The sequence below is a fragment of the Sturnira hondurensis genome, unplaced genomic scaffold, assembly GCF_014824575.4.
Source record: "Sturnira hondurensis isolate 20B ecotype Veracruz unplaced genomic scaffold, ASM1482457v3 Scaffold0023817, whole genome shotgun sequence".
NCBI lineage: Eukaryota > Metazoa > Chordata > Mammalia > Chiroptera > Phyllostomidae > Sturnira > Sturnira hondurensis.
Genome location: NW_028096448.1, coordinates 11,601,907 through 11,745,630, shown reverse-complemented (window position 1 = coordinate 11,745,630; position 143,724 = coordinate 11,601,907). Strand labels below are relative to the sequence as shown.

Here is a 143,724-nt window from a genome sequence, read left to right as displayed (position 1 = left end):
TTCTCCACCCCTCCCCCTTCTTTCCTCTCTTCTTAAAGGAATATGTTATTATACCAAGTGGCAAAGGCACATTTATTTAAAATTCAACAACTTTTTCTATTTCACTCTCATGTCTTGTATTGAATTCAAATAAAAGTAAATTATTAACTTGAACACTTTTTAATAGAAATAGCAACTTATTTTTACAGCTCATATGCATAGCTCTCCTCTCACTGTACACATATATAATACAATAACATATAATAAAAACGTATTGGGGGCAGTGTTCAGCCAGTGTTAATCACGGTTGCTTCTCAGTGGTGGGATTTTTCCTTTTTTGCATGTGAACTTTTCTCCACCTTTTGACCTCTTCTAAAGCAAGCATGTTGTCTCTTTAAAAAAGACCATAGATGGGCTGCGTGATTAAGTACTGACACCCAAAGTGACTCTGCCAAGATGTTAAGGGCGAGAGGAAAACAGAGGAGGAGCGGGGGTGTCAGGTGGACAGAAAGAACAGCGAAGAGAGAGGAGGCGGGGACCAAAGGAGAGGACGGGAAGGAGGGATGAAAAGGAGAGGCGCAGAGAGACCTGATGAGGCAGCCCAGGAGGAGGAAGAGCAGAGAGAAAGAGACCTGGGGAAAGGCGGGAAGGGAGTGGAGGGAGGACAGGAGGAGAAGGGGAGGGCCCCAGAGCTCCCGGGGACGCCAGCCTCGCTGCCTGGCTGCGGAAAAAGCCTGGCCTCATGCTGACCTACTTTTCTTGGGTAGATCTGCTTGCTGCCAAAGCTACTGTTGAGACTCCCGCTGCCTCGTTTAGACGCACAGACTTGGGAGGGAACTAACCCGGGCTCCGCCAAAGCTTCCTCCTCCATGCTAGCGAGCTGTCGGTTTCCTACACTTGCGCCCCTCTGGGGAAGGCAGACTCCCTTTGCGGGGCTCAGTCTTCGCGGGATCCGAGGCTTCCCTCTCTTAATCCCCAGGCACCCCTTGGGATCTATGGCCAGAGAGCAGGCGCCCTTCACCCTGGGAGAGAACTAGACCCTCGTGCCCTGGGAGCCTGGCCTTTCCAATGACTTCCCCTCCAGGTCCCTCCAGGTCCCTCCGGGCTGCAGAGAGGCCACATGGTGTCTGTCTGTCTCTCAGTCTCAGTCTCTGTCTCTGTCTCCCTCCCCTCCCCTCCCCTCTCTCTTCTTCTCCCTCTCCCTCCCATTGTCAGCACAGCTCTGCCACTCTCCACCCCGTGTCCTTGGGCACGTCTCCCATATTTCTTGTTTTTAAGGTGGAGAAAATGCCATCTACATCTCATGGTGCAGGTGAGGATTAAATACAATAGCGGGTGTGGAAGTGCCCCAGGTAGCAGCGGTTGCATGCTGTATGCTCCTGGCACGTGGTGGGCACTCCATATAAATGTTAGTTTCTCCATTTGTGAGGAAGCTGCCTTACGGGGGTGCCCCTGACGGCTCCAGGCGCTGGCTAGCTCCACACCTAGTCAGAGTGATTTACGTCATCTTACTTACTCGGCCCCAGACAGGAAATAACCAAGTGCTTGGGGAAATGCCTCCTTTCTGAAATACTGTATTTCCTATGAAATACTTTGGCCCCATGCCCACCACCTAAAGAACTATTTTGGGAGTACTGATATAAAAATAATAATAAACACTTAAAAATCAATTGCTATGGTACAGATGAAGAGTTCCAGAGCTTTGGATGAAGTAACTCAGCCTCCCAGCAGCAAACTGAGTTTCAGGAAGAAAACGGAGACTGAAACAAGCAGCGAAATTACAAGTGGATGTTTGTCATCTGAGGGTCACATGCCATCCATTCCCCCTTTTTAAGGTTAATATCAGCTTGATTTCTTCTGGGATGTTACTTCCAGGAAGACGCCTCCTGCCTCCAGCCTTTCTCCTCCAACCTACTGTGTCTTCCATGTTACAGTCAGGGAGATCTTACTCAAATCTCACATCGGTCAGGTCCGGAGTTTGAATCTCTTCAATACCCTGCCCCTTGCCTGTCAGTAAAACCCAGACTCCATGCCCTGGCTGGTTTGGCTCACTCGTTTGGAGCGTCATCCTGTGAATAGAAAGGTTGTGGGTTTGATTCCAGGTCAGGGCTCATGCTAGAGTAGAGGGTTTGATCCCTGGTCAGAGCACACAGGAGAGGCAACTGATCAATGTTTCTCCATCACATTGATGTTTCCCTCCCTCTCTTTCCCTTCCTTCTCCTCTAAGCATGTCCTTGAATGCGGATTTTTTTTATTTTTTTTAATTGACTCCTTATCATGATACGCAAGGTCTTGTATTCCATGTGACTCTGTCCCATTTCTTCTTTTTTCAAGATTTTATTTATTTGCTTTTAGAGAGGGGAAAGGAGGCAGAGAACTGTCAATTGCCTCTCACAGGCCCCCAACCAGGGACCTGGCCTTCAACCCAGGCATGTGCCCTGATCAGGATTTGAACTGGTGATCTTTCCCTCTGCAGGACAAAGCCCAACCCTATAGGGAACTGTTCCTCATGGCATGGGGAATATAGTTCAGCCTCTGATTCAGAAAACCAACAGGGAGCAAGGTCGGCACATAGGACTCACGCCCACAGATAAGTCCTCCTGTGGAGAATCAGGCCTGCATTGTACCTAGCCTGCTTTGAGTCCTGCTTTTGCTAAAACTCACCCTGAATTGAGGCAGAAAATGTTTACTGCATATCTCTAAAGTAACTTCCTAAAATCTATGCTAAACCTCCCAACCAGTTCAACCACTTTTCCCTTTGCATTTGGAAATATCCTTCTTCTTTGATGTAATTAGTAACATCCTCTCCTTTGTTTTCTGTAAAAGGTAACCACCTAAAGTGAACCTGTGTGTAGTAAATGAGGACCGTCCTCGATGTAATGGGCCCAGAAAAGCAATAAAAGTTTATCCAGGCAGGGTTCAGAACCTCTCTCTCACTCAGTGTGTGGCCATGCCACCATCCCTTTTGCCCCATGGGACTTCTGCATTCCATATGAATTTGTTCATTGCATCCACAACACATGGACTCCTGAGCTGGGGTCTGCAGCACAACCCACTGAGCCACACCAGCCAGGGCTCTCCTATCTCTTCTTATCTCTCAATATTCCTACCCAAGCACCTTCCTCTAGCTACATGAAATTCTTCTCTGATTCCTGGACAGTCTTTGCTTTTTTGAGCCTCTAAGCCTTTGTGTATGCTATTTACTTCACTTGGAATGTCCTTTACCCTTTCTCTACCTAAAACACTTGTTCTCGTGCTTTAAGGCCAAGCTTGCACATCCCCTATTCTGGGAGGCCTTTCCTGACCCTCACAGGCAGAAGTTTAGCATTCCTTCCTCTGAGCTCCCATTTTACCTATTCCCCAATTCTCCTAAGCACATATTTTACTGTTTTGAATTTATCCCACAAGTCATGTCTCAATCTGCTCTCTCTACCCATCACTCCTCAAATAGGATGAGTGAATGAGTACATTCTGGCTGGAGGTTGGAAAAGGAGATAGTCCTAGGGTTGCTTTTCTTCCCATGGGAAGCTGGTTTGATGTGGGCTTGTTTACATTTCTGAGAGCAAGTGAGATGTAAGCCTGGAACTGTACATAGCCATGCTGCCACTATGAGGAAAACACTGCCTGGAATGGACCTTAAACAGAGGAAGACAGAGTTTGCACATGGAGTGAGACCAAGTTCCCATGGTGACATTTTAGCCCCTAGATGGAGCTGTACCTGAAGTTAGACATGGCTCAAAATTTACAGTTGTGTAAGGCATTTCCTCTTTTTGCCAAGCTATTTTGAACATGGACTTTCCCATCTATTTCAAGCAAAATTTTTTTAAATTCTGCTATTCTTAAAGAATACTGAAGTAAGAATACCCCTGAAGAGAAAAAAATCTTTAAAACCCACATGCCATGCCTCAAAATAAAAGTATAGGCTCAACTTGAAGAGACAGAATGGACCTGAGGCTGGCAGGACTTGACTGTGACCTAATGGAACAAAGACTTGTTGAGGGCACACATCACGCCTGGACTCTGGCACCCGACAGAGAAAGTGCCCGTCATTAGGAGCGGTGGTCAGACATGGGTGCCTGGACAAAGGTGGGTCATGGAGAAAAAGTGGGCAGTGCTCATCCAAGCACCGTGCAGGTATGAGTTTCCTTGGCAAGATTCACCATCTGGTGTGGGGGCTCTGAACCTGAGGTCCCCTGGCTGAGCTCCCTGGAGTTCTGTGAACCTCCTAGGATTATATGTGGAATGGTGCATCTTTCACAGAAGAGTGTTGTAGTTTCAATCAGATTCTCAGAGGGGTTCATCACGCTGAGTAGGTGAAGATTCACTAATGCAGTAAGTGAAAGTGTTTCAGGCATTGCAGCAAAGAAACTCTTTTTTAAAACCACCCAAATTCTTTTGTCTTTTCCAGTTTCATGCTCAGGACACTGCCCTGTGATAATCAGCTTCCCCATGTGGCTTGCCTTCAGAGTGGAAATGCAGAGACACCAGACACCTGAGATGGGTACTTGGCTCCACTAAGAGCTGTGATTCTCATTGTGAGGTAAGAAATAGAGATGTCAGTGAAAGGAGGGACCCATTGTCCTAGGCGGCCCCAATGGAAGTAGAACAGGACTTGGGGCATAATAATTACTGCTTTTTAAACATGTTCCAGATGCTTTCATGTTATCTCATTTAATCATGAGAAACTTGTAAGAGAGAAATTATTATCCCCATTTTTATAGGACAAAATCAAGGTTCACAGAGGTTAAGAAATTTCCTCAAGGTCACACAGCTGCCAAGACCTTGCATTTTTCACACTGCCCACAACTAGCACAAACCACATCCACGTGATCATCACACGTTGGTCTCAGTGGTAACTTTGATTATGGTGTTATTGACCTGACGTCCCTTCCACATGGTTCTAGCAGTGCACGCTGCCTCCGCCCCTGGACAAGGGTATGTGAATCTAGGCACAGCTTCCTGGGATACCCCCTGGACAGAGACATTGATGTAAGGATGGAAACATGACCCAAGTCAGGGCCTTCAGAATTCTTCCCTGAATTGTATAAACAGAGACAGTGAGGAGGCTGTTGGCCTCTTGAATCCTGGAGAAAGCTAATCTTCAAGAGGAGAGAATACAGCCCATCAGAAACCAGAAGAGGGGGCACTTCTGGCCAAGATGGAGGCATAGGTGAAAACACTGTGCCTCCTCACACAACCAAGTTTAAAGACAACAAAGTTTTAGTAACAAAAACGCAACCAAAACACAGAAAATTGAACTGCACAGAAGTCCGACAACATGAAACCATTCAGCCAGACCGGTAAGAGGGGCGGAGTCAGTGGCTGGTGGAATGGAGTCTTCCAGGAAAAAGCAGCCAACTGACCAAGGTGCACTGGCGGCGGTTGGCAGATCCCAGGCGTGGGGTGGCAATGGGCGGACCCAGTAGGGGCACAAGGCAGCTGGCTGACCATAGTCACACATTCACACTCAGATAAACCAGGCAACACTGGGGGGGGGGGGGGTGCAGGGCTGGTAATACAAGAAAGAAAACTGTACTTGAACAAGAGTTAAATAAAAAAAAATTTTAATTAAAAAAAAAAACAGGCAAAGGAGTGAGCAGTAAGACAGACCGCACAGGCTAGGACCCCAGCGACTGTAATTAAAGCCTAAAAGCACCAAATGGAAAAACTTTCAGGGTCAAGGTGCCAGGAGAAGCTCACAGGCTTACAGAGAATTTGTTGGAGAGACCCACAGGGTCCTGGAGGGTGCACAGGCCCACACACCTGGGAGCTAGCACCGGGGTGGGGGGGGGGGCAGTTTGCTTTCAGGAAGCAGCAGAGGGGACCAAAATCCAAGAGAGAGCAGAACAAATGCCATTGCCCCTCTCTGACCCTGCCCCCACATGGGGGGCGTCAAACCCAGCAACTGACTTGCCCCACCCTGGTGAACACCTAAGGCTCTGCCCCTCATACGTAACAGGTGTGAACAAACCGAGACATTATGGCTCAAGAAAAACTCAAAGCCCCAGAGCCAATACTTCTAAGCAACCATGAGATAGCTAACCTATCAGATGCACAGTTCAAAACACTGGTGATCAGAATGCTCACAGAACTGGTTGATTTTAGTCACAAACTAGAGGAACATATGAAGGCTAAACTAAGTGAAATTAAGGAAAATTCACAGGAAACCAATGGTGATGGAAAGGAAACTGAGACTCAAATCAAGGGAGTGGACCAGAAGGAAGGAAGAAACAACCAAACAGAAAAGAATGAAGAAACAAGAATTCAAAAAAATGAGGAGAGGCTTAAGAACCTCCAGGACATCTTTAAACATTCCAACATCCCAATTATAGGGGTATCAGAAGGGGAAGAGGAAGATCAACGAGTGTATTATTAAACAAATAATAAGGGAGAACTTCCCCAATCTGGCAAAGGAAATAGACTTCCAGGAAATCCAGAAAGCTCAGAGAGTCCCAAAGAAGTTGGACCCAAGAAGGAATACACCAAGGCACATCATCATTACATTAGCTAAGATTAAAATGAAAGAGAGAATCCTAGAAGCAGCAAGAGATAAGGGGACAGTCACCTACAAAGGAGTACCCATCAGACTGTCAGTGGATTTCTCAAAAGAGACCTTACAGGCAAGAAGGGGCTGGAAAGAAGTATTCCAAGTCATGAAATCCAAAGACCTACATCCAAGATTGCTCTATCCAGCAAAGTGTTCATTTAGAATGGAAGGGCATATAAAGTGCTTCTCAGATAAGGTCAAATTCAAGGAGTTCATCATCACCAAGCCCTTATTGTATAAAATGTTAAAGGGACTTATCTAAGAATGAGAAGATAAAAAAATGAACAGTGACTTCCGGCCAAGATGGAGGTGTAGGTGGAAACACTGTGCCCCCTCCCACAACTAAATTTAAAGACAGTAAGTTTTAGAAACAAAAACACAGCCAAAACAGTGACAATTGAACTGTACAGAAGTCCAACAACAACTAACCACTCAGCCAGACCAGTAAGAGGGGCGGAGGCAGCCGTGGAACAGGGTTGGGCTGGAAAGACCTTTCTGTCCGACTGACCCAGGAGTGGAGGTGGAGACGGTTGGCGGATCCCAGGCATGGGGTGGTGACAGGCGGACCCAGTGAGGGCGCAGAGCGCCTGGCTGACTGCAGTCACACATTCGCGCACAGATAAACCAAGCGAAGGAGCGAACGGTGAGATAGATCGCTCAGGCTAGGGCCCCAGTGATGGGAATAAGAGCCTGAAAGCACCAACTGGAAAGACTTTCTCGGGGTCAAGGGGCCAGGAGAGGCTCCTAGGCTTACATAGAGTTCGTTGGAGAGACCCACAGGGTCCTGGAGAGTACATGGACCCACACACCTGGGAACCGGCACCAGAGGGGCCCAATTTGCTTGTGAGAAGCCGTAGAGGGGACAGAAATCTGAGAGAGAGCGAAGGGGAGCAAAGATCCATTTTTTCCCCTCTCTGACCCCGCCCCCACATACAGCGTCATAATCCAGCGATTGGGTCGCCTGTCTCTGACAAACACCTAAGGCTCCGCCCCTCAAACATAACAGGTGCAAACAGACCAAACATTATGACTCAAGAACAGCTCAAAGCCCCAGAGCCTATAAGTCTAAGTGACCAAGAAATAGCCAGCCTTTCCGATGCCCAGTTCAAAACACTAGTGATCAGGATGCTCACAGAATTGGTTGATTTTAGCCACAAATTAGAGGAACATATGGAGGCTAAACTGATTGAAATGAAGGGAAATGCAAAGGAAACCAATAATGATGGAAAGGAAATTGGGACTCAAATCAATGGAATGGACCAGAAGGAAGAACGAAACATCCAACCAGAAAAGAATGAAGAAACAAGAATTCAAAAAAAATTAGGAGAGGCTCAGGAACCTCCAGGACATCTTGAAACGTTCCAACATCCAAATTAGAGGGGTACCAGAAGGGGAAAAGAAACAGCCATGAGTGGAAAACTTATTTGAACAAATAATAAAGGATTATTTTCCCAGTCTGGCAAAGGAAATAGACTTCCAGGAAATCCAGGAAGCTCAGAGAGTCCCAAAGAAGTTGGACCCAAGAAGGAACACACCAAGGCACATCATAATTACATCAGCCAAGATTAAAATGAAGGAGAGAATCCTAGAAGCAGCAAGAGATAAGGGGGCAGTCACCTACAAAGGAGTTCCCAGACTATCAGTGGATTTCTCAAAAGAGACCTTCCAGGCAAGAAGGGGCTGGAAAGAAATATTCCAAGGCATGAAATCCAAAGACCTACATCCAAGATTGCTCTATCCAGCAAAGTTTTTATTTAGAATGAAAGGACAGATAAAGTGCTTCTCAGATAAGGTCAAATTCAAGGAGTTCATCATCACCAAGCCCTTATTATATGAAATGCTAAAGGGACTTATCTAAGAAAAAGAAGATGAAAAATATGGACAGTGAAAGGACAGCAAACTCACGGTTATTAACAACCACACCTAAAACAAAAGCAAACTAAAAGGACAGCTAGATCAGGAGCGGAACCATAGAAATGAAGAACACATGGAGGGTTAGCAACAGGGGAGTGGAAGGAGGAGAAGAGGGGAGAAGGTACATAAAATAGCATAGACAGTAGGTAGAAAACAGATGGGGGGAGGGAAAGAATAGTAGGGGGGAGGGAAAGAATAGTAGGGGAGATATATAGAATCTAATGAACTTGGGACACGTGGTCATAAAATAAAGAGGGGAATGGTGCGGGAGGGGGTGTACAAGGTGGAGGAGAATGAAGGGGGGAATAGAACAACAACTGTAATGGTATAATCAATGAAATATATTTTTAAAAATTTTAAAAAAATAAAGAAACCAGAAGAAACGAGAGCGGGGCTTCCAGTCCCAGTTCTAGAACTTCTTTGCCTTCTGTGAACCTCTCTCCTAATAGCCTGGACAGACAGTCAGTCAATGGGTAGAAGTACAAAACTCCACAGCTCCCTGTCAGTGCATTCATTCTTTACATCAAAACCATAAAGTTCTAGTGTTTTTACCAAAATGAGAGAAATAAGAAACAAAGTGGTTAAGCACACACACAGGTGAGAGGCAAAGCAGAAGCTGGGATGCAGGGCTCCAATTCAATCACTGTGTTGTACTGTTTTTCATCAACACAATGAAAGTGTAGGCCAATTTTCAGTCCTATCAGTAAAAGCAGACAGATGTTATATCTCAGTTTGGGGAGGGACCTGGAAGTAGTTTAAATACCTCCAATGAAAAATGTTTGCCCCAGAAAATGATTGATTCCCAGCTTATCTAGAAACCAAAGTATGAGGTCTGTCCATAAAAAGTCCAGCCATTGTTAATATAACAAGAATGGTTTGTGCAACGTTGATGTAACCTGGAAGCCAAGCAGAGTGGACTAGAATGCCTGGGAGTGAACAATGGCAACTTCACTGTACTAGTCAGGGGGCCAGTAGATGCCGTTGAACAAGCATGTGTACTGTGTGGTCATCACATTCAAAATGACTGAGTGAGTAGGGCAATGAATCTTCATCAAATTTTGCATTAAGGTTGAATGTTCCTCCATGGAAACTATTGGGATGATTCAGAAGGCCACAGCTATGGGCAACTGATGATTGGCAACTTCATTATGATAATGCGTCCATTGTGCAAAGTTTTTTGGCAAAACATCAAATCACCCTGTGACCCAGATTTGGTACACTGCAACTTCTGGCTTTTCCCAAAACTAAAATCACCTTTGAAAGGGAAGACATTTCAGATCATCAATGAGATTCAGGAGAATATGATGGAACAGCTGATGGCAATTGGGAGAACTATGTGAGGTCCCAAGGGGAACTACTTTGAAGGGGACTGAGGTGTCATTGTCCTATGTACAGTGTTTCTTGTATCTTGTATCTTCTTCAATGAATGTCTCTTTTTCACATTACATGGCTGGATACCTTCTGCACCTCATATTAGTGTTTCGCTAACAATTCCCAAAATCTCAGCAACTTACGAAAACAAGATTTATTTCTTGTGCTCAGGTCTGCAACTCAGTTGCATCTCTGCTCAGCTCTGCTCCACATCTCCCTTCAGGACTCAGGCTGAAGGAGCAGCCACCACCTGGGACATCAGGAGGCAGGAAAGCCAAACTACGCAACCTCCCTGAGAGCTTCTGCTTGGACATAGCGTGCATCATGTCTACTTACATTCCACTGGACAAAGCAAGTCACGTATCTAAGCCTGACAATATTTCCACCTACTGGATTAACCCCTGGGAGACGTGTATTCCTCTCACTGGACTCTTGGAAGTCACGTGGCACAGAATGCGGATGCATAAGGAAGAAGATGGTTGCAAACAATAACGCAATCAATTACATCAACAAACAAGCCTGAGCTAAAACAATAGGACGCGTGACAAATCTACCTTTCGTCCCCAGCAGCCCTCCAGCAGGGCCGATGGGAGGACACAGAGCTCTCAGACTTTCTGAACTGGGCATAGGCAGAGTCTCAGCCACTGACAGGCCAGGTTTCAATGACAAAACAGAAAGTCTTCAGAGCTAAAGCCTTTCACATCTGGAGCCCAGACAGGGACCTCACAAAAGGCCAGAATGCAATGGCCTGAGGGGATGCCTGATGAGTGTGTCATGAGAATAATCATTTTCTCGGAGCATTGGGTTGTGAATAATTTCCCCTTCTGTTTTCTATTGTGTCATTGTGTTTTCTTAATTATAAAAAGAATAAGCACTTAAAAAATAAAAAAGACGTGTGTCCTTCCCGAAGCTTCAACAGCACGGACAGCAGAGACAACTGCTTTTCAATGTCCAAGCTCATGGTGCTGAGCAAGGTTTATATGTCGATGATGCACCACAGGGGTGTGATTTCAGTCCTGGGGGGGGCGAGTGGTCCTGCTGCCTGCTACAACGACTGACAAATGGGAAGATGGTGATCAGCATGGTATCTTTCCTCAAGCTGCGTGTGTGTGAACAAACTGGACTTCCCTTTGAAAACCTAGATGTTCCAGGAATTTCCTACCCACAGATTCCATCTGAGGTTGAAGACAGAAAAAGGCTAGTGTGAGTTCAGCAGGAATTGGGGCCTGGATTTCTTTCTGGCCCAAGAAGGGAGACTAGGCAACATGGGCTTGAAAATGTCTTAGCTGGAACTGAATCTGTGAGAAGTCAGCCCTGTGCTTTTGCAAAAGTTAAAAATGAAGTTGGGCCCATTTGAGCCCAATTTGATGCAATCAATATGCATAAGGGGCCCTGGCTGGTGTAGCTCAGTGGATTGAGCACAGGCCTGTGAAGCAAAGGGTCACTGGTTCGATTCCCAGTCAGGGCACATGCCTGGGTTGCGGGCCGGGTCCCCAGTAGGGGACACACGAGAGGCAACCATACAATGATGTTTCTCTCCCACTCTTTCTCCTTCCCTTCCTCTCTCTCTAAAAACAAATAAATAAAATATTTTTAAAATTATGCACAAGAGCCTAAGCCATGGCTTTGGAGTTGTATAGACCTTTAAACATCAGTTCTGTCACTTGAGAGCTCCGAGACTGTGGGCAGGTCATTTAATTTCTCTGTCCTCAAACTTCTCCTTGAAAAATGAAATAATAATAGCATCTACCTCATTGGAATGTTTTTAGGTTTGAATACACACATCTAAAGCTCCTAACACAGTACTGACTATAATGAGCTAATAGCAAATTTTGATTATAAGCACTAATGCTACAGAAGAAAAAGGGTTGATACATGTGTCTTTGTAGTGTTTCCCCTTGTTTTTCTATTGAAGAAAAGCTAAAGTGACTTGGTCAGCATTTCCTCTTCTGACCCTTCTCCCTTGCTCTCCTCCACTCTTGGGTCTTATTGGAGAAATCCAGCTAATCAATGGGAGAAGACCAGAGAAACAGGTGATTTGCAACAGAAAGGGTTAACCGGAACAACAACAGAAAGCAAACAATAAGAGAGAGAGGGAGTAATGGTACTGAACGGTGCTGGTGTTTGTAAAAGTTTTGAAAAAAAGTGGAAAATGAAAAAACAGAAGGAATATTTTAGAGCTGGTGAATAGTGTGAGAGGTAGTGCCTGAGATATGCCAAGAAAATGGATTAAATTCATTATCTCTCTGCGTAATAAATAATCCCAAAATTTAGCAGCTCAAAACAATAAAGATGTATTATCTGTTTCTGTGTTTCAGGAATTTGGGAGAAACCTTCTTGGGTTGTTCTGGCCCAAGGTCTCTCATGAGGTTGCAGTTAAGATATCAACCAGGGCTGCAGGCATCAGAAACCTGATAGACTGGAAGACCTGCTTGCAAGGCGACTCAGTCGGAAGGCCTGTTTCTCACCACAGGGCTTTCCAGAGGGCTGCCCAAGTGTCTTCACACTGTGACAGCTGGCTTCCCCAGAGTGAAGGATCCAGGAGAGACGACAGAGAAGAAGCTGCAAGGCCATTTACCAACCAGCCTTGGAAATCCCTCACCGTCACTTCCACTATATTTTATCGTGAGTCACTAAGTTCAGCCCACACTAAAGGAGAAGAGAATGGGGCCCCATCTCTGGAAGGGGTCAAAGAATTGTGGACATATTTTAAAACCACTGACAGGGCTTAAGAGAGTATTCCAGTGGATCGTGATTTTGAGTCCCTTGAATATTATCAGGGGACTGCAGGTGAGGCCTGGGATAATTTTTGCTTTGACCACACAGTTTTTGTTGCTGCTTTAATATGATAACGTGATCCCTAGATTGGTTTATATATTTTACCATCGTTTCCTTTATGCCTGAAGAATATCCTTCAGCAATTCTTGCAATCCAGTTTTGCTGGTGGTAAATGCTCTTAACCTCCTTCTCTGTCTGAGACTCTAATGACATACGGATAAAACTATTTGATATGGTCCCAAAAGTCCCTGAGGCTCAGTTCATTTTTTTAAACTCTTTTCACCCAGTTCTTCAGATTGGATCATTATTACTCATCTGCCCTCAAGTTCTCCAACCCTGACTTCTGTTATCTGAAATCTGCTCTTAAATACCTTCAGGTATTATTCATTTGTTTTTACTTTCACGTCTAGAAGTTCCATTTGCTCTTTTTTGTGTTCTCCTTTTTGCCAGGATTAGCAATTCGCTTACTCCTTTAATTCTGTGAACATACTTATTATCACTGCTTTAAAGCTTTCATTTTCTAAGTCCAATATCTGGGCCAGTACTTTGGGTTTAGTTTTTATTGCCTGCTTTTTTCTTAACTTATGGCTGATGTAACTTTCCCCATATATTTTCCAAGTTCATAGTTGGTTGTAGTGGAATGGTTCATCTGTACCAGTCACTCCATCGCAGCTAGAAACTGAAGTTCAATCTGTTTATCTTGGTCTTTTTATTTCTAGTTGGATCCTTCTAGAATTTGGTGAATCTGAAGAATTAGTATAACATGCCCACACTGCAGGTGTTCCCAACCTGTCACTCATTGAAGACATGTCTAGTTCATTTTCTATTTCTTTGCATGTCTAGTGTTTCTTGACTGAAAACTGAATGTTGTGATTAATACATCATAGGGTGTGTATTACTGTATACGTATCTGGATTTTGTTATGTTCCCCTGTAAGATATTAATTCTGAAGTTAAGTTCCTGGCAAGTCATTTTGCACTAACGTAGGCTTGGTTTTATGATGTGCTAGTGCAGATCTATGGGACCGCCCAAAGTGTTTCCCAAGACCCTCCAACTTGACTGAACACAGCTTCCAAACTCTGCCTCTACTGCAAGTGTTTCCATGACTTCATTTTGCATTTTGTTAGGGAAGGCCTAAGGTGGGCCTTATGCTAGGGTGGTGGTTCTCCCTGGGGTAGAGGGGCACTTCTGCCCCTAGTGGACACCTGACACGCCTGAGGACACTTTTGGCTGTCACAAGTTGGTGGTGGGGCAATACTAGTATGTAGCAGGTGGAGGCCAGGGATGCTGCTAAATAGCCTGCAATGCGAGGGACAGCCCTTCACAACAAAGAACTCTCCCATCCAATGTCAATAGGACGAAGGTTGAGAAATCCTGCTCTAGAGCACACTCCTTCCCCCTAAGGTGAGGTCTTTCTAGCATCTCAGCTGGATATGCCAGGGGTATGGCCATTAATGAGATCTCCCCATTCTGGTAGGGCTGAAAATCCAACAAACTCCAGACCTGTTCACCCTCTGGTACCTAATACTGTGCTCTCAAACCCATAGTGGCTGCTGTCTGGTGAGCCTCAGGTGGTCTTGTTTGCACGTGTTTCTCAGCCACAGGCTCAGAGGGGAGCTCTACACATAGTTCTCTCTGGACAGCATCCTGATATCCTGCCCCATGGATTCTAGCTTCTTCAGTTGCCCTAAGCTCTGATCTCTCCCTTCTTCAGTCTGTGGGACCATTGTGCTCTGCTCAGTTTCTATTTCTTTCTGCCACAGTTGGAATATTGTCCCCAGGTAAGGAGCTGGACAATTATGGGACTTAACTGTTGACATTCCTGTCTCTCAGGGATCACAGCCTTGCTCTCCTTGTTGTTCCCTGTCTGACATAAGTTTCCCCCTATATTTTGTCAGGTTCATGGTTGGTGGTGGTGGAAGGGTTCATCTGTGCCAGCTATTTCATAATGGCTAGAAACTTAAGTCCAATGTGTTTACCCCAGCCTTTCTATTTATAGCTGGAGCCCTGTAGAATTTGGTGAATGTGAAGAATTATGATAACTGTTCACACTATGGGTGTTCCCAACCTGTCACACCCTGAAGACATTTCTAGTTCAGATTCTCAATCAACAGTCATGTCCTGTGCCCCCAACATTAGCAAGGTCCTCTCACTGGAAACAAATCCATTTCTCCTCCTAAGAACCCTGAGAGACAACCATCACCATCCCTGTTTTTTAATGAAATAAACTTGTGTCAGGAAGCGCAATTTTCCTAAAATTTAGGGAGGTAAAAACAGATCCAGGGATCCTATGGAAATATGTCACAAACGTGACTAGGTCTCTCTGATTCCAAGTCCAACATCCTCTCGTTCCCTCCCGACGTCCACAGCTGTCTTTCTGCGAGCCATACACCACCTCTCAGAGGAGATTAAATGGCTTCAGAACGTGACTAGCTTTGCCCTTCTCACATCCATCTGCTCTCTGCTGATTTCATTCATGGTTTTCTTTTCTGGAAAAACCTGCATCTGCTGCTGGGCCTCTGTCTGCTTTTGTCCTGGGACACATCTGAGCCTGAACGTCACCTGTCTCCCAGGGAGCCAGGAACTCACACTGTCGAAAACATGCTGTCCAACATCTACATCACGTATCTTCACTGGCTTTGTTAAAATCTTTTTTAAAAAATTACCTCTCAAGGGTTAACTAAGCTCCCTCCAACTTGGATAAGACAGTGCTTCCTGAGTGCTTACTGACTCATGTATTCCAATTTTTATGAATTTGAAAAAGAACCACGCTATCTGTTTGCACTGTAAAATCACAACAAAGAGCAACAATGTTGTAGTAAGTTGAGTGTTGGCACCCCCAAAAGGATATGCTATGTCCTAACCCTCAGGACCTGTGAATAGGAACTTCTTTGGGAAACCAGTCTTTGCAGATATAATTCAATTGAGGATTTGAGATAAGTCCATCCTGAATATCCAGGTGGCCCTAAATCCAATGAGAGTGTCCTTGTAAGAGACATTAGTGGAGACACAGAGTCACAAGAAGGAGACTATGTGGAGAGATTTGAGTGACACCAACAGCCACCGGAAGCCGGAAGAGTCGAGGAACAGAATCCCCACTCGAGCCTTTAGCACAGCGCTGCTGGCACCTTGACTTCAGACTCCTGGTCCCCAGAGCTGTGTCTGCTGTTTTGAGACCCCTGGTTTGCATTCATTTGTTAGAGCAGAGACAGGAGACTAATACACATGTTCTTAGAACAAGATAATCTGACACTAACCACCATGGCCTCTAAGATCTTTCCCGTTAATATTTGGTTTCCTCCTTGTTCATCGGTTTCCTTGCTAGTGCTGATAGCCAATCATTAGGGCAGGCTCCACATGTTTAAGTATAAATAGGAGAAAAAGTTAAAATTGAGTAAATTAAGAAGCAAATTTCCTGCTGATTAGCAAATGACTGCCGCGCATTTCCATAGCAACCTAGGTGGTACAGTTAGAGCGCGGCAAGGTGGGAAAACCCAATCCAGAGCAGTTCGAACCTAAGGGACATCTACTGGCTCACATTCTGGAAGAGCGGAGGTGGGCTGGGCCTCAGAGCCGGGGTGGTACAGTTCACAGACTGAATCATCTCTCCACTCTGCCACTTACAGCGTTGCTAACTCTTTAAGGCTATGGAGGAAGGCTGTCACAGGCAAGCAGGGCTACATGCTTCCTCTTTAAAGTCCAGGAGAAGACAGGAACACGGACAGAGGCTGTCTATAGCTCTCTCCTTTAAGAAGGTGCTTCCAGAAGACTTCGGAAATCCTCTCCAAGTTACTTAGCCCCAATGGAACCGATTGTTGGTAAGAATGATGGGTTCCCTTCAAACTAATGTGGATGGGTCAGCTTTCTTGAGGCCCCCATAGGTGCATAAAATGGGGGGGGGGGTAAGTAAAGTAAATGAAGGCTCTGTTAGGCAGGACAAGGAGGGCATTGATGATGGGTGGGTGTTGTATGTAAACCATAATGCAACAATACCAATGTGCCCACCATCCCATTTACCTTAAAATGTAAAACACAGGTTCGAGATACCGCATTCCCATGCACAATTCCATTCCCTTCCTCCTCCTTAGAGTCACCTGCTAATTTAAATTCAGGGCTAACCAGTCCCATGTATTGGATTCTATTTTTACTATGTATTTGTATGCCTAAACAGAATGTTGCATTCTTTTGTATGTGTTTGAATTTAATATAAATGGGATCATACTGTGCATGCAATACTATGCAGCTTGCTTTTATTGTTCATCATCAGATTTGGGAAACACATCCAACAGGAATACGTGAAGTTCTAGTTCGCACATTTTCACGGATGCCTCCCAAGGTATGAATGTACTCATTCATTGTCCTGTGCATGAAACATTTAGGTTAATGCTTTTTTTTTTCTATAAAACACAACCAAAAAAATCTTCTGTGACTATTCTCAGTACATAACTATAGTATTACTGGGAGAGTTTCTTTGGGGTATATAAATAGAAGTAGCATTATTGAGTTATAAGGTATGTACATCTTTAACTGTTGTTATTCTCAATAGAGGCTACTGAACGAAGTTATACGTATCTCCATCAGTATGAGACTTCTGCCTCTCCACACCCTTGCCAACACAAGCTGAGTCCAGCTTTAAAAGTTGTCAGGCTTTTACCTTCCTCAAATAGTGTGTCACTCTCACTAGTCTCCAAATTCCATGTGGGCAAAGGCTGTGTGTACTCTCTCATTCCCAGCCCCCACAGAATGCTCAGCACTTGGTTAAGTTTCACCAGGGACAGCAGGGTCCCAGCCTCACTCTTCTCTGCGGCAATCCTTTGCTATGTTATTAACCACAAGAAGGGTCAGGGGACCATGTGGCTCCAGTAAGATAACCTTTGGGATTAACTGGTGTTAAGAACAGGCATCTAAACCACTGAGACAGACTACTGAGCCCAACAACTGATTTCTGGCAAAGGCACCAAGGTAGTTTGGTGGGGAGAGAGTGGTCTCTTCAACAAATGATGTTGGAAACACTGGGCATCCGTGGGGAAAGAAAGAAATCGTGACTCATACTTCACATCGCACACAAAAATTAACTTGAAATGACTCACAGACCTAAATGTGAAAGCTAAAACTGTGAAACTTCCAGAAGAAAAAAAAAATAGGAGAAATCCTCTGTGACCAGGAAACATACGAAGATTCTTCGAACAGACACAAAAAACCATAAACTATGAAAAAAAAAAGGATAAATTTGACTTCATCAGACTTAGGTGTTAACAGAAAGAAGGGGAGGTGGAGCGCAGAGGAAGTCTCACTGTTAGCTGAGCCAGCACACACATGGGGTCCAGAGGATGGGGGAAAGCTGTCTTCCCCTCTGCTCTCCACCTGCCTACCAGGCTTATCAAGGAGTCCTCCTCTCCTCTCCTTCCCCCGAAGTGGTCTCGCTCACTTAACCCCTGTGCCTCCTGGTCAGGGTCTTCCTCAACCCCTGGCTCGGGCTCAATCATTCAGGCCCCTCTGGTTTACCCTTCGGTGGAGCTGGGGGAGCGGGTGCGGGTAGTGGAGTAGGTGGGTAAGCAGGGAGGAGGGGACTGAAAAAAAAGAAGCAGCCTTCTGGGCCCACCTCAGTGGGGAGCATATAAACACACCAACTTCTCAGTGCAGGACACTGAGAAATAGATTCGGTTTTCCCTCTGCTTCTGCACACACCTTCCTCTACTGTCCTTAGTATGGACCAAATTTCTAGAAAAAAGACAAGTGTGTACCACACCCAAGACAGTGGGGACTGCATCCCAACTTTTTCTGCTTATTCCAAATCCGTCTTCCCTGCAGTGGTTCTCAACAAGGGGGAGTAGCGCCCTCTGGAGGCACATGGAAATGTGTGGTGGTATTTTTCTCTTGCTGCTTGGGAATTTGGTGGGTCCAGGACAGGAATGTTGAACCGCCTGCAAGGAGCAGGACAGACCCTGACAGTGAGGAACTGTCTGGCCTAAAATGCCAATAGTGCCTTCACTGAAAACACTGCAGGTTCCGGGAGGCAGACGGTGAGAACTCTCGTGTTCACAAATACGGCCCCAACACCTAGCGCAGAGCCGGGCACAGAGTAGGAGCTCTGTTAATTCTTGGAGACTGAAAGAATGCCTGCGTGAACACAGCATTCTGTGGCACCAGCTCACAGAACTCAAGAGCCTATTACAAGCACACTTGGAAAACCAGGGCGTTCGTTCATCAGTCAGAAACAGACTAAAAATCTGAAGAAAAAATATCCTCCCAGCCCACAAGCAAAATTTTCTTTAGATGTGGGGAAAAGATTTTGTACTCAATCCCTCCAAAAGCTATTGATTCCTGTCTCCTCTCCCATTTAGAAATCTGAGCGGGGTTGAAGAATATAGTCACAGTAAAAAAAAAATTGTTTTTGACGCAGAAATACTCAGAAACCACCAAGCAGCCAAAGCCTTACACACTTTAATCCCCACCAGTGACAATGACCATGAATGACCATGGCCAGGCAAAATACCCCAGACCAGTTGCATGGGCTTTTGAGAAAAAGTGAAGGAAGGTCAAGCCCATCTTACTAGGAGAAGAGAAGGCAAGTGACTGAGAGCTGAGCTCTAGATCAGAAACCATGGGTTCAAACCCCGGCTGTGACACCTAGTACACTTAATACCTAGACTCTGAGTCAGTTGCCAAACTTCTCCATGCCTCAGTTTCTCCATCTATAAAATGGGGAGGATGATACTTACCCTATACAGTAATGGGAAGATTAAATGATGACGCAAGTAAAGCACAAAGCACAGTGCCTGACACTTAATTAGCAATTATTATCATCATTACGCATCATTTGAAAAGCAACCCCAGATAAGTGGCCAGAAATAAAGCCACTTGGGGAACAAGAACAGACACTCGGCCATTTAACCCAACGACATGAGCAGACAAACAGAACATCATGTTCTTCAGAGACGCAAATGAAATAATTTTATTCTGCCTCTAAGTTGTTTTGTTCCCTTGTTGAACAACTTAGTGTTATGACTCACATTAAATTATAACTGTGCTTCTATATTATAACTGTGCCCCTCTGCTGATCAATACTTCATTTTTAGGCCACATTCGGGAAGGCAACAACAACAACAAAATCTTCCACCCAACTTATTCCTCATTCAAACTACAAATTCATTTTTATTCCCCTATACCCCCACCCTGGGCTGCTGCTGCTATTTGTTGTACCAAGGATTAGATTTGTGTTTTAGTCCCATAACTTTGAACATTGACAATAATGAAAACACTTGGCATCTGTTTTCTGTCAAAATGTGAAAGCTTCAGAGCAGTATTTACAAAACCCACTTCCTCAACCCCTGCTCTCAGATTTAATTAAGTAACAGTAAAATATGACATTCCAACACACAAGCTGTTCTTGGGCTGTGTCCGGGCCAATCCTTTGTATGTTCAAATTTGCGAGTACGCTACTTGAGAAACATCACTCACCCAGTACCTCCAACAAACGCTCTCTCCTCTCACTCCCATGCAGTCCGGTTTGGGTTTTCCTGACTCAAGTCCCAGCCCCCTTCCCCGCGTTTCACAGACTGGGGGTGAGGTGGGGAATATTTCAATATTGGTAGTACATTAATCAGGGCACAGTCATGAGTTAATCAACTGTTTTGTAAAGATAGTCTGGCATAAGTAAATCCAATTAGCAGCAGGGAAGAATCCTTTTTTATCAAACTCAAGTCCCTGTTCAGAAAGCTGAGAAGGTTCCCCTGCTGGGAGGGCATGTGGGCAGGCAGCAATTTCACTCGTCCAATCACAGAGCCACGTATGCAATTTAAACTGCACTTACCATTATCAACTGTTGTTAGTAGGTACGGTAATATTTACAAAAATGAAAGGCCTATCACAATAGAGCCAAGCATGTAGCACCAGCAAGAACTTAATTCAGCCCTCCCTCTGTTCCCATTTTACAGATCAAGAAGCTAAACAGAGGGGAGGCCGAGTGCCGTGATCCCCCACAGAGAGTGTGGGCAGAGCCAGGTCTTCTGAGTCCCACAGCCCTTCTTCAAGAAGGGAAGTCATGGCTTCGGTACCTTCCTAACTTTCTCAGAATGTTTCCACAGCTGTCTAATATGGTAGCCACTAGACACACGTGGCTATTTTTTATTTAAATTAATTAAAATAAAATTTAAAATTCAGTTCCTCAGTCACACAGGCACATTTCAAGAGCCCAAATCGTGGCTAGTGGCTACTGAATGTGACAGCACAGACATGTGAACATTTCCATCACAGGAAATTCTACTAGACAGTACTGGGCCAGGCACACGGAGGGCCCAAGAGACCCTACACTGGACCTACAAACTCCGTGTTTGTTAAAACTGTACTCCCAACACCTAGCACACTGACCAGCGTGCCTTGGGAACCCATAAGGACTTGTCTGAAGATGCAGGATGACACCAGCGTCTGCGACCCCTCACACCTTCTCTTTGCTGAGCAGGGCTTCCCTGTGTTCTCTGCTGATGCTGCAATATGAGCCAAGGACCACATCCTGGGAAGCTTCCTTGTCCGGGCCCAGGAGCAGCACAGGGGGGCCAATGACAAGACAAACAGGGCTAGCTCCCCCTTTCAGACCCTCCCTTGACCCAGCTCAGGCCTCCAGAAGAATCTATAGGGTATCCAGGGACCACTCCCGACTTGTTTTGATGCCTCTTGGGATTCCAGGAGAAGTCTGACACACCCTGTCTAGAAAATATCAGCTACTACCTGTGGTCCTTTCTAGTTCAAAAGCAATACCATGGGGTCTCCTTTGATCCACACAACAACTGTTAAAGCAAAGATCCCTATTTTACAACTGAGAAAATTGAGGTTCAAAGACATAAGGTTTGCCAAAATATGCAGGGAAATCAAGATTCAAATGGACACATCTGACTTGAAACATTGCCATTCGGTCCTGGCCAGGTAGCTCAGTTGCAAGTTAGATTCCCAGTCAGGGCACATGTAAGAATCAACCAATGAATGCGTACGTAAGTGGAACAACAAGTCGATGTTTCTCTCTCTCTTCCTCGCTCTCTCTCTAAAATCAATAAATAACAACGCCTCTCCTTCCTTCTTCCCTGAAGATATACACATATACCCCAGGCCTTCTTGAGGACACACGCTGAGTCCTGCTCATCTGTGTAGCCCCAGGTGATACTTAGCAGTACCTCCTCCATCAGTCAGATGGCTCCCACGTCTCACTGTCTTCTCTAGTGGGAGGTGGAGAAGATTAATCGAGTCCAAAGGGAAACTAGGCAAATATTTGGAATTGCACTTCTGAGCGGTCAACTCCAGACACAGAGGAATTTTGTACAAATTAACTTCAGAAGAGGGAATTCCTTATTCTGACACAAGGGGTTGTATGTCACAATAGAGAAGAGGTTTTAAAGGCAGCCAAGAGACTGCCTCATATGGCCATGTTCTTGAGTTTCCCGCAGTTCGCTAAGCCACACACACACACACACACACACACACACACACACAAGCTAGGTTTCTATGGATACTCTCAGTTTTCCAAGAACGTGATTGAAATCTCACCACCTGTAAAATGTAATCATTTAATCCCAACCATAACTCTGTGGAGCAGGTACTATAATTAGCCCCTCACAGTTGAAGAAACCTAGGTTCTGGGAGTTTAAGTAAATTTGTCCTCCATCACCACAGCTCACGGGATTGGGATAGTTGAATAAGGTCTGTCTGATTCCAAACTCCTGACCATGCTAATATTCTGACTCTCAACAAAGTCTTTAAATAGGCATTTTTATTTGTGGGAATTTGTTATGGAAAATAAGGCCTTATGTAGAAAAAAGAGACTTCAAAATAGTTATGAATAGGTTTCTAGGTTGGTGTATATATCATATTTTGAATGTATTTCTATTCTGCTCCTAGCATTTCCATTGTCAACATTTGGCTTTTTAAAAAGGCTGCCCTTGGTATTTAGCAGAAAAACCCAGAGCTGTGTAGAGTCAAAAAGATCAAAATAAATGTTAAGCATATGGGGAAAAAAGAACCAACAGTTCTGAGTTCTCTTCTCAGAAGAGTACATAGTCATGACAAGTCATATTTCTAAAAGAAATTCCTTCTTGACTCCAAGAATCTAGGACTCTTACAATTTTTTATCATGGACACTTCCAAGCATTTGTTAAAGAAGAGAGAAAAGTATCATAAATCCCTATGCATCTCCCATAATCTGTTGAATCTGTTGAAATTCAGTTTCAACAGGTATTACTAGCTCACGGTCGGTCTTGTCTCATCTAATCTCTCTACACTCACATTGTTCACTGGTATTTTAAAGTGAATCCCACACATCTATCACTTCCTCTGTGACGACGTCAATAACGCATCTTTAAACGGGAGGGACACCTTTTAAACATAATGGCAATGCCATGTCGCACTTAACAAAATTACAGTAATCTCTTAACATCATTGAAACCCACTCACTGTCAAATCTCTCCAACTCTCCCAAATGCCTTTTCTCAGATGGTTTTTCCCATCAGAATCCAAATGAGAGTCATACACTATATGTGGTTTTGAAGTGTCTTAAGTCTCTTATTCTAACACCAGTTATGAAAATGAACATGAAATGAATTAAAACTTAAAGACCCAAACCATAAAACTCCTAGAAAAAAACAAGGTTTGGGAAAAGTTCCTTGACATTGGCCTTGGCAGTCATTTCTTGTATGTGACACCAAGAAGCACAAGCAACGAAAGCAGAAACAAGTGGGACCGCCCTGAACCACACGGCTTCTGTGGAGGAACAGAAACAATCGACAAAATCAAAGGCAATCTACAGGATGGGGAAAACATCCACAAACCATGTATCTGATAAGAGATTAGTAACCAAAATATATAAGGAACTCCTCCAACTCAAGAACAACCAAATTTTTTAAGTGGGCAGAACTGAATCAACATTTCTTCCAGGAAGCCATACAGATAGCCAACAGGAGCATGAAGAAAAACACTCAGCATCACTAATCATCAGAGAAATGCAAATCAAAACCACAACTAGGTACCACCTCCCTCCTGTCAGAATGGCCATCATCAAAAGATGAGAGAGCATAAGTGCTGGCAAGGATGTGGAGAAAAGGACCCTTTGTGCATTGTCAGAATATCGGGAGACAGGATGCTCTCTGTGCAGAGCAAACACTCCAGTAAAAAGTAGCCGGGTCTCAAGCTCTGAATACAAAAGGCCTCACTTTCTGAGTTCCCTACTCTACAGTTAAGTAGAAAGCAAATGCCCCAAGAATTTCCTAAGAGTTAAGATTTTGCTGCCAGATTCAATAGGACGATATGTCCCATCAATACCTCCTCAGTATAATATATCACCAATAGGAACTATTCTCAAAAACTTCAGTACAAAAACCATCTCAGGGAAGTGCTTAAAAATTAACTGGAGCAAGAGGAATAAGCCAGAAGTGGTGACAAGAGTGCAGAAAGGTCTTTAATCTGAAAGGTGTCGTCATCGTATGGAAGGTAGTTACATCAGAAATGTCAAAGTCAAATTTTTATGTGCATAGTAACACCTGGGAATGTTGTTTAAATGCAGATTGCCAGTGGGTAGGTCTGGGTGGGGCCTGAGATTGCATTTCTAACAAGCCCCCAGGTGAGGCTGAAACGCTGGCCCATGAACCACAGGGTAGGTAGCAAGAGTCCAAACGTAGATGAAGGCATCCGGCAAAAGAACGCTTCCTCACAACTGCTCTCTTTACCAAGCTCTTCCCACCTCCCCTGTTTTCCCAGCCCACTCACCCTCTAGAAATGAGGAGTTAGTCTTCCTCTCACTGTTCAAAATACAACCACTCCTAGTAAGCAGAATCTCTGCAAGTTAAAACTTTATGCACAGGACATCTGTTTTCCATAATTTGGCTAATTAGGTCACCTGAAAATCTTCCTGTTAAAAAGCTCTTTTAAAATATTAGAGAATATATTTCAGATGAATTTTTTAAAAGGTATAGTAGAGCTCACAGGAAAGTAAAGAAAACCCTTAGGGGTTGAAACAAAAAAACTCTGCACCAGAGAGGTAAGAGCAGCAGCAGAAATATGTATTTCTGGACCAGGCCCAGTAACCTAGAAACTGAGGATTTCATTCACACAGTGGAAAAAGATGGAAGACCTAAGTCCATATGAGGAGTCGCAAGAGAAATAAGAACACCACGTAGTGCCAGGACCACCAAAGGGCCCTCCCTTCTAAGAAAAGGTAACTAAAGAACCCCATACGGCAAAACAGGAAAAGAAGAACAAAGCCGGATTCATCTTGGGCTCTGGGCAGAAAAAAAGGTTTTCACCTAAAATTCATAACCAGGAGTCTTCCTTCACCCAAACTCAAGTAATTTTTATTAATTCTTATTACTAGAGGGGTCCAGGAATTTCTAAACAGCAACAGTAGTGCAAAAGGAGGCCCTGAGTGTGTAACCCTCTGCAGTGCCTCGCAGACGGTAATACCAGACCTTTCGGTACCCGTACACCCCCCGAGTTACACTCACAGATTTCAGTTGAACAAACACTGTTAAAGGTATACTAACCAAAAAATTAAAAACACACGAGGGAACAACGTACCATGAGGAAGAGACAGCAAACAAATCAAAGTATTAGACATCAAAAACTTCAAGTAGAACAACTGGATAAAAATTATTAAAAGAAAAAAATATTTAAAGATAAAAGAGCCCAGGCCAGTGTGGCTTATTTGGTTAGAACATCATCCCGTAAACAGGAAGGTCACAGATTCCATTCCCATTTAGGGCACATATCTAGGTTGTGGGTTTGGTCCAAGGTGGGGTGCTTACAAGGGGGGACCCCCAAAACAGGAATTATCTTCTGGAGGGCAGGTCCCTTGTGGAACAGGTTTCCCCCGCTAGGTGAGTGTTCTAGGAACCCTTGTGTATCGGTGTACCAGCTGTGTTACTGTGAGAGGTTTTGTGCCCTGGCTGGTGTAGCTCAGTGGATTGAGCGCAGGCCTGTGAACCAAAAGAGAGGTTTTGTTTGGGGTTAGTGAATTTTTTTAAGACTTTTCCAACACATTTGCCCATTTTATGATGGGTGAGTTATAAGTGTACGTGCCTACACCATGCTGAGTGTTCAGCACTTTTTCACCAAAAACAGCATGGCCTCTGTGCCCCACCCTCCCAATTCACCTGACCTTGCCAGAAGCAACTTTTTTTTTGTTTCCCCAGATGAAAAAAGTCCTCAAAGGGGAACATTTTGCCGATGTTGAAGAGGTGAAACAAAAAACAGCAGAAACTCTAAAAGGCATCAAAATCAATGAGTTCAAAAACCATTCTGAGCAGTGGGAAAAACATCTCAGTAGGTGTATTGCATCAAATGGAGAGTACTCTGAAGGTGACTGACGTGTAAACATGTAAAAATAAATAAATACATAATTTTTCATAAATAAACTCTATTCTCTTGGAAGGTCCTCCCCACCCCATATAAGAGGCAATTGATCGATGTTTCTCTCTCAAATCAACGTTTCACTCCCTCTCTCCCTCCTTCCCATCTTTATAAAATCAATAATCGTGTCCTGAGGTGAGAATTAAAAAATAGGAAAAAAACATAAAAGTGAGAAAAATATAAGGAAGTATCTTTTAAAAATAGAATGGGTCAACATGAAAGTGAACCAAATATAACTTTTAAAAACTTTTTTATTTATTTTTATAGATGGAGGGGAAGGGAGAGAGAAAGAGAGCAAGCAAAAACCACCACTGCTCTGAGGGATGAAAAAATAGAGAATTCTCTGAAATAGAAAATAACAGTAAGATGTAAGAAGTGAGTTAAATTACATTCTACTCAGGTGGAGGAGTAGAGATACTAATTCTAATCTTTGTTAAATCAAAGTGCATATGTCAAAAGGTTAATGATGGGAAAGTCTGAGAAGACGGTTGTGGTTATAGAAGCAGACTTCTGGACCTTTCCAAATCCCCAAATAAAAGCAGAAACTTGGTAATAAATCAAAACTAACAGGAAATCATGGACCACACTTACAATAAAACTAGGTTAAAAGGTAAGCCACAAACCACAAACCACAAGTAGAAGTGAGGACAAATCGCCAAGAGCCACAAGACCTGCGAGGTATGAGCATCTACATGCAAAGCCCAGAGAAGCAATGGGCGCCCGAAGGACTGGAGAACCCAAGGCAATGGACAGATGTTCACTGCAAAGCCTGGCGGGCCAGTCGGAGTCTGGGGGCTGAGACTGGGAGCGGTTCTGCCCACTTCAACCGTGGGCAAGTAAAAGAGACCCAAGAAGGGGTGAAAAGGGCTGGAGCAGTTTAATTTCTATGAACTTTCAAAACCCACCCTTCTAAGCTTCCTTTCCAGGACAAGACCCCACCCCGCAGAGGAAACAGAATAAAAGTTGAGCAGAACAGGGACAACAGAGGTGAGGAAAAGTAAAGGTTCAGATAAACATGGACGAAGAAAACAGTCTCAGAAAGCAAATCACTCTGTTTTTTAATACACAGAAGCAACAGGAGAGCGAGCTCCATAAAGTCAGAAAAACGATCTGAGTCAAGACTCACACAAGTTCAGAAACTACAGGGCACCAACTGTTGTTATCTTGGTGTTGGGCTCCCATGAGACAACCCTGAGGAATGTACTAGAGAATGAGCTTCAGACAACCAGAAGGACTGGAGAGTTGTAAGACTAGTGGTGGGCATTAAGTATATACTTACAATTTAAATAAAGGGAAAGAATGCAGTATATAATGGCAGAAAAGTACTGCAAGGTGTTAAATAACCTACCTAACTGTTGGGAGAGATGAAGAAACTTCAGGAACAATTCCCAAAACCACATTGCAGGGCTGAGTATACGATCCTGACACAATTAGAAAGCTGCCTGGCCAAAAAAAAAAAAAGGCGGGGGGCGGGGGGCACTGCAGATACCCTTGCTGGCCCATCACGTCTGCTATAGTCAGCACCAGTAAAATGGATACAGTACATCCTGCCTGTCCCCTAACCTNAAGAATGCAGTATATAATGGCAGAAAAGTACTGCAAGGTGTTAAATAACCTACCTAACTGTTGGGAGAGATGAAGAAACTTCAGGAACAATTCCCAAAACCACATTGCAGGGCTGAGTATACGATCCTGACACAATTAGAAAGCTGCCTGGCAAAAAAAAAGGCGGGGGGCGGGGGGCACTGCAGATACCCTTGCTGGCCCATCACGTCTGCTATAGCAGCACCAGTAAAATGGATACAGTACATCCTGCCTGTCCCCTAACCTAAGTCAATTTCAAATTCAAAGCTCACTGATTAATGGATACTAATTCATATCAGAAAGCCAAACTGTAAGGGAATCTGGGAAAATGCAGTGTTGCGGCTTCCCAGTTTCAGCAGTGGGCAGGCGTGTGGAGCTGAGGTTGAGCAGGGCTGAGCCCAGTAGCAACCAGAGAGGAACCTCCTTAAGCAGACATAGGTGTCTCCCCAAAACCTACTGCAAGCACATTACTTATCAGTGAAATGTTAGGACTTAATATCAACACCAAGAGAAGTCTGATGCTTCTCTGGTGCTTCTCCTTTTGTACTACATGCCCTGACTCCAATTTGTTACAAAAGGAAGTATAAGCATTTGAAAGGAAGACGCAATACTATTAACACTCACAAGTGACATGATTGTCCATATAGAATATCTAAGATAATCTGTAAATTATTAGAATAAGTAAAATTCAGCAAGCTTTCTAGATATAGGATCAATATAAAGAAATTGATTGCATTTCTATATACAAATAATAAAATAAAATATGTAATTGTAAAAGTACAATTTAGGATCAAATCTAGCAAAAGATACATAAGATTCCTCTTTAGCAATCATAAAAATTTATTTAAAAACATAAAAGATCTGACTAAATTGAGAGATATGTCATGTATGCAGAAAAACTTAATATGATTAAATGTATTGTGTCTCTAACATATGAGGTGTAATTTAGAAGCTTCTAGTAAAATTGAAGATGCAACCTTACAGCTCAACAATTAAAATCCCAGGTTTATACCCAAGAGACACGGGCTATAAACTGTCACAAACTGCGCAAGACATGTGAGACTGCTAATTAAAGCATTGTTTACAGTAGCAAAAATCAATTATCTAAATGACCAGCAACAGGAAAATGCATAAACGAATAGGTACAATCATATGATGGAATATTAAATGGCAGTTAAAATAAATTTTGAAAGAGCTTCACTTATCAATATCTTTCGAAAAAAGTCAACTACAGAAGGCTGTGTACGCATCATGATGAATTCTAAATAAAATGTTCAGACATGCAACGTAATATAGTTTATGGATACTCATACATTAGAAGCATAAAATCCCATGTGGGAGTGAAATATATCAAGTCAGAGTAGCAGTTACCTCTGAGAAAGGAAGGGGTGTGGGCCTGGGGTGAGATACGCGGGAGGCTCCACACACATTCACAATGTATTCTTTCTTTAAAAAGACCCTAAAACAAATATGGTGAAATATTGAAATTAATAAAGCTAGAGAGTGGGTAGGTGGGTGTTCATCTATTCTGTATACTGTCATAAATCTAAAATATCTCCTTTATGGAAAGAATGGTACAGTCCTTAATATCAGCGGAACAGCAGCCATTCACATCGCAGGCAGCACCCTCCTCTCAGCAGTGTCAGAGGCGGCACACACTGGGCCGGTGGCTGTGAGAGCGGCTCAGCCAGTTCCCTCCCACTCTTTCTCTCTACCATCAGTCTCCTTTGGGGGCCCCTGTCTTCTTCTGTGACCAGCTGCCACTGAGATCAGACCTGAGCTTAGAGGAAGGAAACTGCCCCACAGGCCTCCAGCCTAGGCCACCTGTTCCATCTGTAAAGCATCCCTTCGCTGTCCCTTGCAGTCTCCACTCTGGATACATCTTCTTCTGTGGCCTCACCAGTGGAGGTCGGTATAACTAATGATTAAGGCAGGATTTGGCATGTGTGAACCCCTGGATATAATGTCATTTAAAGGGCAGCAGTTTCCGTCTCAGAGTGTGGTAGAAAAGGCAGCTCATTTGAGGCTTGGTGACTTGTCCTTTTGCTAAACATAGAATGATCTCTGGTATGTCCACCTGGCAGGTCAATGACATTACTTAGTTTAGCCCACACTCTTTCTCGGGAAACTAACTGTGCTTTGAACTAAAAACTCCATGGAGATTAACCTCCATTTATGAAGGGTCAGAAAAAGCTCAACTTTCTATCCTCACTCTAAAGTAAAATTGTGTAGTGCTTCTTACAGTAAAGCATTAATAAATTTGTCATGACTGGAGCGTCAAGGCTCCCAGTGTTCCACAAAATTAGATTTCTCAGGAAAACCTTGGCCTCAGACCCTCAACTTCAAGAGATGATCATGACCCAAAGCCACTGAAAATCGACACTAAGTTAAATAAATCTGTCACTCTGTATTCTGCACAGACCCTGCAATGTGTTCCCAGTGCTCTCAAAAGGAAAGAACGCCCAAGTCCTTATCGGGACTCAGATGGTCCTTCATAACATGAGCCCTGACCTGGACTAACCAGCGCATTCATCAATCACTGGCATCCAGCACAGTGCCAGCCCGATGAAGGCAAGAGATAGAATCTCTGTTCTTCCCCACCCCTATCTGACTCCAGCCTCTTAGGCTCCTATTACAAATGGCAATTAAACAAACAAACAAACCACACAAATCCCCTGGACAGGCCGATAGTGAGCTTGCTCTAGAGAAGAAAACTAATCTAGAGACATTTCACTTTGATCCACAGAGGGCTGGGGAAAAGTAGGCAAAACTGGAGACATCACCTAAACCAGAAGGTCCTGATGTGACTATGGGAAGAAATGTAGATAGGCAGTGAGACTTACTTATTCTATGAAAGCTAGGATGTACAGGGATCCAGGGAGGGATGAGTTTCTAGAAGGTGTAGCAGCCTGGCCCTTCCCTCATACCAAGACCCTCACCCTTTGATCCCCCCACTGCTGGGGCCCTGTCCAAATGGGACCACCCCAGGTGATTTGCTTCATTCTACAAAAATGCAGGGAAGTGTTACCAATACTCCAGTTGGGATGCACTCATCAAGAATAACAATATTGGTGGGCCTTTATTTTGTGCCAGTTAAGTTTCCAACAGCTTTATATACATTATCTCAACTAATCTTCACAGTAACTCTATGCAATAGGTACTGATAACATCCATCAATTACAGATTTGGAATCTGAGACTTAAAAAAGTTTAAGTAACTTAGGTCCTGGCTGGTGTGCTCAGTGGACTGAGCTTGGGCCTGCAAACCAAAGGGTTTCAGTTCAATTCCCAGTCAGGACACGTGCCTAGATTGAAGGCCAGTTCTCAGCAGGGAACACGCGCGAGGTAACCATACATTGATATCTCTCTCCCTCTCTCCTTCCCTTCCCCTCTAAATAAAATATAAAATATGTTTTAAAAATTAAGAAAAAGTTTAAGTAACTTAAACCTGGGTTGAATTAGTTTAGCCATAACTGTTCTTCACCCAGCAGCCAGAGAGATCTTTAGAAAACCCAATTCCTTGCTGTGGCTCCCAAGGCCCCTGCCTACGTTCTCCACTCATCTCATTCCACTCTCTCCCTTGCTCCCAATGTTCCAGCTCCACAGTGTTTTCTTTCCCAAACTCCCCCGCCCCACCCCCGAAGGGAGCTAAAGAGGCAGAGGAGCCTTGTATTGCCAGCGCCTTGAGTGTGCACCTTACTGCACAAGAATGAGAACACCTGGAATATTCAGAGTAAGACCTTGAAAGCAGTGTGCAGTATTCCCCTGGCAGCTCTGTGAGGGCTGTCTCATGGAAGCTGGACAGGAGCAAGGAGAGAAGTTCTGAGCAGGACTCTGTGACCCTCGATTTAGCCTCAGTACTCAAGGGATATGATATACTCCTACCAGTAAAGGTGGCACCCTCCAGCAATACGAGAGGTGAAGCTAGGAAGCAGGTATCAAAATGGGATGGAAATTTAAAGGGAAAATAACACAAACAACAACAAAGACCCAGGACAAACTGCCTTTATAGTTGCAGCATCTTTTATTGCACAACAGTTACCTCCTACTGATTGTTTAGTGCTTGGGCCTGAGTACTAAGGATTCCATGGTAAACAAAACAGTAAATGAGTCCAACCAACCTATTTTAAAGCTACGAGTTGAAACCCGGACTGAAAACTCTGTCAGAAGTCACGTAACTAGGTAACAACTTATAGACAGCCACACCCATTTTTGCAGGTCCCAACAGTTCTCGAGATGGCTATTAAGGTAATGTGGTTATATATAAAGGGGGTAGAAGGCGTCTGAGCTCTTGAACTCTGCGGCCAGGGCACAAAGCCAACCACCCATAATGGCACAGGCAGGTCTCATGTCCTTCCCAACCCTCCTGTCATATGGTTATCTGCTGTTCTACAAGTGACATGCCCCCAGAGACTCGCTGAACCCCAGCAGTCCTCAACTACAGCTGCTCTGTCAGAAGTCACAGCAGCATTGCTTTAGTGTACATCTGACACTACAGGTGCTTTCAACTAACAAAATGTTAGAGGTAGGGAAGGTGATAGTCAGTGGGCAACCAACTGACTTGGTAACTCTTTGCAGTTCTTTCAACACAGCAGTGGCGTGCCATTGTGGGGCTGCTGTAAGCTGGTACCAGCTCAAAAGAGCCTACTAAGCACACCTCTTTCCAACACCACCTTGAACATCAGCTTGGTAGCTTGAAATTTGCCATGGCAGAAATATTTACAACTCAGAAAATGGCAAATGCTACAAACCAGTGTCTTTGTTTGAGAGAGCCAGTCATTAAACATTTACTGGCATCACTGGTTCCTGGTGACGTTAGTGTATCTGAGGTTTCGGTCCTCAGGGAGCAGAAACAGAACTTTGCTCTTAATTCTTTGTAGAAGAAACACCATTACATCCTGCACAAATAGGCATTCACTGCTCTCTGAAAAGAATACTTTGTATGTCCTGCAGTGCTTCAAGTTTTCAGTTTCTGATGTTTTTAGAAAAAGAAATCACCACTGTCACCACAGGCCCTGAATCCCACCCGTTTCTGCATCCTCAAAGATTTCACTCCACAAGTTAATCCCTCTCTTCTATGGCATTCTTTCAGCATACACCCATGCCCAAGTGTCACTCATTTTTCTTTTGATTTTGTAAGACCTCTCCATCCTACGCTGTCCTTCCCTTCAGAGCCACGCCTTCCCAAATGTGCTAATACTCTCCAGCTCCACTTCAGCTCCCACCCACTCCCTACCACACCAAATGGCTCTAAGGTCACAGATGATAGAGGGATCCAACAGCCACCTCAGCCCTTACTCTGATCCAGTGACACTCCTTCCTCTGTAACCACCATTCACTATGGGTTGCCTTCTACCTCTATGCCCGCTCCTTCTCCAAATATGGGGCTGTCTTCTGTCCTGAAGCACTAACATAAATGCCTAGAAGCCCCACGGAACTGTCAGTTACAGATAATTCTGGCAAAATGTGATATTGGGGAATAAAGGATAATTCTTACTCTGTAAAACCTGTAAGTTGTTTGAATGTTCCTAAAAATGTAGTACTCACATAATTTAAAAACTAAGTGACCCCCCCTCCCGGAAAAAAATCCCATCCTGCTCTCCAAAGCTCCCATGGTCCACTATCAACACCAGTCCCAGATCATTAGCTCTGATCTGTGTGCTGTTGTCGCCCAAGTTCCAGCCCAGGCAACTCTAGTAAGCTCTAGATCTGATTACTCAGAAGCCTAAAAGCCATCTGCACCCAGAGCATCCACACCCCTCAGACTCAGCACTTCATACCACACCTCTCCTACACTCCCCCCGCCCCTCCGGGCAGGGCGTCTACAGCAGGCAGGCACAAATCCAATACCTGAGGCCTCCTAGACTTTTCTTAAACCCTACCCCATGTCAGTCCTGCTGATTCTGTGTTCAAATTCCCCTCAAATCCAGCCATTCCTCTTGATCCCCAAGCCACTTAATTCAGGCCATCACTTTTCACGTAATTTAGGGTGTAACCTAATTGGTCCCCCTGAGTGTAATCTCTCTTCTCCTCCAGTTTACATCACAAACTACAACCAGAAAAATCTTACTAAAAACATAAATTGAAACATATCAACCTCCTAAGTCCACTCACTCCACAAATCCCAAATCACCATATTAAAATATGCAACTGGTTACCACAGCATTGAAGAAGTAATTCCAACAAAATTAAAAGACATTTCTGATCTCCCTCCATCAAGAGTTCTCATATTCCAGCCATGCTCAACGACTTGTGCTCCCCAGAATGAATTCCATTTTCACTCCACTTGTCCAACGTCTCCTGTGCTAAGCAGCTTTCTTGGAATGGCTCCTTCTTCCTGAAGGCTGGGCATGGATGTCCTGTTTTCTATGACACCTACCTGATCATGGCACTTACTACACTAATAGTCAACTTGTCGGTTCATGATAAGCTTCTAATGACAAAATGTCTCATTTCCGTACCTGTACTGCCTGACCGGGGGTAGGGGTGGAGGGAGATTGGGGGAACACAACTGAATATTCATAAATCTCCGTCTTGAAAGGGACCTAAGAATTAATTCTGCTTCTTCCTCTAACCCTTCATCAAATGTCTGTTATCCTTTGTAACCACCTTGCTAAGTGAGTATCAAGATCCAGCCTCTTGAATACCTCCTGTGATGGGGAAATCACTTATGAAACACTGAGACCAACAAGGCCTCATCCCAAACATAAACAACAGAACTCACAAGAAGGAGTTCACAGTGCACAGTCTGTCGACACCTTATCTGACAAGATCAAGCTGTGCGGTCACGTGGCTGGAAGTTGCTGACTTTGATTCTCACAGGTCTCAGAAACATCAGGCAAAAAAAATGCTGCTAAAAATGAGTAAGAGAAGAAGAGAGATCCCTGTACCTAGCAAGAGGAGGCATGTGAGCCTAAGGTAATGTCCAGGAGTTAAGCGGCACCCAGGGTGGGCACATCCAACTAAACAGGAACTGAAGTCCACCAACACTTAAACTCTAACTACAAGTAATTTATCAATGTTAGATGTTTATCAATGTTAAACATCTAACCTTTTAAGAATAATAAAGTTGGCCCTGGCTGGTGTAGCTCAGTGGATGGAGCGCAGGCCTGCGAACCAGACAATCATGGTTCGATTCCCAGTCGGGGCACATGCATGGGTTGCAGGCCAGTTTCCGGCAGGGGCCAGTTCCCAGCAGGGGATGCACAAGAAGCAACCATACATTGATGTTTCTCTTCGTCTCTCCTTCCCTTCCCCTCTAAAGATAAATAAATAAAATATTTTTAAAAGAAGAATAATAAAGTTGGAACATTATCATATAGTTAACACAGCTTGGAATTTCCTCAAACTCTTTTTGCCCTAGCTTGCACCTTCAATGTTTAAGCTCCAGAACTGCCACACTGTTCAAAAGGAAAGTCTAATGGGACCATTTTGCCCTAATTTCAGGAGTCTAAGAGAACAGAGAAAACATGATTAAAGTCAATGATTTTATTAAGGGAGAAATAAGTTGCTCGAATGTTAAGCGGCTGTAGGCAAAGGAAAGAAGCATGTTAAAAGTCAGGAGCGTTGGTAAAGGAACCGGAGCACTAAGGGCTCTGCTCTACAAACGGTCTGAGCCCAGGGTTTCCGTATTTCTCCACAGCTTGGCATCTCAGGGGTCACTTGCTAGTCAAAAGATTCTGGAGACCAAATGAAACAGAATTCTTTCGGTTATCTACCAAGAGTCTTTAGGTCTTCATTCAGCCAAGGCATCCAGTGACAATATAACTTATGTTTCAGATTCATCTGGAGAATTCAAAAGTCTTTTTCGCATCGCATTGCCATGCTCCCTGCTCTTGTTCCTCTTGTCCATGTACTGGAAAACAAAAGGAAAGGGGGAGAAAAGAGCAGATTATATCGCCATTTATATCAAGTAAGTTAAATATTTTAAAATATTTGCAAAATAAAAATAATGTTTTTGCTGATAAAACTCTTATTTGTCTCTTATTTCACTAAATCTGAGATTGGAAACTGACCTTTCAGACTATATAGTATAATTTCATTCAATAGAGTATCTACATCCTAACAGATACTCAAGTCGTTACTGAACTAATTTTCTCTCAAAATACAAATTCAGTAGATAAGATGAATGAGTTTTGTCCCTGCTCTCCATAGCTCACAATCTATAGAATTACCCAACCTCTGATTGAACACTTCTAGTTATGAGGAGCTCACTACCTATTTAATTATTGTTCCAGTAATTGTTGCAAATTTTTTTATGTTGAATCAGTAAGGGCTTCCCAGTAAACTTTCCTCCTGCCCTCTATTTCTTCTTGCCTGCTATATTCTTTCAAATATCTGGTTACAGATAACCCACTCATAGTTTCTTTCTCAGGCTGAATATCACTGGTTTCTCCACTGTTCACAGAATAGGGCTTCTGCCTTCTAATATCTATGAAGTGCTGGGAACCGCTCTGCCTGGTTTCAGGAGTTGTAAGTGCCCCCCATGGCTAAGGCTGAGTGAGCAACCTCCCGAATTCGAGCCACTAAGGAGACAAAGCTTGTCTCCTGCCCCCAACAGTTGGTCAGTTATGACCCCTCAGAGGAGGGGCAACCTAAGCCATACACAATCACTTGGGAGGCCATCATGGAAGGACTGGGTGGGGTGGGGTGGGGTGGGGGCTGCAACAAAGAGGGAGTGATAGACCCTCGACCCCCAGCTATTCTAACATAGCCAGAGTCCCCATGTCCTCTGGGAGAAGCACTTCCTGGCTTTAATTCACTTAAGCCTAAAAACCTATCATGGGGAAGGCAGTGCAGGCCTAAGAAAGAATAAGTAAAATCCTGTGAAACCTGCTTTGTTTAGAATGCTCTCATTTAAATGATAAGGATCCAAGCAAGAAGTCTGTTCCTCAAAGTTTTAAGGCTCTTTAGCTATCTGACCCTGACTGAGAATAAGTCCTCATAGTTCTTTGAATGCTATCTATTGTTTAATCCTTACCTGTATTCTTGTGCAAATGAACCCAACAAAAGCCCATTGAGGAAAAGGTTCTTGGCCTTTCTCCTCTGAGAGATCCGCCACCTCTCCTCCCCAAGCAGATTGTGTCGTAGTAGTTTCACTTTCATCCATAGCAGACAGGGGGACTTTGCCGGTAAAGTTGTCCCCACAGTAAAGCACCTTTTATAAAGTGCTTTAATATCAATATCCCTTATCAAAAGTAATACAACCAGAATTAGATACAGTGCTCCAGAAGTAGTAATCTGGCAGATGTGGACTACAATGGGCCTACTAGTTCTTATGACCTAGACACATTACATTTCTATAAATACGAATATTATCACGAGAAACTGGCTCTTAGCAACCACATTCTCCTATTGGTTTGTATAGGAACTTATAGGCAGCTGGACTTCCCAGGGTTTGTTTGGTTTTTTTGTATGTTTATTTTATCATGAATGGTCATCGAATCAGAGTCTCCCCAAATCCTATGTGTTTATAATCAGTTGGATCTAAATGCAGTTTTCACCTTAGAGGTTTTCAATTCAGTATTCTGACCTGGCTAGCAGATTATAAATAACAGGAAATACATACAGAGCCTGGCATTTAGAAAAAGCACTTGTTTAAAGCAGAGAAACTTAACATAACTGTTCTTATAGGTTCATATATACAGGCTTACAATATATATACCAATACACACATATTTTAAAGGTGAGTGTAGAATCCCTGGACAGAGAGGGGAAAAAGGTAAAAGGAAATCCAGGTTGAAAAAAGAGAAAAAAGGAAAAGCAAATCCAAGTGGAAAAAACTGAGTGTATGTGAATAGCTGGACATTAAACTCTTTTAGGAGACAGAGACATGGAAAGAGGCCACAGAAAACAAAAAATTCCTGATAGAAAGCTAACCAGGGACTTGACAGATCCCCTCCCCTACCTCCTGGAACAATGCTGTGGGGATTCCCAACTCTGAGTTACTTCATCTTCTGGACCAGTAACCTCACATACTAAGGAGTTGGGCCAGATAATCTTTAAGAAGTGTTCTGCATCTAAAGTTTTGATTGAATGTTTCTAACGTCTACCAGAATGATAGTTCTCAACCTTTTTTTTCTTCCTCATCAAAGGGCCACTTCAAATTATATATGAAGCAATAGGCTCCTTTAACCAAAATAATTCCTTTTATGTCATACATTAATTTTCCTCTTAAGATTGTTAAGAAAAAGGTGTGTTTCATTGCTTAAAAAAAATAGGGATAAAAGAGCCACTACTCGCCCTCACAGGATAGCGCAGTTGGTTAGAGGGTTATCCTGATACACCAAGGTTTCGGGTTTGATCTCCAGTCAGGGTACACACAAGCAACCAATAATGGCATAAATAAGTGGGACAACAAATCAATGTTTTTCTCTTATCTCTTTCTCTCCCTCTTCCTCTCGCTCTCTAAAAATAAATAGAACACAGATACCTTCCCTGAGAAAAATATTTTATATCTATCTTTAATCACGTTACCCCCAGCAATTAGGCTGTGAGGAGGGTCTGCACAGTAAATCTTCTTAAGACAATACTTTGTAGCAGGCCACTAAAATAAGTCATAATGTAAATTAAAAGACAGTCTATATTAAAACATATATTAAGATTATTTCCAAAGGCAGTCAAAATGCTCCCTGAATAAAAGAAGAAAAAAAAAGGATGAATACAATGTTATTCACACAAAACTCCACTGAAAACACAGATAGAATGGAAGGTCAATTAACCAACAACCAAGAGGGACCAAAACGGATGCTACAAAGAAGTAATACTAGTGATTATATTTCAATAAATAAACAAAAGCAACAACACAGCAGCAAAGAGAGGCTCAGAAGAACTGGCCAGACCCCATTTCTATTTAAAAGCTTCAAGGAACAAAGTACTCAAGGGACACGTCAAGGGAATGGCAGGAAGAGAGCGCTAGAAGCAATGTGGTACACAAGGAAGCATCAAAAGCAGAGAGGAAATAAATGAGGGCAGGTTCAGAGTATTAACGGATGAAAGAACAGAAAAATGTCTATAAATCAGGTCATTTTTAAAAAAATTTTAATTGTTATTCAAGTACAGTTTTCTGCCCTTTACCCCCATTCCAGCCTCCCCCGCCCCAGGCCTCCCTAAATCAGGTCATTAAGCAACATAGAAACTACACAGAGGACTTAAAAAAATAAATCAAGGAGGCCCTGGCTGGTATAGCTCAGTAGACTGAGCATGGGCTGGGAACCAAGGGTCACCTGTTCGATTCCCAGTCAGGGCACATGCCTGGGCTGCCGGCCAGGCCCCCGGTGGGAGCCATGTGAGAAGCAACCACACACTGATGTTTCTCTCCCTCTCTTTCCCTCTCTCTAAAAATAAATAAAATCTTTTAAAAAATTAATTAAGGAAAAAATCTGAAATTTATATGAAAAACCCAGACAAAATAAGAGTATCTACGATATTCTACCAAATATTCACTAATACCTCAGGACTACCTGGGAAGAAAATTTCATATGATCAATCACCAACCAATGGCAAAATCATTAAACTGTAATAAGAGAAAAATCTAAACTTGGGGAAAAAACTACATTACACAACTGAAAGTGAGAAATAAACAGCTATACCCAATAAATAGTAGTCTTTATTTTTCCATAATCTTATTTTTTTAAAGTCTTTAGTTTCCATCTAAATGAGCCTTTACATAGCAAAAAAACAACTCTTCAAAAATCAGTTTAAAACATTTACACATGTACATGTTTGTTCACACGAAGAAAATTATCACCGTTAACTCAGAACTCTGGAAAAGTTCCTCAAACAGTAAAGACACTTTTTTCCAGGAAGGAAAAAAGGCAAAAAAAGCCCAAAGTGGAAAATACAAAAATGAAGAAAGACAGATGCTGGGAAGCTTCAAATATTATATCTAATACTTGTCAATATAAGGTTAATAGGAGGGAAAAGTTCCAAGTACAGAAAAGGAAACAAAATTGGAAGGCAGAGTTTTAGTACAGATTTTTAAATGCTCTGGACATAAAACATCTGATGTACAAAACAAATGGAATTACATTTCTTTTTAAAGATTTGAATGCACTCTGCTTGGTTAGCAGTACCTGTAAAAAGACAACGAATTAGGTATTTTGGCTATTTGCCCAAGTCCAAGTCTTAGCCTAACATTGGGCTGAGCAGCTGGAACGTTTATACATGGTATGTATAAACCATAGATCCCTATGGTTTATACATACCATGATTATAAAGTAATTCAAAATTCTAAAGCTGTAAAGAACCTAAGTCCTCCCTCGCCATGTTATATAAGGAAACCTAGGCCTAGAGAGTTTTAGTTACTGCTACAGCCAACAGCTGATTGATATAGGTCTTTTTTGCTAAAGAGATTCAATTCACCAAACATTTTAATTGAACAAAGACAACTATAGATCAAACTCCTATGAAAGGAATCCTCTTTTCCCATGGCATCTTTTTTTCATCTTTAATTTTATTTTTCAATTACAGTTACACTCAATATTATTTTGTATTAGTGTCAGGCACACTGTAAAGTGGTTAAACAATCACATGCTATACAAAGTCAATTTCCCAAACTTTAAAATTCATCCTGAGGAATCACCGTGATTATAAAAAGAAAGGTGTTTTCATCAGGTGCCTGCCAAACAGCAGAGATGTTCTAAAACTGTCCCCAGAAGAGGCTTTCATTTCTCCCCTAGGGTTAGGGGCACACACACATAAAGTCAATTTTTCTACGCTATACTAACATTTGGGAAAGAAATTTAACAATGGCAGTAATACACAATATTGTTCAAAAATGTTCTGTTCTATTGTTGAACTATTTCCATCCTTTTAACACTTTTCTTACCTCCTTCTTCAAGCATTTTCTCATCTCCCGATCAAGATCATTGCAATGACCAAAAAATTTCAGAATGCTGTGCTAAAAGAAAAAGGTAAAATATTTCATCCCATAACATGCTACAGTACAGAAAATATAAAAACTTATCTAATGTGTCACCTTGTTAATAAGCAAACAGTTAAATCACAAGTATAAAATATCTAAATTAACATGCCCGGCTTCCCTACAAAAAGGGGATAAATGCCCTATAAGTAGAAATAAAAAATAAGAAGTCTTTTCCTTGATAAATGTGAAGCCTATTAACCTGCCAAAACCTCATGACAGAGTGTGAACAATTTTATCGCCTAATACCATCTTTTCTGAGGGCATGTTAAATTCAAAGCGCAATCCATCCTCCATCACGGGGAGTAATGTCAAAGAGCAATGTGGCTATATTAACACAAGAACTTCCTTTGCCAGCAAACACTGTCCAATAGAAGAGCTACTTAATAAATACATGATGCCAAAGCCATTTTCTCATCTGCCCCCGTTCAAAATGTAATCAAAATAAGTGAGAAACACATAACACTATTATTAGGTGGCCTACATGGGCCACATAAATAAGCCACTAATTCACAGTAAAGAAAAATCTATGTCCGAGGTTCAGTCTGCTTTATTTGAAAAGCAAAAATAAAAATCCCCTAGTGGTTTCAAGTCCTATGACGATTATCATTACAATAAGTATGCTCCAAAGCAGGTTTAAGATGAATAAAGTCAAGAACCTGAATTTAGTAGGGCCATATTTACTTAGTGTGTTTGCATGTCACAATTTTTAAGGGTGGACTGGAAAGTGGGGTGATCTGGAATGATGCCACAAATGCTGAACCTGTAATTGTAGTAATAAGCAGGTCTTTTCCTTTTCTTTCTAAATAAGGCTTTTGTGGAAACCAGGCAATACATAATTAGTAAGCTATGTATCATGCTATTTCTTTTCTTCCTGATTGATTTCCACTTTAAATGTACTTTTCTGGTCCACATTGGATAAATGGTCAGAGTTTTCCTGGCAAGCATTTAAAACAGACTAAGAGCTCCTCCTGATTACCTAATGACCTCCTCAAAATAAATATTTCCTGTGTATTTTTCCTAAATTACTTCCTTAAAACAAATAAGCAGACACAATGCAGTTTCGCACGCCTTCTGGTCAAGTAGAAATAACAGAAAGAATTAGACTTTTAGAATGAGAGGCAATATTTTATAGTTTACATTACATTTATTCCTACCATCCCATAAAAATACAGCTTATATTAAAACTTTAAAAAACTGATTTATATTTTCACTTTTGCTTCAACATTAAGCCCAAATAAGTATACCCTTGTGACATTATGTGTAAAACCCAACGCGCTCACTGAAAGTGGTAAAGGACATGCCCAGTTACTGCAATTTCCCTGGACACACGGCATAAACTTCTCGTGCCTGATGTCTATTTCCAGAGAACCAAACTGGCTTACCCACTGATTCAATGAGTGAATCAATTCATTATGTCTGGAAGACAATGTCTCAGGCACTAGGATACAGCAGTGAGCGAGAAAGACCTGGGTATGTCCTCGCCCAGCACACTGTCAAAGGGAGGAGACGAGTAATGACTTGAGTGCTATAAAGCAATGTTTTGTGAGGTGTAGTCCAGGGATATCCAAGAGTTCTCAAGACATCCAAGAGTCCAGGAGATGCGGAAGGTAAAAACTGTTTTCTGAATAACTAATATCTTATTTGTTTTGTTCACTTTCATTCTCTAACAAGGGTACAGTGGAATTTTCCAGAGGTCACATGAGTGTACTGTCATTGCAGATCAAATGGAGAGGCAGCTGTGAGAATCCAACTGTATTAAGTCAGACATTAAAGAGAATTGCAAAAATGTACAAGTAATGTCACTGTTTTTTCTATTTTGGAAAGTAAGAGCTTTTTATAAAAAATAACAACGTTTGAGTTTATTATCATTTTAAATAAATTATTTTTAATTTCTCAGTTTCAATTTCTAAATTCAGTGAATATTGATATATACAGCCCATGTAAACCAAGTTCTCTGTGGTCCTCAATAATTTTTAAGAGTGTAAAGGAATCCTGAGACCAAAAGGTGTGAGAATGTCACGAAGTAGGAAGAATATTATGTATGATATTTTTGGACTAGAGTGACTATCACAAGAGAGGCAAGACCAGGAAAGAAGAAACGACAAATTAAGCTGAATAAAATGTAGGAGATTATAAACGGTCTAGCGAATGGGAAGTGAGGACAGTGAAAAAGGCTCTAAGTGAAGAAAAGGAAAAAGCAAGTGCCAAGGCTGATAAGAGAAACACACTCCAGTGCAACTGCAGAAAAGGAGGAATGGGGGGAAGACCAGACGTGCAGGACAGTGGTGAGGCCCAAGAGGTAAGGAGGCACCAGTCTCCAGCAGGTCTTGCAACATCAAATAGAAAGGAAGATTTTATAGACAAAGGGAGCCATTAAAAGGGAACAATGATTAAACTTACATTTCAGAGGTCACTCTAGGTCAAGGGTGTCAAACTCATTTTCACCAGGGGCCACATCAGCCTCATGGTTGCCTTCAAAGGGCCGAGTTGTAATTTCAACTCCTTAACAGTTAAGGAGTAGTTACATTTATGCAGTCCTAAAATCACTTTGGCCCTTTGAAAGCAATTGTGAAGCTGATGTGACACCCCCCCGCCCACCCCGTGAAAATGAGTTTCACACCCCTGCTCTAGATGCACTACGGAAAGTGAATTAAGACAGAAGAGGACAAAAGAGTCAGGGGACCTAACTCTGAAATTAAGTGGTGTTAAAAGATACACAGATATATAGATATATCTATATATCAGTGCAAGAGACCAGAGAGCTCAGAAATAGACCCACTAACCTATCTATGGAAATTGATTTTTGGCAAAGACACCAAGGTAATTTAGTGGAGAAAGAACAGTCTCTTCAATAAATGATGCTGGAATAATTAGGTATCCATAGGTAAAGAAAGAAACCTTGACTCATACTTCACACCATCCACAAAAATTAAAACTTTAAGTGAATCACAGACCTAAATATAAAAGCTAAAACTATAAAATTTGCAAAAGAAAAAATAAGAAATCTTTGTGACCAGCAAATATATATATAAGACCTTTAAAACATAAAAAATACAAATAAAAGAACTGATAAATTAGAGTTCATCAAATTTTTAATTGCTCTTCAAAAAACATCCTTAAGAAAATGAAAAAAGGCCCTGGCTGGTGTAGCTCAGTGGATTGAGCGCGGGCCTGCGAACCAAACAACTGCAGTTTGATTCCCAGTCAGGGCACATGCCTGGGTTGCAGGCCAGTTCCCAGCAGGCAACGTAAAACCATACACTGATATTTCTCTGCCTCTCTCCTTCCCTTCCCCTCTAAAGATAAATAAATAAAATCTTTTAAAAAGAAATAAATAAATAAAGGAAATGAAATGAAAAAAGGATGTCACAGAAAAGGATGGGAGAAAATATTCCCATTATACTTATCAGACAAAGGACTCGTATGCCCAATGACAAAACTAATTCTGACAACTCAATAGTAAGACAAACAGTTCGATTTTTAAATATTGGCAAAAGACTTTATATGAATGGCCAATAAGCACATAAAAACATACTTAAAATCACTGACCACCAGGATAATACAATTTAAAAACAAATGAGATACTACCGTATACCCGCTGAATGGCTAAAGTTAAAAAAGACTTACAATATCAATTCTTGATTTAAATGGATGGTGAAAAATTGTTTGCCTGAAGTATATTATTCATCTACAACATTCTCTGAACCATAAAAAATATCTGACTTCAGAGGTCAGGGGTTTTACTTATGTTACCTTCAGTCTTAATCATACCGAAAAGGTACAGGGAATAAGAAGCATAATTGTTAGGTACAAAATAGGCAGGAGGATGTCAAGAATAGTATAGGAAATGGAGAAGCCAAAGAACTTAGAAGCATGATCCATGGACATGAACTACAGGGGTGGAGAGGAATGCTGGAGGGAATGGGGGTACCAGGTAGAGGGGCATAAAGGGGTGAAAAAAACAGGACAACTGTAATACTGTAACCAATAAAATATACTTTAAAAATAAATAAATCATACTTATTACTATTAAAATGTGACATATCTACAGTTCATGAATCTCATGAAACTAATGCATCATGCAAAGTTAAAATATAACACAAATGCTCCATATCACTGTCTCATGCATCAGGTATATGAAAAAAGCCAAACATTCAACATCTGTAAAAATATCAGCTCAATTTAATGCACTCCAAAAATGGGCTTTTTGTTATTTTGGTTTTAACCACGGAATTTTACTTCTATTCCACTAAGTAAACCTGTCAAATTAGGTCTATCATAACTTAAATTTATCAATGTCTAATTATAAAAATGTTTCAATTTCCTTTAAACACAGAATGGGAGAGATCAAGAAACAGAAAATCTTAGACTAATTCAATTATGATCAGAAGGGTCAGAGCGGAACATAATTGTTTTAGTGCTCTGTAATCAGGAAAAGTATTATATTTTAAGGTCATGGATTCTAAATATTAAATCATTTCAAAAGATCCCCAACAAACTTTCATCCTTGAATTTTTCATCGTAAAAGTGGTTTCTCCAAAATCACAAGCATCAGCTGCTAATCTTTACTAAAGCTAAGGCATTATCATTCCCTTCTTGATAACATTTAGGAGGTAACATTTAAATTACATCAGTGTGTTATACATTACGTTTCCCTTTTACTTTATGGTAAATTTTCTGAACTCTTACATTTTTGTGACAATCCTTAAGTAAGTTAATCAACACGTTGCATTCTTCAGTGTGCAAGTGTGGAGATAAGTCAGGATGCATCTTTAAGAGGAGCTGGAGCACAGAAGAGCAACCTGTGGATACAAGAGCGTCCTGAATATGTGTGACAATATTTGTTAGTGCAACCTAAACTATTTTCATATTTTCAGTAAGAACCTCCAGTGACCTTTATCAGAATAGAATGTTGACCTTAGGCAAATTATTCAATTTGAGCCTCAGGTTCCTTATCCAGGGATTTAAGAGATTCAGTATTTATCAGGAGTGTTGAGAGAACATGCAGGATCAGAAAAAAGCAGGACTCCTCACAGACCTGATCCTGGAAATGAGTGCTCAGGCAGAAGCAGCTCACCTGTATTAGTGAGCCCCACATTCATCCTGAAACTGATCACAACTCATTTTGTTCAGATGAAGTTCTACTGATTAAGAGAACTGGTTTAGTAATCCTTTAAAAATGTGTATTCCTCTGAGAGTTTTAAAGGGAAAATTAGTCATCTCGCATCAGTGTGAATTAATATAGACTGCTTTCTTCCTAACTTCTGCCTAGGAAAATGGAACTAAACAATGAAAAGAAACAAGATGCAGATGGAAAATAAATTTTTCAAAATTGGCAGATATAGCCATAAAATGTGATTATTTCAATGACAAGAGGCTGAAATCCCTGAAATTGGTTTAATTAGTTCATTCACACAGAAAATTATCAGCTAAGGTCAAAGCAAAAGCATTATTTTGAGGTATGTGCTATAGTTATCTAGCACTAAACACCCCAAATTGGGTTTTATAAACCTATTCTTTTTAACTCAGAAAAAGTACCAAAAGAAAAAACAAAACCCAAACCGAATTAATTGCTATAATCTTTTAAAAGTTCTAAAAAAGAAAACAGGAGAAAATTACAACCTTAGTTTGGGTAGAAAGTTCTTAGACACATAAAAAGTACAATCCATATTAAAAAAAACAACAACGACAACAAAAAACCCTGGCAAAAGCTCATCAAAATTAAAAATTTTCCTGGGTCAAAAAAACACCAATAAGAAAATGGAAAGACAGGCCACACTTTGGTGACGTGTGAATGTAGGTTCATTGACTGATAAACTTACCATTCTGGGGGTGGGGGGAGTTGTTAGAGGGGGACGTTAATAGGGAAGTTGTGAGTGTGTGGGGGCAGAGGGTGCGTGAGATCGCGCCACTTTTTGCTCAATTTGGTTGCAAACCTAAAACTGCTCTAAAAAAATAAAATCTACTACAAGACACAGACTACAAGAAAATATTTGCAAATCATATATGATAAAGGACTTGTACCTATAACAATAAAGGATGCTTACAAACAATCTAATGTTTAAAATGGACCCCCTAAAAATGGACAAAAGATTTGAATAGATATTTCATTGAAGATGATACAGGACTGGTTAATTAAGCACCTGAAAAGACGCTGAACACCATGAGTCCTCAGGGAAATGCAAATTAAAGCCACAATGGGATACTATTCCACATCCACCAGAATGTCCACTATCAAAAAGCCAGACAATGCTAAGCACTGTTTAGACTGTGGAGAAAATGGACTTCATGCATTGCTATGGGGAGTGTAAAACAGCACAGACACTTGGGAAGACAACTGACAGTTTCTTAAGAAGTTAAACACACTTACCATATGACCTGGAAATTGCACTCCTAAGAATCTTCTCAAGAGAAATGAAAACATACAGAAGTAAAATTATAGTTGTGAGCACATGAAACACAGTCTACTCTTTTTTAAAAAAATATTTTATTTATTTTTAGAGAGAGGAGAAGGGAAGGAGAAAGCATGGGAGAGAACATCAATGTGTAGTTGCATCCCATGTCTCCCCGACTGAGGACCCAGCCTGCAACCCAGGCATATGTCCCAACCAGGAACCGAACCAGTGACCCTTTGCTTCACAGGCCTGTGCTCAATCCACTGAGCCACACCAGCCAGGGCCAGTTTACTCTTGTGTTATTTATAAGTATTGTATTATTTTCCATATGAACAACTGTAAACCTACTTTTGCTTCACCCTATAGTGTATCCACACAAAAATATGTCGGTCAATGTTCATAGCCTTATTCATAATAGCCAAGACTGGAAACAATCCAAATGTCCAATAACCATGTAATTGGACAAAAGTGTAGTATATTTATTACTGTTTTCCAGTAATCTGGACAACAGATTACTATTTTTCAATTAAATGAAATTAACTGATATATGTGCCAACATGGATGAACCTCAAAAGCACTAAGCTAAGTGAAAGAAGCTAGATTCAAAACACTACATTGTATGATTCCACTTAGATGCACTGTCTAAAAAAGGCAAATTTGTAGAAAAAAAGCTGATCATTAGCTGCCTAGACCTGACAGTGAGAGTGGACAATTAACTTGCAAATGGACACCATGAAATTTTGGGGGGTGATGAAAATGTTTTAAAATAAGACTGGAGTAATGCTGTGCAATTGTGTAAGTTTACTAAAATCACTGAATTCACTTACATTAGATGTGTTGTCTAAAATGCAAACTATACCTTAACAAAGCTTTTAAAAACAAGTTGAGAAATTCAAACTGCCCATCCACCTTTCACTCCCAATAAAATCATTAAAAACACCTAAATCAATAATTCCAAAGAACCATAATATGCCTACTATTTCAGATTTCAACTTACAAAAAATACCAGTAGATCACTAGTTCATTGAATAACTAATGCACCCACACCCACAAAATATACCACAGCCAAAGACTGAAAATTTGCTCAGGCTGGTGTGGCTCAGTGGATTGAGCTCCAGCCTGAGAAACAAAGGGTCATCAGTTCTGTTCCCAGTGAGGGCATATGCCTGGGTTGAGGGCCAGGTTCCCCGTGTGGGGTGTGCAAGAGGCAACCACACACAGACATTTCTCTCCCTCTCTCTTTCCCTTCCCCCCTCTTTAAAAATAAATCTTTTAAAAAAGAAAAAGAAAATCAGGGTGCTTTGTGCAGCTGAGTATTTGAAATGGAAATTGAAAATACAGCCTACTTCAAGTCATTTTTGCCTACCACTGACTATAAAGTCTTTTTAATGATACAAATTTTTGCCTCAGAAAAATGAGGTCTCATATAGTACAGCAATTTAAGTCATCTAATACTGTACCAATGTATAGTATTAGTTATTTGGTTTCTGCCTCACTTCATCTTTGAAGGAAAATGTACACTGGTTGAGTCACCTAGCAAATGACTTTAAAATTTTATTTTGTAACATATTTGACAAAATATTTTTTGTATATTTCTGTCAACCAGCCCTCAAATTTATGCTTTTACAGTTCAGAAACAAGCTTATGATGTACTGAAATGACTTAATTGGCAAAGTAAACACCTGAGAAGATAAAAATATACATACATGTTGTATATAAGCATAAGTGCATATTATGATATACAAGACTATAAAACAATGATATTGTCTTTAGAACACACTTAAATGAGCGCTGATACCTTTCACTAGCCATCTTTAAAAGCCTATTCTAATAACACTATTACATTCAAAGAAATTATTATGAACTGAATAAAAGCCAAATATATATTCTAATTCTTTATTTTTTAATTTCTTCAAAGCCATAAGAATATTACATTACTAATGTGCAAAATAATTTGCTAAGCACTATGTGCTAGGCACAAGTCTAATAATCCTCCCAATAACTATAGATACATTTTTTTAAGATTTTATTTATTTATCTTTAGAGGGAAATGGAAGGAGAGAGGGAGAGAAATATCAATGTAGGGCTGCCTCTCGTGCGTCCCCTGCTGGGAACTGGCCTGCAACCCAGGCATGTGTCCTGACTGGGAATGGAACCGTGATCCTCTGGTTCGCAGGCCTGTGCTCAATCCACTGACCTATACCAGCCAGGGCCTCCCAATAACTATAGAAAGTAGGTATCTTTTACATTTCAGTTGAATCATAAGAAATTGCCTTTTTGTACATCAAAATAAGCATTATCCACACTTTCATGGCAAAACTAAGCCCAGCCACACAGAAGTGGCAGAGTTACTATATAAGGTAATCTCTCACCACAACAGATTTTTCCCCCATGTTCTTAATAGGAAAAACATACCTTCCCAGTGGTTTGTGAATGAAATTATTTCCCAAAGAGCATCTCACTGGCTACAAGTTCAACAGGCACTAATTCTAGACCTAGTTTCCAAAGAAGTCAATGTAATTTTGATATTATCCTGTATTATTAGAATAGAGTGTCTGTCTATACTCATCCTGATCAACCATGCCCAGAATATTCACAATTTGAATATTCCTGGGAAGAGTACTCAGGAAGTGCTGGCTCTGTCACTAGATTTAAACAAGAAATCATTAATAAAATTGGTAATCTTTGCCAGTGTAGGGAAGCCCCCAACAGAGGAGACAGATAAAAGGAATAACTTGGTTAAGTTGGACAAACCATGAATTTGTAGGGAGAAGATGCGTTGAAGACAAAAATCATGGATTCAGCTATTTGCAAGTTATACCACTTTGTTTACTTGATCTGAGTCCTAAGTCTCTTCTTTCTAAAAATGGAATTAACTCTTAACCTATTACCTCTCTGATATCATGAGGCTTAAAATAACACGAGAGAGTCTCTGAAACAGTGAACAGTGGGTGTGACATGTAAAGTATTATTTGTGTATTAGAAATGCTTTGTCACATAACATAAAGAGCCAACTGAATTTATTCTGAGGTGTTTCTGGGAACAGGGCTGGAAACCAAAGGACAGAAGTTACAGAGGCAGCTGTCATCTTCGTGGACCTGTCCACCAATGAAACAGGCTGCTACGTGAAGCTCTCGCTTATCCGTCCAAATGTGCGCCAGAGACCAGCTACATCAATTAAGGATGCCACAGAGTACGCTGTACCACTGCATTCTTAAGTTTCTTCTCAAATCTAAGCTCACAATTAAATGACTTTAAGCTATTTCCAAAATCAAAACTCATTCATATGATAAACACTTGCTACTGAAAGGAATACAGAAAACAATTTCAAAAGGACAGTGACCAGCCCTGGCTGGTGTGGCTCAGTGGATTGAGCGCAGGCCTGTGAAGCAAAGGGTCACTGATTCAATCCCCAGTCAGGGCAAATGCCTGGGTTGCAGGCCAGGTCCCCAGTGGGAAACACATGAGAGGTAACCACACATTGATGTTTCTCTCCCACTCTTCTTCCCTTCCCCTCTCTCTAAACATAAATAAACTATTTTTTTTAAAGGACAGTGCCAAAATATTGTGAACAGAGGCTGCACTGCTGAAACCAAGGTGAAGGGAATATTCATTTGTGATAAGCCGTCAGGCATGGGTGTTTACAGTGAGAAAGAGAAGGATAAAGTCCGGTATTATTCAGTTAAAAAACAAAAGCTCAGTCCCACTGGCATTTAGAAAACATCAGAAGGGTTTAACTTGTCACAATTACAACACCTCCCTCCCCATGCCGACTCCACCCACTTCCTCAAGTATGCACAAATTGATACCAAAACAGCCAGCTGAAACTCTCAGAAACAAATGTTCAGCTGTGACAATTTGATGTTTTGTAAGTGGCCAACAGGCCCCTAAAGAGCTATTTTAACTTTTACTAGGGAGTTAAGTTGAGAGGGTAGAAGCAGTAGGGTACTCTCACTGACAATATAAAAATTAGTCTTATTTTATTCACTTTTTTACCTTATCCTACCAAGACTCCGAGGTAAAATACCGCTAATGAGTATTCGATGGCAGAAGAGTTCAACCACCAGGTGGCACCATCTCAGAAAATAAATAAACCAAAAGCAAGCAATAAGCAACTTTAGTAAAGGGTGTAAGCAGTTCAGCAGATCTATAATTACATGGGGGGAAACCCATATCTTAATGCCACTTCTGTTTTCTTTAGAAAGAGTTTACTGTTGTGTGGCTGCACCAAAAATAAATTTGCAAATTTGCTACAGTTGCAAATCCTAATGCCAATTTAAAACAAGCAGAAGACATGGCCAGAAAAGTCTCTGAAAACTCTGTTCTCCAGAAAAACCTGAAAGTTAGTAGTTAAAGCTTTCTAAAACAATCTTTTAAAGCCTACATTTCAGAAAGCACTGGAACCAGTAAATCAGTATTTCTCCAACTATCTTAAACTATACATCATATTCAGCAGAGGTAGTAAACATAGCAGATAACAGGTGACCACCAAAACCTACCCACTTCTTACCTTACCACAGCTGCAAAGTGACCAAGTCTAAACAGGTGCTCTTAAGCCACAGGTGTGCCCAAAGCACAGACCATGCCCACCACTACTGAGGGCAACCCATGGGCTTCACGGGGGAGGGCTGTATAGGACTCTAACTTCCATCACAGTTTCTTAAGGAATGGGCCAAGTTGTAGCTTTCCCTGAACACTTACTTCATCAGCATTTTCTAGGCACTTCCAAATCACATGAATTTCAGGGGGGGAAATTAGTCCACACATCTCGAAGAACGCACAAGCTAATGAGAATATTCTTGTAAATACACATAGTAAACGCTCACTGAATGTTGAGTTTAGGATTATCATAGAAATTAAAATTGGTTCAGACCTCAACATAGGGTGTTTTTTTAAGGGTGGAGATGAGGCTCATTTTAAATCAGCTACACAAGTGCAAGAACCTGTATATACAGAAAGGAGATACAAAGGGTGTCACAACAAAAACCTTTGCCAGCGCAAACTTCTTTTATGCATTTAAAAATTTAAATGAAGGTTTCCAAAACTCAGATTTACTTAAAGCACCTATTCGGAAATGACAGGCACGGTAATCTTTAAACCGAATAAAAGGAATATGAACGTCTACACTCCCTGAAAACTGTACCGACAGGGATTTTATGAGATTCTCCCTTCGCAGGACAAACTGGTGGCAACTTTCACTGCAGCTGAGATGCGCCCTAACGGGCTCCTATCTTCTGCCTGCAAATTCTAAACTACATGATCAATAACAATACTCACACAATGTATTGAGCGCTCACCGTGTCAAACACTGGACTAAGGTCTTCGCTTCTCACAATCGATGCCATCGGTTTATACCATTTTACAGGCGAGGCAGCCGAGGCTCAGGGAGCGGAGAAGCCCGCCCAATGTCACAAGGCTCTAGAGTGGCGGGACAGACTGCAGGAGAGCGAAACATCTAGGACAAGGCCTGCCCTCAACTACTAGCAGGTCCTCCGCAAAAGCCTGAGGGTGGAGAGCTCAGGTAGCACCTGTAGCCTCCCGGACAAAATCCCCAGCGCAGAGGCAACTGCCGCCCCGAGGACCCCGCCTTCCCGATACCAACCTCCAAGGGCGACAGAAAGTCCGGACAGGACGCTGCCCTGCGGGGCGCACGAGAGCAGGGGACGAGGGAAGAAACAGGTGAGTGTTCCGCAGGCACGCCGGGCGCCGCGGTCAGGAGGATGCTGCTCTGAACCCCCAGACTCCCCCGATTCGCGGCCACACCAGGAGCGCTGAAGCGGTACTCACCAGCGAAGGCTCCTCACCCCCAAACAGGGTTGCCTGGGCGCCAGGGCCAGGGGACCTCGAAGCAGAGGACGCACTCCACAGCTGACCCGCTAGGCCAGCCCCCGCCGCGAGCGGCCGCAGAGGCGCAAGCGCCACCGGGCCTGGACGGGCCCATTTTACGCGGAGTGGAGGGGGGAGTGGACGAGCTCACAGTGACACGGCAAAGCCTAAAGAGCAAGCTGAACCAACAAGTCAGATGCCACTGGTGAAAATACCCGAATTAAACAATATTCTCTGCTAAGAAGGTGGCTTGGAAGCTCACTGAGTTTCACTTCTGCCGCTCTTCCCTCGTGACCCCCTACGCTTGAGATACAGTCCAAAGTTTGCCTCCCTCCCCCCAGTGGGTGGGGCTCGGGGGCGGTGGGAACTGCAATTGGCGGCTTTGAAGGCGCAGCGGGCGGGAACAGCTGCTGAGGAGTGAGACCGTTGCCGATGTGAACGGTAAGAGAGGCCGTAGAGACAGGGAATCATGCTCTGGAGGGGCGGGAGCCTTGAGGAACCCGCATCCCAAGCCTCTGGGGCGACTTTCCTGCGACTGCCGCACGTCCCAAGGTGCGGGATTGGCGCTTGCTCTCAGCTGGAGGAGGCTGGGCAAGGACTATGGTTGAGATTCAGGGCAGAGAGGGCAGTGATGCGTGGTCGTGACCTCACGTCCGCCCGGGTTGGGGCGGGGACTTGCGTGTGCGTGCGTCTGTGCCCAACCTTCTGGAATTGTCACGTGATGGGGTAAGCAACTATCCCAGTATTGGATTGCTGTTTTGCCAGGAGTTGGATGTTTTGATTTTTCAGTTAACCGTAGGTACTGAACTGCTATGTACTAGGAAATAAGAAATTAGATAATCATAGGGAATCGAGAGTTTACTCAAAAGAGTTTTCCAACTTTGTTGGTGACATTGAGTGAGCGCCTTCTACCAAATTGTTTAGAATGACATTCTACAAACTACCCGAAATTTAGAATCTTCTCAGGCACTCTAAAATGCAGAATCCCAAGCCCTACTCAGTGACTGCCCCCCAGCCCCAGTTTAAATTGATATGGCCGGGAAAGCTGCATTTTAACAAGCCCAACCCGACCTCTTGTTTTTGATGTTTCACGGACTGTTGGACCCTAATGCTTCCCAGGTTATCTCCTCAGGCACACTGCTTAAGGAAAGTAATAGTTTATTCCGCAGGTATTTGTCATGTAGGGATAGAGCCATGGGTAAGACATAGTTCCTACCCTAGTGGAGCTTGGGTAGGAATGAAGCAATGAAGTAATTAATAAACAAGGTAAGTTCAGATAGTTCTTCTAAAGACAAGCAATGAAGAAAGTAACTTCAGGTTGGGTGGTCAGAATAAGTCTCCCCGAGAAGCCATCTAAACTGAGACCTGAATTACAGCAAGAGTTGCCCATGTGACTATGTGCAGGAAGAATATTCTAGGCAGAGAGAATTGAAGGTAGATGGACCTTGGTGGAGGGATCATTTTGTATTAGAGGAACTGAAAGGCTAATGTAGCTCAGAAAACCAAGGAGATAGTGGTAGATGATGGGGACAAAATCAGATACCAAACAGTGCAGGGCCTCGTGAGGATTTCAGTCTTGACTTTAGGGTCATTTTCATGAGACTGATTATGTTCTCATGTTCTTTACTCAGTTATTTTTCTTTCTGCTGCCACTGCATTTCTAAATGACTCCATAGTTCCTCTTTATTTTTGTGTTAATTGTTGTAGATTTTATTTACTTTTAGACAGAGGGATATGCGGGAGAAATAGAAGGAGAGAAACATTAATGTGTGCTTGCCTCACACACACCCCCCTACTGGGGACTTGGCCCACAACCCAGGCATATGCTGTGACTGGGAATTGAACCAGCAACCCTTTGGTTGGCAGGCCAGTGCTCAATCCACTGAGCCATGCCAGCCAGGGCAGTATCTTTTTAAGATACAGTCAATATCCATTTCTTTTTGGAAGTGGTCAGTGGTAATAAATTACGTGCAGTATTCAACAAATACTTAACTGGTAGACATAAATCACAGTCAGGATCCCTGTAGGGGGATACGCCTCTGTCTTTAGAAATCCTGTAGTTGAAGTGGCAGCTGGTGAGATTGACAGACTATTGCCTCTTGTCTTAAACATGGACACCAAGCAAGGTCTGTATGCTCTTTCCTAGAAGATAGGCTGTTAACGGTATTTAATGAGTAGGATATTGAGGGTATCCTACTCAATCTTTGTTTAGATATCATACTTGCTTGCCTTGTTGTGTTCTGTATTTTGAGGGAGAACGAGAGATGTCCATTAGTGTCCTCAGGTGAGATAGTAGAGTTGAGATCAGCTGTCACCCTTGGCCTATGGCTTATTCCCTGAAGAAAGTAATAAAAGGGCTCAGAATTCCCTTACCCTATGCCACAGCTTTAAGAGAACCTTATTTATGCTCCAGAAGATCATTACCCTGTCTGTTGCTGAGGGAACTATACCAGATTTGTGGCAAGACCCTTTGTTTTTTTTTTTAATTTATTTAATTATTTTTCAAGTATACTTTTCTGTCTATTACTCCCATCCCATCCCACCCCCATGTTCCCTGTCTCCCTCCCATTTCCACCCTTCTCAGTTGTTGTCCATGTATCCTTTATATATGTTCCTCTAAATCCCTCCCCTATTTCCCCTGAAATTCCCTCCCCTCTTCCCTCTGGTCACTGTCAGCCTGTTCTCTATTTCAGTGTCTTTGGTTATATTTTGCTTGCTTGTTTGTTTTGTTGTTTAGCTTCCTGTTAAAAGTGAGATCATATGGTATTTGTCCTTCAACACCTGGCTTATTTCATTCAGCATAATGCTTTCCAGTTCCATCCATGTTGTTGCAAAAGGTAGGAGCTCCTTTCTTTCTGCAGCATAGAATTCCATTGTGTAAATGTACCATAGTTTTTTGATCCTTTCATTTACTGATGGGCACCTAGGTTGCTTCCAACTCTTGGCTATTATAAATTGTGCTGCTACGAACATTGGGGTGCATAAGTTCTTTGGGACTGGTGTTTTAGGGTTCTTAGGATACAATCCTCGCAGTGGAATTGCTGGGTCAAAAGGCAGGTCCAATTTTTTAATTGGGATAGTTGTCTCCTTAGAGTGAAGTTGTGTGAGTTCTTTTTATATTTTCAAGATTAAACCTTTGTCTGAGGTATCATTGGCAACTATGTTATCTCATAAGTTGGTTGTCTTTTTATTTTAATGCTGTTTTCTTAGGCCGCGCAGAAGCTTTTTATTTTGATGAGATCCCGTTTGTTTATTCTTTCCTTTATATTTCTTGCTCTAGGGGACATATCAGTAAAAATGTTGCTGCATGAAATATCTGAGGTTTTCCTGCCAATGTTCTCCTCTAGGAATTTAATGGTGTTACGGCTTATATTTGTCTTTTATCCACCTTGAATTTATTTTGGTGTATGGTGTAAGTTGGTGCTTGAGTTTCTTTTTTTTGCAGGTAGCTGTCCAGTTCTCCCAACACCATTTGCTGAAGAGGCTATCTTTACCCCATTTTATGTTACTGCCCCCTTTGTCAAATATTAATTGACTATAGAGAGTTGGGTTTATTTCTGGGTTCTCTGTTCTGTTCCATTGGTCTATGTGCCTATTTTTATGCCAGTAGCAGGCTGTTTTGTTACAGTGGCCTTGTAATACAGTTTGATGTCAGGTATTGTGATCCCTCCTACTTTGTTCTTCTTTCTCAACATTGCCCCTGCTATTTGGGGTCGTTTATGGTTCCATATAAGTTTTTGAAGTGTTTGTTCTATGTCTGTGAAATATGCCATTGGTACTTTAATATACGTATTGCATTGAATCTGTAAATTGCTTTGGGTAGTATGGACATTTTGATGATGTTAATTCTTCCAATCCATGAACACGGTATATGTTTCCATTTATTTGTGTCTTCCTTGATTTCTTTCTTCAGTGTTGTGTAGTTTTCTGCATACAGGTCTTTCACCTCCTTGGTTAGGTTTATTCCTAGGTATTTTATTTTTGTTTTTGCTATATCAAATGGGATTTTTTTTCTTGATTTCTGCTTCTGATTCATTGTTAGTATACAAAAATGCCTTTGCTTTCTGGATATTGACTTTGTAACTTGCCAAATTCATTTATTAGTTCGAGCAGTTTTTTGGTAGAGTCTGTAGGATTTTCCATGTACACTTATCATGTCATCTGCAAACAATGACAGTTTTGTTTCCTCCTTTCCAATTTGAATGCCTTTTATTTCCTTTTCTTGTCTGATCGCTGTGGCTAGAACTTCCAATACTATATTAAATAGAAGTGGTGAAAGTGGACAACCTTGTCTTGTTCCTGATCTTAGTGGAAAAGCTTTCAGTTTTTGCCCATTCAGTATGATGTTGGCTGTAGGTCTTTCATATATGGCCTTTATTATATTGAGGAATGCTCCCTCTATTCCCACTTTGCTGAGTACCTTTATCATAAATGGGTGTTGTACCTTATCAAAAGCTTTTTCCGCGTCTATTGATATGACCATGTGGTTTTTGTCCTTGCTTTTGTTTATGTGGTGTATTACATTTACTGATTTGCGGATATTGAACCATCCTTGCATCCCTGGGATGAATCCCACTTGGTCATGGTGTATGATCTTTTTGATGTATTGTTGGATGCGATTTGCCAATATTTTGTTGAGGATTTTAGCATCTATGTTCATCAGTGATATTGGCCTAAAGTTTTCTTTCTTTGTTGTGTCTCTATCTGGTTTTGGAATTAGGATAATGCTCGCTTCATAAAAAGAGTTTGGGAGTTTCCCATCATTTTGGATTTTTTGGAATAGTCTGTGAAGAATAGGGGTTAGCTCTTCCTTAAACGCTTTGTAGAATTCTCCTGTGAAACCATCTGGTCCGGGGCTTTTGTGTGATGGGAGTTTTTTGATTACTGCTTCAATTTCATTTGCTGTTATTGGTCTGTTCAGGCTTTCTACTTCTTCTTCATTGAGTTTTGGAAGATTATATTTTTCTAGAAATTTGTCCATTTCACCTAGGTTTTCAAATTTCTTGGCATACAGTTCTTCATAGTAATTCCTTACAATCCCTTCTATTTCTGTGGTATCAGTTGTAATCTCTCCTCTTTCATTTCTGATTGTGTTTATTTGTGTCCTCTCTCTTCTTTTCTTAATGAGCCTACTTAAAGGCTTGTCTATTTTGTTTATCTTTTCAAAAAACCAACTCTTGGATTCATTGATCCTTATAATTGTGCTTTTGGTCTCTATGTCATTTAATTCTGCTCTGATCTTGGTTATTTCCTTCCTTGTACTTGCTCTGGGCTGTCTTTGTTGTTGTTCTTCGAGTTCTTGCAGGCGTCGGGTTAGGTTGTTTGTTTGAAATGTTTCTATTTTCTTTAGGTAAGCCTGTATTGCTATGAACTTCCCTCTCAGGACTGCCTTGGCCGTGTCCCATAAGTTTTGGGTTGTTGTGAGTTCATTTTCATTTGTTTCCAGAAACTTTTTGATTTCTTCCCTAATTTCAATCTTGACCCATTCGTTGTTTAATAGCATACCATTCAGTCTCCATGATTTTGGATGTTTGGGGTTTTTTCCTGTGGGGTTGGTTTCTAATTTCAGTCCCTTGTGGTCAGAGAAAATGCTTGGTATGATTTCAATTTTCTTGAATTTGTTGAGGTTCATTTTGTGTCCTACCATGTGGTCTATCTTTGAAAATGTTCCATGTGCATTTGAAAAGAATGTGTATTTAGCTTCTTTGGGATGAAGCGCTCTATATATATCAGTCAAGTCCATTTCTTCTAGAGTTTCATTTAATGCTGCTATATCTTTGTTGATATTTTGTTTGGAAGATCTGTCCATTTTTGACAGTGGGGTGTTAAAATCCCCTACTATAATTGTGTTGCTGTCAATATCTTTCTTGAAGTCTTCTAGGATTTTTCTTATATATTTGGGTGCTCCTATGTTGGGTGCATATATATTTATGATGTTAATGTCTTCGTGCTGGATTCTTCCCTTGAGCAATATGAAGTGACCTTCTGGGTCTCTCTTTATGGCCCTTTTTTTGAAGTCTATTTTGTCTGATATTAGAATTGCTACCCCGGCTTTTTTTTCTTGTCCATTTGCTTGGAAAATTTGTTTCCAGCCTTTCACTTTTAGTCTGTGATGGTCTTTTGTCCTGAGGTGGGTCTCCTGTAGGCAGCATATGTGTGGGTCATGCTTTCTTATCCATTCAGCTATTCTATGTCTTTTGATTGGAGCATTTAATCCATTTACATTCAAGGTTATTATTGATAGGGACTTATTCATTGCCATTTTTGTACCACAGTTCCTCTCTGTCTCTCTCTTTTCCTTCCTTTCCTTAAAGCAGCCCTTTTAGTATTTCTTGTAGAGCTGGTTTGGTGGAGGCATATTCTTTTAGACTTCTTTTGTCTTGGAAGCTCTTTATTTGGCCTTCTATCTTGATTGAGAGCCTTGCTGGGTAAAGTAGCCTTGGTTGTAGGCCTCTGGTTCTCATTACTTGAAATATTTCTTGCCATTCTCTTCTTGCTTGGAGTGTTTCCATTGAGAAGTCAGTAGCTAACCTTATTGGGGCTCCCTTGTATGTTACTTCCTTTTTCTCCCTTGCTGCCTTTAAGATTCTCTCTTTGTCTTGGAATTTGTGGCAAGACCTTTTGGACAATTAAAGAATCAGGCATGGGACCAGAAAAGTGATGTAATGGCTTTATATTAATTGGCAGTGTATTAAAGAAGAGACTGTAATCCTCTCCACCTCCAGCTCTTATTGTGTCTTGTAAGCTCACAACTCCAGCTGTTTAGCTTCTCCACTTAGAGTCTAAAAATTAACCATAAAATTTACATGTTCAAGACGGAATTCTTGAGCTTTCCTCCACCCCCAGTAGTCTTCCCCATCTCAGGTAATAGCCACTCTATTCTTTCAGATACCTTGGTATCATCTTTGATTCCTCTCTCTTAACACCTGCATGTAATCCATTGGGAAATTCAGTGGACTTTCTCTTAAAAGTGGATCTAGAGTCTGACCTGTTCCCACCATCTCCACTTTGGTCTACCATCACCGCTAACCTGTGTCATTGAGGTGGCCTCCCAGCTAGCCTCCTGTTTTCTCTCTTCCTCCTAGTCTACATTCTCAGTTCAGTAGCCAGATTGATCCTGGTAGGAAACCTAAGTGAGAGCATATCCTGCCTCAAAGACTTCCAGCCACTGGTTTCTGTCATTCAAGACCAAGATCCTTGCAGTGCCCTCAGGGCCCTTCATGATCTCTGGCCCCACCTCCTCTGTGCTCCTCCCTCTGGTCTCTGGAGGGCTTCTTCCTTGAAGACCCCAAGGTTTTTGCACTTGCTGTTTCTTCTGCCTGGAAAACTCTTCCAATAGCTAGACACATGGCATACTCCTCCAAGGATTAGCTCAGATGTCCACTTCTCTGTGGGGCCTACTCTCTCCACCTCCTTCCACCTCACTCCCAGCCTGCTCCATTTTCACTAGTACTAGTTTCCTAAGTTACTCCATTTTCTTTGCAGTACTTACCACTTTTAATACATTTTGTGACTTTCCTGTTGCCTGTCTCCCCTGAGTAGAAAAGATGCTCCATACTGCCAGGGATTTTTGTCTTTTTGGTTAAAGATGCATTTAACTTCAGTGCCTACAAAAGTGTCTGGCACAAATAAGTGCCCAGGAACTTGGTACATGAATCAGTAAATGAATTCATGATTTCTATGTCATTGCCATCAAAAGATCAAAATACTCTAGCTAAGAAAGGAGAGAGAGCACTAATTTTTTAAAAATCTAAAACATATTGAAATATACAGCTTAAGGAGAAAATATTAAATCCTCTTGTTGAAATACTGTGCAGATTGCCTGAGAAAAGGTAAAATAAACATTTGGGTGTTTGACCTACAAACCAAAATTCCAGCTAAAAATATGCTGAAAAATTCACTGGTAAGTTAAATTTTTGTTCCGGTTATCCTCGTGCTGTGTTTGCTTTATTAAAGTGCCAAAGAAATGGATGAAACCGTTGCTGAGTTTATCAAGAGGACCATCTTGAAAATCCCAATGGCTGAAATGATGACAATCTTACAAGCCTGGGATTTTTTATCTGAAAATCAACTGCAGAACATAAACTTCCGGAAGAGAAAGGAATCTCTCGTTCATGACTTGGTTCTGCTTTGTGAGGTAACAATGTTAAAAATGATTAACCTTGAACATCATGCTACTCTCCTTTGTGTTTTTCTTTCCTTTCCTTAGTTCAGATGAGATTTAAAGCAGCTGCTAAACTGTGAAGTGATGAGACCATGTAACACTGTGGTGGGGAAGACACTACTTTTTAGTTGGCTTTTCAGCTTACCAAAACTGCTTACAAATCATTAAGGAAACGGCGAATACCATGGGAGAGAAAAACACAATCAATACAATTAATACAAGTTAAAGTAATGAACAGTATTCTTTCTGAACCTATCAGATTGTCAAAGATGAAAAGATAATAATACTCAGATGTGTTGGTCAGGTTGTACAGAAGGAGACACTCTTTCACATGTATTTATTTACTCATTTGCTTTTTGTTTTAAAATGATTTCAGACTTTCAGAAAAGTTGCTGTTACAAAGAGTTCCCATATTCCAGTATACCCTTACATTTAGATAAATATACTTTATGACCCAGCAATTCCAATTCTGAAAATTCATGTGGATAAAATCATTAAAAATAAAGATATAAATCAAAATATAATTGAAAGACATACCTGTAGTTATTAATGTGTAAAGATTTATATATAAAGGCAATTTGCATTGTTTAAAAACAAAAAAATTGCAAACAACTGTACATAGAAGTTTATCAATCAATGATACATCCACATAACAAAATATTCTTCAACCATTAAAAAGAATCAACTAGATCTTTGTGTACACTGAAAGAAACTACATGCCATGCATACATATAAATGTATATGTATAGAACCGTGGTTCTCAGCTGGGGTGATTTTGTCTTCCAGAGGACACAGTGTCTGGAGACAGTTTTCGTTGGCAAAACTGGGGAGGTGGGGGGGAGACCGCTACTGGCTTCCAGTGGACAGAGGCCAGGACACTCCTTAGCCTCCTGTGACAGGCCTCCAAACACAGACTCGTCTGACTCACCATGTCAGTAGTGCCTAGTTAAGAAACCCTGCTGTCGGGGAAGTCCAGAAATGTGATTAAAAATACAAAACAAAAAGTTAAAAGTGATAAATGAGGAGTAGATTGTGGGAGAACAGTAGTGAGTGCCTGTATTGAAACAGGAATCAAAAGGTATATTTGTCACTTAACAGGAGAGCGTAGGTCAGAGACAGGTTGTCAGGAAGGCGTTGAGAGGGTGCTCTTAGTCTGTAAGCAGTTGAAAAATGTGCTGTAAGTGGGGCAGAACCAAACCTGTAGCCATATTTACTGAATATTTTTACTTTCTCTTTCAGGAGAAGCGTGCAACTGTCAATGACGCTGCCCTTTTAGACATCATTTGTAAGTTTTGGTGATTTGTATTTACGTTTAACCAATCCAGTTTCATCAGAGAGGCAATTTTGTATGTAAGGGCTCTGATTCTACAGTCAAGTTGACCTGGTGTGTAAAATCCCAGCTCCATCACTTACTAGTCTTGTGTCCTTTGCCAAGTCACATTGCCTTCCTAGGCCTCAGATTCTACTAAGCAAAATGGAAATAATAGCGCTGTTAATATAATAATATTATAATAATATAGCACAGGATCTTGTGAGGGTAAAATGAAATAATGCTTGAAAAGCTCTTAGCACAGTAACTGGCATATAATAAGCACATAGTAAATGTCTGTTAAGATCTGTATTATTAACAATTGAAAATATATATCTGAAAATTTGAGCTTACCATAGTGCATCTTGTAAGGAATGTAAGGATTAAAAGTGGAATTTGAAGGCAGTATGGCCTGGGGGGTGAGTGGGACGAGCACCCATGGCTTCAGGGTCTAAAGGAGCAACCAAAAGGAAGATGGAGTTCCTTACTAAGGTAGGGGACACTGGAGGCAGACCACAGTTGTCACGAAGACCACAGATTAATCTAGGACATATTCTGTTTGAGGAAATGCCTTCATGTGTATTTAAGTCCTTGCCACTTGTCATGAACTTTTGCATGATGTTTAATGGAATCATTAACAACAAAATATTTTAGTTTCTATTATTATTACAACAACCTTATTCAGAGATCAGTTAGCAAGCCATCTTAACTCGGAAACACAGAACCAAGAGGAAAATACCAGAAAGGAACAAAAACCCTTTGCATGCTGTCTCTTGGGCAGGCATCACATTGTGCCGGGTTACATCCATTTCAGACAAAATTTAGGTAATCAAGAATTGTCAGACCATTGCATTAAGTGGAGTGAGGGGGGAGGTGGGGACACCAAGGCACCAAATAAAGAAAAAAAATATACTAAATTGTAGGAAGGACAAGAAAGTACAAAAAGCATAGCAAGTTGGTACCCTTGAGTGTTGGGGCCAACAGCCCCTTTTTATGGGGTGCAGAGCATCTTGGTCCTAGGTGCAAAGACACAGGGATGCAGACAGAGGTCAGTGCAGGGACAGAGTCTATCCAGGATGATAATGTGGTGGGATTAAACTTAATAACGTCCTAGGTCCATTTTTACTCCAAGACACCCTTAAGTTTATAACTCCTGAAAGGTATCTCCTGTGTCATAGATTCATACATTCATTCATTTATTCATCAGCTATATACAGAGCACTCATTTCATGCCAGCTAGTGTCTAGACACTGGGAATACAGCAGTGAACAAGACAAAGTCTTGTGTGTCACAGGATTCTGGCTGGGAAGATAAGGACTACATAAATGACCATTTAAACATACGATGTAATGTCAGGTAGTGAGGGAAACTAAAGCAAGGTGGGATGGGAGTCAATTTGGGTAGGAGGATCAGGGTAGGCCGTGGCATAGGTGGCATTTTTGCAGAGCCTAAATGAGGTGCAAGAATGGAGTCTGCGCTGAGCTAGGAGAAGATTGCTCCAGACAAGGAACACCCAGCCAGTGTGTATGCCAGTTACGGGAGCACGTTATCCCGCACCTCAGTGCGGTGTTCTGTGTAGAAAAAGAATGAATGATCTGACTTAAGAGTAAATGCTAGAGTTCTACTAGGTTGAGTAGTTCTTTATGACGTGTTTTGTTTGGAATAAATTTAATCCATGCCACTTTTTGTTTTGAATAAAAATGCATAACCTAATTTGTAAATTACCATTAGTTGCTCCACCTTCATGTTATTAAATATATATATTCATAAGCACATTACTTAAAAGTTCTTAGATAGAACAGTAATAAGCTCTTCCTCCCTCTCTCAGATACTCAATTTCATCGGCACCAGAAAGTTTGGGACACTTTTCAGATGACTAAAGAACCAGGTAACGTTTTCCCTTTTATTTTCATTTTGTTTCTTAATTTAATCACCTCACCCCAAGCCCTGTCCTGTGCCAGTCCCACAGCCCGCCCTGCGCTGCCACAATAGGATGAGGGGGCAGAGGCTGCCACACCGACTGCCCACCCCGCTTCCCCCACATTTTCTCTTTTAAAGTGAACATTTGTACTGAATATTTTGGCAGTTTGAGAATGAATTTGAGTATGTTCCTCTTAAGTATCTTTTCTTTCAAAACAAGGTAATTACTCATTTATGAGAAAATGAACAATATATTTAGCACTGCTGTGTCAGAATACCGGCAGCACTCGTGTGATTTGATCTTCGAGGTTATACAAATGCTCGCCTCAGCATCTTTGTAAATGCACTCACTGAGGACAGTGTAGCTCCCTTAATTTTTCTTTTCACTTTGACAGGTGGAGACATTGACCTTTTTGATATGAAACAATTCAAAAGTTCATTTAAGAAAATTCTTCAAAGAGCATTAAAAAATGTAAGAACAAAATCTTTCTGAATTTCCATGAAATCCAATTTTGTGGCATTTGTGCACTTAAATTTTGCTACTTTTTTTTTAATTTGTAAGGATTTCAGTTACTAATATTCTGTACTATTCTAGTCCATAACAATGACAAACTTTTTATTATGAAAACTCCTCTCACTTCTCAATTCAAGGGCAAATGCTTCTTTCTCAAGAGTCACCCCATCCAACAGATCTCTCTGCAAGGATGGAAATGTTCTATATTGCACTGTCCAGTACCTGAGCTAATAGCCACATGTGGCTACGGAGCACTTGAAATGGGGCTAGTGTCACTGAGGAACTAAAATGTTGATCCAGTCCAACTGCAGCAGATTTTAGTGGAATAGCTGTGGATGCCTAGTGGCTCCTGTGGTGGTCACTGCGGCTTGAGAGCACCCGAAGAATCTTTCTGCCACTCCATTTCCAGAAGCACCACCTTATTATCTTGTGATCCTTCTTTCTAGCAGCCTCTCCTACTTCATTGTCTTGTCCTTCCACTTTAGTCCGCCTTAGTCCTCCTTACATATAAAGACACACCAACAAATCTGTCTCATTCCCCATGTCGTGTGTGTCCTCCCTGAAATGGTAGTGTTCCCTCTCTTTATACACAAATTCCTTGGTCTGTCTTTGCCTCTCCTTACCTCATCCTTCATAACTTCTCTCATTCTTTCTTGCATCCACTTGTCACTGAACATATTCTTCGCCTCCTTTCTTATAATGACCCTTCTTGTGTACCTTGCATCCATCTCCTATCCTACATCCTTATGGGACCTGTGTACTTGGTTTTTCTCGAGTCTTTCACATTCTCAGTCGCATCTACTGATACCTACCCTACCCCTTATAAACATGCCCAAGTCTCAGTAAAAGCACACCCACTCTCCAAGCTCATCATTAAGCATAAAACACTTGGAAGCAAATATTTCTTGCTCCTGTGATGTCCCTCATGTAGAGGTATCCCTCCCCCTTTCTCCCGCAGGAACACTGACCCAACCTGAGTGAGAGCAGCTGTCTGCAGGGTCACCTACTCTGTTGCTCCAGGGCCCAGCTCTGGCCCAGCTCTGGCCCTGCAGGGGAGGCCACCCAGAGTGACCCTGCCAGAGGCCACATGGGCAGCTTGCCTGACTCTGGGTTTTATTGTCCAGAGGGCCACTTGCCTACAGATATGAGCCAGTCACTAGTTTCTTGGTAATCTGAGTTATATGTTGGTCTCCACCTGCCAACTCTTTTGCCTCACGTAGTAGTTCAGAAGGGTAGAGAAGAGGGTTGTTATTTATTGCTCCTTTTCAAAGACCTCCCCCAAAAGACTTTTTGAAAGGGTACTCCATCCTTCCTGGCTTTATGCTTAAGTCCCTTGCATTCTGGCTGGTGCCCTCACTGCCAGGTTGAAACTGAGTTTTTATGGGCCATGGCTCTCACAGTGTAATCTTGGGATCAACAGAATCAGCATCACCTGGAACTCGTTAGACATGCAGATACTTGGGCCACATCCTAGACCTACTGAATCAGACACTGGGCGGGAGGTGGGGAGGTGAGCCCAAGCCCTCCAGGCGATGCTGATGCCCAATCAAGTTTGAGAACCTCCCTGTTGAAGGGTGCCAGTGATACTTATCACAAAATCCCGTGGCCTGATTGCAAACACCGGGTGAGCTGTGCCCGATTCTAACCCCTTTCCAATTAGTAACTCATTGCATCCTCCTAGTGAGGCGAGTTGGGTCACACAGCTGAAAACAGCAGAACCAGGGTTTAAACCTAGGCAGGTGGCTTCCAGGCCATGCCCTTCACACCTACACTGGGCAGGTTCTCTCTGCTTCCTTTCTGCCATGTGCCAGATGCTGGGGCTAAAAAGATGCACAACAACCCTGACAGTGTGGCTCAGTTGGTTGAGTATCTTCCCATAAAGCAAAGGGTCACTGGTTCAATTCCTGGTCAGTGTTTCTTTCTACATCCCTTCCCCCCTCTAAAAATAAATTTTAAAAAATTTTTGAAAAAAGGTGCACAACATCCATTTTTGTGCTCAAGGTCACACTCGCACACAGTTGGCAGTCAAACCCTGTTGTTCTTGTACATCTGTCTTCTGGTTGTCCTCTACACATCCTAAACTGCTCCTGTACTGTCTCCATGACTAACTCCTTTCCTTTATCTCTGTCCTTCACTAGAGCACAGTGCTGCACCCAGCCCTGCACCAAAGAAGCTAAGCCACAGGAATTTTCTTTGGTGGAGGATGAAAGGGAGAGAGGAATAGACTCAGTAATGATATCCCTTTCAGAAGCTAATGACTTATCCCAACACTATGTGTTTACTAATTCAGCTTTTTCCGTGGTTCTCACTGGAACCTTCAGATTCATTCATAATTCTCGAGTCTTGTTCTTCTACTCCTTGATGTGTTCCTCCTCATGCTCCCCAGATCCAGTGCCTGCCTCTCAGGTGCCATCAGCTGTCCTCTACACTCCAGCCAAACTGAACTAGTCTTTGAGTTCTTGAACTTACTATAGGCTGTTTCCTCTGGTTGGAATAGCCTCCACCACCTGGAACAGGCTCATTCCTCCCCATCCCTCTTACCCCCACTTAAATGTGCTCCCTCAGAGTGCTTCCCTGGCTGGACTGGTTGTCCCCGGTCCTGTGCTGCCCTCACCAGCTCCTCCCATTTTCTGGTTTAACTGTCAGTTTCCCTGCCTGCCTGCAGCCTCCCTGAGAGCAGAACTCTGACCATCCTGCTCCCCACTGACCCAGGCAAGGGCTCAACAAATGTTGGGGAACAAATGAATTGGGCGCATTCTTTGCAAACTCCCCCATTCCTTTCATTGCTGCAGTTTTTAAAATATTTTAATAACCTTTGAGGCAAGTCCACACTGCCTCTATCCCCGATTACTCTTCTTTATCAACAACATCCTCACCATCCTTCAAGATGAATCTTAGAATCATTTAATCAGATTTAGAAAACAAAATCTTCAGCAGTGGGGCTTCATTTAATTTATAAATTAATTCAAGGAGAATTGTGAGCCAAAGGGAAGATACGGCTCTCCCTTTTTTCCTCTTTTATGAATAAGTACTTTTTATACCTTGTTTCTAAATTATCTTTGATTATATTATTTGAAAAATATTCTTACCACGAAATTTAAATTTTTTCAGAGATGAAAGGAGAGTCCCATCTGGGTATGGCATATACAGGCGCTTTGGGGGTTTTTGTTGTTGTTGTTGTTGTTGTTTTTAAACAAAGCCTCATTGCACGGAGTCCCTGGCCAAGTCTCAGTAAATGCTGTGGATTTATGGTCTGGACCCTTCCGGAACCAGCCTTTTTATGATGCTGAACAGGACTGGCTAATTCATTTTGAAAACCACTCTTGGCAGCGTACTCACACTACTTTACCCCAAACAAGGAACCTCCTAGAGAGCGTCTCTCAGCTCCAGTCCAGAGTTTATCCGCTTTCTTCCTTTTCGGTGCCCTCGCCTTACTCGATGCCTCTTTTACACCCCAGGAACTCGCGTTCTCTGACCCCCATGCCTCCTGCCCCCACCATTCAAAGAGAAGAGTCTGAAACACATTTCCTCCTACTCTAATGCCCTTGTATTCAGTTGTCAGCTTGCTTCTTTTTATCACTGCCGTATTCCAAAAGCTTTTGCCCCCGGAGTGAATTTGAGGAAGACTAGCAGGAGAGGCCGGGGGAACAAAGGAGCTTCATTATGGGACATACCTGTCTTGTTTGAAAGGCCGCTAGAGACCGACGTGCTGTGTGCACTGTACGTTTTAGAAGATCTTCTAAACATATCTGCCTATGTATCTTCTTTATCCATAGGTCCCCTTCTCGAACTGGTCAGCATGTCCTAACCCCTTTTCTCAAATGACAGGACTCCCAGATCATCTTCACTTTCCTCCTCATGACATAACCAGTGATGGAGAACCCCACTTTCCCAAAGGCTGGTGGTGGTGATGTCACACCAAACAGCGCACTCGGGATTGAAGGGTGACTCGCCTGCTGCTCTGGGACGGGCATCTTAACTTTTTCTGTGCGGAGGGGCCCCTTTGGCCATTAGTGAAGCTCACGGACCCCATCTCAGAAGAGTGGCTTTAAAGGCTGTAAAATAAAATACATAGAATTACAAGGGAAACCAATTACATTAACGTACTTATTAAGGTATTAAAATACTAAATTGTTATGTAGTAATGCATGTGCTTCTTTACACAGTAATCTCATGGTGGGTCTACAAAGAACTAGTTTCAAAGCGGTAATGGGTATAAACCTCTGAGACATCTGCAACAACTGTAATGTGATTTTTAAAAATTTAGGACTTCTATCAACAACAATGTAACTGGTCCTAAAATTCTACTGTTTTGTTGCCTGCCATCACAATTGAAGGAGGTGATAAATTTCAGTTAGAAATTAAGGCAAATAAAGATATAATTTTCCTTCCACCAAGTTCATAGGTACCCTGAATTCTAACTATGTTATAAGGTTCATTTGATTCTCACACTAACCTTTTTTAACATCTTCAGTAGCTTGCCAGTGGTGGTCAGTAACTGACAGTCCCAGGGGTGTCCAACTTCTGGCGTCTCTGGGCCACACTGGAAGAAGAAGAGGTGTCTTGGCCACACATTAAATACACAAACACTAATGAAAACAAACAAAAAAATCTCGTAATGTTTTAAGTATATTTGCGGTTTTATGTTGGGCTGCATTCACAGCCATCCTGGCTGTGGGTTGGACTGCCCTGGAGGGTATGGTCCCAGGTTAGCCAGACCACTTAGGAACCTTGGTGGGATTAGTCACCCAGTTAAGCTTGAGCATTACTAATCTTAAGCTATTGTTAGTGAAAAATGCTTTATCCCAGCTATTGCAGGATGATACCTATTAAGGTAGTTTCTTTGAAAAATAATAAAAGTCTATTTGGGCCCCACCTCTTCAGGTATCTATTTTACTCTAAAAATATGAGTTGGAACACCTGGATGCCAGATGGGTCAGGATTAGACTGATGCTGGGGACACCCTTTTCTCCTAGCCCAATTGATTTTTTTTTAACCTTTTTGGGATCATAGACCCTTAAGAAAATTTTGGTAAGTGATCTAGAACCTCTCTCCAGAAAAGCGTACACTTAGACGTGTATACCTGACTGTGCTTCCAGTTCAGGGAGGTCACAGGCCTCGTTAAGCCCCTCCATGAACCCTCACTTCAAAGATTCTCATTCTGGCCCTGGCTGGTGTAGCTCAGTGGATTGAGCTCGGGTCTGTGAACCACACGATCGCAGTTTGATTCCCAGTCAGGGCACATGCCTGGGTTGTAGCCAGTTCCCAGCAGAGGACGCATGAGAGGCAACCATACATTGATATTTCTCTCCTTCTCTTTCCCTCTAAAGATAAATAAATAAAATTTTAAAAAATAAAAAAAAAAGATTGTCATTCAGGCCTAGAGAGACTACCTGAATGTGTTGAGTGCTACCAGATTTCTCCCTCTAATTAAAGTGTGCCCTCCATATGCTGTATTCAGTCTTGATTTTACAGGTGTTTTGCTTTAGATACAAAGATGCTAATCAGAACGAGACTCAATCTTGCATTCAGGGCAATAGCTGTCCCTCTGTTGGGGCCAACCTCTGTACTGCTCACTCAGGGAAAGCCAGGCAGCTCTGCACCTTCCACACCCAGGACTAGGAAGGGTTCCTTATATGATGCACCAAGGAAATTTGGAAAAGCAGCCAAATAAAGAGTGGGCAGAGTCAAAGAAACTGCCTTCTTAATTCCAGCAGCCACATTACAACCTGCTTTCCTGGAGTAAGATACGAGAGGGAGGAAATAAAGAGACATGGGCCAGCCAAGTACACCTGTCTCAAGTGCCTCCTTTGCAGGGCCCGAACTCTAAGGGGGAGCTACTAATCTAAGAGTAGGCTGCTGAAATCCAGACGAGCTGGTAATCATATTTAAAACTTTAGAAAGGTTTCCATTTTACCCATGAAATGGAAACCAAGTAGAATTTCCTATATTCTGACCACATCACTTTCCTTTAAAGCAATTTTTAGCATCTTAGCTAAATTTATAAAAGCATCAGGATTAGTATTTTTTAAGCTTATTACTATACAGAAGTGCTACAATTAAATTTTATAGGGCACACTGCTAAAAAGGATCCATTTTTTATAGAATTTATTGGGGTGACATTTAATACAAGTATATAGGTTTCAGGTGTACAATTCTATAATACATCATCTGTGTATTGTGTGTTCACCAAGTCAAGTCTCCTTCCATCACCATTTATCCCCCTTTACCCTTTTCTCCCTCTCCCCACCCCCTTTTCTTCTGGTAATCACCATACTGCCGTCTGTGCCTGTGAGTTTTTCGTTTTGATTTTTTTTTTGCACTTAATTCTTTCACCTCTAAAAAGGCTCCATTTTAAAACAAGTATGTCATGTGTAAGACTGCCTTACTCATAAACACTTACAGGTAGAGGAACACAGTTTGTCAAGACAAGCCCAAGAAACTATTGAAAAGTTGGTATCATACCCCGATTGTAGATTAAAAATTTTTTTTCTTCCAAAAGACTCTGCAAGGTGTATATGTCTATAAAACGACCACAGAATATTTTCTCAAAGATTCCCAAAGCAATGTAATGAAAAGTAGGAGAAAAGGCTATGTGGAAGATTACAATGACATCCTTCCCCCTTAGAAAGCATGTGTTCTTTCTTGGTGCCATGAGATTTTAACTAGGAAACTTTTTTTTTTTTTTAAATAAGGTATCAGTCACCTTCAGGGATGCTGAGGAGAATGCAGTATGGATTCGAATTGCTTGGGGAACACAGTACAGGAAGCCGAACCAGTACAAACCTACTTACGTGGTGTATTATCCCCAGACTCCATACGCCTTCATTTCTTCCTCGCAGCTGAGGAGCAGTATTCCCCTCCTGAGCCAGGTATGGAACCAGTCACTACAGCTACACAAGTTTATTATCCTATCTCAGAGGTGTGTGTAGGTTTAAGCATTATGTATAAAAGTGCCACATGTAGTTCTTGACTTCCTAAAATAAGCAAGTGTGGTTCTTCTGCAAATGGGAAAGCAGTGTGAGCGTTAGTTCAGAGCTCTTCATGATCCTCTTTAAATTTAGAAGTAGTGCAAGTTTAATGAAAAAATTTAACCAACACAGAAGTCTCTGAAGACCAACAGTTAAGTCTTTTAAAACTTCATACCCTTCTTCCCAACCCCATTTACCCAGGCTAACTACTGGTCACAGTTTGTTATTTCCTTTCAGATGGTTTATTACAAAACCAGAGTTTTACTTAGCATCCGTCATTTGCTTTTTTAACATTTCCATGTGGTTCCATATGATACACATTGTTACTTTTTTGTGATTGTATAATTTGCCTATTAATGAACATTATTTTCATTTGTAATCATTTTCCTGACATTCTGTACACAAGAAGACTGCTTTAACATAAAAAGGAGCCTCTATTCAGAGCCTGCTTCTTGTTATGGCTCTGGCTTCCTAGCATCTTTCCCCAGAACAAGCCATCCCTACATAGGCCTGGTGACTGCTGATACTTCTATTCCCTGGTAAAATTCACAACTACAATGGCACCTCAGCTGGTTCCAGAGCTTTCATTTCAGCTGGTTGTAGGTGAGCAGCTCCACCATCCTGGCTGCATTGTCTCTAGTGCTGAGGGGACTGTGCACTCCAGGGTTCTGGATTCGAGAGCTGTAGGATCCCAGTGGACAGAGTTGGTTATCAGATTCCTTGGCTGTTTACTGGAATGACTGCAGCTTGCTTCTGCTTCCCTTTAACACTCACCTCTGCTTCTTTATGTTTGGGATCGCTTCCTCCATAATTTATAGCAGTCGTTCATCCACTCACAGCCAGGGGAATCCACCTGCAACAACTGGCTTAAGCATTACACCAAAAGCTAATGTTTATTTTCTTCATGTATCTTAAGGCAAACTTATCTCTACCCTCCAGTTCCAGCTAAATATCTTACCTTACTAATTCTGTTTCAGCCTCTAACTTGTTTCCCCAGATGATGTGAAGCTTTTATAAATTGCACTTAATATGTATTTTTTCTTCAGTATTGTTCTAAAGCATATATATTTGCCTTTTTGTGTGGCAGTATTATTGTAGCATTAGATGACTGGTAATCTAAAATGGTAACATTTGAGTATTCATTGTTTACTTCTAGGTCTGAACTTATTATAATTCCTAACTTTAAATAGGATCGCCTGTCTAAAAATGGTACAAAAGAGTTTGTATTTCTTATTATTTTAATGCCATTAGGCCTTTTTTTAAAATTGAGTAACAACATGAGATTACATTTTTCTCATTTTTCTGCATTTCTTTTCACTCTTAAATAGAAACTATTCATTTACTGCAATTCCTAATTTTACTTTGACAAATATTATAAATACAAGTATAGACACAGTAATCTTAATAGATTATAACTTTCACTTCAAGGCATTGACAATTGCTAGCAAACACCATCGGATTGTGAAAATGGACTTCAGAAGCCGGTATCTGGACTCTCTTAAGGCTATTGTTTTTGAGCAGTATAATCAGGTGAGTTGATCAGTGACATTCTTTCAGGTTAAGTCTCCTTTTTCTCTTTACACCTGAGTTAGAGGCCACTGAGCAGGTGGGAAAGTCCACCTCCAATAAAAGGAGATCCCTTCAGGTATTATTGAAGTAGAGAAAGCTTTCCCTTGGTTAACACGAAGGGAAACAAAATGATGCTACAGATCCCAGTTTCCAGATCAGCTACTCTAATTAGAATTTCTTTTCTTTTTAGAATAACTCAACACTGCCTTTTCAAACTAATTACATTGTTCTATTGTGCAAGAGAGAAGCAGAATTTTTGTCCCATCAGTCAATCAGGTGATACAGGGGTTAGAAGTAAAGGAAAAAGCATTGGTTCATTAAGTCCCACAATTTATTTATCTACTCAAATTATTTAAATGTATTGTTTCCCTTTAATGATAAGAACAGATCTGGCCTTACAGGCCCAGGGTTATTTGCTCCTTTGCATGACACCTGTGTGCTCGTATGTTCAGACTCCAGTGGGTGAATCACTAACACTCTGTGTGTAAATTTGAGCCCTTACATATATTATACAGGGTGGAGCAAAAGGAGGTTTACAGTTGTTTGTATGGAAAATGATACAATAATAAATAATAACACAAGAATATACTGTGTTTCATGTACTCACAATTATAAACCTACTGGGGCCCCACCCTGTATTTACGTATTTCACCTGTTCTAGGCAGAAAGCAGTGATAGCTCTCTGCAAGCCACTCTTTAAGGAAAAAGCTAACATTAAGAAGTCAGATGACTCTTGTCCCGTAACATCCCCCATCACCCTCACGTCAAATTGGTATCAACTGTTGTGTTCTGACAGTAGTATTTCTAGGAAAAGTCACATAATCAAACACTTAACTATAAAAACAGTGGCCTTGATGGTGGAAGGTCAGAGAAGGGATTTGATAAATTCAGACTTTCAGTGGGAAAGTTATTTTTCCAAAAGGAATTTCAGTGAGTTGTTTAGCGTTATGAAGACATAGCTATAAAGGAAACATAAATACAGCCTTGATTTTTGTAGCTTTTGCCCTCACCACCTGTTTCTTTCAGATCCATTTTTATGATAAAAGGTCATAGCCCCCCAGGCAAAACAGCTGTGCTGCTGGTCCCAGCAGTCTCAGCAGTACCCCATTCTAGGAGCCAGATGTGACCGCAAATCTCTTCTTTTTGAGAAAGATAAAGATAAAATTTGACATACTTTTGTGTACTAAAACCAATTAATAGCTGTACTTCAAGGTGTGAAAATTAAGAAAACATTCACTTTCTTCTTTTTTTTCCCCCCTAGACCTTTGAAACTCACTCCACTACTACACCTCTACAAGAAGGAAGCCTAGACATAAATAGTACGTGTGTTTTAAAATAAAAACTGAAATTTGGAAGTACACTTTTAAAATGATAGTAAAATGAAATGGTACAGCCATTATGAACTAAACACTTTTATGACTTTCCAATGATGTAGAAGCTGCTATTGATTTCATTCATGTTAAGTAAAGATAGAAAACTGTGTGTGTTATAATCCCAGTTTTAAAAATACACATTGTGTAGTCACTGAAAAAAAAGGGTTAGATAGAAATATATTAAAATGTTAACAGTACTTATTTCTGTGTGTTAGAATTGTGGGTGGTTTTTCTTTTTTATCAGCCTGTACTTTCCAGTTTTTCTACAGTAAGAAATTATTACAATCAAGAGAAGAAACAGTAAAGGTTAAACATTATCTCTAAATTATACAAGCAAGTTAAAAGCTTAGGAATGAAAGTAGGATACTTTAAGGATGAAATAGATTTCTAACATGTTTTATTTGAAATCTGCCATCTATAGTGGATTCAAGGATCATTCATGAAAACAGAATAGAAAAGGACAGAGTCCAAAGAATTACTCAAGAAATTTTTGGAGACTATCCTCAACCAAGACTAGAGTTTGCACAATATAAGGTAGGATGTTGCTATAAATGATCTACAGTTATCAATATTTTTTCAAAAGAACAAAAACTTGAAGTTGAAAATGGTTCTAAGAAACTGTTTCATACTCATTTGTCACTTCAATTGTGTATAATAAATTTATGACTTCTCTATCACATTTAGTAAGTTCCTCTACCAGTAAAGAAGACCCTTGGAAATTTTTAATTTGTCTTTTCATTTCATCTTTCGTATTAATTCAGTTATGTAAAACTGGCTGTGATCTGTATTTTTTTTAAAGGGAAAAAAATTATAGTCTACATCTTTTAGCCCATCCACACTTAGAACAATACATACAACTTAGTGGGTGCTTGTAAAGACTTGCTGATCAGCCCTGGTCAAGTAGCTCAGCCGGTTAGAGCATTGTCCCCATACACCAAAGTTGCCAGTTCAATCCCCAGTCAGAGCATATACAAGAAGCAACCAATGAATGTATAAATAAGTGGAACAACAAATTGATGTTTCTCTCACTGTCAAATCAATAAATAAAATATTGATATTTGTAATTACTAATCAAAATATTTAAGAATTTGTACACGATTGACTAAAAAAAATTAAATTATACCAAAGGCTATTCAGTGAAAGGCAGTTTCTTTCTCACTCCTTGATACAGTCCCTTAGGCAACAATTAATGGTTTACTAATCTTCCAGAGGTAGTCTATGCACATGTGGGGTGTTTGTCTATATTGTTTTCCTTTTAAAAGCAGAAATGGTAGCATATGAGAGTTGCTGATTTACATCTTGCTTTTTTTTGCTTCCTATATCTAATTTATAATAACAGTATAAAAAAGTATATAAAATCTTTAATGACCTAGTATACAAACATTTGCCCTTAAATATGTTAGTTTATTTTTATAATTTTTGTGCCTATACTATTTGCAAGCAGTATGTGTCAATAGTCTTTACTATTTTTTTTAATCGTCACCTGAGAACATGCTTATTGATTTTAAAGAGAGAGGGAAGGAGGGAGAGAGAGGGAGAGAAACATCAGTGTGAGAGAGAAATATCTATCAGTTGCCTTTTGCACACACCCCAGACGGAGATGAACCCGCACCTAGGCATGTGCCGGGACAGGGAATTGAACCTGGTACCTTTCAGTTTACAGAACAAAGCTCAACCAACCGAACACTGGGCACAGCCAATAGTCTGTAGTATTAATAAAAATTTGGATAGAATAAAAAAACTTGTTGAATAAAAGAGTGAATAAATAAGCCATTTATATAGCCTAGTTGGTATCATACGGAGAAAAAACCAGTAGCCTAGTTAGTACTATAAACCTAGCTCATTCTAGAAGTGTGCCACTGGCCACCAGGAAGGCCAGGGTGGAAGACAAGCCAACTGCCACCATAAAAGAAATCAGATCGTCATCATCCTAATCTAATACCCGTGTTCATAATCACAGCACTCTCCTCCCCCTAAGCCCGCCAATAAAATTCTTTCTGCCTAGTGCCCCTACAGCTACAGGCTGCACTTGAAATCTACCGTTAATCTTCTCACTTAGGCCTAATGCTTATCTGAACAACAGACTGAAGTCTCCCTCTCCCTCCCCCCTCAAATTAATGCCTCTCCCCATTCCTATATTTTTTGATGATAAAAATTAATGAAATGTACAATCCGAGTGTTTTATTTTGCCATTCCAACCAATATGTTTTAATAGTCATTTATAAATATATTTGTTGACAGCTTGAAACAAAATTCAAAAGTGACTTAAATAGGGGCATCTTGGCTGAAAGAAAAGAACCCCTCCGGTGCCTAGTAAAGTTCTCCAGCCCAAATCTTCTGGAAGCATTGAAATCCTTGGCACCAGCAGGTAAGTAGTGGGTTTATTTTGCAAGCTAAAAGAATGAATTACATAGTACATTCAAATCTCTCTTTGCTGACTATTACCTGGGAGCTTTCTCATAGCCAATCTGCTATCCCATCATGCTCTATTATTGCATATTCTGCTTCTGCATTTAATGGGGGTCCCTGATCCACACTCTAATCTCGCCCATTTTTAAACTGATTCAAATCTTTGCACCATGATTATTTTCATTTTCTCTTCTTTTTCCTTTTTTCATTTCAGGTATTGCAGATGCACCACTTTCTCCACTGCTCACTTGCATACCCAAAAAGAGAATGAATTATTTTAAAATCAAAGATAAATAAGATGTATATGGTTTTGTAAACATCACACCTCCCTGACTATATCACATATACGTTTCACTTCATAGCAAGCTGAATAGCTCCTGTCTAAAAACTTGTGTTTGAGACATGAACCCTTAATGTTGACAACTTAGAAATGTTCAATATAATGGTTGGGAATAACTCATTCCTCTTTCACTGCTCCCCTCTCCCCCATATTCTGCAAAGCACAGCAGTTGTGGGCCTAGAATAAGTGACAAGGTGTCCTTTTTCTCACATCTGTCTCTCCTCAGTCGTGGAGAGGTCTGGTTCCAATTGCTTGTTTTCAGGAATTTTCCCTTTACCCTTGGATTACATAAAGGAGCACCAAGAAACTACCAAACTCAAAACTTTCTAGGATAATCAGACTTGGGTCCATTAAGTTATTATTTCAGGAGACAGCATATCAGATGATTCAGTTATATAAAATAATGGTTTCATTGTAAATATGCTTTTTATAATCTATTTTCTCATACATTGACATTCAAACTGACCAATTTTATACTGATTTGTGAATAAAGATATTTAAAAACTGGCATATAAGTTGCTTTTGATGAATATCTAAAAGGGGATTAATATACAGATATATAAATACAATCAGAAAAAAAGTTAAATTGTGCTTTATAATTCAATGGTATTTTTTACTGATGTAGGTATCCCATGTGAAAGATAGGTTTTTAGTTTTCATTAGCTAAGGCAAAGACTCCAGTTATTTCAGACTGAGGGACTGAGTCTGCAGGGGCTTAATAATGCTGATTTCCTTATGGCTCATAGTTGTGGTTTAGAGCATGTGTGCCCACAGGGTAGGCACTTCTGCTCGGTGCCTGGATGCCTGGGTTAGGTCTGCACAGAGGCACTACATGTTCCTGGGTTGGCTTCTCCCAGCTCACAGCCCTCCCTGGTGCTTGGCAAGGATGGACAACCGAAACCTGAATGAGATGCTAATCGTATTATCCAGTCTATAGTGGGATCACTTGAGGCTGCACCCTGAGGCCCCTCCCCCCAGACAGAAGCACCTGCTTAAAAATGAGAATACATGGAACTGTTAGCTATTATGTGCTTAATGGTCCAGAGGCACATGCAGTCTTGGGAACAGATGGAGCCATAAATATACATCCAAGGACCTTTATAGCCCAAGGAGTTTACTGCCTAATGTAAAATTAGTTAAAGGAATTGCTTCAGAATAACTTAGTGGGATTTTTGAATTTTTCTAATTAGGAATTTACCTAATTTTACATTAGGTATGGTGTCCAAAAGTGAATAATGGCTAACATTTTTTGAGCACTTATTATATGGCAGGCACTGTGCTAAGTATTTTCTATGCTTCTAAGTATTATTTTATTTTCATAGCTCTCCTATAAGGCAGGCAGCATTACTAGTCTTACTCTACTTTACATGACTACCAAAAGCTTAGGTAGTCGGTGGCTGAGCCCACATTAACCACAGGCAGTCAGACCTGAGAGCCTGCACTCTTAAACAGCATCCCAGAAAGAAAGCCCATGGATCCTACCCCACACATAGACTTGGGGGTTTTGTCGTTGGTTTTTGGTTTGGTTTGGTTTGGTTTGGTTTTGGCCCACAGGACTTTTTAGTCCCTACAAAGGGACTTTGCAGATGGGGAGAGGTCCTAAATGGATCCAGTGAAATCATTAGGGTACTCAAAAGTGGAACAGAAGAGAGCAAAAGGAGATACAACTACTGAAGAAATCAGTGATAGACCGACTCACCATTACTGACTTTGAGCAGCTGGGAGAGGCAAGTAAACACATTCTTCCCTAGAGGCTCCAGAAATGTTGCCCTGCCAACACCTCAGTCTTAGCCTAGTGACTCATTTGAGACTTCTGATCTCCAGAACTGTGAGATAATGAGGAAAGAGTAAAGATAGGGAACATATAAAATGGAGTCATTTTAACCAAGCTGTTAAAATTATTAACCTGAAGGTTGGGGCATGGAGGATTCCATTCTTGTTCTAACTAGCCTGGGAACTTAAAATGCTTTTGAACTTTCCAGTCCTGCGTCAATGCCTGGATTTACAAATGGACATGCAGATAACCCTATGATTGTTCCCTGAAGGACTCAGGTACCCAGAATATTGATTACCCACTGAAGGACTCACAAATACATCCTGGCATCCATTATCCGACCATAGGACAAGACCAGACCTGTTGGTGCCCATCTTCTGAACCACCTGGAAACTGACCACCCAACATCTGACCAGAAACCATCCTGGACCAATCCTAGGGCTAAGAATGCAGAATTGATAACTCTCAAGAATATGCTTTTTACTATAAGAACTTTTAACTTTTTCTTCTTTGGAATGTTTTGCCTTGCTTTGTTCCCACTTTGCAAACGCCAGGACACTTGTGTAACTCTTTATCATTTATTTCTAGCCAAAGCCTCCAGGCTCTTTTTGAGTTCCTTCAACAACAACTAGTCTGTGTTGTTTTAAGCCACTAGTTTGTGGTAATTTGTTATTGTAGCAATAGAAAACTAATACAGATGCTAATATATAAAAGTTGGATGCTTTCATATAAAAGCCTTAAAAAACAAATCTAGTGAGCCCTGGCTGGTGTGGCTCAGTGCATTGAGTACCAGCCTGTGAACCAAAGGGTCATCTGTTGGATTCCCAGTCAGGGCACATGCCTGGGTTGCAGGCCAGGTCCCCAGTTCGAGGCACATGAGAGGCAACCACACATTGATGTTTCTCCTTTAAAAATAAAATCTTGAGGGGAAAAAAGTAAATCTAGTGATTGTTAGGTCAGAGTCACTCAAGAAACCAGAGGGATGCAGTGAGCCAAGGAGCAGGGTTTATTAACGGGGAATAAGGGGGAAAGTGGGGCCAACTTGATTGGGGAGGTTAGCCCCACTTAACCTCCCATGCTCTGTTGTTTTTAGGGCAGGCTTTTTAAGCGCAAAAACCCACGAAGGTTAACTGGTTGGGGTATCAGAATCTGATTGGCTCAAATTAAAGCTGTATCCTGTTATGCCAAATAGGCCAACCCCAGACCGCAGTCGTAGCCAGGCATCTGTTTGTCCCCAGTAGGGTCGGCAGGCAGTTTCCCTGGCTACAGTTTCCCGCCTGGTGATTTTCCATTCCTCCTAGGCCTACCTAGATCTGTCAATGATACCGAAGATACTAGCTGTCCCCCTTTAAACAAAGGATGTATTTCTCATTTCACTGTAGCTCTCACCTCTCCCTTCCATCTACATCTAACCTACTATTCTCGTTTACATGACCTACCTAGTCTCTCTAGGTACTTAGGTTTTAGAATCCTGGCCTGAGCTACAAAGTCTCCAAACAGTAATCGAATTTCATCAGTTAAAGGCAAGTGAATCCAGCCTCCTTAAAATAATTGCCAATTATAACAATCCTTTCGTTTGTATAATGTGACCTAGGACTAATTAGTTACTTCTCTGCAAAATGGGGGAAAACTTACAGTACACACCTTCTAATGGCTGTTCTGAGGACAAAAGGAGACACTAAACGAAAAGTGCATTCCCCAGAGTCTGGCACAGGGAAAACCCTAAATACAAGATAACTAACATACTGCTGCCTACCCTGCTGTTGAACACGGGTTGTTTCCAGTCTTTGGAAAGTAAAGTTTCTGAACTCATTGCTTTTTCTTCTATCCAATTACTGTCTGAAGTCAAGCTTCTAGGAAGGCAAAGAATGGATCAGCGGAACTTCTACCAGTGCGGAGGAATCCCAGTGAAGTTTTTGCAACCCGCCCACCTAGCAGCGACTCCTAGGAAACGTGCACTCCCAGGCTGGCGATGGGGCCGCTATCAGCCAGTCACGGCCGGATGTTAATGAGTCGGGAGGCCCCGCCTTCTTCCGGAAGTAGCGGAGGCGGAGGCGGGGCTTGAGCTCGTCTAGGCTGCAGTGCGGGAATTATGGCGGCCTCTGAGGCGGCGGCGGCGGGACCCGGGGCTCTGGCCTCGGGCACCCCGGCTGGCGCGGCAGCCACGAAGGGAGCCGCCGCCGCCGCCGCCGCCGCCTCGGGCCTGTGGGGGCCACCTGGACGGCTGAGGGGTAGCCGGCCGCGGCCTGGAGCGGCGAAGCAGCAGCCCGGGGGTCCGACACCGGGGGGGCCAGCCGGGGAGCTGATCCAGCCATCGGTGAGCGAGCTGTCTCGGGCCGTGCGGACCAACATCCTGTGCACTGTGCGCGGCTGTGGCAAGATCCTGCCCAACAGCCCGGCGCTCAACATGCACCTGGTCAAGAGCCACCGCCTGCAGGTGAGCCCGCCGCCGGACGGCGCCTCCCCCGGCCTGGCGCCGACAAAGCGCCTGGTTTGGGGGCGTGGGTGCGAGTCCGGTTCCCAGGGCTGCGCGGCCCGGGGTCCGGAATGCGCTGAGTGAGTCTGCTCAGCCGGCCCGCTTCGGAGGGGTCTTCCAACTACGTAAAACGTGCCAAACCGAGGAGGGAGTCCCGGCAGGCCAAGGTGGGAGCTAGGAAGCGGGAACGCACAGTAATTAGAAAACACTGTGTCATGGCACTCGGCTGTCAGGGTCTGACCAGCCAGCTGGGACGACCGACCTCTTACTTTGCGGTCCAGGCATTTCTTTAGCTAGGTCTCACAGCAACTTCGTGAAGTACGGACATATCGTCCTCATTTTGCTGATGAGAAACAGGTTATGAAACCTCACTAGTGTTGGGGTTTAAACCTGGTCTCTGGTTCTTTCCACCACGCCTCCTTCAGGCTTTTAGGTCCTGCCCTGCTGTTAAAAAGGAGCTAGCTGCAGGTGTGGCGGAGCACTGGCAGTCACAGGTTTCAGTGTCGATAAAATCAGCTCAGGAATGAGACCTGAGGGAAATTTCCCCTATGGATCTGCCTTAAGAGAGAATGCGTATAATAATAGTCTGAACATCCCTTCCACCTGGTGTAATATAGGGTGGTGATTTTCAACCTTTAATGCACATCTTATTTTAAAAAGCTTATTAAAAACCCAGATGTTAAGTCCCACCCAGACCTATCAAATCATAATTCTCAGTCATTACAATAGGGAATTTCCTTCCACTACTTAGAGTCTTTCTTTGCCAACAGTGACATAATTCAAAACCCCAAGTCACTGAAAGCAGCTTTGTGAATATGTAGTAGCTTTTGACAGTCTGAATTGACCAAGGAGAACGTTTAAATTACCTAGTGTATTGCATGTTCTGTCTATCCGCAGGTAAATCCATCTTGGAAGCTTCCTTAGAATCAGGCTTCTGATAAGAATTTAATAGCAGAAAGTCTAATGGGGTAATCTCCTTTTAGAAGGTACCAGCTGAACAGAGATGCAACAGCGTTCTCCTGTAAATATTAAGGACCCGAAACAGATTAGGAAACATACTTGGAGGTATGGAGAGGAAGACTCTGCAGGAGGGGCTGCAATTCCTCAGGGTAGTTTTGGGTTTCCTCCAGGACACCAGTGAAGTGACTCTGGGAATGGGCTTTGCTTTCATACTAAACTTTAACAGAATCCTTCCTTTTCTTAACCATATTTTAACTTGAGTTGTTGAGTATATATTTGTAGGGATCCTGCAGCCTAATCCTTTGGTTCTCATTAGCTCTTATGCAGTAGGCATTCCCTACCTTCAGTGTCATCCCCTCAATGACAGACAGCTAGGGCACATGATCACATCTGAGCCCAAATGCAGCTGCCAGTCCAACGAGGACCTCCTTTGTGTTGGCCTGAACATCAGTCCAGGAAGCACTTCTTAAAGGTTTATATTATTCTTGTCCCTGGAATTGCTGTCTGGAGCTCTGTATCTCTCAAGACTTTATGAAGCAACTGTTAAGCATAAAGATAGCACTTAGCCTTCAGGACTTTGATAGTATGCATACAATCTAATTATATTTCTAATTATGTTTTTAAAATATGTGAAGTTCAGGAGTTCTGAAGGTAGCAATACAGAAAATATAATAGGCCTAAGAAGGAGGAATATGTTTAAGGAAAGTACAAACTTTGACAGTCTTGACTTTAGCATTTTGTAGTATCAGTATCCTCCCTTGCTTAGAACCTGTGTAAAGTCATTCTTCCAGTTCTGGTTAGATTCATTTTTCAGATTTCTCTTGTATGAAGACAGTACTGTGTACTCAGGATCTGAACAATGGGGGAAAAAGTACTTTTCTGAGTTTCCTTCCTAAACCACCAGGGAGACCTGTTTCAGCAGGAATTAAAGAAACCTCTCCAAGAACTATCATTGGTTTTTTCCTGTCAAACAGGCTCACTTTCCTGATTTATTCTGCCTTTCTCACTATGGTACACAATGGTCTCTGAGCATCTGCTATCTTGGTGGAAAGGAGGGGGTTCATTTTCTTTAATGAAGGCGGCCTATGTGACAAAATAGCCAGATCCATATGGTAGTGCCCTAGTGTGGCATATTTCTGCCCTCCCTCTAGCTTCTGAAGAGAAGCTCTTGAATTCAGACATCAGTCTTTACACTGGACGTTCTCAATGTTTTGGAAGGAGGAGGCCTGGGGACAAGGACTGACTGGGAGTTACCAGTGGTTTTGAAAGCAGTCTGTGTTTAGACCAGAGACTCCACTACCTGTGAAGTGTGCACCTTCTTTCTACTCTGACACTAGTCTGAGTGTATCTGGGTGGCACTTCTGCATAATATTCCGTGGAAATTTTCCCTTTCATTCTTGGTTACAGCTACTTGCATAATTCTAGTTTCTTCTCTAATTTTTTTTCTAATTATGATAATTTTGTATTCCCTTCCCCATTAGTTGCTGTGTGGTTCTTATTCTATTCTAATCTTTCTTCACAAGATTCTCTGCCCCTAACCAAATATTCCTTAACAGAAATGGTTAACAAACTCTCCTGAAGGACAATGGGTAAGAGCGGGATTATAAGATAAAGGGTACATGCCGCCTTTTGGTTTTATGTGGGTTCTTCAGATATGTCTACATTCTGTATCCTACAAGGAAATCTGGAAATATCCTAGTTCAGCTTTGCCTTAGGGGGGATACATGCAGAAATAAAAGCTGGGGATTCAGGGAAAGGAAGAGTAGGGGTAAACAGGCATTTCTTGATTGTGAGAAATTCTTTTATTCATTGTGTTTGAAAACAGTTAAAAGGACAGGAGGGCTCTTAAAGAACCTCTTTTCAGCAACATTTATATTTTTAAAATATGGCATAGATGATCTTGTATTGTGTTCAGCGCAGGGGTTTGCCTTTTATGATTTATCTGGAAAGTTTTTTAAAGGCAAAAGAAAGGAATGGTTCCAAGTTGCTCTGTAGACCATATTATACACAGTCTTCTCATTTTAAATTTACAGTAAGAAGACAACAAAGCAAACTAGTTTTCTTCTTGGATGCTTTCTGTGAAGACAGGTGCTGGAATAGCTATCATGCCCTTTCCCCGAGTCTTGCCATGATTATTACAATCCTTTCCTTTTACCCTCTCATTTTCATTTGTGTCTTTCCTTTTACTTTTCTGTATCTTTACTTTTCTTATTGTTCTTTTCTCATGGATTCTTTTTCAAATTCTTTTAATTAAAATGTTTCATAAACATTTTATGAAATGTTTATTTTCATTTTAAAATGTTTCATAAACAGAAACCCCCCCAAATATAAAAACATGAAGTATTTTTTGTACATTTTTTCAATTTATGTACACAGAAGATAAAAAACAAAAACATCACTTTCTTGCTTCACGTTTTATTGTGCCATCACCTTTTCTTATCTCCCCTCCTCTAATCTCAGCCAGTTTACCGTCTGCACAACTGTCTCAGGACAAGAGGGGAAGGAGGCCCAGAGACCGGGGTGGAGGGGCGATGAAAGCTGGAAAGAACAGGAGTGTCAAGTTGTTGCCATGCCTGTTACAACAGCAACAAGAAGATTGCTGATGACCAGTAGGGCTGTCTTTAGTGTCTCATCCTGATGTGTGATACACTTGTGGCCTCCACGGCCATGTAAAAATAAGCAGTATAATGCCACAAGTTTTTATTGAATGTTTACTCTATTTAAAACATCCCCAAATGCAACAGAAAACACAAATATATTCCTGTCCTTAAAAAGGTTTGGAGAATTTTAAGTAGTTCCATTAGATATAACAGAGAATTGACAAAACAGCATGGTAGCTTGAAGCTATATGGTAAGGGACTTGAATGTCCCAAGCTAAAGAAATTTGGACTTGGATAGTATTGGGGGGCACTGTAGAAAATGTTTGAGTGAGGTAGTGATCAGCATTATACTTTAGAAAGATGAATCTGACAAATTTAAATGAAAAAGATTGAAGATCTAGAAATTAAGAGGTTAATGACACAGTTCAAACAGAGTCAGGAGAACTTGAATAATGATGGTAGCAATGAGAAAGGAAAGGTGAGGAGGTGATCAAAGACATTTAAAAAGAGGAGTGAATAACTGCCAAAACTTGGAAGCAGCCAAGGTGTCCTTCAGTAGGTGAATGGGTAAATTATGGTACAACCAGACAGTGGAATTGCATTCAGCACTAAAAAAGAAGTGAGCTATCAAGTCATGAAAAGACATGGAGGAAGTTTAGATGCTTGTCACCAAGGAAAAGAAGACAATTGAGAAAGGCTACATACTGTATGATTCCAACTATATGACACATTTTCAAAGAGGAAAACCTAGCCTCAGCTGGTGTAGCTCAGGAGACGTAGCGTGGGCCCGTGAACCAAAGGTCACCAGTTTGATTCCCAGTCGGGGCTCATGCCTGGGTTGCAGGCCAGGTCCCCAGTAGGGGGTGCATGAGAGGCAACCACACATGGGTGTTTCTCTCCCTCTTTCTCCCTTCCTTCCCTTCTCTCTAAAAATAAATAAATAAAATATTTTTAAAAATAGAAAAGGAGAAACTATAAAGATTAATGTTTACCACAGATTAGGAAAAGGGTATTATGAATAAGAGCACAGAATTTTTAGGGCAGTGAAAATATTCTGTATGATACTGTATTGTGGGTATATATCATCATATAATTGTCAAATCATATAAAATAAAATGTACAACACCAAGAGTAAATTATAAAGTATGGACTTTGGGTGATGATAGTAATATGTCAGTGAAGGTTCATCAATTGTAATAAATGTACCACTGTAGCAGGAGATGTTAATAGTGAATCAGGCTGTATGTGTTTGGCGATGGGGGATGTGGGAACTCTGTACATTCCACCCAATTTTCCTGTGAACCTAAAACCTTTCCAAAAAAAAATAAGTTTATTAATATTTTAAAAAGGAAACAGGCTAATGAGAACATAATAGGGTGCTTGAAAAGGGATAATTAAAAGATTGCTAAGTAGAATTGAGGATGTATTAGAAGCGAGTGGGAATTTTGTAGTGCTCCTGTAGGACGTGTTTCGGGGAACAGTTGACAGCCGAGGACATAGAAGGGGGCCGTCTCCCTGGCACAGACTAAGAAGAATTCGATCATGTGAAGTGAGTGAAGGATTTTAATATTCTCCCCACATTTCCGTTTCTTTTACTGATAACACTAGATAGAAAATAAATGTTAATTAAAGTTATTTTATTTAAAAAAACTAGATGAATTGGTGAAGAGGGATGAGTTTGGTGATGAGAGACAGTGTCAGTTATCATTAAGGCTAGCACATGCCAGTGTTTTAACAAAGAACATCTTAGTAGGCTTTCACAAAGACATTACTTAATGCAAAGCACTAGTTTAGATTAGCTTATTGGCATTAAGTTGGTCAGCAAATATCTAATAGCTATAATAATTAGTTGGGTGATATGTAATAAACATGGTTCTAAACCCTATACACTATTAATTAAATCCTAACAGCAACCCTGAACTAGGTCCTGTTCTTTTACCTATTTTGCAAATAAAGAAACAAGACCGTTAATTTTTTCAAGGTCATAGGAAAATGGCAAGGTAGAGAATTCAAACTCTGTTCATATTCCAAATCCATGGGTTTAGTCACTATACCAGTGGTTCTTAAGCCAAAGCTACACATTAGGATCATCTGGGGAGATTTTAAGACCAAATATAGATTCCCTAATCCCCATCCAAATCTAAGTACTCAGAATATTTGAGGTGGGGACCAGACATAGGTGTGTTTTTTTAAGTGCCTCAAGTGATTACCTTTTCGCAGGCCACCAAAGTCGAGAACCACTGCCCTACACAGGACTGCCTTTCTAAAAATGCTCTGTACTTGGCGTGCAGTTGCTCTTCTTGAAGCAGTACCAAGGGGTGTATAGAATAGTTTCTATTCCCAAGGATTGTAGTTGGGGAGACTAGAATCTAAAAGGAAGTGGTAGTATTTAAGATAGCTTACATTAGGTACGATCTTGGATTTCATTCAAGGATTGGATCTTTAGATCTGGGTGGTGAGCAGAGCAAGGGAGTTGTGTTTATTGAGACTGTGATCTGGGCTAGGCTTTATGCTGATTCAGTGCAAAATAATCCTGAGAGTTAACTATTCTGTTTTAGAAATGAGTAAATCAGAGAGGTTAAAGACCCTGTCCCCGGCCACACCACAAATCAGTGGTAGAAATGGCTTACAGCCACAGTGCTATTTCCACCATTGCACTCAGTCTGAAGGGAGACAGAAGCATGTGGGACAAACCAGGCCTTCAAAGGACAGTCATTCAAGAATGGATATAGAAGACGGAGTTGCAAGTGGGAAGAATCTTAGACTGAGTAGGGGAGTATTTAAAAAGGTAATAGAGAAAGATATGGTTATAATGGTAGATCGGAGGCACAGTGCGTTGGGATTTTATTTTACATACCTTTTTTTTAGAGTATTAAGTGATATATACAAATACTTTTTGGTATGTCAAATTTGTTACAACATTAGGCTAAGAAGGACAATTATTTATGAGACACCCTATTCAATAAATAATCCAAATAAATATGAATATCTAGACAGTATAGTGCAGTAGGGTTATAAAAGGATGGACCATTGCATAAGACATGGAGGAATAACTGACTGGATATGATATCACCAAAAGATGAATTGTTTTTTAAAAATAAAACAAGAATGGCTTCTTCTTCCCTCTAAATGAATGGGCATAGACTCAACAAGATCAGCATGTTCCTCTTGAGATCTGTGGGAAAGGAAAGGGAAAGAGTCTTAGACAGGCAGTTACTAATTTCTCCCTTCTTTGGATACACACTGATGGGAAAGAAGGAGGTTGGTATGTTCCAAAAGTAATAAATCCTTTCTCATCAGAATACTAGAGGACCAGAATATCTAGGTTCTGTAGAAGCAGCTGAGGCCTGAGCGTGTGTCCTGTTGGTTCCAGTGACCCCTAAAGTCCCACCACTTCCCACCTTCTTTGGGGACACTTGGAAGGGAATTAGACAAGAATTATACTGGCCCTGGGTGATGTGGCTCAGTCAGTTGGAGTGTCGTCCAGTATACCAAAAGGTTGCGGGTTCAATTCCCAGTCAGGGCACATGCTTAGGTTGCGAGTTCAATCATCAGTCAGAGAGCCTATGAGAGGCAACCAATCAATGTGTTTTTTTTTCCTCTCTCTCTCTCCTCCCCTTCCTCTTTGTCTAAAAGCAATGAAAAAAATGTTCTTAGATGAGGATTTAAAAATTATACTGGAGGTCATCACACCTGAGAAATGTCAACAAAGTATGTCATCAGGGCCAACAGGATAGAGCACTTCAAGCTAAATTAACTTACCAGTTACTTGAAAACTCCTAGCCAAAAAGTCATTCACATACTTAACTCTGAATATTAAGATTAGAGTTAATATGTATAAAGTGCTTAGAACATAAAGTGCCTGACACAGTAGTAAAAGCTATGGTAGTACTGCCCATTATAATAATGATTAAATTTTAGACATAGTATGCTATACAAAAGTTGTGTCAACTAGCTCTAGCTCCTTTGGGGGCAGTGTGATGATCAAAGTCACAGTGCTGTGTATCAGGAAGACCAAACATCATAGTCAAGGAGGTTTTTTTCAGGAGTTCACAGTGAGACACTGAGGGTAAGGTAGGGAGGGAGGGAAGATGTAAGGATGATGTAGAAACCTTGAGCCTGATAAACTGTAAATATACCATGTGCAAATATAGGAGGTAGCTTTAAGGTATTGACTAAAAACCTGTAGAAAATTAAGAGTTTGTGTGCCCTGAACAGAAGACATACTTGGAAGAAAAATCTCAACAGACTGAGAAAAATGCTTCCCAGGATGACATTTTGCAGTTTCTTTTGCACAGTTGGCATTAAGGAAGAAAGTTAGAAAGATTAACAGAAGAGTGGGAGAAAGCAGGCACAGAAATCTTCATGGTTGGACTACACGAGAGTTAACAAGATTATGTCTCTTGAGGATGATTACACATCTGAGGGATGAAAAAGAGGCATTTCATGCAAATCTAGATGCCCAAAAACAATGGACAGGGCTCGTTTGCTTAAAGCAAAGGTCAGCTTTTACTGGGAAACTTACAGACCTGAGGAGTGACTGCCCACCATGACCTGCCCAATTAGGAATTTATGATCAGACCACCCTGTGAGGTTACTTTCAGTTAGATTTATCATAGAGCCCCTTTCCTCCACAAATGGCAGAGATTATAGGTTTAGAACAAGTAAAGGAATGCATAGAATTGTAACATAAATTGAGCTATAGTTTGTACACTATAAAATTTACCCATTGTAAGTGAATAATTCAATTACTTTAGTACAACCATTCAACTTTAGAATATTTTCAACTCCCCCCAAAGATCCCTTGTTCCTGTCTTTCATCATTCCTTGTTTTTACCCCCAGCCTGTTGTATTGATTTTTTAAAATAATTATTTAAAGTGATTTTTTTCTTTTTCAGGATGGCATAGTAAATCCAACAATAAGAAAGGATTTGAAAACCGTACCCAAATTCTACTGTTGTCCAATTGAAGGATGCCCTAGAGGGCCTGACAGGCCATTCTCTCAGTTTTCTCTCGTAAAACAGGTATTTTACTTATCTTAAGAATACTTCTCTGAGGGTGAAATGCAAATAATATAAACCTAGTGTGCATTCTAATTGCCTGCCAAATATAACTAGAGAATTGAGCAGAAAATTGCTAGTAAGGATAGTCACTCAAAGGTCTCCCAGTTGGAAAAGATGCATAAGACGTACTGCAAGTGAAAGAGACGTGGCTTGTTCTAGAGGGGAAGATGTCCAGAAGTGGATTCAGAGAGAAAGAGAAAACAATCACTTCAGAGAATGAGAAAATGTGTGCGTCATCTCGCTTGTGTGAATATGTATGCTTCCAAGGTCAGCCAAGTAAGGCACAAAGGAAATGTTCTCCCAAAGGAGTAAGTTGCAGAATGCCACAAAAGAAGAATTTTATAAGCAGCTATCTTAAAGGGAAGAAGGGGCACAGCAGCTAGGGAAAGAGGTGATTCAGGACTGGAAGAGATTGGCAGCTGAAATACTTCCCTGACAGTTTGCTGGAGGGAGGTCGTATGAAAAATATTGCAGACACTTTTTATTCTGCCTGCAGCACTTTCTTGTAGATCAGAACCTAAATGCTGGCTACCGTGGACTTGTTTCTACAACTGTCTCCGTACTTTTCACAAAGCAAAAGTGATAGGGAGAAGAGGCATATGAGAAACTGCAACTTACCTGCTTTTATATTCTTTTGATTTGGACTGCTATGTTTTATCATGTAAAATCATTGTATGTTGATGGCTTTTGAAATGTTTTGAGCATTTGCAATTTTTCATTCTGACCCCTTTGTGTTTTTCCTAGCACTTTATGAAAATGCATGCCGAGAAGAAGCATAAATGTAGTAAGTGCAGCAATTCGTATGGCACTGAATGGGACTTGAAAAGACATGCAGAGGACTGTGGCAAGACCTTCCAGTGCACATGTGGCTGTCCCTATGCCAGTAGAACTGCATTACAGTCTCACATCTACCGAACTGGCCATGAGATCCCTGCAGAGCACAGGTAAAGGGGAAGAAATGCTGATCCAAAGTCAGTAGCTGCAGGAAGAGTTTCTGATGAAACGTCCTGGAAAGCCATTAGTGTAGGAGGAAAGGAGGAATAGTGGAGAAGAGATGTGACATGGAAGAACTTTGGGAAATGGCAGCAGTACTAGCAAAGGATCCATGCCAACTTGACCCAGATCTTCTTCCTTATACTTTTTGCCAACTTCTTTTGAGGGTCCCCTATCATGAAACTGTACTTTCAATATAAAGGCCAAATTTATATTTGGAGTACTAGCTTCGTAATTTAGAAATAATAAATGTTGCATTATATAATCTGTTAGCTTCCTTATGCTCACATATCTAGATTGAGTTCTCAGACTTAGAGCTTTAACTCCAAAAAGAAAGGTATGCTTCCTCCTTCCCTGTTTGCGTGTTTCTGAACTTCTGCCTGCCATAGAGCAGACCCAGTTCTCAGAGAGCTGCGAGGGAAGGAATTTCTCTTCACTGGGTTGAATCTGACCTCTTTTTATTCTGTCATTGTTTTCAGGGATCCACCTGGTAAGAAAAGGAAAATGGAAAACTGCCTGCACAACCAGAAGTTGTCCAGTAAGACCACTGAATCACTGAGCAACCAACCGACCCCAAGAACAGACACTCAAGAGTTAGAAACTTCAGAAATAAAGCTAGTCACTTCTTTTGAAGACTCTTGCGGCTCTAATGCCAGAAAGCAGACTCTTACAACAGCTCCAAGATATTCTCAGAAGTTACTTTTACCAAAGCCCAGAGTAGCTTTGGTTAAACTACCCGTGATGCAGTTTTCTTCTGTGCCTGTCTTTGTGCCTACAGCTGACTCCTCGGCCCAGCCTGTGGTGTTTGGTGTCGATCAGCAGGGCTCTGCCCCGGGTGCTGTGCACTTACTGCCCTTGTCAGTAGGAACCCTGATCCTCGGCCTTGATTCAGAGGCCTGCTCTCTTAAGGAGAGCCTCCCTCTTTCAAAAATTGTGAATCCTGTTGCTGTTGAGCCAGTAAGTACAGGTGTTCAAGTGAACTTGGGTAAGAGTGTGTCTAATCCTTTACATGAACTAGGGGACACGTGTCAAAAGAACAGCATTTCTTCAATCAATGTTCAGACAGATCTGTCGTATGCCACACAGCACTTCGTACCTTCTGCACAGTGGGTGAGCCCTGATTCCTCTGTATCGTCTTGTTCTCAAACTGATTTGACATTTGGTTCTCAAGTTTCTCTACCCATTAGTGTTCATACACAGACGTTTTTGCCCAATTCTAAGGTAACTTCATCTATAGCTGCTCAGACTGATGTGTTTTCAGATGCCTGTTTACAGTCAGGTGGGATCTCCAGAGAAACTCAGACCAGTGGAATGCGAAGTCCAACAGACGACCGAGTCCAAATGAACCAAGCTGTAACGTGTGGAGACATTTTTGAGAGTGTCCACTCATCATACAGTATTCCTACAGACAATATTATAAGCAGCAGCTTAGTAGGAGAGACTGTAACTCATGGTTTGTTACCTCAGAACCACCCTAAGACTTTACATCAAGATACTGGGAAACCACCAATTATAAACTTCAGTGCACAGAACAGTATGCTTCCTTCACAGAACATGACAGATAATCAGACCCAAACTATGGATTTATTAAGTGATTTAGAAAACATTTTGTCAAGTAATCTGCCTGGTCAGACACTGGACAGTCGTAGTCTTCTGTCTGACACAAATACTGGACCTGACACCCAGCTCCCATCTGGCCCAGGCCAGAATTCTGCGATAGATTTTGATATTGAAGAGTTCTTTTCGGCCTCAAATATCCAGACTCAGACTGAAGAGAGTGAGCTTAGCACCATGACCACGGAGCCAGTCCTAGAATCACTGGACATAGAAACCCAAACTGACTTCTTACTTGCAGACACTGCTGCCCAGCCCTACAGTTGTAGGGGAAACTCTAATTTCTTAGGCCTTGAAATGTTTGACACACAGACACAGACAGACTTGAACTTCTTTTTAGATAGTAGCCCTCATCTGCCTCTGGGAAGTATTCTGAAGCACTCCAGCTTTTCCGTGAGTACTGATTCATCTGACACAGAGACCCAAACTGAAGGAATCTCCACTGCTAAAAACATACCTACTGTAGAAAGCAAGGTTCAGTTGAACAGTACAGAAACACAGACCATGCACTCTGGCTTTGAAACCCTGGGGAGCTTGTTCTTTACCAGCAATGAAACTCAGACAGCAATGGATGACTTTCTTCTTGCAGATTTGGCCTGGAACACGATGGAATCTCAGTTCAGCTCTGTAGAAACTCAGACGTGTGCAGAACCACACACAGTCTCCAACTTCTAAAAATGGAGTCCACGTGTGGGATGCATTTACAATTTCCTTCTGGATTTAGAAAATGAAGAGTAGAGAAACAGTATTAACTCTGTTGAATGTAGTTGATAGGCAGTTGCGCTGATTCGTTGAGATTCTTTGCCTTTTGTACTTGTAAACACGAAATTTGTGTATAAATGTGAGTGTATTATAAATTGAAGATGTTGATCTAAAACGGATTGCATTGCATTGCCTACATTTGCCCTTTCATTGCTAGCTAGTCTTTCCATACTTCAGGAAAAAAAAGGAATTTCACACCTTCAAAACCCATCTAGTCATGTAGCTGAAGCCAAGCTTACCAGTTACTAGGGTACAGACTTTGCAACTCTCCACAGTATTTTAGTCTAAGTGTTACTTCAATTGCACCTAAAAATTTTTGATAGTGCTTCTTAGAAATTCGTGCTTCCTGATACTAATACTTAAAGAAATCTAATGCTGCACCATCAGATTTAAATGCCAGTGTTTAGATGGTTTGAGACTCATGCTCCTTGCAGCTTTATCTGCTTTGACATCTGTTTTCTGACTTGCAGACACAAAAGAAAACATCTGCCTTTAGCTTTTCAGGCAGTTTCATGTAGTCTTTGCCATCCTTTCTCTACATGAACTGTTGATAGCAAAGTAAATGTACAGTATTTCACACAAGACTTGTGTTGTAAAATTACTGCTTAAAAAGTAGTAGCAGCAAGCACTTAGTGTACATAGTGGTCCTTCTAGTCTAAATAAGTCATTCCAATGAGTTGTGGAATCATGCCTATTAGCTTATTCCAGAGTGTGCCCTACAAACACCACCGCCTGTTCTCTAAGTGGGCCAGAGAGAACATGGGTGTTCTCTCTGCTCTATGGTGGTGCTCCAGAACTGTTTGTCGAACTGCATGGACTGATCTGAATTTTGTCACTCTAAATTTTTAAAAAATGGAAAAGGACATTTCCCACTAAATTTCAATACATTGCATTAGCTTGAAAGGGAAGAGTGCAATCAAACAATTATTTTAAAGTGAATCTTTTCATCCACCTCATTTCCTTAAATAAGGAAAGACATTGGTCTAGCAAAGATATTATTTGTGCCTTGAGGATAGCGATTATAGAATAGATCCAGCTTCTGCATTTTGTTGCTTTATTTGTTTAGAAAGGGTAGTACCAGCCAGTCAAAGAAAACCGAGGTGAAGACCTATTGCTTCAATAACCAAGAACATCTGTTTTGGGATGGGAGCATGGTCAAGGATGCTTTGGGGATATTTAGGAGATCCCGAATTCTTGATTGTTGGCCAACTTTCAGGCAAGTAAAAGTCTGCAGCCTGAAGTCAGGTTTCTAACCAAAAGAAAAAAAGTTCTACCTTCTGTGGCACGTGGTTGTGCTGCTAAAGGATAAATCCCCAAAACCTAAGGAGGGGACTAATAATTCATTAAATTGTGTTGTTAATTCCTATTTCATAGAATTATTATTCATAATGGGTAAATAGCTTATCCTGAGCAGGTGAATTTGACCTGGTAGATAAAAGTTTGCTTTGGTCAAGTTGCCTATGAATATGGATTTTAAAACAAACATAAAGCCTTAACTTAGGATTTCATTATGTTTTAGGATCATCACTGCCTTAATGTTCACACATTTATTTAAGTCCTCCTAGTAAAGGAGAAATGCATGTTTGTTTATGGCTTTTTGTACATACAAATGCAGTGGTCTATGGCTTTAATTTTTTTTGTTTCTGTGACAATGTTTGTTAATCCAGCCAATAGAGTTATTTACAGAAAATGGAGCATGTAATAGTTCTTTATGTACATGTAAGAACTGTGCCCCCCCCAACCTTAGTCACCAGAATTGTTCTAAGATTATTTGTAAAAACTGAAAATTGTTCATTAAAGAGAAGAATTTTCCCTTTATTTGTGAGTTCTTCAACCTACTCATAATGTGACTTACATTGTTGCCTTAATTTTTCACAAATTCTTCATCTTTTAAAAGTCAGATGATGAAATGATTGTGCTTAGTTATTTTCATTATTGTTTTACCTTTGGTCTTAAAAACATTTTAACAGTTTTCCTAATGGAAAATGAAAAGACACTTCAAAGTCTCTATTTTTGATGTAAAGTTTTTATTTTGATGGAAACTACACCTTAGTATTTAAATTTTTAGAAAATTTATTCAAAAATTACTCCAATCCATGCATTTGCCAAATGTGACCACTTTATAATGGGGTGACTTTTTGTAAATGTGGTTCTAGCTTAAAAGCAAAAACAAAACATAAGTAGCCCTTTGCTCAATCACTAATTTGCAGGAAAACCTAATCACTACTTTTGATTCCCTTGACAACGGAAAAAATAAAGGTGGAAAATTTTTGTAGATTTACCTGAAAGATGCCATATAAGGTTTGAAGCTACTTTTGATGGGAACACAATGTACCCATGTCAAACTAGTGCAGTCATGTTGTTTTATTTAGAGTGGCAAATGACAGTAATCCTTTACATGTCATCTTTTATGGCCTTAATTTTAGAATGTCTATTTTAATTCCAGTACAAAACTGCTCATCAAAATCTGCCATCTAAACCCAGCCAGGCTGCTCAGTTAGTTGGAGTGCTACCCCATACACGTTAACAGGTTACAGGTTAGTCCTGGGCAGGGCTTGCATGGGAGGCAACCGATCTCTCTCTCCCCCCCACCCCTTCCCTTTCTCCCTCTCCCCAATTTCTCTCTCTCCAAAATGAATAAATGTACCCTTGGGTGAGGATTTAAAAACAAACAAAAAAAAACCCTGCCATCTAATACTGACTCCAAAGAGAACTTACTTTCTAGCGTATTTAAATCAATGCTTCTCAAACTTGTCCTCAGAAGGCTCATGTAATTTGGGGGCATTTAGGGATGAAGCCTTTGAAGTGTCAAGTATTATGCAGTTGTATTTCCCTTGCATTTCATGAGAGGTGTGTGTGTGTTCTCATCTGAAGTGTGTTAAAGTACCACTGATTAGTTTTGACACTAGGAGAGGACTCATCCATCTTTTATATATACTCCCAACATCTAAAACAATTTGGTAAGTGAATATTGATCCAGTTTCTTCAGCACGCGTTGGCTAGTATAATATTCTTACGGCCAAGAAGACAATCTGTTTCATATTGTTTTGCAATGTTTACATCCAAAAAATACTCTCAGCCACGTGAACTGTATTTATTAGTAGACGCACTGATCAGTGTTTAAGAGGCAGGCTCAAGAGCAAATGGAGAGGATTCTCAGTTTGTCAGAGTTCTCAAACATTAGCAAATGTGGGTACACATTTAAAAATATGCATGTTTGGCCCTGGCTTGTGTTGCTCAGTGGATTTGGTGTGGTCCCACAAATGCAAAAGTCGCCAGTTCAATTCCTGGTTAGGGCACATGCCTGGGTTGCAGGCCAGGCCCCCGGTTGGGGACATGCAAGAGGCAACCAATCCATGTTTCGCACATGGATGTTTCTCTCCCTCTCTCCCTCACATCCCCTCTCTCTAAAAATAAAATCTTTTTTAGAAAATATGTATATTTGACCCTGGCTGGGTGCTCAGTTGGTTACAGCATCATCCCAATATGCCAAGGTTGTGGGGTCAATCCTTGGTCAGGGCACATGTAAGAATCAACTAATGAATGCATAAATAAGTGGAACATCAAATCAGTATCTCTCTAACAATAAATAGAAATTTAAATAAAAATATGCATGTTTCAAAGGAGCAAGTGCCCAAGTGATGTGAATAAATGAAAGCATTTTCTTTTTTTTTAAATTTATTTATCTTAAGAGGGGAAGGGAAGGAGAGAAGGAAAGAAATATCAATGTATGGTTGCCTCTTGTACGCCCCCTGCTGGGAACTGGCCCACACCCCAGGCATGTGCCCCGACTGGGAATCAGACCGTGATTGTCCGCTTCGCAGGCGTGCGCTCAATCCACTGAGCTATACCAGCCAGGGCCAAAAGCATTTTCTATAATACTTGAACTGGAAGAGTACCAATATTCATTCAGCTCTTTGAAAAAACTGCAGGTTTTGTTTTGACTTATTACTAAGAAGCAGGTTTGTAATTTTATTCTAAATCCACAGATTTAAAAATAGTGAAGTTTAGCTAGCATAGGAAAGACCCTATGCTAGCCAATGGCCAAGGCCCTTCCACTAATTTTTGGTAATTTACTCTCAAGCAAGTTAATATTACAGGACATAAGACTGGAAAAATAACAAAATTAAGTGATACTATTTTTTTAATTTTTCAGTGAGACTGTTTCAGAAAATGAAAAAATTTTGAAAAAATGTAGCTCCATGACAATTTTGTCATTCTCAAAAGTACATAAGTTACCTCAATGTGAACAGAGACTTTTTTCTTTTTCCTAAAGGAGTGGGCTTGGTAGCATGGTATGGGTCAAAAAGACCTGTTCCAAGCCTCGCATCTTCTTACTGCTTCCGCTTGTGGCTTTTTACTCTTTGCTTTCTGGTGACCCACTGCTTTTTTTCACGTCCTGGGTGAAATATTTGGTTTACGGTTGCATCTTAAACATGTTGCTGCTTAAGTCTGAATTCAAAACTGATCCCTCTCCTACTTTATCTTCTTTTTCCTGTGCTGTAACGAGAAATTTAGTGACTTCAGAAAATGCAGAGTTCACACCACAGTAAAAATCTGGCAGAAGTCTACGCATCTGAACTAACTTCTCACAAAAGGATATTTAATCTTAAAATGCTCCTCAATAACTTTCCCTGAGTGAAGAAATGAGCCTTCAAAAAATAAGATTTTATATTACACTTCTGAGAAAGCAACCAAACTTTAGCAAACTATGCTTTAGGAATTACTTATTTTATATTATCTCACTCCAGCTCATGATAATATTTATTTAGTTATATTTGAGAGTCTAGTACTATCAATGAATTGTAAACTTACATCAAATTTTTTTCTTTTTCACTTTTTTTGGGTAAGATGTGGTATATTTTTAAACCACTGAAATCACTATTCTCTAATGAGATATGTGCTTGAGTAGTAAATCTTTGGATTTATAGTTCTCCAAATAACTCTGGCTGACTGGCTCAGTGGGTTGGGTGCCAGCCTGTGAACCAAAAGGTCACCAATTTGATTCCCAGACAAGGCACAAGCCTGGTTTAGGTGCAAGAGGCAACTGATTGATCTGTTTCTCCCTACCTTTCCCTCTTTCTAAAAATAAAATCTTTAAAAAAAATAATATAGCCCTGGCTGATGTGGCTCAGCTGGCCTGCAAACCGAAATGTCACTGGTTCGATTTCTTGTCAGGGCACATGCCTGGGTTGTGGGCCAGGTCCCCATTTGGGGGCAAACAAGAGGCAACCAACTGATGTTTATCGCCCTCTCTTTCTCCCTCCCTTCTCCTTTCTCTGAAAATAAGTAAATGAAGTCTTTAACAAAAAATAAACATTAAAAATGAAATTTTAAAAAATTTGTAAAATTCTCTAAATAGCCCTGGCTGGTGTGGCTCACTAGACTGAGTGCCAGCCTGTGAAGTGAGAGATCACCAGCTCAATTCCAAGTTAGGCATGTGGCCTGAAACCCACATGCCTGGGTTTCAGGCCAGGTCTCCAATTAGGCATGTGCGAGAGGCAACTGACTGATGTTTCTCTCCCTTCTCTTTCTCCCTCTCTTCCCCTTTTTCTAAAAGTGAATAAGCAGTCTTTTTGTAAAAAAGGTTCTCTAAATAGCCTCCATATAATGTGTCTTTCTGACATTCTGTTTTCCTGAAATTACATTAGAAAAATCAATCAAGAGGATTTGGGTAACTAGTCACAGAAACTAAGCCTTCACAAGGACCAGTAGTATTTGTCAGAAATTACTAGCTTTCTTCAAAGCAACCTGCAGATTGAAACAAATGAAATTACTAACAGCTCTTTCACATGTAGAGGCTTGGTTAATAGTCATAACCCTCCTGTGGTACTGAAAATTAGACTAGTTTACACTATGTTTTCAAGTTCGCTGTTTTAAGTTTTAATAAGCAAACTGTTTCATTTTAACAGATACACAGGGAAGAAAGCCCTGTAGTTTGAACTAAATGGGAGAAAAAGTCATTTTAATATGTATGCAGTATTGATTTGTCAAAAGATATGTCTAGTTTGAAATAAAAGGAAGAAAAGTCATTTTCATATGTATTTGTGAAGTATCAATTTGCCAGTGGTTAATAAGGTATGCCATATATAGTGTTGGCTGCTTCTTAATATTTACAATAATTTAGCACAGTGTGTGTGAAGAGAGTACTGATTAAACAGTAGAATCCCTAATAATGGTATTAAATGTAAATACATTAACTAGTTAGGATTTTCTTGAACACCCTGCCAAAACAGTAATGTACAGTCTCCCAGGGACGAGTGAATGCCACCAGCTCTTCCTAGTGCTGGCAAATTATGCCCCGCTGCTGCTGCCATAGGAGAGATCCTTTCAGAGAAGGGTAGGCTTCTTGTCACTTCCTTCCCGAGAGGACCTAGGCAGGTAAGACCCTGGAGGACCAGGTCAAAACCAAGAGCACATAGGGCTTTACATTCATAGTACCTGTGCTTTCCAGGATGAAACAAGCAGATCCCCCACATTTCCCTCACCTCTGTGGCAAGGTTTCTGCTTGCTCTGTAAGCAAAGCTGTCAGAGAAGCTGCAAACAAAGGCACAGTTTCTAGAATTACTAATTCCCAGCAGTGGCTCTCAACTGGGTCAGTTTTTGCCCTTGTGGGGTAACTACTGGCATCTAATGTGTGGAGATGAGGAATATTGCTAAATACCCCATCACGCACAGAACAGCCCCCACCACAAAGAATCACCCAGCCCCAAATGCCAACAGTTCCAAGGTTGAAACGTTCTACCCTAGCGGTACGCCAGTTGCTGAAATGGAACTCTAGGCATGTGGTAGGTGCAATATCAAGCTGGGCTATCGGGTTCTTTAAGTATGTATGGTTTTTTTTAAAGTATTGGGTTAATCAAAAACTGCATTTGTTTTTTTCTGTAAGATGGCTTTCGTAGAGCTTAGTTGTCTTTAACTTCATTCGAAACAATTTTGTCAGATTGTATTGTGACAGCTGTCATATCAGTGTGCATTTAAAAATTTATCAAAATTGGTGAATTTTTGTGTAGCCATTTTAATATTGAAGATGGGAGAAAAGATGAAACATTTTATGCTTTATTTCAAGAAAGGCTGAAATGCAAAAAGTATTTGTGCAGTGTATGGAGAAGGTGCTGTGACTGACTGAATGTGTCAAAGTGGTTTGCAAAGTTTCATGCTGGAGATTTCTCGCTGGATGATACTCCATGGTCAAGTAGACCAGTTGAGGTTGACAGCAGTCAAAAGTCAAATCAAGCCATTAATTGGGAACAATCAGTGTTACACCAAGGGGGGGATAGCCGACATACTCAAAATACCCAATCAATAAAGTTATTGGTGAAACTGAAAAATGTATTTTTTATTTTACAAAAAAACTAAACAAACTTTTTGGCCAACTTAATACATGTTAGTACAGAAGGTTGAATCCTCATAGTCTTACATAAAAATTTTTTTTTAATCTCTAGGATTTTTACATCAGCAACTTTTGAAATGTACAAATTGAAATTCACTTAGATTTAAAAAAATTTTTCACATTACAAAGATCAAGATCCAGAGCAAACATGATCACAAATCTGTGACAGAAAGACCTATTTGTCACCTTGGGTCTCTAGAAATGTTTGCAGGCAGGTCAACTATGCTAAAATGACAGAAATAGAAAGGACCTTAGGTATCAATCCCTTCATTTCATGGGGCAAAGACAGCAATGCCCATTGGCAAAGCTGGGGTATCAAAAAAAAAAAGGAAGTCTCCTAATGCCTCATTCTCAGCTCCTAAGACAAAAGGAACATGGGTTTATTTTTACTTCTTGTCTGGACACTGGAATTATCCTAAGACAAGAAGATATACAACAGCTTTGATCTTGAAGATTGAACTTGAAAAGTAAGTTTTTTTCTGTAATACCTCAGCAGATGACACAAAAATCACCACAAGAAACATGGTATTACTTGACAGAGTGGTGTTTAGACTGGTGCAATGAAAATTCAGGCAAAACCAAATGAGGAAAAGGACCAGGGAATGAAGATGGTCCATAGATTGGTTAAGAGGGTCCCAAGCAAAGAGCCTTAGTCGACAGTTACAAAGCCGAGTTTGGAGGACTATTAAAGAATGAAGACCCGCCCTGGCTGTGTAGCTCAATGGACTGAACGCCAGCCTGCAAACCCAAAAGTCCCAGTCTTGATACCTGATCAGGGCACATTCCTGGGTCCCAGGCCAGGACCCCAGTTGGGGGCGTGCGAGAGGCAACCAGTCGATGGTTTCTCTCCCTCTCTCCCTCCCTTCTTCTCTCTAAAAATAAAAAAAATAAAGTAAAATCTAAAAGAAAAATGTGAAGACCCATCAAGCTCCAAATAAGAACTCTTCATAGCCATAGGATTTCTACACAATTTTGAAGTCAGTTTGCTCATTAAGAGGAAATAAATGATCTAGGTATTTATATTTGATCCGATCAATACATTCAGGGAAACCATAAATTTCTGCTGGCATTTTACATGTATTACCTCATCATTCTCACCACATCCTGTGTCTGAAGCTGTTCCCATCTTACAGGAAGGAATGACGTTCTCCAGCTCTCCTGCCTGCCTTGTGTGGTGTTTTCCACCCGGTGCTCCAACTGCGCCCCTACTGGGGGACGCGGGAGGCCCCAGATGCCAGGCTCCACACCTCTAGGCTGGCCTGACTAAACTCAACCTCGCTGTTGATTGGATTCTCCTCGGGTTACAGAAGAAACTGATCCCTGATGCGCACGCACATGCTCGGGATAAAAAGAATGCCCCAAAGGAGGTTCGAACTCCTAGAAAGACCAACTGAAAACCAGTGGAATTATTGTATCGTGTGACTGGCTAGTGGAACTCAAGGCAGAGTTTATCCCTGGCAGCAAGTGCCTCACACTGAGTCTCTCATGGGTCCTGTCAGCGGAGCAGAGCAACAGCAGGAAAGTGTTCTCCGTGGTGCCAGCAATCGCTCTGGTCTGCCCTCTCTCACAGCCCCAGGAACCCCTCTATTTCTTTCCTCTCTACCTCACTCCTCAGGAGCCCCCAAACCACAGCACCAAGTGGACGCAAGTCCAGACACCCCAAAAGCCCCAGATGTGAGGCTTCCAGCAGTGCAGTTTGACCTGCTTGGCCGGCTGCGGCTTCTGTGGTCTCTCTGGGTCCTGAGGCCCCTATACTTAGAGAGGGAGACTGAAAACAAATTTGATTCTGGGTTCAAATTACTTTATAGCATGATCTTTGAAGTACAGGTAGATTTCAAAATAGAGGCAAAGTCCAGAATTAAAAAGAATAAAACTGAAAATTAGGGAAAGTCTCCCTGAGTAGCCAAAGTCTTACGTATTTTCCCAAATGTATACAGCCAGATCTAGAATCAGAACAGATTCAAAGTCTCCCCCTTGCCCTTCAAACATGCCATCCCCACAACTCTCAGGTTGACATTCTGTCTGTCCAAGGTCTCCTGCCCCTCTGGCTTCTCCCGTCCCTCACCTAGACCCTCAGCAGCATCCCCAGGCTTCACCCAGCCTCACCCAGTAGGTGACCTCTGGCCCTGTGTCAGATGCTCCCACAATTTCACGTGTGATTTTAAGTTTTCAAGGTGACATCCAAAAATGATGGAATGAAGGATGAAACACAGAGCTCTCCATGCCTGGTCTGGAAAGGACTAGAGGAACCAAACCTAATCAATCGACACCTTGAGGGAGGAAGCAGGCTGTGCTCACCTGCGTCAGAACATGTTTGATGCTTTGAAACAGCAAGATTTACCTGCAACTTTCCTTAGTGACCTAGGTCCCTAGGTCCCTAGACTCAAGAACCTAAAAACTGCATTCCAGCAAACATTTAGCCTTTAACTAGACTTGGACATCAAAGACCGGTTTGAGCACCCAATTTAATCTAAATGGAAATTGGGACAAGGCTTAAAGTAACTCTGTCCACAGAGAAACTAAACGTGGGCTAATGCAAACAGGATCCCAAAGGGACTTCATCAGGTACTTGGATAATTACCTAACAAAGAGATACCAACAGAACATTGTTATGTATTCACAGAGGAATATTCTACTAAATATTTTGTTGGCCAAGTTATTTGCTCAAAAAAAAAATGATACCATGAATCTTTAGGAAATTGGGCCATTTTTTTGTTCAGACTGACCTTCCTCTTAATTCTACATTATTGCTACATGTTTACCCCCAAATTGATAAAATTTACAACCACATCTCAACAAAAGTGTTTTTTGTAAGAGAAAAATATTTGGTCGTAACTTACATCAATGTTTTCAAACTGCCTAAAGATCTCAAAAGCACTTCTGGGCTGACTAGGTGGGGCTCCAACCCTCACTCATGCTGGTCCATATTCTTCCCTCCCAATCAAATACTTGTGATTGTTTTACATATTTGGCTTATTATACTGCTGCTTGTAAGAGGGGGCTTGAAAACCCAGACTTAGGAGGGCAGACTGCCATTGCTGGAGTATCCTCAAACATACCAGGTCCAACATCCCCACCATCCAGAAACCGTGGGAAATTAGGGCCTTTTCCTGGAGACAGAAACCTGATAGTTCATTCAGGGAAGAAGGGATGACAAGAACCTAAAAACTGCTTCTATAGACTGTAAAGGGGTGTCCAATCAAAGCAGGCAAAACACACCTTTTAATGACTGCTGTACTATCATCATCCCTGCATTCCCAGTGTTTCAGAAAAACAAACCAACAAAACAAACAACCTCAATTACAGAGCAACTACGGAGAGCAGATGTTTATAAACAGTTATCATTTATGGGATGGAAAGTCCAGAGTTCAAGTACAACCTACCTTAAGCAAATTCAAACAGTAATTACAGAGCAGTTAGATAGTTATTCATATTGCAAAGCTTTTTTTTCAGAGCTTTCTCTGCTCATTTGACATTTAAAATATAACTCATTTACAAACAATGTTTAATTTATATACAACTCCAGGAAACATGCATTGGAGTAAAATGAAGGGGGAGAAGGGAGAAAGTAACCACCACATTCTAAGTGTCTATCTGGGATTGTTGAGTTCCAAAATATTAGATGCAAAGTAAGGGTAGAGGAAGTATATGGGGTGACAAAAATCACAATTTTTTTTGTGATCTTTTTTCAAATAACTATTCTTAAGCTCCTTTCCAAGATGGATTTTGTGGAACTGTGGCTAAAACTTCTCAGACACAGAGATAGCATGAGGCTACAATATAAGGACATGTCCCTCTGGATACATAGGATACAATAAGTATGGGAAACCCATGAATCTATGTCACTTTGGACACATAGCACAATGGATATGGTGTACCCATGGATATAATATAAGGATATGTCATCTGGAATGCAAAGATATCCATTTAGACACAGACTGGAGTTTTCTACTAAAGCAACATTTCAGATCTTTGTTGCAAGAGAAAATGAAGCGACAGACAGACATCTGCCTGGTTTATCAGGAAATAACTTCATCCAAACAAGCCCAGTACATTTAGCTTAAGGCACTGGGGTAGGGCAGAAAGAGCCCTTTACAGTGGGCTCAAATCAAGGGTGCACAGGGGCATCACGGAGAGAGGCCCTTTTCTGACTCCCCACCGTCCACTCGGCTTCCAGTGGGAGAGGAGCTGTAAGGCGGGCAGAGGCTGAGACATGGCATTACCGGTTTGCATTTTGCAAATGACTGAGCAACTGAAGCAGGTAACACATAAGTATGGGTGTTTTGAGAATAAAGCAAAACCCATACAATGAGTTTATTTCCTCTGGTTCTACTTCAAAAAAGGACAAAGACAGGGAGGAAAGAAGGGGGAAAAGGGATGAGAAAAGAGAAGGGGAGGGGAAAGGAGGGAAAGGAGGAAAAGAGAATGGAGTAGGGGCAGAAGAGAAAGAGAGGATGAATGGGTTTCAAAGGTGCTTATGCCCAGGGAATGATATTGTGGCAATTCAGAGGAATCTGTGAGTGGATACAGGAGTAACAACTCTGCTCACTGTGAGAGACGGCAAGAGAGGTCTTGGGAACTCATTGGTCTCCAATGTTTGGTGCCTGTCTTCCTGCTTGGCCTCCTTGGGAACGCACTTTTGAGTGTTCATGGGAGGTCTCGGCTCCCTAGCTTTGAATCTGGCTTTGTAGCTTTGCACTCCCTGTCTCTGCAAAAGCTGCATGGTGGTGAGATAGCGAACATGGTTGCAATGGGAAGGGCATAGCAGGTTTTTCTCAGGCAGGATGGACCAGTGCAGGCAGCCCCTCTCCAGGCTGGCCACTAGGGATGTCCTGACCACTGAGGGAGGAAAAGGCTGCCTGCAGTTGACCTTAAGGTGCTTGGCCAGCTCAATGGGTCTCTTTCCATTATTCCTGCCAACTGTTTTCAATTCACATGCACAAGCCACACACTCATCCTTTTCCACACGCAGCACCTTCTCTTCTGGTTGCAAGAGAAAGTTCTTACTCTTCTTACCCAGAACACCCAAGCCAGTTGGGGCTGAAGCCTTCAGAGGAGGCAGAATTAAAAGGGCCTTGGAAGTCCATGAGTCTGAGATAGAACGACCCTGGTCGGCGCCTCCGCTGGGGCCCTTGGCCTTAACAGTCTCTGGTGTGGCCCACTTTTCCATGCACCAAATAAACTCTTTTATTTGCAGATTTTTTTTCTCTCCCTGATGGCAGGAGGGAAAACACATCTTGCCACTCTCCCTGGAGGCAGTGGTGGGCTCTTTGAGCTCCTGGCTCTGGGTCTGGGAGGGGCCTTGATCCCTCTCTGGGTCTGCCTCAGCCAGAGTCCCAGACTCCAACTTCGTAGCCTCGGCCTCCAACTGAGGCTTGGTCTCAGGGATCCCTTGCGAGAGACTGACACAGAGTAAGCAGCTGCTGGCACTTTCTCCCACCTTCGACTTTTTAAGCTTCTTCCTGGGCCAGAGGCAGGCAGTTGGAGAAACCCTTCCCCAGCCTTGAACCTGCAAATAAAGCAGTGTGTTAATCTCAGCTGAGCTGCCCACATTCTAGCCACCCCAATGGTGGCCACATCCCCATTCTGGCCATCCTATTCGAACTGATATTTTAAATACCTATTTCAGCCTCATATTAAGCAATAGTATTTTAAAATCTGAAATACTAGCAACAGGATTTGTAAAATATTAAGCAATTGTATCTGTAAATGGCCATCTTGACGTGCTATGTTCTTCAGATGTACATTAAAATAAATTTGGAACTATTAAATAAAAATACATTCAAAAGTATTTGTACGCCCTGGCTGGTGTAGCTCAGTGGATTGAGTGTGGGCCTGCGAACCAGAGGATTGTGGTTCAATTCCCAGTCAGGACACATGCGTGGGTTGCAGGCCAGTTCCCAGCAAGGGACGCACGAGAGGCAACCACACATTGATATTTCTCTCCCTCTCTCCTTCCCTTCCCCTCTTAAGATAAATAAATAAATAAATTTAAAAAAACAAACAAAACAAAAAACTATTTGTCCTTGTCTCCTGTACCAGGCTTTGCTGCACTTCCAGGCTTGGTTTACCACACCCAGGGAGACCGCTACATGGAAGGGCTAGAGGGAGAGAAGATAAGCAAAGGTGGGTCTGTGCCAACAGCCCTTAGATGTGCATTTCAAAGTAGTTACTTTTGATAGTAAACGGAACCTTCTCAATTTAGGAAGTTTTAAAATCTCAAATAGGACAGCCTATAGCCTTGACTTATCGGAAAAGGGGGCATGTGTTTGGAAGGTCACAAATGGTTAAGGTGGCAGTGGGGTGACACAGGGGAGAGAGTACTAGAGAAGGGCTCTGGAAGACACGACTCCTTCAACTGTCAAGTGGACCTGGATGAACCACTGGGCAAACCACTGGGCCTTGTCATGGCCTCGGTTTCCACATTTATAAAATAAACCAAGTAGACTGAGGTTTCTCAACCGTGGCACTACCAATATTTGGGACTTATTATGGACTGTGTTTGTGTCCCTCTGAAATTCCTAGGCTGAAGCCCTAATCCCCAGTGTGATGTGGTATCTGGAGGTGGGGCATTTGAGGTAGTTGGGGGTTAGAGGAGGTCAAGAGGGCAGGGCCTTCATGATGGGATCAGTGTCCTTATAAGAAAAGGAGGCGTCATGGGATCTCAATCTCAATCTCTCTGTCTCTCTGCTTGTACACGGCAAAGAAGGCCATGTGAGGGCACAATCAGGAAGAGGGCCCTCACCAAGAAGCCAACCATGCTGGTGCTGGCACCCTGATCTTGTACTTCTAGCCTCTAGAACTGTGAGAAATACCTGTCTGTTGCTTAAGCCACCCTGTGTATGGTATTCTGTTACAGGAGCCTAAACTCTGATAGGGTGGGAGTATTCCTAGTGATGGGCACTATCCTGGACTGTTGTAGACCACTCTGCCTGGTTTTAGGAATTGTATCTGTACCCCTTGTGGCTAAGGGCAAGGGGGGACCTTTGGAATGCCAGCCACAGGAGACAAAGCCTGTCTCTGGTAGCAAACGCTGCCTCAGTTCCTCTCCCTGCCCCCAAAGCTTGGTCGGAAGTCAGTGACAGGTAAGACCAGACCCCTCACAGTGGGGTGGGGGGGGTGGGCAACCTAAGCCAGACTCGATCACTTGGGAGGCCTTCATGGAAGGACTTGGGGGGCTGCAACAAAGAGCAATGGACTCTCACACCACCACCACCACCCACCCCCTCACCCCAGCTTTAACAAAGCCCGAGTCCCCATGTTCTCTGGGAGAAGTGCTTCCTGGCTCTAATCCCCTTAAGCCTGAATACCTGTTGGGGAGAGGTGCAGCTCCTTGCCTTGCTAGAGTGTGTCCTCGGAAAATCTGGCATCACAAAGACTTACTGATAAACCTGTGAAATCTGCTCTGCTAAGAGTGCTTTCATTCATCTGATAAGGGTCCGAGAGGAAATGAGTATGTCTCCCAAAGTTTCTGCCAACCCCCTTTCCTGACAGACACTGACTCAGACTCTGAAGCCTTCAGAGGGCTTATCTATTGTTTGATCCTTGCCGCCCTGTATTCCTGTGTATTACAACCCAATAAAAGGCTAAGGAGCAGGGGGTTCGAAGCCTTTTTCTCCTCAGAGAAACTGGCCACTGCTAGCCTTTGTCTCCCCTGAGAAGCTGGCCACAGCCCACTCCTCCTCCCTAAATAGATCTCAGCATGTCTCGGCCATTATTCACTTTCATCTGTGGCACTCGGGGGGGACTCAAGAGAGAAGTCGCCCCCACACTGGACATTGTACGATGTGGAGGAGCATTGCTGGTCTCGACCCACTGGATGACAGTAGCACCTCCTCCCCCTCACCCCCTATTGTGACATTGCCAAGTGTCACCTGAGAAACTTTAGACTGGATTAAATTTCCTTATAGTTCTAAATTTAGAATTCCATTCTTGATTCTAAGGACAATTTAAGATTAAACAGAATTCTGAATAGAACTACAGGACAGAAATCTCAGGTTCCTTGGGCAGTTCAGTACAGCAGTTAAAGAGCGAAGGTTCTGGAGTCCAGAAGACCGTGGCCCTTGGCAGGGAGATCTTCACTGCATTATTTTCCCCTCTCGGTACCTCAGTATCCTTGTCCAAAAAGTGTGGCTGTTCATAACACCTGACTGTTGTGAGGACTGTTGTGAGGTTGAATGAAGTGCTACAGAAGAGGCATTTAGTACTGTGCTTGCTGATACCAAGTGGCCATAAATACTCACTATGAGATACTGCTATCCTCATCATTAATATTTTACTTGCTCACCGTTCAATTCCCAGTCAGGGCACATGCCTGGGTTGCAGGTCAGTTCCCTGCAGGCCAACTCCCAGCAGGGGACGCATAAAAGGCAACCATACATTGACGTTTCTCTCCCTCTCTTCTTCCCCTCTAAAGATAAATAAATAAAATATTTAAAAATATGTATTTTACTTGTGTTCCAAAGGTTTCTATATTTCTTTTTTTTAAGTTTTTTTTTAAAATTTATTTTTGGAGAGAGGACAAGAAGGAGAAAGACTGGGAGAGAAACATCAGTGTGTGGTTGCCTCTCATGTGTCCCCTACTGGGGACCTGGTCTGCAACCCAGGCATGTGCCCTGACTGGGAATCAAACTGGTGACCCTTTGCTTCACAAGCCCGTGCTCAATCCACTGAGCTACACCAGCCAGGGTGTAGGTTTCTATATTTCATTGTTTACACATTTTTGGTAATAGTGACTATTATTGAAAAAAGTAAAAAGGCTTATATCAAAACACTGATGTTTTGATACAAGGAAAGAAGCTCAGGAAGATACTCACTGCTTCTTCCCATCCATTTCCAATGACAAACTTGCGGGCTTTTTCATCCTGTTCAAGTGTAATGGCACTGATATTGAGAAGACAACACACATGATTCCGTTCCCTTCTTCCATCTGGACAAGTGTAGGTTAATTCAGTTTCTTCTATGCTTTGAATTTTACTATTTTCACTATTTTCTATCTCAGTCTCATTTTTCTGACAGAGATCCATTATTGTTATTACTCTGATGGTTGTTTAAAGTTTTTAACATCTTCCTCCTGTAGTTTGAAATGTGGATGGAACTCAGTTTTTTAATACTGACTTAAAAAAAAAAAGAATAACTTGGGTGAAATATCTTTAACACATTCAGGTACTGACTCAGAAAAAATATTACAAAACCATCCATTGCCCTTTCTTTTATTGGCATTATAAAAGATAAGCCTAATTTTAATTAAAGACTAAATTAATGGATATGACTAAAGACCAAAGTTGGAAGTGATGAAAAGAGGAGAGGAAGATGTTAATTCAGGCTCTATCCCCATAATGGAGTATAGATTGCAGTAAGCAATGTAGGTTGAAGCATCCCTACCCTCCACTCCAAAAATGACCGAAACATACTGTGCTAATAACAAAAGAACTGCAGTGGACGTGTGTGATTTAGGCACCCCAGCTTCTTCTTTCCTTTCCCAACTCTGGATAGCAGCTTGGGGGTCCTTAGCCTTCTGAGGAAACTGGTAGACCATGTGGTCTATGCTCAGTCAATCGGTTCACCCCAATCCACCGTATATGACTGGTGTGCTTATTAAAAGGGGAAATTTGGACACAAACATGCACAGAGGGAAGATGATGTGAAGAGAAACAGGAAAAAGATGCCCATATACAAGCAAAGGCAAGAAGCCTGGAACAGACCCTTCCCTCACCATCTTCAGAAGGAATCAACCCTGCTGACACCTCAATCTTGGACATCAAACCTCTGGAACTGTGAGATAATAGATTTCTGTTGTTTAAGCCACCCAGTCTGTGGTCCTTTGTAGCCCTAGGAAACTAACACAGTAGGGGATGGTGACAGTAGTCATGATGGTAATGGTGACGATGATAGGAAGTTTTATATCTATCCTTAATTGATGCTTTTCCAAGTCAAAAAATGGAACTTGGCATTTATAATCCAGCCAAAAAATTAGGAAATCTATAATCCTGATCATGAGCACAACCTCAAGTGTCAAACAGCCAGGGCTCTCCAATCCTATTTATTGGCTGTGTGAGGCTTAGATGAATGACCTTTCTCAGTCTGCGTGTGAAAAGTCACTCTCCAGGCCAAAAAAGCTCCTATAAATACACTCTGACCTTGTTCTCTTCTGAGTTACAAACACATTTATACTTAGAACTCCACAGACCTAACAAGCATACAGTTTGAAACGGGGAAAGGAGAGAATCAAAAGTGAAGCCACTTACTAAATAATAGATAACCTTAGCCCTGGCTGGTGTGGCTCAGTGGATTGAGCATCAGCCTGTGAACCAAAGGGTCATGGGTTCAGTTCCCAGTCAGGGCACATGCCTGGGTTGCGGGCCAATGTTTCTCTCCCTTTCTTTCTCCTTCACTTCCCCTCTCTCTAAAAATAAATAAATAAAATCTTAAAAAAAATAAAATAATAGATAACCTTAAACTTGAGAAATAAGTAATGTTCAGGAAAGGTTAAGTAGCTCTAGAATGTTTGAATCAAAAAGAAAAGGTTTTTTGCTTAAAGTATCCCCATTGACAAGACAACTTAGAGAGGCTGCTCAAATGGCAAAGTAATTTAATGCTCTAATTGCCTGGTTCTCAACTTGGCTGCACTTTGGAATCATCTGAGGAGCTTTATAAAAAAATAAAAATGCCCAGACCCCACCCACAGAAAGTCTGATTATAATTGGTAGGGGCACACCCCCACCATAAGCATTTTTAAAATCACCCAACATGATTCTAAAATCCAGCAGATCTGGAGAACTACTGCTCTGTTAGAAAGTTCTTCCTTATATTGAACCAAGACTGCTTTTTCTGCCCCATTAACACCCCCCACTCCCCAAGCCTCACTTTGCCCTCCAGAGCAAGGCTGTGTGATGAGAAGCCTTCCTATACTTGACTGGGCTTAAGAAAGTCTATGATGCCCCTGAAGATGGTCAATGGTTTTTCAGGGAAGAGCCTACATCAGAGTCACAACGCAGTCTGTCACTACAAAAGGCTGAAGAATCATCGACCCAGAGATGACCCACTGCCTCAGCCTCCCAACAGCCCCATGAAAAAGTTCCATATACTCTTCTCTCTTTTAAACTAGCCATCTCCAGTGCCTTCAACTATTTCTTATATGCCATGAGAATATGTGAAAACTTAGTGGACGACTTTAAATCTCTGTATATCTAGAGAGAGCAACAGCAGAGGCCAAGGACACAATATTGGGTTAGCCCTATTTTGGAGTCAGTAGAATTGGACCCAGTGAGGGCACCAGAAGAGGTTCCAGTCACTTTACATTACAAAGTGCCAAAAGAAGCCAAGGTTACAATAATAACTTAATAACAAAACTTACTGTTACATAGCTCCTGCTATTTGCCAAACATTGTTATAAGAGCTTTACATATTGGTTATAAATACTACATTTTATAAGTACTTTACTCATTTAATGGGGTATCTTGGGAACTATATTGACTCCTTATGACTGAAAACTAAGAATCACCTCTGAGTCAGTAAGCACAGTATTCTTAGTCAAATGGTCAGATTCCTACACACCGGATTGCTGGGTGCTCCTCCAGGACCCTGGTATTCTTCACACCAGACTGATCAAGACGCTCCACAACTAAAATAGAATATTGGTGGTCTTTTCCTAATGAGAAAAAAAAATCAGTTAGTGGAAAGCATAGTCTTAATTTTCAGTTTTCCTACTATAAATGTGACTTCAAGATTTATTGCTTCTAGCTTTTCTTGTCTTCTATCTCTTGTAAGAGATGAGAAATAGAAATGTATAAGAAGCAATCAGGCCCTGGCTGGTGTAGCTCATTGTACTGAGCGCGGGCCTGCGAACAAGACTATTGTGGTTCAATTCCCAGTCAGGGCACATGCTTGGGTTGCAGGCCAGTTTCTGGCAGGGGCCAGTTCTCTGCAGGGGATGCATGAGAAGCAACCATACACTGATGTTTCCTTCCCTTCCCCTCTAAAGATAAATAAATAAAATATTAAAAAAAAACAAGAAGCAATCAAAGATCAACTTAAGAGTAGATATGTGACTTACAAATTGTATTATTTTACTTCTCTGTTGGAATGTAGAAATCTGCCCTGATACAATACTCGTATTTTCTGATGGTAAAAGTATGCCTACTTTACAGATTTGAAGTAAATCAAGAACTCATGCTATTCCACTTCTTGATGCCCAGCAAGCTTTACAACCTGATTCTGTTCGAGAATCACTGGTATAAAGCATAAATCAAAGTCCTTATAAATGTTTCCCAAGGAAACACAAATATCAGAATGAAAATGCTACCATAAGAAAATGCATTTGCAGACGTAACTAGAAAATTGGATTTGGAATACGAAGCAAGAAGGCACATAGATGTAGTCTACAAGGTCTTAAACTCTGTGACATATGCTACTTAAGTGACTCAAACCGAAGAAGAAAATGTTCACTGAGGTCCAAGCCCCCAAAGTACATGCTTGGATAAACAAAATAAACCCAAAGAAAAACTGATCAATGAACTTAAGATATTTGAAAGGAAATCAAGAAGATGATGAGAATCTGTGAAACAGAGCCTATGAAAATTCACTATGATCCAGAAAATATCTTTTCTGGTAGCATTTAAGGACAGAAATGGAAAGGAAATGCTCAGCAAAAACATCTGTGACATAGTTTCTTTTATTTTACCAATTAAAAATAAGCATTTTGATTTTCTTCAAAATAATCCCACAAGCAGTGGGGCAGGGGTAGGACATGTGGCAGTTGTCATTAGATGAAATAAAAGGGTCTTAAGCTCTGTTTGTTGTAGATGGTTTTGAGGACATAGCGGTTAACTGTACTCTTCTCTCTACTTTTATGTAAGAGGGAAGTTTTCTGTAATAGGAAAAATTTTAAGCCACTACACTATCAGAGTGGTTCAAGGAATGAAATATGGAACAATGGTAGAAGTGAACATAGGACAAATTTTGATCTTAAGCAAACTGAAGTAAATGTATCAAAGAATAGATAAAACAGTTTGTATAATTTTAAGCTGGATTAAAGAACAAGGACTTACTGAAAAAGAACAGATATATCACAAAGGTATAACAATCAGAGAATAGAGTTTATGAAGGTGATTGAGAGAAACTCCATAAATAACTGTCCACTTATTCTTAAGTCAAAGTACTAAAGGCCTTCTTATTATATTTATTGAACTGCAAAATATTGGGTTGGAAATTCAGAAAAAATTGACTTTACCTTTGGGATCTCTAACATTGTATTGTGATCACACAGTTTGTTTATGAACTGAGAAGTACAGACACTACCAAATGCCTCTTTGTTATACATATGGCAATATCAATGTAGCTTTCATTAATTGCATATTGAAATTCTAATATTCTGAATAATGTAGATTATGTAAAATGTATTAAAATTGGTTGTACTTGTTTTTTCTTTTTAAAATATGACTAATAAAATTTTTAATTATATTAAAAAATGTAGGTGTAATGCCCAAACCAATCTGTAATTTAGAATTACAGTGTCCTCCTCCTGAAATACAGACTTCCATTAAGCTACAGAGGGCCGAGGGCAAAGGCACACCGATACTACAACAGAGTCCAGGAAAAGGACACATTTTTCTGCTGCTATTTTCATGGATGTATTACATAAAAGTCGAAATGAGGTGGGGGGGGGGGCTGAAATCAATGTAAAATAAAAACGATGACCATATTTACTATTTGCAAATAAATAATGTTGACCAAAGAAAAAACTATGTGAAATAGAGACCACCTGACCAAGAACATAGATTTCCAAAAGGCTAGTAGCTGATGGAATAAGGACAGAAGATACAAGAAGAGACAGACAGAAGGATGTCATATTAGTACAGAAAAGGACTTTGTATTTTTTAAAATTTCTTTGGTCAAGAAGGTGATAATAATGTGGTTATTTTATCATTTTAATGAAAGTGAAGTTAGAAATTGATTTTTAAAATCTCCATAAAACTCTGCATTTGGGGGGTTTTGTTTTGTTTTGTTTTGAGTATATCCCAGACAAGGCTCAATCTGCCAGGTTCTTTTTGGAAAAGGCTGCCCTGGCAGCCTTACCAGAGTGCACTTCACTTTGGCATGGTCACTGTCGGTGAACCAGAGCTACCTACTATTGGTGTAGACGGGCAAGGCAATGCTGCAATAATACGCACTCCTAATTTCCCCCCAGTGATAAAAAACAACAAAAATTTATTTCTAACACATACTACGTGTCTATTGAGTGATGCTACAGACCCTGCTCCACATTTTATCCTCACTCTGGAATTGAACTAATGGAGACACCATAATGGAAAACCATGGCAAACTGTGATAGCCGACAAGGGGAATTACACACTGACTCTTAGATGCTTCTGCCTGGAAGTAACATATGACTTCAGTCCCCATGTCAGTCGCTGGAACAAGTCACAAGGTACTGCCTAACTTCAAGGAGAAGTGAGGATTACACTTCCTCCTAAATCTCCAGAAGGAAAAGGAAGCCAGATTTTGGTGACCAGTAGTAATATCTTGATACCACACTAGTATGGTATTATCTGATGTGACATACAAAGCAGATGGCCTTTATGTGCTAAGAATGTTGCTACCTAGAATGTGGACATTTATAGTCCTTGAAGAGTCCAGGGCCTCTGGGAACAGGAAGTCCTAGTGCTTCAGAAGATAAGACTATGTGCTTATAACACGATAATTCTTTTCTTACAACTTTTTCCATTTTGGGGATTCTAAAATGTATACGAAAATATAAAGGTCTAAGAATAGATAATCTTAAAGAAGTTGGAGGAATAACTGTTGCATATCAAGATATGAATATAGCACAGGATTTCTTATCAGTCTTGACCAGCTGACTTTAAAATTTATTAGGAAATACAAAGGAACTATAATGACTATAACAATGATTAAAACTAAGTACAAGGTGGAGGAATCACACTACCCAATCTTAAAAATCACCATAAAGCTATAGGGAAAGCGATCAGTATGACATTAGCGAATGGAAAGACACATAGATCAATGGGCCAGAATAGGGAGTCCAAAAGTATACCCACACAACTATGGCCAATTGATTTCTGACAAAATGCAAAATTAATTAAATGAATAAAGGATGGTCTTTTCAACTACAGTGTGGCAACCAGTGGCCATGCATATGCAAAAAAAAAATGTTAAATTCAAAATGGATCATAGATCTAAATAAAAATCATAAAGCTACATAACTTTTAAAAGAAAACATAGAAAAATCTTCATAACCCGAGGTTAGGCACTGTTCTTAGACATGCTTAAATAATTTTAATAACTGAGAGCTCATTATTTTACAAGCTATTTTTTCCATTCCAATGGCAACTTAAAGATTGGAACGTACTCAAATCAAGACATCAGCAAGCCTGCAAATTTTGCTTCTCAGTTCCTGGTGTTCCTCCCAAAAGCAACACACGACACTCCTGAATATATCTGAAGACAGCTATCATTTCTCCAGACAAGAATTTCAAATTCCCTCATCTTAAGAATGTACAGTCACTTCTCAATGTCTTTAAAATGTAGTACCTGAAAATTAGATTGATACTTCAAATTTGATCTGGCTAGAAGTGTTTATTTTGAAATCTGACTTCCTTTGATCTGAAATATACACTATTAATTCAATAAAGATTGATATTTTTTAACCTTATATCCCAGTCACATAAGCAGGCACCGAAAAGTTCGAAACCTCTTGATTAACACTGACCTTGAGGTCAGCTAGAACTTCCAGATTTCTTTCACATGAAATGTTAATAATTCCTGTCTTCTTGATTTCATTCCCATGCTGTTGTTTTCCTTTTCTTTTCTTTTCTTCTTCTCTTCAGCTAAATGTAGACATCCAAATGTGTTAAATTCTTCTAAAATGCCCTTCTCTTGGTTTTGGACCATCATCCCAGCCTTCTTAGATAATTCTGAATCATTTCTTCCCATTCTCAATTTAAGACTCTATTAGTTCAATGGACATGCCTTCTGTAATTTCATCTGAATCACTCATGTAAATGTTGGTGAGGAGAGGATAAAGAACAATGTCCTGGTACTTGGGTGTTCACTAATTATACAACCTTATACAAGTATCTGGTCTACATTTCTAAATTTCATCTATGGGATTCCTGATCCATCTATTTAGATAATCCCACTGAAATAAAAAAGGAATATTACCCAAAGTTAAGAAAATTTTCATTTACATTGTTGTCTTTTTTTTTTACATTTATTATTTACATTAGGGATGAAGAATATGTTCCAAATTGTTAGTTGCAAACAAGTAGTGGCTACCTAGGGTGTTGTGTTGAGAAGGATCTTAAGACTTGGCCACAACAGGAAAGATTGGACTAATGATGTCTGTCAGGGAACAAATAAGGAAGTTGGAAGCACATTTTTCACATATTTGCCATTGCCTATCTACATAGTCAGACTACAGATGTCTTACCCTAGATTCCTACACCTGGTTAACATATTCCTAATTCATTAACAGTAGGGGTAATAATGATGGCCCGGAGAGACAAAAAGCCCATGATGATTAAGTCAAAAAACGATTGTAATACCTCAAAATGCCTTACCACTTCCCTGACTCTACACCATATCCCCACACCTACCCCCATCTTCCTGGAAGTTTCAGGTTTAAAGAATTTCAGCCAGGAAAAGATGAGTTTCTGATAGACTCACTTGGAATTCTGAACGGATGTTCCTAAACAGCCGTGATGGAAGTGAGGTTTTGTAATACAGAGTTAAGCCTCACACCTGTGAACTGGCTAAATAGGTCTTAAAGACTGGCCCGGGCATGCTGATCACTAGTAACATCGTTTCTAAAGTAAAATGACATTAAAACTTCAATCTAATTCACAGATTTGGAACACAAGTTGATAGGGAGTTGAAACTTTGGCTCAAAGTTAAGCACATGTGCCACCCAACTTGAGCAAACTGTTCACATTTTCAAGAGTATAAATCTTATCTCCCCATGTTAATTATCTGTGTCTTATCCTTATCATGTGCCCACAGAGCACAGCAGTTTTGATTGTTCATTGAATGACTCCTAGGATGTGGTCCCTCCTCCAATCAGACCATTTCTATTCCAAGCACTCCAACTCTTCCACTTTTTCCACTTACATGCATTCACTCATTCTATTGGCTGCCCAGCACTGGGAATAAAACAGTAAAGCAATGCTCGTCTTCCCAGCTCTCATACAGTTTACCGTCTACGTGAAAATACAAGTCATCAAACACACACCCCAACCTGTCTTTCCTAGAGCCTAGGCACTGGGGCACTTCATACTTATCTCTTCCCTTTCCTTTAATACATTATACTGTTAAAGTATTAAAGTTTAACAGTTCCTCCCAGCTTTGCAGGCTCCTCCCCTTCTTCCATGACCCTTCCTTCTTCCTCATCTACTTCTTCCCCTTCCTCCAGCAGTTCTTACCTAGGCACAAAAGATGCCTTCTCTACCTTCAAGAGCTAACCCCTCCAGCAAAACATTCCTACTGGCCTCACCAAGCCCCACCGCTTCACCGATTGGCTCCTGCCCCACAGGACTCCGCCCTTTCAACGGCCCTTCCCACTGCCCCACCCTCTCCAGGCCCCGCCTTTAATGCAACTCGTCTCCGTCCTACCTCTCCCTTTTGCCTANAATGACATTAAAACTTCAATCTAATTCACAGATTTGGAACACAAGTTGATAGGGAGTTGAAACTTTGGCTCAAAGTTAAGCACATGTGCCACCCAACTTGAACAAACTGTTCACATTTTCATGAGTATAAATCTTATCTCCCCATGTTAATTATCTGTGTCTTATCCTTATCATGTGCCCACAGAGCACAGCAGTTTTGATTGTTCATTGAGTGACTCCTAGGATGTGGTCCCTCCTCCAATCAGACCATTTCTATTCCAAGCACTCCAACTCTTCCACTTTTTCCACTTACATGCATTCACTCATTCTATTGGCTGCCCAGCACTGGGAATAAAACAGTAAAGCAATGCCCGTCCTCCCAGCTCTCATACAGTTTACCGTCTACGTGAAAATACAAGTCATCAAACACACACCCCAACCTGTCTTTCCTAGAGCCTAGGCACTGAGGCACTTCATACTTACCTCTTCCCTTTCCTTTAATATATTAAACTGTTAAAGTATTAAAGTTTAACAGTTCCTCCCAGCTTTGCAGGCTCCTCCCCTTCTTCCCTGACCCTTCCTTCTTCCTCATCTACTTCTTCCCCCTCCTCCAGCAGTTCTTACCTAGGCACAAAAGATGCCTTCTCTACCTTCAAGAGCTAACCCCTCCAGCAAAACATTCCTACTTGCCTCACCAAGCCCCACCGCTTCACCGATTGGCTCCTGCCCCACAGGACTCCGCCCTTTCAACGGCCCTTCCCAGTGCCCCACCCTCTCCAGGCCCCGCCTTTAATGCAACTCGTCTCCGTCTTACCTCTCCCTTTTGCCTACCCGCTTTAGGAGGACAGCTTTCTTTCGTACTGGGCAGGTCCTCCGGCTCTGCCGCCCGTGGAGTGGTGTGAGGCCCTGCTCCGGGACTGAGAAGCGGCCGACGCGATTCGCACCCTCACTTGCGGCTACCAGGTGGAAAGCCAAGGCAATTTAGTCCTCGCCGGCGCCGGACGAGGGCGACAGTTGCCTTGGGTTACGATGCACTGGAGGCGGGTGGTGGGCGGGCCCGTGGGTGTTTACAGCGGAAGTGACGTATTCCGCCCTGCGCAACAAACCTGAGCGCGGGAAACGACGCTGGCTGGCTTAGCGAGCTCTTGCTCCCTTAGGCCTTTGTGTGGGCGCGGACCTTCCACCGTGCGTGGGGATGCTCCGGCCGGCCGCGAGCGTTGTGAGGTAACGTGTGGGTTGAAGCGGCCGTTACGGAAGTAGACGAGGGGCTGGATGCCCGCTGGGTCCTGGAGTTAGAAAGCGAGGGTCCTGTCCTGTGGACCGGCTTCCGTTCACCCAGGGCTTCTCGCCCGCTACCCTCGTTCTGGCGCCAAATTTTTGTGAAGTGGGGCCGCAGTGCTCGCTGCAGGATGGTTAGCAGCATCCTTGGCCTCCATCCACCAGACAACCAAAAATGTCCCCAACTTTGCCAGCTGACTCCGGATTTCCTCTCCCCCCCGTGAGAACGACTGCTAGGGTTAATGCCCAAAACTTAGTAGTGTCCACTGGTTTTCACCTTTTCGGGGCCTGCTTATGTGACTGGTTGGAATCTACTAGCAATACCAACTAACAGTTGTTTAACTCTGTGAAGTGGGCGTTGGAGTTTTCTTCTATTTTTAATGAAGAAAAGTAGCCTTGCGACCTTAAGTGAACTGAGGAACTTTTGAGCACCCAGCCAGGGGTGGGAGCCTCTGCCTAGGCATTAGATGGTAGAGCCTCGGCCCAACTCAGGTCTCATTCCAAAGCTCTACTGCTTTCTGGTTTTAGAAGTATGAGTATTTCTGCTGTAGAAAAGTATTAGAATATAAGGCCTTTGTATCACTAATTCAAGGGCATTTGGAAAGATAGGTATTACTGCCTTTTTACAGAACATAATTAGAAAGGCTTTAAAGCCCATGCAAAGACTATTTCATATAATGTCTTAGAATATTACATTATTCTAATGCTTTTAGAACAAAGTCCTTTTGTAAAACATGACGACTTTTTTAGGTATATTTCTTTACCTAAAATACACGTATTTGGATGATTAGGCTTTCACAACCTCGAAGGAATTGTACTAAAAAGAATTGTACACAAAACTGCATACCCTATTGCATTTTTTTTGTATTGAAACTTAAATTTTTAATCCTAAATTTAAATAGTAGCCAAGGATATAATATCCAGAGCAATATAAATGTTAACGTTAAAATGTTAACATTACTCTTAAAAGTATTGAAAATATAAATTTAATAGCAATTTGATACTCATCAATATATATTTAAAACTGCATGAATAAGCCCTTTTTGGTGTGGCTCAGTGGATTGAGTGCCGGCCTGGGAACCAGAAGGGCCGCTGGTTCCATTCCCAGTCAGGGCACATGCCTGGGTTGCAGGCCAGGTCCTCAGTAGGGGGTGTGTGAGAGGCAACTACATATTGATGTTTCCCTCCTCTTTCTCCCTCCCTTCCCCTCTGTCTAAAAATAAATAAAATCTTTAAAAAATGAAATACATGAATAAACTAAAACGTGGAAGTTTTTCTTTTGCCTTTTCTCCTTAAAAATGATCATTGTACTCTTATTCTGCTTCCTCCACAGAATTTTATTCTAACATATTTATGGTCAGGGACTTTTATTAAGTACTCTATCATTCCTCTCTGCAATAAAAATTAACTTGAAATTTTAAAAATTACCTTAAGACTGCAAGGCAAAATAGTTCACCTTCTTTCCAGACTGAGGTTACCTTTATTCCTACTCAGCTGGTGAACAATAAGAATATATTCCATCTATCTGTGGGTAAATACTATTACTGGAATAAGAAAAATTCAACCCCAATTTGATTCCAGTTTTTTCGTACATGGAAGCTGAGACACCTTGTTCATATGAAGATGCAAATGAAAGGGGTTTTGTTAATAGCAGTCTCTTAACTTTTTTTAAACCACTCTCCACACCAGAAATCACATAGTGATCAACAAAAAAATTCATGATCTAGCAGTTGACAGTTTGCTTCCATCCTCCTTCAGTTCTGTTGAAAACAAAATCTGGAATCATGTGACTAGCAGAATTCGTTATCCAGTCATTAAAGCTACTTTCTCTTTCTGGGAAGCATACCAAAGTCTTAACTAAACTAAGATTTACTAAGTGTTAAACTTCTGGATGGAAAGTACATTCTCATAAGTATTGTGCATATGGCAGTTGGAAAATCTGGCAACTGACTTCCTTCATACTAACTGGGCTTGAATGTTTTAAGTGGACTAGTAATCACTACTGGAGTGCTAGCAGGTAAATGCCCTGGTAGCTTGAGCAGAAACATTAAGAAGTGTGTTTGACTGAAGCAAGATTATTGGTAGTTCTGGTACAGTATCTCAGAGTTGGCAAAGGGATGTTTCCAAAGCAGAAAGATGGGATCAGGAGGTGTACAGAAAAAGACTAGTAAGGGTAGATGGTCAGTAGTAAAACCTTGTTGCAGAGAGATTTTATCTTGATATAAAGTGAGGGCCTTCTCTGAGGAAGGCGAATATGTGATTAGGTTTGAAATAAGATTGTGGAGCAATAATGAGGGCACAGTTATAGTTAGCATGGTTCTTTAAACTGAAGGTAGGTGATACATTTTAGCAGCCCCAGAAAAAACTGGGGCAATTCAGAAAAATCCAAAAATTCTTGTTCAGTTGACCAGCCTCCTTTTCACACTGGTATGCCTATGCAGAGAGCCCTCTAGTGGTTTGTCCTCATTAAACATACTGTCAACAGTCAACTACCTGGAGGGCTAAAAAATTTTTTGTTGATATTAAGAAATCCTTTTAACACTTCCATAGTAACCTGTTCCATTTTTTGAAGTTGGAAGCATATCCAGAACCTTTATTAAGCTACTCTATTAAGGGCAAAACTATTCACAAGGAATATGAGCTTCTAAGAAATTGAACTGTCAGTTTAGTCCCTATTCAGCACCTATTTTTTTTTTGGCAGTATAATAGAAATGAGGGTTGAATTGGCTCTGTATTCTAAATTGTGAAAGAGCAAGTTCATTCATAATGTTCTGCTCTTTGAAAAACCCTGGAGTGGGTGTAACAGACCAAGCAAATCTATCTCTGAGAAAGAATGATAGAATAAAAAACTGCCCATCTCTTTCAGACTCAATCACTGGTGTACTTCTCACTTTAGAAAGGCCATTTCTGCTTCCCACTCATCCCTCTCCCCCTCCAATTCCCATTTAAATGTGGTTTTTTTTTTTAGTAACATTTGCTAAGTAACTGATGAAGAGTGCACCAGGAAATGTGAAGATTCTGTGGCTGCCCAGCTTTTTAACTAGTAATGTTATCCTCTTATCCTCTCACCTTACCTGTGAAATGGTGGTAGCCTTGGGTATGTCCTGTCTAACTCTGGTTATTGTGAACATCAGAAAAGGTAATATATGAGAGTACCTTTAAAACAAAAGAGTAAACCTATATAATTATTACTAATCCCTCTTTATTTCCAAAGCAGATAGTCTAATTAATTAATTTGCATAATAATTACACAAACAAGCAGATCATCATCTCAGATATCTTGGATCTTTTTAAAAAGATTTTATTTACTTATTTTTAGAGAGTTGGGGAGGGAGGGAGAGAAACATTACTGTGTGAGAGAGAGAAACATTAATGTATGAGAGAGACATTGACTGATTGCCTCACATACCCCCAATCAGGGACCTGGCCTGCAACTCAGGCATGTGCCCTGCCTGGGAATCAAACCGGCGACCCATTGGTTCACAGGCTGATGCTCAATCCACTGAGCCACACCAGCCAGGGCTCTCAGATACCTTCTTGATAAGGGTGCAAAGATACAGCTCAGCAGTGATATGGCCATTGGCACAGTCTTGTAAAGAATGGTTTCTGCTCAGGAGCAGGAAAGATTTATATATTATTTATGTACTTGCCTCTAGGTTCTCATACTTGCTGCTTATTCACCATTAGAAGATAGTTGTCTGAATATTTCCCTTTTCCTCTAGTAACAAGGAAAATGGTGGAGGTGTTTGTCTGCTCTTACTGTATGCATATATATTTAAATCTGTATATATCTCCCCTCAAAGTGTCAGCATACACTCTAAATATGCCACAAACCACATTCCCTTAAATGCTACAAAGCACTAAAACTACAAAGCACATTCCCTAAGTGAGTGAACTCATAAAGTTTAACCTCTATTCCCATTACTTAAGTGGAAACCTGAGTGTGGTGTAACTTTAAGGATGCCATCCGTGTGATCAAACTTTCACCTTTCCTTGTTTTTCCCCTTTTCTAACTTAGCATGATAGAAAAACAATGTCAGTGGTTTCTTTTTCATGATTAAAGATGACCAGCCCTGGCTGGTGTGGCTCACTGGATTGAGGCCAGCCTATGAACCAAAGGCATGATCACAGGTTCAATTTCCAATCTGGGTACTTGTCTGGGTTGTGGGCCAAGTCCCCAGTAAAGGGCACACAAGAGGCAACCACACACCGTTGTCTCTCTCCCTCCCTTCCCCTCTCTTAACAATAAATTAATAAAATCTTTTAAAAAATTACTCAACATTACCAAGCTATTATATTTTTGCTTAAGAAATACCACATTTATAAGTAAAAGGAAACATTACTTGGACTTTCATTTCATTAAATGGCTATGAAATGGCTTTAATTTCATTTGTAAAAAACTTCCCGTAAGTTAAAATTAGCATTTTCACAAATATTAGCAGAGTCACTATATATTAACAGCAAAATAAAAAATCAAGATTAATGAAGTTGGATGTTTTATTTTTAAACTTTGTTTTCCCACAAGGCTGCTGCTTCATTGTATAAAAATAGCACCAGCAAACTTAGTATACTGCTAAACTAACATAGTTTTATTCATCATCTGACCCTAACAAAACTTATTTCCACTGCCAGTGATTTCCAATGGAAGGCTCATTAAGTATTTTGACCCAAATCCAGAAACTGATGTGAGAAAGTTACAATATTACATAAGGTTTAAGATAACAATGTTATCTTTGAAACACATAATTTTGACAACTAGATCTCACCACACATGATCTTAGGAGTTCTGAATATTATAATTGTAGCCTATCTTAAAAATCATAGGGTGTTATAAAAACAATGCAAATTGTGTTTATCTTCGATCATTAGAAAGGGGCATTTTCTTCCAATAGCATTGTTGTGGTTTGGTTTTCTATGGTATAAATAAAAATTGTTATTTTAAAACTTCTACTCACCACTAATTTAAGACAACTATGCTAGATTAAGTTGTTTCATACTATTTTATTTAAGGGGGAATTCCATTTTTCACTCCTCAATAGATTTTATGTATTTCTCATATGCTTCTTCACTCATTAGTTCATCTAGTTCTGAAGGGTTACTCAATGTCATCTTGATCAGCCAACCTGCAACGAAAATAAAAAAACCTTTTATCACAAATTACCTTTTAAAGAGTAAAAGTCAAATTCATTCAAAATGTAAAATACTTTAAAAATTTTACTTTAAATTACAGTTTACATTCAATATTATTTTGTATTAGTCTCAGATGTACAGCATAGTGGTTGGACAATCATACACATTACACAGTGACCACCCCCCCCCACAATATGTCAAGTACCCACCTGGCACCACACATAGTTATTACAATATTATTGACTACATTACCTATGTTGTACTTTATATACCTGTGACCATGCTGTAACTACCAATTAGTACTTATTCTCTTCACTTCTTACCCAGCCCTCCAACCACCACCAGTCTCTGGAAGTCACCAGTCTGTTCTCTGTATCTATAACTTGGTTTCTATTTTTTGTTCATTTATTCTGTTCTTTAGATACTGTATGTAAGTAAAATCATATACTTGTCTCTGTATGACCTTTCACTTAACATAAAATCCCCTAGGTCATCCATGCTGTCACAAATGATTAAGAGTTCATTCATTTTTATGGCTAAGTGATATTGCATTGTATATATGTACCACCATATTTTATCCATTTGTCTATGGATACACACTTGAGTTGCTTCCATATCTTGACTGTTGTAAATAATGCACAATGAATGTAGGGTGCAAATATTCTTCTGAATTAGTGATATATACCCAGAAGTAGAATTGCTGGGTCATAAGGTAGTTCACCTCCATGTTTTGCATGGTGGCTATACCAAATCTGCCTTCCTACCAATGGTGTACCAGGATTCCCTTTTCTCCACATCCTTGCCAATACTTGCTTTAAAATAAATTTTCTACTGCCTCAAAACTGATGTGGTATTCTTTACCTACCAGTATATAACTTTTTACTTTTAAAAGAGCTTCACATTTTAGCCTTAGAATTAATATCCTTGCATATCACAATTAAAAACATTACAACTAGATACATTCCACTATAATCGATTAACAACTCTTAGGCTGTAGTAAGTATCAACAGATGACACTGAAGACTACATAGGGATCCCAGTGTCTAAGATCAGGTATATCTTTCATTAACAAGAAGAACACCAACACTTAACTACTGATGTGATGGACATTAGAAAGTAAAGAGTTAGAAGGGATAGACGACAGACAACAGAACTACAACCTACTCCTAATTTTGCTATTTATTGGATGTGTGACCATAACAGATAAATCCTTTGGGGCCTCATTGCACTTACAAAATGGAGAGAATTATTAGTAGCCTACCTCAATGGGTTACTGGAAAGATGATTAAGTGAGAAAACTGAAAATTAATGAAATATGTATTATTCTATTACCACCTGAATCACAATACACACACTTTATGTTTGAAAAGATAAATATTTTACAAGTGTTTGACACTAAGAACCCTGTAAAACAGGCAATGCTTTTATCAACAAAGATTTTAAACATAACCTTAGATATTCAGCTAGTCTGTGTTTTTCTTTTTAAAAGCAGAAGAGCTCATCCTGGCTGATGTGGCTCAGTGGATTGAGCTCCTCCCGGTAAATTGAAAGGTCACTGGTTAGATTCCCACTCAGGGCACATGCCTGGGTGGCAGGCCAGTTCTCAAGTTGGGGGCGTGTGAGAGGCAACCAATCAATGTATCTCTCACACATTGATGGTTCTCCCCTTCTCTCTAAAAAGAAATCAGGAGAGAAAGGACTTCCGCCAAGATGGAAGCGTAGGTGGAAACACTGTGCCTTCTCCCACAACCAAGTTTGAATACAACAAAGGTTTGGAGAACAAAGACACAGCCAAAGAACAGAAAATTGAACTATACGAAAGTCCAACAACAACGAACCGAAAGTCCAACAACAACGAACCGTTCTACCAGACGGGTAAGAGGGGCGGAGCCAGCAGCGGTTGGGCAGGAAAGATCCCCCGAGGCCAGGTGCCCAAGCATCCAGTGAGGGCTTGAGATGGCGGGAGTGAAAAGTGAGACGGACCGTGCAGCCCCCAGCAATGATCCCAGCAGCGGCTGACCACGGTCGCACATTCGTGAGCAGTGGGACGAATCATGAGGCCCATTTGCGCAGATAAGAGGGACTTATCTCGGGCGGGAGGAAGCAAAGGGTGCCTGCCATTGTTTTCGTGAGCAGTGGGACGAATCATGAGGCCCATTTGCGCAGATAAGAGGGACTTATCTCGGGCGGNGCCAAGATGAAAATGAAGGAGAGAATCCTAGAAGCAGCAAGAGATAAGGGGACAGTCACCTACAAAGGAGTTCCCATCAGACTGTCAGCAGATTTCTCAAAAGAGACCTTACAGGCAAGAAAGGGCTGGAAAGAAGTATTCCAAGTCATGAAATCCAAAGACCTACAGCCAAGATTGCTTTATCCAGCAAAACTTTCATTTAGAATGGAAGGACAGATAAAGTGCTTCTCAGATAAGGTGAAGTTCAAGGAGTTCATCATCACCAAGCCCTTATTTTATGAAATGCTAAAGGGACTTATCTAAGAAAAAGAAGATGGAAAATATGAACAGTGAAAGGACAGCAAACTCAGTTATTAACAACCACACCTAAAACAAAAGCAAACCAGGAGGACAGCTAGAGTAGGAGTGGAACCATAGAAATGAAGAACACATGGAGGGTTAGCAACAGGGGAGTGGGAGGAGAAGGGGGGAGAAGGTATAGAAAATAGCATAGACAGTAGGTAGAAAATAGATAGGGGGGAGGGCAAGAATAGTGGGGGAAATATAGAATCTAAAGAACTTGAGACACGTGGTTATAGACTAAGGGGGGGGAGAATGGTGGGAGAGGGAGTGTGCGGGTGGAGGGGAATGAAGGGGGGAATAGAACAACTATAATGGTATAATCAATAAAATATATATATTAAATAAATAAATAAATAATCAATCAATCAGTCAATCAATCTTAAAAAAATAAAAGGCAGAACATCTGTAGTACTAAGAAGTGCAAAAAGACAAAGTCACCATCAGGTAGATCTTACTTTACACTCTAGATTAAATGTTAACTGCAGCAATAATCCTTTTAAAAATTCTTAACTTACCATCTTCATAACAAGATTTGTTTACAAGTCCTGGATTTTCTGCAAGAGCTTCGTTAATTTCAGTTACTTCTCCTGTTAGAGGAGAATAGAGTTCACTAGCAGCTTTCACGCTTTCCAAAGCACCAAACTCATCTATATTGAGAAAATGAAAGAAAATATTCAATGCCAAGTTAATGACCTAAAAATACAAAATATGGAAAAGTGGTGACTTCTAATACAATCATGATAAAATTCTAAACCTCTTTAATTAAAAATAAAATCATAGGTTTTGTCATGCTATCACCTATGAGAAGAATATAACTATCCTCAATAAAGCAGAGCTATCTCTTCTAGATAGAGTGAACAAATGCTGATGTATCCCAGTACCAGACATGCTTCAGTTCAGTGAAGTTCAACCTTCTTTCAATTTGCTATGGCTCAGAAAAATGAAGATACAGTAACAGTAAAGTACCTCAGACCAACCCTCCTTCAGATAACAGTTATAAACCCCAAACAAAGCACATGCAAAAGGCTCTGCAGAGTGATCAAACTGAAAGTCAGTGCTTGAAAAAAGGGACTCAAACTGAGCGCGCTCATTATACAACTTATATCCTGACAACACAACCATATCCAAATAGCACAGTGTAACTACAACACAAATAGAAAACCAGTCTTATTTATTTGAGGGGTCAGAGAGTAGAGTATGGGGCTGCCAAGGTGGCTGGAAAATGAGGGTTGAAATCCTAGAAAGAAAGAAGCCATAGAAGAAAGTAGTCAGCAAAGACCTCCAAATAACCCACCCACCTGATGGAATTACCAGAAAACCTTTAGGTAGCTATTATAAATATACTGAAAGACTTTTGCAAAGAAATGGAAATATAAGATGATAGCTGGGAATGGAGAGGTTAGAGGGTGAGAGGGATTGAGCAAAAAGGAAAAAGGCTCATGGACATGGACAACAACGTGGTGGTGATACCGGGATGTTATGAGAGGACAAAATAGTAATGGGGAAAAATACAATAAAGATAAAAAAATAAATGGAAATTTAAAATGGACATTTTAGAACTGGGAGTATAATATCTGAAATAAAACATTCACTGGATAGCACTAATATCAAACTGGATACAGTAGAAGAAAGGGTCAGTGAACATGAAGAAAGATCATCTGAAATTAACCAATCTAAAAAACTTTTTAAAATTCTTACCCAAAGATTGCTTATTGATTTTACAGAAAGAGGAAAAGAGAGAGAAACATTGGTCAGTTGCCTCTTCTATGCACCCTAACCAGGGATCAAACCCTCAACTTAGTTATGTACCCTGACTGGGGATCACGCCCACAACCTTTCTGTTTACCAGACAATGCTCCAACCCACTAAGCCACACCGGCCAGGGCCAAAGAACAGAATTTTTTTTGAAGGCTGGAAAAATTAACAGTTTTAGTCACCTACAGGACAATATCAAGTGATCTAAAGTGAATGATGAGAATACAACATACCAAATTATTTGAGAGATAGCTAAAAGAATTCTTAGAAGGAGATTATTATCTTTAGCTTTTGTTTAAAAAGAACATCTTAAGCCCTGGGTGCTGTTTTTCAGTGGATTGAGTGCCAGCCTGCAAACCAAAGGGTCACAGGTTCGATTCCCAGTCAGGGCACGTATCTGGGTTGCAGGCCAGATCCCCGGTAAGGGGTGTGTGAGGTAACCAAATACTGAAGTTACTTTCCCTCTCTTTCTCCCTCCCCTTCTCTCTAAAAATAAATAAAATCTTTTAAAAAATAAAAAAGGTCTTACTAAAGATTATTAAAGAGAGATGTTCAGAAACTTTTGATCTGCTTGAGAGTAGCACAGTGGGTACACAGTAAATAAAAGGACACAAGGAAAGAAAATAAGACTTCCAGTCAAGACTGGTACTATAGGCAGACCTGGCTAGCCTCTTTGCACAGCCGCATCAAATATTACAACTAAAATATAAAACCGTTATTCAGGAATGACTGAAATCAAGCTGAATGGGAACTCTTGCAACTATGGAATTAAAGAAATCTCATATCCAGACTGGAAGGAGGGGCGCAGACACAGAATGGGCTGGTCCCACACCCATGTGGATAAAAATTTGGGAGGGGTATCTCAGGAGCGAGGAGTCCCAGCCCCACACCAGGCCCCACAGCCCAGGGTTCCAGTGCCAGGAAGATTAAGTCCCCACAACTTCTGGCTGCAAAAACCAGTGGGGATTGAGTCAGTGGAAGAAATTTCTGGTGCCCCACGCAGTTCCTCTTAAAGAACCCATACACAGACTCACCTACTCAGACTCACTCCCTCTGAGCACCAGCACCAGGTAGCAGTTTTAAAGGCACCAGTGGTGTACAGGGAGAAACTGCAATGTCTGGCATCAAGGCCAGCAGAGACCATTATCCTTTTTCTAAACCCTCCCCCCACAGAGCCAGCAAACTGGTGCCACATCTGAGACTCCATCAACCTGGCTAACACTGTTTGACCCATCTTGATATCCACAGAGGCTCTGCCCCACCCAACTTACGGGCATATAGAAACTGTTTTTCATAAGAATGGCTGGTGTTGGCACCTACATCCTATCAAACAAGCAACAGCTGGCTTCAGTGAGCCCTAGCAGCAGACATAGTGGATTCACAGCTTGGCTTCACCTGGGAATCTCTCCAAGTTTACCATAAGAAGCAGCCATCTCAGGTTGCTTTACAGCTCAGGAAAGGTGCCCTGGCAAAACACAGGTGGGGACTGACTTTTGCCTGCACCACCCAGGAGACCCCAGGGCCAACATACCCAGTGGACAGCTGAAGACCATGTTGGAGCACCACCACCCTGCCCCTGCACAGCTGATCTACCACAGAGGGTGGAGGTTGGTGGTCAGTGGTCATAGCCAGTCCTTGCAGCTGACAGGCCTGAATAAATCCCTCCCATTGATCTTCCAACAGCAACCAAGGCTCAACTACAAGAGAAGGAGGTACTGAGCCCACATGAAGGATGCTCTTTAAGTACCCATCTTGGGTGATTGGGGAGGCTGTGCCATTGGACCCTACAGGGCACCTACTACATTAGGACACACTACCAAGACACGGTGTCAAAGCAGCTCTACCCAAAACACAGAAACAAACACAGGGAGGCTGCCTAAAAGGAAACAAACAGCCCAAATGAAAGAACACATAAAAACTCCAGAAAAAGAGCTAAAGTGGAGATTAGCAATCTACCAGATGCAGAGTTCAAAACAATGGTTATAAGGATGCTCGAGGATCTTAGTGATGACCTCAGCAGCATAAAAAGACCCAGTCAGGAATGAAGGACACACTAATTGAAGTAATAACAATTTACAGGGAACCGACAGTGGAGGAGATGAAGCCAACAATCAAATCAATGACTTGGGACACAAGGAAGCAAAAAACCACCACACAGAATACCAAGAAGAAAAAAATAAAAGAATAAAGGATGGTATAAACAGCCTCTGGGACTTCCAGAAGTCCAACATTTGCATCACAGGGGTGCCAGAAGGAAAAAAGAAAGAGCATAAAACTGGAAATCTATCTGAAAAAATAGTGAAAGAAAACTTCCCTAGTTTGGTGAAGGAAGTAGACATGAAAGTCCAGGGAAGCAGAGTCCCAATTATGATGGCTGCAAGGAGGCCCACTCCAAGACACATCATAATTAAAAGGCCAAAGGTTAAAGACAGACAGACTCTTAAAAGCAGCAAGAGAAAAGAAGTTAGTTAGAACATGGTTGCCAGATGGGAGGAGAGAAGGGGAGAATGGGTGAAGAGGTGAGGGGATTAAGAAGTACAAATAGGGCCCTGGCTGGCATAGCTCAGTGGATTGAGCACAGGCCTGCGAACCAGAGGATCGCGGTTCGATTCCCAGTCAGGGCACATGCCTGGGTTGCAGGCCAGTTCCCTGCAGGCCAACTCCCAGCAGGGGACGCATGAAAGGCAACCATACATTGATGTTTCTCTCCCTCTCTCCTCCCCTCCAAAGATAAAATAAATAAAATCTTTAAAAAAAAAATTTAAAAAGTACAAATAGGTAGTTACAGAATAGCCATGGGGATGTAGGGTGGAGTATAGGAAATGGAGTAGGCAAAGAACTTATACAAATGACCCATGGACATGAACAATGGCGGTGGGACTGACTGTGGGTTGCTAGGTGGAGGAGGGGTAAAGGGGGAGAAATCAGGACAGCTGTAACAGGATAATCAATAAAATATAATTTAAAAAAAGAAAACAAGAACGGTGCTTATTAATCACATGTTTTTTTTACATCAGAAATGATTTCTAGGAAGACCTTCATAAAGAGGGATTTGATCAGCCAGGAAATTGAGAGAGAGGAAGCAGGAAAAGTTCAAGTTAGATACCTGGGGAAAGTTTAAATGGAAGAAGACATGGCCAATACTGTCAAAGATACTTAGAAAATAATTAAATTTTGTAGGGCTGTCTTCTATATGTCCAGGAATCCATGAATAAATATAGGTGGTACTACTGGCTAACATTTATCAAGCACTAATCTATGTCAGACATTATGCTAAATTTCATTTAATCCTGACAACTACAATGTAGGTGATATTATTATAATCCTTATTTACAGATGATACCTACATTAAGCATTTTTCCCAAAATCACACAGCTGATATGCTGTGGACCAGGCTTAAAAGACAGGTTCTGCCCCTTCAAAGCCCATATTCTTACTGCCTCCAAAGAAAAGTAGATTTTACTTTATCAACTTTATAGACCTCAACTATATTACACTGCAATGATATGAGTGTGTGGAGTGGGGAGTGATGATGCTAAGAGCCATTTCTCTCTGCTTCTTACCCTCCATTATAATGTCTCCAAATGTTCATTATTCTCTTTGCCATTATCCTTTACAGTTAGGTGTGGCCAATGTAACTAGATCTGGCTAATGAGATATAAGAGAACAAAAAAAGACTACCTGTCCTTCTTTTCCTGCTTTTGGACACTCATTTGAGAAGGTGATGCTTGTAAGATTTTGCTGCCATTTTGTGATCTGTGTGTGACACACTGAGGCAGAAAAGTACCAAATGAGCTGCTGTCCTTGATGACCTTCACTGAGCCACTCAGCCAATCCTGTATTCACCTATGTCCATATTGCTTGTATAAGGTATAAATCCCTATTGATTAATTTACTTTCAAATTTTCCTTTGAGTATAAAAAGCACTGTAATTGATCCTGGGTGCATAAAAGTTATTAGGTAAAGAAAATCATGGCATGAATCATAAAATACCAAGATGAGAAAAACACTCACCTTGTTTGTTTAACTTTGTCCCAACTTCAGGCAGACTACAGTAAACAACATCTCCCAAAGCTTCCTAAAAAAACAAAACAAAACAAAAACCATAAGAAATCGAATTAAACCTCTAAGTAAACAGGAATAAGCCAAATACCAAATCTCTTATCATTTCAGATAGTAGTACATATTTTATACTTGATGGGCCAATTTTTTCTCTTATAACCCTTAAAACACAAAACTATTCTTAGCTCAGGACCTGCAAGAAAACAGGCCATTAAGCTAGATTTCCCACAAGCATTAGTGACCCCCATTATAAACCATATATCCCCCAAAAGACATCTCCTATAAAACAAACACATTTTGTGCTTTTTCACCTCTGCAATTTTACTTAGGCCTTTTTCCTACTGCTTTTACTGAAATCCTATGATTTACTGACTCGAAAATCATAGTCCTCACACCTTTGTCCTCCTTGAAGATCTTGACTCCAATAAGAAATGATCTATCAGGTAAGGGTTACCATGCCCTGTACCACTCACATTATCTTTTATTTATTTTTTTTTCATTTTTATTTTTATTGTTGTTCAAGTACAGTTTTCTGTCTTTTACTCCCATCCCAGCCCAACCCCCCAACCCTCCCGACCTCCCTCCCATTTTCACTGCAACTTGGTTATAAAGTGGAATTTACCCGCCCCCCAGTTTTTGTCTTTTATACTTGTTCCTGTAAGCTCTTCCCCTTTTCCCCTAAAATTCCCTCCCATCATGTAATGTTTTGTCTGTTATTTTCCATGTACGTAATTACACTCATAGGTAAGCTCCAGGAGGTGAGGACAACACATATAATACCTCACAAAGCACCTTATACTGGGCTTCAGTAGGTACACAGATATGCCAATGAAGATACAGTTGTCACTGACTCTTAATACTTGATATTCCAACATTCCTAAAGAATATCATATTTCCATCAGTTAAATCCCCTTTCCCTCTAGTGCCCCACTTCCTACAGAAATCCAGTTGAAAATCACTGACCTGTTTTGCTGCTTGGCTTGTTTTGTTTTCACAGGGGGCCCACATCAGCTTTACGGTTCAGCCTTACAGTTGCCTTCAAAGGGCCAAATGTAATTTCAGGACTAAAAATGTAACTACCCTTAACTAGGGGCAAGGAGTTCTACATTCGGCCCTTTGAAGGCAACTACAAGGCTGATGTGGCCCCCCCAATGAAAATGAGTTTGCCAACCCTGTTTTACATAGTATTTCAAATATGGGACCAATGGGAATAGGGGAGTTAACAGAGAAATTGGATAAACAAAAGGTTCCCCTTTTGTTTATCCAATTTATCCAAATCTGTGCCAGTCTAGGTTTTCCCCTCTTCATGTTTCCCTGGTCATGTGCATATCACTGTATCCCCAAAACACTGACAACTCTCTGCCCTTGTGTTTACTCTTCCTTTTTCGCCTCCTTCCTTAATTGCTCCAGTATGAAACAAACATTTCTTTTCTGAGTAAGACTGATGCTTTTTCTCAGGGCCTGTAAAGAGCCCAAACTAATGGCAGAATAAACAAATTTTAAAAGGCAGAGGCAATCCAATTTAGGTGAGAGCAGACTGTTTCAACTATTTCAAGACAATCCAATACCTGTGCAAAATTGCTGATTCCCACTGTTCCAATACCATTTTCTGTTGTTATCCATTCATGTTTCTCTGTGAATTTACGCACTAAAATAGAAGACCAATATTTCAGAAAAGCAGTAGCATCACTTCTTAAAAAGCACTTTTTATATCAATGCTGTCAAAAGGCAAAACTTTCCCAGTAATTGTGTCTGACTTACACTGCCTTTCAATAGTACACTGCCCAGGAGAAAACAGACCATGTGAAAAGATGGCACATCTCAAAAGTGGTATTACTCAGACAAAGACAGCTTGACACCGTGTGCATCTTCTGGAGGCTTGATCATCTGCTCTAATGTTACTTTGCCTAAATCACACAAAAAATCTGAAGGACATTTCAAATGTATACTTATATAATAACTAGTCTGTCTTGCAGATAAAGTCTGTCCCTCAGAAGACAGATACGGAGTGATGAGGTTCTGGGATGAGCACAGATGCTTATAAATTATTTAACCTAAAAAATAATAACCTGCCTCTTCAGAGCTAACCTAAGAGAGCTTCACTGCAACTTGGTTATAAAGTGGAATTTACAGGAATGAAACTGACCTGGAACAATATAATTTGAACAAGTTCTTAAAATTCCATTTTAATGGAATTCAGGCCTGCCCTGGAAGAATTACGCTACCACCATTTAAAGAAGCAAACTGCAAGATCAGAACTCAACAGTCACTTCAGGGCTAAGCCATTTACTGGTGGAACATCAAGCTCTGCTGAACACTCATTGGACAGGTTAGCCCCTGGCTTTATGAGCTTCTTCTCTCAAAGACATGGTGGAACTATTATCCAAGGATTCCTGGAAGAAAGATCGACCAAAATGCAAGAGATGTGAAAAAAATTATTTAGGATTTAATGTTAAAAGTACTTGCTTTAAGGAATAAGTACTTTTTACAAAGCATATGCTATCTTTTATATATATATATATATATATATATATAAAAGAATATATACAATATTTCCAAAGTGAACTATTTTTCCAAAACTAATGCATTAGGAGTTAACTGGAAAATGGTTCACTAATTCCAATACTGTTTTAAAGTAAGCCTTGCTGGTTTACCCTTTCCCCTTACCCAAAGACAGCTGTGCTTATAACAGCATTAAACTGCTTTGATCACACAGTTCTGGTATGCAACAGAATGTAAACAGAGTACAGCTTATTATGTTGTTTTTCCCCAATCAAGAAAAAGCTTTCATTTTACACTTTTCCATGGAAGAAGTTGCAAAATTTGTCACAAAGAAATTTGCTTCACTTCATTCCATTTCAAATAACTGAATGCTTCAGATCAATCTGATCTTTCCATTAAAAAGTGTAAGGTTTGGCCATGGCCCATATGGCTCAGTCGGCTGGACATCATCCCGCACAGTCCTGCGCAAACCAAAAGGTTGCAGGGTGTGATTCTGGATCAGGGCACATGCCTGCGTCTGCAGGTTTGGTCCTGGTCCAGCATGTGAGAGGTAACCAGTCGATGATTCTCTCTCACATTTCTTTTTTTTTTTTTTTAAGATTTAATTTATTTATTTATATTTAGAGGGGAAGGAGAGAGAGAGAAACATCAATGTATGGTTGCCTTTCGTGCATCCCCTGCTGGTAGTTGGCCTGCAAGGAACCAGCCTGCAACCCAGGCACGTGCCCTGACGGGAATCGAACCGCGATCCTCTGGTTCGCAGGCCCGCACTCAATCCACTGAGCTACACCAGCCAGGCAACATTTCTGATTCTCTTCCTTCCTCCCTCTCTAGAATCAATATCAAAAAAAAAGTTTAAGGTTTGCACTCAGTGTTCTGATGGCAACACTGCCCCAGCCTTTTGCCTTTTCTTGACTATTTCATAGTTCTTGTAAGCTCTTTCCTGCCAGAAGTGTTGTCTAGCCCTCCAAGCCTGGGTTCCTGGGCCACTGAGTATGCTCCCATAGCACTCTGCACTCCTCTCCTCCCACCCTGACCCCCACACACACTCATGGCACTTAACGTGCTACAGATAGAGTCCATTTGTCAATCTTCCCCAGGAAGCAGACTGTAAGTACAACACAAGCAAGACCAGAGTTTATTTCGTTTGTATTCCCAGTTCTAAACACAGTGCTTGACATACTATAAACACTTATCAAGTTGCACTGAAGTGATATTTAAGTAAGGGGATTCTGAGCAAAATATTTAGTACAGAGTTATTGGCCACAATTCTAAAATCTCCCTATTATTCTCTCACAACTCTAGAACTGGAAGTTTAAATGTAATATGCCTTTTAAAGGGCTAGAGAACTATAAATACATGACTTTTCTCTGAGATTATTGTCCTGATTTTGGCCTTGCCATTTTACCTAATTGTAAAGATAAATCTTAGGAATAAGACTGCTCTCACATTCAAATTAGCAACTGAGCAACCAAAACTTTAGAGAAAGGGTGTCAAACTCGAAGGGTGGGGGGTGGGGGGGGCTGATGGGGGCCACATCAGTCTTGTGGTTGCCTTCAAAAGGCTGTCAGGAGTTAAAGGAGTTGAGGAGTAGCTAATTTATACAGTCCTAAAATTACATTTGGCCCTTTGAGGGCAACTTCAAGGCTGATGTGGCCCTGGTGAAAATGAGTTTGACTCCCTTGGTGTAGAGGAAGAGATAGCAACATTACTAAACTGAAGGCACTCAGGACCACCTGACATAAAGTCCATTCATGTCTTTTTCTAGGTTATGCTATTTAGGCTAAAGACAATGATTAGTACAATTCTTTAACCCTTGGCCCAACAGAAAGAAAAGTGGGCAGGAGATTAGGTTAATAATTACTTTCTTACTGAGCTTTGAAAAACAGCTTTTGGCCTCAAAATTAGGCATTTTTAGTAATTTATGAAAAGTCTGTATTTTCCTTCTTTCAAAGTCACTGGTCAGATAAAATACAGAGTCCAGCAAAAGTAATACCCCTGCCTTTTCTTACAAAATCACAAGCATGTAATTCTGTAAGATAACAATATCACACCCTCAAGCACAGCATATGACATTTTAGGTGAAATGTTCAAATTAAAACTATAAACGATTACACTCATATTATTACCCTACCGACTACACTCACACAGACGTTACTTCTGTCGGACCCTGAATACTAATATGGGTCAACTTTTTTACTGTTTATTTGATTCTATGAACTGAACTTAGTAACATTTATCAAGTACTTATGTGTCAGGCTATATGTACAATAATTACATTATGTCATTTCATCCTCCCCAAAACTCTGTGAAGTACAATTATTTCCATTTTTCTCTTGAGGGAAACTGCAAGTTTTCTCTTCACTTTAACTAGTAAAAATCTAGACCCAGTGTTTAATTTTACTTCAGAGGTGTCAGTGATGGTCCATGGAGCAAACTAAAACCTATTATTTGTCTCCACTTACAGGGTCCACGATGCCCACAAATCGAGATACTCTCTAAGGTCACGAAGAAGCTTAGCGCCACTTGGGGGATTCTCCGGTAGCGAGCGGCCGACGCTCCAGCCAGAAAGGGCCGGGACACGGCGACCGCGCGTGCTCCAGGCCTCTAGCACCGGCTCGCTAACCCGTAGCACAAAGGCTGCGGCGTCGTCCACGCCACTTCGGGAGTGGGGCTGGGGGTTCACACAATTAGAGACCCCGGCGATAAAAGTGTATTCGCGAGCCTCCAGGTTAAACCCCGGCGACCCGCAGCGGAGACGCCAGGTAAGAACCAAAGCGAGGAGCGAGGTGTCCCAGCCCCCAACCCCCGCCCTCAGGCGCCCCGGCTTGCTCCACGTGCCCACCCACGCTTACCCGAGAGCAGACTGCGGCCGGTGTGCAGCGTCCGGACGGCGCCGGCCCGTAGGCCCCACGGCCGCGGCGCGCAGGGCGCGGCGGGCGCCGACGCAGCGCGCAGGCTGCAGGCCACGGCCCGCACGCTCCGCGCCGCTCGGAGCGCCATTTTCAGTGGAGTCCGAGGGTCGCAGCAGGACTCCTCCGCCACCCGGGCCCGCGGAGGCGGAGTGGGGACGGCCCCGGACCAGAGCGTGGCAGAGAGCGGGGGCGGGGCCTAAAGGACAGGGGGCGGGGCTCGGATAGGGTGATGTTTCAGGGGGGCGTGGAAGGTCCTAAAGCCCGGAAGGTGCATCAGATGAGGGGTGGGGACTAGTGCGGCGAGTGGGGACACAGCTGGGCTGCTAGTGGTAGGGACTGGGCTACCCCTGTAGGGGTGGGACTACGCCTCCGGGCGCGGTTTCTAGGCGAGGTTAACTGCTGGATCTGAAAGTCTGGGCTGCGCGACGGGCCTGGAGGGTTAGAAGGGCTGCGGGGGTGTGGTGACTCTGCTGAGTCAGTACGTTCCTTTGCCTTGGGCCCACGGGTCCCGGGGAATAGTGGGTGCTCCCAGTCCTGTTAGGATGCGGCCCCGCCCTGCTACGGAGGGTTAAGGTCACTCAGAGTGATTCCTAGTGAGGTCCAAACAGAATCATTCCAGCGGAAGGTGGTTGTTGGACATTGGCTAAGACACAAATGCAGTTTATCTTTGACTTTTTGAAATGTTGGAAACAATCCAGGAACCCTTTATTACTTTACAGATCCTAAAATGGTCAGGATCTCCAAACAGGGAACGACAGAATCATGAAACGCAAAGATCAGAATTGGCTTCTTGGTAGAGACTGGAGTGGAGCCAGTTAATGCAGGAGCAATCAGAAGGCAGAATTGTCTGTCTCTCCCTCTCTCCCCCTTCCTCTCTTTCTCTCCGCCTACCCCTCTTGCCCATTCTCATTCCCCTCTCCCTCTTCTTCTTCCTCTGTCTCCCACTCTCCCTTTCTCTCTACCTTCTCCGCTTCTCCTCCTTCCTCTCCCTCTCTCTTCCCTCTCTTCCGCCATCTTGATCGGTCTCCAACTCTTCTCTCCATCTCATCTCCTCTTCTTTTCCCTCTCTTCACAGCCTTTTCTCTGTCTTCCTCCCTCTGCTCTCCCACTACCTCTGTCCCTCCCTTTCTTCCTCCCTCTTATTCCTCTCCCTTTCGCTCTCCATCGCCCTCTCAACCTCTCAACCTCTCCTCTCTCCCTTTCTCTTTCCCCCTCTCCTCCTCTCCTTTTCCTTGTCCATTGCCTTTAACTTCTCCCTGTCTGTCTTCTTTCTCCCTATTTGTCTCCCTCTCTCTTTCGCTTCCTTCTTTAAATTCTCCCTCACCCACACCATCTTTCTCACCTTTCCTCCCTTTCTCTCCCTCTCCTTGCCTCTCTCACCTTCATCTCTTTTCCTCACTCTACCTCTTCCTCAATCCCTGTCCCTTTAACTCTCCCTGTGTCCTCTGCCCCTCCATCTCTGTGTCACCGCCCCCTTCCTCTCACCCTCTCTTTTCCTTTGTCTCCCTCCCTCTTTATTCCTTCATTACTACTGGATAGGAACCAGGCTCAGAGCTGGCCTGTCTCCAGAGGCCTGTAGTGCGCAGGTTGTTGACTTTGTGCGGGAAAGATTTCCCAAGATCAGTCCAGGAGACTTTGAGAGTACATTTGTTAAAGCTGGAGACAGTGAAACAAAGGAGGGCTTAGGGTTAAAAAAGCAAAAGGAGAGAGCTTTGGCTCTCTAGAAAGGTTGTAAGAAAGAAATGAGCCTAGGTGGGGCTGTTTTGGCTCATTGGAAAGTCAGAGATAAGAGACCTTAGAGACAGGTTCTGGGGGTTCGCCCGGGACAAGCTGCTACTCATAGCCCCCCTGGTTGCAAATCTTGTGGGGGATCTTTAGAGTTTAGTTGATGCAAACCTGAGAGAGAAGAAAGGCATGGGCATGCCCCCAAAAGAGCATGCCCTGGGTCCTTCTTGAGGGTTTTGAAGACTGGGAGTTTAGGGGAGGGTCTCAACAGAATATTCGCCAGCTTTATGCTGACTCCCCGAAATAAGATTTATTCCCTTATCTTCATCTGTCCTTGGACGTGGTTGGCACTAATTAATCTAATTGGATTTTTGCCGTCCCTGGTAGGGTGATTTAAGCTATTTACACTCTGGTTGTGGGGGATGAGTGTAGGTCATTTACTATTTAAGTGCCCTTGGTTAGGGGAGATAGGATTTTTCGATGTACTTAATGGCTGTAAACTGCTTGGCTGTCTTTTTCAGTTTCCCTACTGTACTTCTGGCTACAGCCTGTCTCACCAGTCGACTCTTGCTCTCTTGTCTGTATCCGTCTGCCTCTTCCTCTCTCCATCTCCTCTCTCTCTTTTCTTTTCTCTACATGTTCCTGTCACTTTCTCTTCTTTCAGCTTTTCTTCCTTCCCCCCTTACCCTCTCAACCTCTCTCCCATTCTGTCTCTTCCTTCATCTCTCTCCATCTCCCTCTTTCTTCCTCTTCCTCCCTCTCCTATTCCTTCCTCTCCCTTTCTTCCTCTAATCCCCTTTCCTTCTCTCTTTATATCTCATTCTGCCTTTCTGTCTCTCCCTCTGCCTATTTCTTTCTCACTCCCTCTCCATCTCCCACTCTCCTCCCTCCCTTCCTCTCCCCTATCTCTTCCCCTCGTACCTCTCCCACCTCTTCCTCTTTCTCTCTTCCCCTGCCCCTGTCTGTCTCTCTCTCCGTCTGTCTGTTCCCCTTTTCCACTCCTCCCCTGCTCACTCTCCCCCTCTCTCTTCATCTCTCTCCAGTTCTCTCCCTCTTCATTTCCCTCTCTCTCACTTCCCACTTCCCTCACTCTGCCTCATTATCTTCCTCTCCTCCCTCTCTTCCTCCCTCTTTTGCACTCTCCCTCTCTCTCACCCTCTCCCCTTTTCTCTTCCTGTTCCTCTTTCTCTCCCATTCTCTCCTCTCCCTTCCTTTCTTTTTCTCTCTTCACCCTCTGCCCTCTCTCCTCTTTTCTCTAACCCCCAGTGCCTAACCCCCAGTGCCTCAGAATGTGACCAAACTGGAGATAGGAACTGTTTGTTGCACATGCGATTAATTAAGGTGAAGCCATAATTAGCGAGCTCTTAATCCAATATGACTAGTATCCTTTTAAGACGAGGAAAGAGAGACGGAGAAAGACGGGAAACCGTGTGACAGCAGAGGCAGGCGTTAGAGTGGTGCATCTACAAACCCGGGAACAACGAGGATCACAGCAAACTCTAGAAGTTAAAGGAGAAGATTCCTCTGTGGAGCCTTCCAAGGGAGCGTGGCCCTGCTGACGCCTTATTTTAAGCTTTTATCCTCCAGAACTGTGAGACAATACATTTCTGTTGTTTTAAGTTCCCCACTTTGTGATACTTTGTTCTGGCTGCCCTAGCAAACTAATATGATGGCTATTAGCATCTCTTGGACACAGTTTGAGAAACCCTGAACTGTTAGAGAATCATTCAAAGGCAACCCCTGACGATCAAAAAGGTGAAATAATTAGTCTGCAGAAGAGATTTTTTTTGAACTCCAGGCCATTTGTTTTATTTCTTGAAGGGAATACATTTGAAACAGTCTATCGCAGTAGTGGCAGTTGTGTGTGTGCATATATACATAGTTTTATCAGTCTTTTTACTTGCCAGCCTTGGTACCATTGATGGACACAGAAAACACTGACGTGGAAAGAGTACGGAATCACTGGTTAGGTGTAGGCCCGAGGCTCTGGCCGTCTGCCGACTCCACAGACAATCGAGTATGGATGAACAGCTTAAACCTGGAGCGCAGCTGATGCAGACAGACGGGGCTGGGCTTCTAACAGCAACTCGGGCCGTTCACTGCAGCTTCCAGGCTCCTGTCTTTTTTTACATTTAATGCCCGGGAAACTGAGTATTTTCATCAGCAGCAAATCAACAATCTCTCCTTCCTCCGACAGCTGCAGAGGGAGCGAGAACCATATAACAGATACAGATACCAGTACATCCTCTTTGGGCTTTTCTTTTTAAGGGGAAACCATGGTTTTATTGTGAAACTTGGTCCCTGACAAAGTCACCTTGCTCATCAGAGTTGCTTTCACCTCCTGCGGGGAAACCCAAGGGTGCGTCCTCCCCACCTTTATCACTAGGGGGGTTCCTCCTTCCCCTCTGATGAAAATGACAGAATTCCTCCACCGCCCCGTCAGAGGTGGGTGGGAATTTAGGTACACAGCCTCTCATGCATTGCTGTTGGGAATGTGAAATGCCGTAGCTGCCTGGAGAAACAGTTCGGCAGTTTCTCAAAATTTAAACCAAAGTCACCACATAACTTGTCAAAGTAGGTTTCTAGGCCCAAAGTGGACCCGCTCCTGCCTAGGGTGCCATGTCAGCAAACGAAACCTAGATAACTTTGGTGTCTCTGTAAATGCTCCCCTTGACCAGAAGCCAGTACATTCGGTCAGCCAGTCCCCAGATGGCAAGCTACCTCAGGGCTCTATCTGTACTTTTTTCCTTCTCACCCAGGCAAGGTTGACTGTAGCCCCAGCCAACCCAGTGTTTTGTACTTTTCTCTCCCTTGTTTTTTAAAATTCTTTATCCTATAAAAACTTCCTGCCTTCCACCCATTTTGTAGTTCTCTGAATGGAGACTGATCACTTCATGAAGAATTAAAGTTTTTATCACCTTACTTATCATCTTTGATTATTTTTAATGGGTCTCAACCTCAGCTGCCGGTTAAAATCACACAGGAGATTTCAGAAACACCCAGGCTTGCATCGTTCACCCCGAGGTTCTGTTTTTATGGGCCTCAGGTGCAGCAGTAATGGTTTCCAAATGCCCCAGCTGATTCTGATGTGCAGTCAGAGCTGAAAAGCACTGGTGTAATGAACAGAGTCCCACACTGGGATTCGGGAGACCCAATTCTAGTCTGATCTTCATTTGCTTGTGACCTTGGTGAAATCATTTCCTTCTTCGGCCCTCAGTTTACCCTCCCATGAAATGAAGGCTTTGAGCTACAATGGCCTCTCAGGTTTCCCTGATGTCTAATGCTGCTCATCCAG

At 41.6% G+C, this 143,724-nt stretch overlaps 5 protein-coding genes across 9 annotated transcripts; 2 read left to right on the top strand and 3 right to left on the bottom strand.

Moving 5' to 3' along the window:
* Positions 1 to 35,034: 35,034 nt before the first annotated feature.
* CMC2 (C-X9-C motif containing 2) lies at positions 35,035 to 52,792 on the bottom strand. The gene is made up of 4 exons (XM_037037909.1): positions 52,666 to 52,792; positions 45,173 to 45,285; positions 40,388 to 40,459; positions 35,035 to 35,413 (listed from the first exon to the last, which is right to left on the bottom strand). Exons 2-4 carry the CDS (start codon positions 45,251 to 45,253, stop codon positions 35,327 to 35,329), a joined length of 240 nt encoding a protein of 79 aa, XP_036893804.1. The 5' UTR covers positions 45,254 to 45,285; positions 52,666 to 52,792; the 3' UTR covers positions 35,035 to 35,326.
* Positions 52,793 to 52,938: 146 nt separating this feature from the next.
* CENPN (centromere protein N) lies at positions 52,939 to 77,775 on the top strand. 2 transcript variants are annotated; one of them, XM_037037907.1, is made up of 11 exons: positions 52,940 to 53,145; positions 60,661 to 60,841; positions 62,108 to 62,153; positions 64,006 to 64,065; positions 64,493 to 64,569; positions 71,307 to 71,483; positions 73,011 to 73,112; positions 74,413 to 74,470; positions 74,946 to 75,058; positions 76,766 to 76,892; positions 77,148 to 77,775. In XM_037037907.1, the coding sequence occupies exons 2-11, from the start codon at positions 60,671 to 60,673 to the stop codon at positions 77,228 to 77,230; spliced, it is 1,014 nt and encodes a 337-aa protein (XP_036893802.1). In that variant the 5' UTR covers positions 52,940 to 53,145; positions 60,661 to 60,670; the 3' UTR covers positions 77,231 to 77,775. The 2 variants fall into 2 exon arrangements, with proteins under 2 accessions (XP_036893803.1, XP_036893802.1); XM_037037908.1 differs by lacking the exon at positions 71,307 to 71,483 and having other exon boundaries at positions 52,939 to 53,145.
* Positions 77,776 to 81,126: 3,351 nt separating this feature from the next.
* On the top strand, positions 81,127 to 95,333 carry ATMIN (ATM interactor). The gene is made up of 4 exons (XM_037037885.1): positions 81,127 to 81,484; positions 89,982 to 90,107; positions 90,891 to 91,090; positions 91,619 to 95,333. Exons 1-4 carry the CDS (start codon positions 81,140 to 81,142, stop codon positions 93,426 to 93,428), a joined length of 2,481 nt encoding a protein of 826 aa, XP_036893780.1. The 5' UTR covers positions 81,127 to 81,139; the 3' UTR covers positions 93,429 to 95,333.
* An 8,781-nt stretch (positions 95,334 to 104,114) lies between these two features.
* CUNH16orf46 (chromosome unknown C16orf46 homolog) lies at positions 104,115 to 122,963 on the bottom strand. 4 transcript variants are annotated; one of them, XM_037037912.1, is made up of 5 exons: positions 122,882 to 122,963; positions 119,344 to 120,352; positions 112,465 to 112,558; positions 109,725 to 109,981; positions 104,115 to 106,417 (listed from the first exon to the last, which is right to left on the bottom strand). In XM_037037912.1, exons 4-5 carry the CDS (start codon positions 109,932 to 109,934, stop codon positions 105,413 to 105,415), a joined length of 1,215 nt encoding a protein of 404 aa, XP_036893807.1. In that variant the 5' UTR covers positions 109,935 to 109,981; positions 112,465 to 112,558; positions 119,344 to 120,352; positions 122,882 to 122,963; the 3' UTR covers positions 104,115 to 105,412. The 4 variants fall into 4 exon arrangements, with proteins under 4 accessions (XP_036893807.1, XP_036893808.1, XP_036893806.1 ...); XM_037037913.1 differs by lacking the exon at positions 119,344 to 120,352; XM_037037911.1 differs by lacking the exon at positions 122,882 to 122,963 and having other exon boundaries at positions 119,344 to 120,715.
* Positions 122,964 to 124,291: 1,328 nt separating this feature from the next.
* On the bottom strand, positions 124,292 to 138,886 carry GCSH (glycine cleavage system protein H). Its single transcript, XM_037037933.1, has 5 exons — positions 138,645 to 138,886; positions 134,856 to 134,935; positions 133,240 to 133,303; positions 127,986 to 128,117; positions 124,292 to 124,930 (listed from the first exon to the last, which is right to left on the bottom strand). Exons 1-5 carry the CDS (start codon positions 138,790 to 138,792, stop codon positions 124,833 to 124,835), a joined length of 522 nt encoding a protein of 173 aa, XP_036893828.1. The 5' UTR covers positions 138,793 to 138,886; the 3' UTR covers positions 124,292 to 124,832.
* Between the last annotated feature and the right edge of the window lie 4,838 nt (positions 138,887 to 143,724).

What these genes read in the sequence shown, in the direction of transcription:
- CMC2 (XM_037037909.1), bottom strand. Translation starts at nt 45,253, where the DNA reads ATGCATCCTGACTTATCTCCACACTTGCACACTGAAGAATGCAACGTG. An exon ending in TTAAGGATTGTCACAAAAAT is followed by an intron (nt 40,460 to 45,172) that starts GTAAGAGTTCAG and finishes TTTTTCTTTTAG; the next exon opens with CACAGCATTCTGAAATTTTT. An exon ending in GAAAATGCTTGAAGAAGGAG is followed by an intron (nt 35,414 to 40,387) that starts GTAAGAAAAGTG and finishes TTTGTTTTCCAG; the next exon opens with TACATGGACAAGAGGAACAA.
- CENPN (XM_037037907.1), top strand. Translation starts at nt 60,671, where the DNA reads ATGGATGAAACCGTTGCTGAGTTTATCAAGAGGACCATCTTGAAAATC. An exon ending in TGCCCTTTTAGACATCATTT is followed by an intron (nt 62,154 to 64,005) that starts GTAAGTTTTGGT and finishes TCCCTCTCTCAG; the next exon opens with ATACTCAATTTCATCGGCAC. An exon ending in TCAGATGACTAAAGAACCAG is followed by an intron (nt 64,066 to 64,492) that starts GTAACGTTTTCC and finishes TCACTTTGACAG; the next exon opens with GTGGAGACATTGACCTTTTT.
- ATMIN (XM_037037885.1), top strand. Translation starts at nt 81,140, where the DNA reads ATGGCGGCCTCTGAGGCGGCGGCGGCGGGACCCGGGGCTCTGGCCTCG. An exon ending in AGTTTTCTCTCGTAAAACAG is followed by an intron (nt 90,108 to 90,890) that starts GTATTTTACTTA and finishes TGTTTTTCCTAG; the next exon opens with CACTTTATGAAAATGCATGC. An exon ending in GAGATCCCTGCAGAGCACAG is followed by an intron (nt 91,091 to 91,618) that starts GTAAAGGGGAAG and finishes CATTGTTTTCAG; the next exon opens with GGATCCACCTGGTAAGAAAA.
- CUNH16orf46 (XM_037037912.1), bottom strand. Translation starts at nt 109,934, where the DNA reads ATGGATCTCTGTCAGAAAAATGAGACTGAGATAGAAAATAGTGAAAAT. An exon ending in GAAATGGATGGGAAGAAGCA is followed by an intron (nt 106,418 to 109,724) that starts GTGAGTATCTTC and finishes CTTTATTTGCAG; the next exon opens with GTTCAAGGCTGGGGAAGGGT.
- GCSH (XM_037037933.1), bottom strand. Translation starts at nt 138,792, where the DNA reads ATGGCGCTCCGAGCGGCGCGGAGCGTGCGGGCCGTGGCCTGCAGCCTG. An exon ending in GAATCAGCAATTTTGCACAG is followed by an intron (nt 133,304 to 134,855) that starts GTATTGGATTGT and finishes TTGTTTTTTTAG; the next exon opens with GAAGCTTTGGGAGATGTTGT. An exon ending in CAAATCTTGTTATGAAGATG is followed by an intron (nt 124,931 to 127,985) that starts GTAAGTTAAGAA and finishes TTTTCGTTGCAG; the next exon opens with GTTGGCTGATCAAGATGACA.